Source organism: Oncorhynchus masou, chromosome 22 (assembly GCF_036934945.1).
Source record: "Oncorhynchus masou masou isolate Uvic2021 chromosome 22, UVic_Omas_1.1, whole genome shotgun sequence".
NCBI lineage: Eukaryota > Metazoa > Chordata > Actinopteri > Salmoniformes > Salmonidae > Oncorhynchus > Oncorhynchus masou.
In genome coordinates, this window is record NC_088233.1 from 57,781,689 (window position 1) to 57,908,327 (window position 126,639).

General features: G+C 41.4%; 1 protein-coding gene across 1 annotated transcript; it reads left to right on the plus strand.

Annotated features, from left to right (window-relative positions):
- Positions 1–941: 941 nt before the first annotated feature.
- Positions 942–109,111, plus strand: si:dkeyp-19e1.3 (uncharacterized). Its single transcript, XM_064930632.1, is given in 16 exon segments — positions 942–1,104; positions 5,864–5,980; positions 39,420–39,493; positions 62,415–62,500; positions 62,724–62,763; positions 64,590–64,670; positions 65,060–65,167; positions 65,721–65,830; positions 81,043–81,091; positions 99,579–99,699; positions 99,860–99,954; positions 100,108–100,173; positions 100,316–100,415; positions 103,380–103,532; positions 104,169–105,335; positions 105,338–109,111. Coding segments are annotated over 14 exon segments (2,694 nt in total). The 5' UTR covers positions 942–1,104; positions 5,864–5,980; positions 39,420–39,427; the 3' UTR covers positions 105,790–109,111.
- The last annotated feature ends 17,528 nt before the right edge of the window (positions 109,112–126,639 follow it).

Consider the following 126,639-nt stretch of genomic DNA (forward strand, 5'->3'; position numbering starts at 1 on the left):
CAAGTTAATTTGGCTGACAATGCAAGATGCGACACGTTGCTATAATAACATATAACAGTTTATATCTAGTCTCTATCTAGTCTCAACCATAACTAGAAATTGATGTATTTTATACACACTGATTCTCACTTTCACTTGTATTACTAGCCCAGAAATAAAGCTGAATGATTTTAGGTCCTCTGAGAAAACAGTAGAATGTCCTAGACAGGTCACATGGTCGGGAGTAACGGTTCCTGTCTGGGGGACAAAGGGTTACCTTCATCACCATCAGTTACAGAGAAGACTCTGGTTGTATCTGCTACTTGGGTTAATTTAGTATGATTATTTGGTAGGGTAATATTTTTCCCAGCTGTGTGTGTCAAAGCGCTTGTATTGTAAAGTAGTAGCCTCTTTCTCTTTCGTTTGTACAAGGTTGGGCTTGTCACTCATCTTCCTCTAGTGGTGGATGCAGGTCTTGACAAAATATTAGAGGTTTTAATGTTTTAGAAGTGACCATGCACCCAATCGCCCGGTAGAGGACGTAACAATACCAGAAATTGTTGCACAAGCTTTTCAGACCTATTCAGATTTCAAAGATTGTGATTATAGGCTATATGGATACACATGTCTTACCTTCGCTTTCTACGGATTTAAGGACGTTCTCATTTGAATTTAATTAAGACATATTGGAATTCATATTTTGGAGCTATACCACCCCGCGCTCGTCACATGTATCATTGCTCTATCGTGCGCATTTTGTGAATACCATTAACCATGTACTATTTTATCCACCTCAGTAATTATGATACCGTTGGAAGTAACCTGGATGACAACACATTTCACTTATTTTATCTTTCCTAAAACACCTTGTCGTGTGCGCGCCTCCTGCCGCTGCTGCGCGTGCTCCATTCTGTCACTGCTGGCACCCAGACAGCTGCAAGCTCGTGGCAATGCATCTTTCGAACGAGAGGGAGGGAGAACAGCAGCAGTCGTCTGGGCACTCAGCAAACTATCGCAGTTGTCTGGGTGACAGCTACCTCGGCTCGACAGTTTATGAGCGAGTAAAGAATGAGAAGAGAGGATTCTCTTACCGACTGGACAGCGCAGGAGACTCACCCTAAAAAAGTACGGTATTTGTGTTTAATCGAGTTTGTTAGCTAGCTAACGTTAGCTCGCTGCCGTGTAGCGCGAGCGACCGCCAGTCGGGAGGCTTTGTGTCCTGCCTTTGTGACAATGATGCTATGAGTGTTCGCATTGTGGATAGTAAAATGACATAGCTAATGTACTGAGGCTAGCTAACAATCTAATTTATGTCGCGCTAGAGTTGATATGTAAAGAACAAACGCGTTGTTTGTCACTGAGGAAGTGTTTTCTTTTTGGAGCAGAACATGCTAGTTGTGGTTTCTCCTCCATCTAAGCTCTCTTGATTGTCATGTCTTGATGACACAACACGTTGCTAGTTGTCGGACTGGATGGAGTGAAGGAAGTTTCTAATGAACTTTACCAACTACGTGGAGCCGATAACGTTACCAGGCTTTGTGGAATCTAGCTCCGACTAGGATAAACTCCGTCAAGGACAACACTTAAAATATTTAAATTATGAAACGCCCACCTTGTACCTATGTTTGTCCTCTGTATTTGAGAACCTTTTTTTGTTTGCTGAAAATCAGAATTTTTCAATAAACGTTAATTAAGTACTACCACCTCCTGTTTCCTTTTTGAGATTACATTGCCACATGCGTATTTGCGCTGAGTTGCCATTTTAGTGCTACAGCAATGCGCATGCAGTCGTGGTTGTATTTGATTAACGTTTTTTGAAAAAGTACGGATTTGAGCAATCAGAAGGCATGCAACTACAAAGGACAAACATAGGTACACCGTGGGCGTTAAGTAATCCTTTTTTTAGTCTTGACCTTGGGCGAACCAATGTAGCTAGATTCCGCAATGCCCGTTCTCGGCTCCACGAAGTTGGTTTAATGTAGTTACTTTTCCTTGGGTCCACATAGTACAAATACTGTACATGATAAAGTACAGAACAGTTATAGACAAGGACATCACCAAAATTAACATCTTAGAAAATGCATAATTTTAAATTGCCAATAAGTTTTTGGAAAGACACCAAGAGACAACATACTATTTACACTTAATATGAACAGATTCCTATACAGTAACATTTTAACTTTAGAAAGAGGAGGCGCTTGTGATACTATATGTTTTATAAAGCTATACTTGCTTTTTACCTGAGTAACATCATGATGACATGGCTCTATATGTAACTGAGCAACGCATGAAATCAGTTTTTTGGTTTGGGTACAGTGAAGAAACCCATCTTGGGGTATATACAGTTGAAGTCGGATGTTTACATACACCATAGCCAAATACATTTAAACTCAGTTTATTTGTAGTTTTTTTTTTTACAATTCCTGGCATTTAATCCGAATAAAAATCCCCTGTTTTAGGTCAGTTAGGATCACCACTCTATTTTAAGAATGTGAAATGTCAGAATAATAATAGAGCAAGTGATTTATATCATCTTTTATTTCTTTAAGCACATTCCCAGTGGGTCAGAAGTTTACATACACTCAATTAGTATTTGGTAGCATTGCCTTTAAATTGCTTAATGTTTCGGGCAGCCTTCCACAAGCTTCCCACAATAAGTTGGGTGAATTTTGGCCCATTCCTCCTGACAAAGCTGATGTAACTGAGACTGGTTTGTAGGCCTCCTTGCTCGCACACACTTTTTCAGTTCTGCCCGCACATTTTCTATAGGATTGAGGTGAGGGCTTCGTGATGGCCACTCCAATACCTGGACTTTGTTGTCCTTCAGCCATTTTGCCACAACTTTGGAAGTGTGTTTAGGGTCATTGTCCATTTGGAAGACCCATTTGCGACCAAGTTTTAACTTCTTGACTGATGTCTTGATGTTGCTTCTGTAACCGATATGAAATGGCTAGCTAGTTAGCTGTGGTGCACGCTAATAGCGTTTCAATCGGTGACGTCACTCGCTTTGAGACCTTGAAGTAGTGGTTCCCCTTGCTCTGCAAGGGCCGTGGCTTTTGTGGAGCGATGGGTAACGATGCTTCGTGGGTGTCAGTTGTTGATGTGTGCAGAGGGTCCCTGGTTTGAGCCCGGGTAGGTGCGAGGGGACGGACTAAAGTTAAACTGTTACACTTCGATATATCCACATAATTTTCTTTCCTTATGATGCCATATATTTTCTGAAATGCACCAGTCCCTCCTGCAGCAAAGCACCCCCACAACATGATGAAGCCACCCCCGTGCTTCACAGTTGGGATGGTGTTCTTCGGCTTGCAAACTTCCCCCTTTTTCCTCCAAATTTAACGATGGTTCTTATGGCCAAACAGTACTATTTTTGTTTCGTCAGATCAGAGGACATTTCTCCAAAAAGTACGGTCTTTGTCCCCATGTGCAGTCGTCTGACTTTTTTATGGCGGTTTTGGAGCAGTGGCTTTTTCCCTGCTGAGCAGCCTTTCAGATTATGTTGATATAGGACTCGTTTTACTGGATATAGATACGTTTGTACCTGTATCCTCCAGCATCTTCACAAGGTCCTTTGCTGTTGTTCTGGGATTGATTTTCACTTTTTGCACCAAAGTACATTCATCTCTAGGAGACAGAATGCGTCTCCTTCCTGAGCGGTATGTTGGCTGCGTGGTCCCATGGTGTTTATACTTGCGTACTATTTGCACAGATGAACGTGGTACCTTCAGGCATTTGGAAATTGCTCCCAAGGATGAACCAGACTTGTGGAGGTCTACAATTGTTTTTCTGAGGACTTGGCTGATTTCTTTTGATTTTCCAATGATGTCAAGCAAAGAGGCACTTTGAAAGTAGGCCTTGAAATACATCCACAGGTACACCCCCAATTGACTCAAATTATGTTAATTAGCGTATCAGAAGCTTCTAAAGCCATGACATTTTCTGGAATTTTCCAAGCTGTTTAAAGGCACAGTCAACTTAGTGTTTGTACACTTCTGACCCACTGGAATTGTGATACAGTGAATTATAAGTGACATAATCTGTCTGTAAACAATTGTTGGAAAAATTGCTTGTCACGCAAAAAATAATGTCTTAACCGACGTGCCAAAACTAGTTTGTTAACAAGAAATTTGTGGAGTGGTAGAAAAACGAGTTTGAATTAATGACTCCAACCTAAGTGTATCTAAACTTTCAACTTCACTCCTAGGAGGTCAACTTGTTGAGGTTTAGGTCAAAGAATGCTTTGAACCAATTACAGGGCTTTTGGTTTTAGATATATTTATTGTTATTTACCCATTTGGACACGGACTAATTCCATTCCATGAGTCTCAGTGAGCTCATTGGCTAGATGCTAGTGTGTAGTGTGCAGTCATCAGCATGCTTGGGCTGACCCCAGTTAGACGACTGATCGATTGTTTGGTCGTTGGACTGTTGGTCGACCGAGATCGTTTTATTCGAGCAGTAGCATATATATTTGCGCCCATCTCAGTGAACTAATCCATTGCGGAGGCCTAGACTAAAAGCCAATTTATGCTTAATCAGAAAATGTGGTCGAAGGCGCCATATGGAGATGTGGCGCCTCTAGAGGCATGCAGAAATTAAATCGAGCTCCATACCGTATCTCTCTCTCCAGAATGCGCTCTCTCACGCCAATTGGTGCACATTCATTGTTTCGTGACTTCTTTGAGTGAATATTTTGTTTGATTGTTAGTGTTCAGTGTCTCCGGGAAAGTATTCAGACCCCTTGCCTTTTCCCACATTTTGTTACGTTACAGCCTTATTCTAAAATTGATTAGATTTGTTTTTCCCCTCATCAATCGACACTCACTACCCCAGAATGGCATAGCAAAAACAGGGTAACAAAATAATAATTGAAATATCACATTTACATAAGTATTCAGACCCTTTACTCAGTACTTGGTTGAAGCACCTTTGGCAGTGATTACTGCATCAATTATTTTTGGGTATGATGCTACAAGCTTGGCAAGCTTCTCCCATTCTTCTCTGCAGATCCTCTCAAGCTCTGTCAGGTTGGATGGGTAGTGTTTATTGCACAGCTATTTTCAGGTCTCTCCAGAGATGTTCGATCGGGTTCAAGTCCGGGCTTTGGCTGGGAAACTCGAGAACAATTAGAGACTTGTCCCGAAGCCTCTCCTGCATTTTCTTGGCTGTGCTTAGGGTCGTTGTCCTGTTGGAAGGTGAACCTTCACCCCAGTCTGAGGTTCTGAGCGCTCTGGAGCAGGTTTTCATCAAGGCTCTTTGCTCTGTTCATCCTCCCCTTGATCATGACAAATCTCCCAGTCCCTGCTGATGCTGCCACCACCATGCTTCACTGTAGGGATGGTGCCAGGTTTCCTCCAAACATGACACTTGGCATTCTGGCCAAAGAGTTCAATCTTGGTTTCATCAGATCAGAGTTTGTTTCTCATGGTCTGAGTCTTTAGGTGCCTTTTGGCAAACTCCAAGCAGGCTTTTTCCGTCTGGTCACGCTAGAATAAATGCCCGATTGATGGAGTGCTGCAGAAGATGAGTGTCCTTCTGGAATGTTCTCCCATCTCCACAGAGGAACTCTAGAGCTCTGTCAGAATGACCATCGGGTTCTTGGTCACCTCCCTGACCAAGGCCCTTCTCCCCCGATTGCTCAGTTTGGCCGGGCGGCCAGCTCAAGGAATAGTCTTGGTGGTTCCAAACTTCCATCTATTTAAGAATGATGGAGGCCACTGTATTGTTGGGGATCTTTAATGCTGTCTCGGAGCACTACGGACAATTCCTTCGACCTCATGGTTTGGTTTTTGCTCCGACCTGCTCTGTCAATTGTGACCTTTTATATAGACAAGTGTGTGTACCTTTCCAAATCATGTCCAATCAATTGAATTTACCACAGGTGGACTCCAATCAAGTTGCAGAAACGTCTCGAGCATGGAAACAGGATGCACCTGAGCTCAATTTCGAGTCTCATACCAAAGGTTCTGAATACTGAATACAAAAGTTCTGAATTAAGGTATTTCTTTGTTTTTAATATATTTGCAAAAAAAATGGTAACCTGTTTTTTCACTTTGTCATTATTGGGTATTGTGTGTACATTGATCAAGTGGAAACGTCATAAAATAGGCCTAACTGATTTACTATTTTATCATTTTGGGTGCTGGTACTGTTTTATATTTAGGTGCAGGAGTTCCACAATACTTTTGAGCTAATATTCTAGAAGCAGAACAGGAGCTCAAGCAGTAGAACATTTGAGGTGCTGAGCTCTTGCCCAAGTCCAAAACTGCTTCTTATCCCTTACTCATATAGCCTACAGCAGTGTCTGTCCTGAGCTCACTGCCACGGGAAACTGAGGACCCTTAATATTTTATACAATGTTGCAAGTTTGCTAACACACACTTCAGGCTAAACCCAAGTTAATAGTTGATACAATGTTTCAAGTTTGTTGCAGACAGGCCATGTGTAGCCAATGTGATTCATATGATATATATATATATATCATATAATTTAAAAACATTTTTTATGCAGGATATTCTGTATCTGCTGGCTGCAGTGTTTTTATTTGTTGGCTTTTTGGGCTATTTTTACATAGTTGGCAATGGCAATATAATACTTAGTTGGTGATAGACATTCTAAATGAATTTGCTTATGAAAACCATAACTGGCACGCAGATCGGTAGAAATTAAGATAAATTGGCATTCCACATTAGAAAGGATGCTGACTCCTCGTGTAGCCAACTTCAGGAGAGTAAAGGCAGAAGCTGCAGAAGCCAGCAGGAGAATAGATGCATCCGGTTATGTTGTTTTCCCTTCTGGTTATCTAGATCTCTTGCTCTCTTTTGAGACGTCTTATTTTATTAAACCGTAAGCTTAAAGCATCAGCTCAATGCATATAGTTTATTTTATTGAAACATGGTGTGTGTCTATATATGAGAAAGAATTGAGAAGAACAGACTTTCGGTCGACCAAGAGATTTTTTTGTAGTGGACAGACCTACAGCATATGTAGGCATGAACTTTTTGTAAGACTTGGCAAATCACTTGTAAAAATAGAGAAGAGTAACGACCCAAGGCAACTGCCCTGATTGGTACCGCATTGTACATACTGTGGCGGTTTCGGCGCCAATAACTTTAAGGCAGGCTTTACACATAGAAACACACACCACCAGTCCAAGTGAAGGTAATACACCGGTTTAACCCACCAGGCTTAGGCAGTGTTTCTGCAATAAGAGCTAAGACTCTAATATATTAAACTCTACATAGTTGTGTTTGGTGGATGTCACTGAGTAGGCTGATAGCCCGTTTCATGGGTGCACAATCCATAGAGTAGCCTATGCCCCCAATGCAAATCTGATTTCAAAATATTTTTTGGTTGAGGTCAAATTTTTGTTGAAATTATATAACATTTCAACTTTGTTTATCATTATCTGGTCCAATTGTTGCATGATTCCACTATTTTTATCCGTTCATCAGTTCAATGAGTGACTTTTATTTTGAAGGCAAACAGCCTGAGCAACAATAGTGGAATCGGCAAACGTTGTTTACACACTGGTTTGAAATGAGCTCTTTACCCTACCAACGTCAACGATTCCAATCCATCAATGGACTGTACTGTAGGCTACAGCTAGCAAGACTAGTGCTCATAACAAAGATATTGGTAAAAATAAACTGAATGACAAACTTTGTGAGTGATCTTCGGTTGTCTATAAATGGCCTTGGTTCTTGTCATTGTGTGTGACTGTGAGTCAAGAGTATCTCTGCTATTATTAGCCATACTCTGCTTGTTTTCATTCTGTTGAACCTGAGCTGAAGACCAGCACAGGAAACGGATGTGTTTTTTTTGAGTGGTTGGTGAATGGGCTTACTTCCTTTAGCATTTGACAAAGGTGGTGGGGAGGGCTGAATCAAGTGGAATAGCAGCCCTAGACGTACCAAAAAATTAACCATTTTGTCATCCTACATTCTATCATAAACTTAAAATTGTTGGGTTACTTGCATTTCTTTTTTATATATACATTTGTTTTGTTGTGATGGGTGTAATTGAGCAAGTGCATCTGCCTTGTTAATTAAATAAGTGGGATTGTACGGGTGTAAGCCAGCATCCTGCTCATACCAGCCTCCTCTTAACACATGTACACACATCACACACTCACCGTAGATGCTTACGTCTCGAGAAGTAGGCCACTAACCGGCCTGTATGTCATGTCTTGCCTCTGGCGCTTCTACTACACTAGAGGCATCTCACTGGAGTACCCTTATTCATATTTATGGAATAGGGAGGGCCTTCAGACTGGGCTAATATGAGCGGTCTCCTGTCTGGGGCAGTTGTGTGTGTGTGTGTGAGAGAGAGAGAGAGAAAATAAATAAATAAATAAATAAATAATGGACACCAGTCAGAGGATCTCTGTTTGTCAATTACTACCACAGTGTTATTATTCACCACAGATGTGAGCAGGGCCTAAAATTAACACCTGCCAAAAGCGGGTAGATTTTGGCATTGGGTAAGTGACATGGTAAGATGTTTGTTTCACTAGCCACGTTGGTGGATGGTCAGGGCTCCACAGTGCGAGCATTTCACTCGCATTTGTGAATTAATATTGAGTATGAACACATTTATAGTAAAATAAATGCTGCAGTAGCTATTTTCAAAAGCATTTCTGCCGTTTGTTTCATAGCTAGTAAATTCAGTCTAAACTACGAATCCAATATAGCCTATCCCACCTCGCGCTGCAACATGACAAGGCATCAGCTACTCTTCCTGGGTTCCATCAAAATTAAGGCAGTTATACCATTTAAAAATAAAAATAAACATTACAATCACAACAGATTTCACAACACTTCCACATATCTACTACACAACATCCATGTGTGTGTATGCATGTCTGTGCCTTTGTTTGTTGCTTCACAGACCCCACTGTTCCATAAGGTGTATTTTTATCCTTAAAAAAATGTTATCTAATTTTACTGCTTGCTTGAGTTACTTGATGTGGAGTAGAGTTCCATGTAGTCATGGCTCTGTAGTACTGTGCACCTCCCATAGTCTGTTCTGGACTGTGAAGAGGCCTCTGGTGGCATGTCTTGTGGTGTATGCATGGGTGTCCAATAGAGGTCGACCGATTAATCGGAATGGCAGATTAATTAGGGCCGACTTCAAGTTTTCATAACAATCGATAATCAGCATTTTTGGACACTGATTGTGGCCGATTACATTGCACTCCAGGAGGAGCCTGCATGGCAGGCTGACTACCTGTTACACGAGTGCAGCAAAAAGCCAAGGTAAGTTGCGAGCTAGCTAGCTAGCTAGCATTAAACTTATCTTGTAAAAAAACAATCTTAACATAATCACTAGTTAACTACACATGGTTGATTATATTACTAGTTTATCTAGCTTGTCCTGCTTGCATATAATCGATGCGGTGCCTGTTAATTTCTCATCGAATCACAGCCTACTTCGCCAAACGGGTGATGAAAAAAGCACCGTCGTTGCACCAATGTGTACCTAACCATAAACATCACTGCCTTTCTTTAAAATCAATACACAAGTATATATTTTTAAACCTGCATGTTTAGTTAATACTGCCTGCTAACATAAATTTCTTTTAACTAGGGAAATTGTCAATTTATTCCTAACAAAGTCTAATTATTTTGCCAGAATTGTACATAATTATGACATAACTTTGAAGGTTGTGCAATGTAACAACTATTTAGACTTAGGGATGCCACCCGTTAGATAAAATACAGAACGGTTTCGTATTTCACTGAAAGAATAAACGTTTTGTTTCTGAAATTCCGGATTTGACCGTATTAATGACCGAAGGATTGTATTTCTGTGTGTTATTATGATACAATTAGTCTATGATTTGATATTTGATAGAGCAGTCTGACTGAGCGGTGGTAGGCAGCAGCATGCTCGTAAGCATTCATTCAAACAGCACTTTTGTGCGTTTGCCAGTAACTCCTTACCTGGGAATATTGAACACTCATGTTAAAAGGAACCACAAGCTTTCATATGTTCTCATGTTCTGAGCAAGGAAATTAAACGTTAGCTTTTTACAAGGCACATATTTACATGTCCGTTTACTTTCTTCTCCAACACTTTTTATTTTTGCATTATTTAAACCAAATTGAACATGTTTCATTTTTTTATTTGAGGCTAAATTGATTTTATTGATGTATTATATTACGTTAAAATAAGTGTTCATTCAGTATTGTTGAAATTGTCATTATTACCAATAAATACATTTTAAAAATCGTCCGACTAATTGGTATCAGCTTTTTTTTTTTGACCTCCAATTATCAGTATCGGCGTTGAAAAATCATAATCGGTCGTCCTCTAGTGTCCAAGCTGTGCCAGTTGTTCAGATAGCTCAGTGCATTCAACATGTAAATACCTCTCACAAATACAAGTGTGATGAAGTTAATCTTTCCTCCACTTTGACACAGGAGAGATTGACATGCCTATTATTAGGGTCAATAACGTAAACTCAGTGTAACGCTCATTCCTTCGACGATAAACGCGAATCTGACCATCACCCCTAGTGAGACAAAACCGCAACTTGTTAGTGAAGAGCTCTTTTTTTCCCAGTCCTGACTGTTCCAGTGTCTGTGGGCAGTTGTTGTTGCCATCCTGTACCTGTCACGCAGGTGTGATGGTCGGATGTACCGATCCTGTGCAGGTGTTGTTACACGTGGTCTGCCACTGCGAGGACGATTACTTGTCTGTCCTGTCTCCCTGTAGCGCTGCCGTAGGCATCTCACAGTACAGACATAGCAATTTATTGCCCTGGCCACATCTGCAGTCCTCATACCTCCTTGCAGCATGCCTAAGGCACGTTCACACAGATGAGCAGGGACCCTGGGCAGCTTTCTTTTGGTGTTTTTCAGAGTCAGTAGAAAGAGCTTTAGTGTCCTGAGTTTTCATAACTCTGACCTTCATTGCCTACCGTCTGTAAGCTGTTAGTGTCATAACGACCGTTCCACAAGTAATTGTTCATTAATATGCTATGATTCATTGAACAAGCATGGGAACAGTGTTCAAACCCTTTACAATGAATATCTGTGAAGTTATTTGGATTTTTACGAATTATCTTTGAAAGTCGGTACTGAAAAAGGGACGTTTTTTTTTTTTTTGCTGTGTTTATGATTTCAAAAGTGAAAGAAATTAGAAAAGGGAAAACAAATTAACTTAATACGTTTTATGTTCCATTGAATGTTACCAATGCACTTTCAGGGTGTCACAAAAAAAATCATTATTTTAATTCACATATAATTCACTGTATTACAATTCTAGTGGGTCAGAAGTTTACATACAGTAAGTTGACTGTGCCTTTAAACAGCTTGGAAAATTCCAGAAAATTATGTCATGGCTTTACAAGCTTCTGATAGGCTAATTTATTTAATTTGAGTCAATTGGAGGTGTACCAGTGGATGTATTTCAAGGCCTACCTTCAAACTCAGTGCCTCTTTGTTTGACATCATGGAAAAATCAAAAGAAATCAGCCAATACCTCAGAAAAACAATTGTAGACCTGCACAAGTCTGGTTCATCCTTGGGAGCAATTTCCAAATGCCTGAAGGTGGTACCACGTTCATCTGTACAAACAATAGTATGCAAGTATAAACACCATGGGACCACACAGCCGTCATACTGCTCAGGAAGGAGACGTGTTCTGTCTCCTAGAGATGAACGTACTTTGCGAGAAGTGCAAATCAATCCCAGAACAACAGCAAACGACCTTGTGAAGATACTGGAGGAAACCGGTACAAATGTATCTATATCCACAGTAAAACGAGTCCTATATCGACATAACCTGAAAGGCCGCTCAGCAAGGAAGAAGCCACTGCTCCAAAACCACCACAAAAAAGCCAGACTACGGTTTGCAACTGCACATGGGGACAAAGATCGTACTTTTTGGAAAAATGTCCTCTGGTCTGATGAAACAAAAATAGAACTGTTTGGCCATAATGACCATCATTATGTTTTGAGTAAGAAGGGACGTTTGCAAGCCAAAGAACAACATCTCAACCGTGAAGTATGGGGGTGGCAGCATCATGTTGTGAGGGTGCTTTGCTGCAGGACGGACTGGTGCACATCACAAAATAGATGGCATCATGAGGACGGAAAATTACTTGGATATGTTGAAGCAACATCTCAAGACATCAGTCGGGAAGGTAAAGCTTGGTCGCAAATGGACAATGACCCCAAGCATACTTCCAAAGTTGTGGCAAAATGGCTGACCTTTATGGCTGACCTCAATCCTATAGAAAATTTGTGGGCAGAACTGAAAAAGCATGTGCGAGCAAGGAGGCCTACACACCTGACTCAGTTACACCAGCTCTGTCAGGATTAATGGGCCAAAATTCACCCAACTTATTGTGGGAAGCTTGTGGAAGGCTACCCAAAACGTTTACCCAAGTTAAACAATTTAAATGCAATGCTACAATACTAATTGAGCGTTTGTAAACTTCTGACCCACTGGGAATGTGATGAAAGAAATAAAAGCTGAAATTAATCACTCTACTATTATTCTGACATTTCACATTCTCAAAAAAAAGTGGTTATCCTAACTGACCGAAGACAGGAAATTTTTACTAGGATTAAATGTCAGGAATTGTGAAAAAATGAGTACATTTATTTGGCTAAGTATGTAAACTTCTGACTGTAGCTGAGCAGCAGCATAATTTTTTTTTTCAAATAGAAATGTAGGAGAAGGTCATTTGAATAGAGGCACTACAGATAGTGCTGATGACTGGTCTGTCCGAACCACACATGAACAAGGGAATCTATTTTCGGAGAGCCTGCTTCTGTCCTGCCCTTCACATGCCCTGCACCAAAGTCATGTCCATAGCCTCTGTCGCAAAACTCCTGGATCTTCTCAAAAACATAAATTTGCCTAGCTGTGTCCTGTCAATGTGGTGCTTGTATAGGCAGACAGTCTGTGGCAGGAAGGATGTCAGCGTTGTGCAGCAACTGAATCCTGATCCCGACAGTCTGAATGCTCCTTGGTGACAACACCAGGCTCCAGAGCATCAACGCTGTAAAACAGGAAATAACAAAACAATTAAGACATTACAACCTTGATCAACATCAATTCACCTCCCAAGTTTAGATAAGAAGAATAACCTCATGCAATGAAAATGATATTCGCCTGACGTGCTGGTACTGCGGCAGCGGCCTGAAGTATGGAGTCAGGTGTTACCGCCAGCCATGGCTTTCCACCAGCACTGTACCATCCTCCAGTCCAACCAGCTGTGGGATGTTGACCCCTGTCACAGTGCTGTCCTTCACAACACCAGCAATCTCAGTGTTCACTCTGGTCTTTTTGAAGCGCTGCTTGATGAAGCTGAAGCACCAGTCGGGAGCAAACTCTGTGTGGCCTTTAATTAGGAAATGAAGGTCCAGACTGTGGCAATTCAGTTCCACACTTGATTCCCAAACTCTGTAGATGTTTAAGAAATGTTGCATGTAGTTGACGACTGTGGCACTGCCTTTGCTGGAAGACATACTTTCATCAGTCAAGTAGTTGACTTGTTGTGGTATTCCATCACAGCTGACACTAAACAAGCTACACTTGCGATGAGTTAAAAAGTAGATGGGTCCTGGCTGCATAGGGTCAGAAGGATAGTGCACCTGCAAACATCAAAATAACATTAAGTTCATGAAAATGTAATGTAAAAGTTTTTTTTAAATGCAACATCAGGTAAGTTTCACGGACCTACAAATGTGCAGAGCTGGAACAGCTCAACTACGTGTACCTCTGGAAAATACAGAAGTAAGGGTGAGATCAATAAAAGTAGTGCCAATCATGGAGGTCCCATTTAAATAATTATCCTGGTAATAATATTGCATTATCTTCTGCGTAGTTGTTGAAGTTCACCACTCGCTGCAAGTCTTCATGCTTCAGGTATAACCTTTGTTTGCTTGGGCCATCTCTCTTTTTGATGGGAGGCATTAGACCATTCACCTTGTATGACTGGTGGAGGAGAGTCAGGCGTGTTCTACTGATGCTGAAAGACAAATTGCATATGTTTCGGCATTATTATACAATAGATCACCGTCAAACACACCTGGCTAACTTGATGGGTCATGTAATCATCTGACGAAAGTGGAGTCTTTTTTTTCTTCGACATGCTAACTAAACAATGAACCATAATCCAAATCCATAGAGTACTAGCAATAAAAAACGATTGTCATAGCTAGCTAAAGTTAGCTAACTAACATTCAATGTTAGTTAGCTAACATTAGGCGTTAACTAGTAATGCGAAATTGCATTCTGAGAACATTACTACACACAGATAGCAGCTAGCTAGAAAGGCAGGGCAGATGGATGTAGGTCTATAACAGTTTGAGTCTAGTGTCTCCCCCTTTGAAGAGGGGGTTGACCGCGGTAGCTTTCCATTCTTTGGGGATCTCAGACTATACGAAAGAGAGGCTGAATAGGCAAGTAATAGGGGTTGCAACAATTTTGGGGGATCATTTTTGAAAGAGGTTCCAGATTGTCTAGCCCAGCTGATTTTGTAGGGATCCAGATTTTTACAGCTCAGAACATCAGCTATTTGGGTGAAGGAGAATCCGGGGGGTGGAGGCTTAGGCAACATGTTGCAGGGGTTGCTGAGATGTTGGCTGGGGTAGGGTTAGCCAGGTGGAAAGCATGGCCAGCTGTAGAAAAATGCTTATTGAAATGATCGATTATTGCAGATTTATTGGTGTGACAATGTTTCCTATCATCAGTGCAGTGAGCAGCTGGCAGGAGGTGCTCTTATTCTCCATGGACTTTAGTGTCCCAAAACTTTTTGGAATTAGTGCTACAGGATGCAAATTTCTGTTTGAAGAAGCTAGCCGTAGCTTTCCTAACTGACAGTATTCTGGTTCCAGTTTTCCCTGAAAAGTTGCGTATCGCGGGGGCAATTCGATGCTAATGCAGGACACCACAGGATGTTTTTGTGCTGGTCAAGGGCGGTCAGGTCTGGGGTGAACCAATGGCTATATCTGCTCTTAGTTCTACACTTTTTGAATAGGGAATGCTTTTATAAGATGGTGAGGAAAGCACTTTTAAAGAGCATCCAGGAATCCTCTACTGATGGCAATATCCTTCCAGGATACCCGGGCCAGGTCGATTTAGAAAGGCCTGCTCGCTGAAGTGTTTTAGGGAGCGTTTGACAGTGATGAGGGGTGGTTTGACTGCTGACCCATCACGCACGCAGGCATTGAGGCAGTGTTCGCTGAGATCCTGGTTGAAGACAGCAGAGGTGTATTTAGAGGGCAAGTTGGTCAGGATGATATCTAAGGGGTTGCCAATGGTTACGGATTTAGGGTTGTACCTGGTGGGTTCCTTGATAATTTGGCATCTAGCTTAGATTGTAGGACGGCCAGAGTGTTAAGCATGTCCCAGTTTAGATCACCTAACAGTACGAACTCTGAAGATAGATGGGGGTTCAATCAGTTCATATATGGTGTCCAGGGCACAGCTGGGGGCTGAAGGGGGTCTATAACAAGCGGCAACAGTGAGAGACTTGTTTCTGGAAAGGTGGATTCTTAAAAGTAGAAGCTTGAATTGTTTGAGCACAGACCTGGATAGTATCTTCAGGCTATCTCTGCAGTAGTTTGTGACTCTGCCCCCTTTGGCAGTTCTATCTTGTCGGAAAATGTTATTGTTAGGGATGGAAATTTCAGGATTTTTGGTGACCTACCTAAGCCAGGATTGTGCTAAAGCAGTGAATAAAAAAACTTACAGAGGAAACCTCTACATCACCAGAGGAGGAGGATGATAAGGGTACGGCTAAAGCCTATAAGAACTCGTCGTCTAGTGCTTCGGAACAGAGAGTGAAAGGAGCAGATTTCTGGTCATGGAAGAATAGATTCAAGGCATAATGTACAGACAAGGGTATGGTAGGATTTGAATGCAGTGGAGGTTTTGTCTCTCGAGGCACCATTTAAGCCAGGTGAGGTCACCGCATGTGTGGGGGGTGGAACAAAGGAGCTAGCTAAGTCATATTGAGCAGGGCTGGAGACTCAACAGTGCGAGCAAGGGGGCCTACAAATTGTTGGAAGAAGTACTTGTCATGCACACAGTAGATGTCCTAACCGACTTGCCAAAACTATAGTTTTTTAACAATACATTTGTGCAGTGTTTGAAAAATGTTTTAATGACCCCAACCTAAGTGTATGTAAACTTCCGACTTCAACTGTATGTTGCAGTGTTTTTTTTTTTTTTGCGATATTGCTTTTGTTGAATAAACCTTGGTCAATGGAAACCTGCCTACTGGCTGTTTAGATGAGTCCTTAGGGACAGAGGGTCTATTCTGGGGGCCTCTGCTGTGATCTGGAAAGCACGAGTGAATGAGGGGAGAGAAAGGGGGAGGAACAGATTATAGGAGTGAGCTGGAAAGGGAGAGAGGGGGAAAAAAGAGACCTTGAAGGAGACAGCGACAGGGACTGACGACAGAAAGTGACAGAATGCGCAAGTCCCCTGTAGTAACTCAGTACTTACAGTGACATATCTACTTGATCTGAACCCAGAGAAATAGAAAAGCCCTAACGATCCAAATGAACCCAGTCAGTGTTGTACGGGGTGAGCAGCATACACAAGGAAAACAGTTCACAGAGGGGGCTGTGAGACATGCCGGTAGTCCCTAATGGTCTTTTGCTGTCAAAGGGAATGTGTTCTTCTCAGTCAAGTTCCATGTTAAATCTCACTGAGACTTTGTCTTGACAAGGCACTGGAAACAAGGATGTAGGCCAAGTACTAGTACAGTAATAGCAAGTAATCATGCTCAGCTTTAGTACTTCAGCATTAGCCCCTTGTACTTTAGATAATATCAGTCCTCAATAGGTCTCACTGGGCGCACATATATCTATCTCACACACACACACCCCCCTAGCTAGTGCAGTTCCATTGAACAGTGACTCTTGAGAGGAAGCAACATGGTCAAGCATAAACAATTGACTATTGTCCACACACCTGCAGAATCAATGCGTATCTGGTAGACTAGTCATGTCTTTCGCATTTGAATGTCATTGTATTTCACTATTTTCAAAGGGCAGCCAGGGACTATTCACTTACATTTTATTGTTAGGCCTAATTTGAATTCTGTGGTTTTCTTATGTTTGATAGCCAGTATTCACTGCTATATTAACAATATATCAACCTTCTTTGTGGCTTGACCCATTGTCCTGGCTAGGGCTGGGAATTGCCAGGGACCTCGCGATACGATATTATCACGATACTTAAGTGCCGATACGATATGATTATTGTCATGTAAAGAGGCAACTAATAACATTGGATTGCTTTATTTAGGTTCACATTAACCAATTTTTACTTTACACACAGAGACTGATCATGTAGATCATATTATTTGTTGTTTAATTAGTTAACATGCATTTCCCCCGAGCAGGGATTTGTTTTGTATGTTTCAGTGCAAAAGCAAAGTGTCAACTTTTTTTGCCCTCACCAGTTTGCATTCCTGATTGAGAAAGGCTTGCCTGTCTGCCTGCACAGTGGTGTTCACATACAGAGTGGCTTAGAAATCCCTGCTGTATTTTCACATATACTTAATGTTTCAAACTGCCCCTACAGTGAACCTAACAGCATCCACGGATATAGCCTATTTTGTAGCAAATTAGATAAGCAGGTCTGTTTTGCTGCTTGGAGTGTAATTGTTTGATTGCTGCAAACTGAATGTTTAGAAAATATTAGTCTACTAGGACTACTTTGGATGTGCTCTCTCACTTGACCTCCCTAATAGGTACCCGTAGGTACCTATTTCTCTGATGCTGTTCATAATTGCTATTTTCTATGCGAGTGACTTGATTGTAGAGCTCAGCTCTGTAGGGCTGTGACGGTCATGGAATTTCAGGTATAGGTGATTGGTGTGTCATATGTACGTGGACATCGACATAGCCGACAGGGAAACATTAGCTCATATAGGCCTAACTGTCTTGCTCATATGTGACTGGTGAGTTTCAAGTTTGGGGAAGCTAGTCAAATTTTCATCATGAAAATGCATATATAATATAATGACGTCCATGCATAATCGCATTTGCACTTGTAAGATCGCCTACTATTTTTAATGTGTTGAGTAAGTGGAGCCCTAGCCTAGGCTGTATCAGATGTTTCTTTTTCTTTCTTTGCATTTGAAAAATGTATTTTTTTTATAAACACATTTCATGCTATTCTACTAAACTATGACTGTAGACACTAGCAGAATCTTTAATACGTAAAAATACTCTACACTGACAGTTGCAGACAGTTTTTATTGCTCTAAGTTATCTAATAGGCCTACGAAAATGGGAGAAAACAATATAATGTCCATCGAACCTGGAGGAGGAAATTATTGTCCAAAGACAAACTGTCAAGTGGCATTGACCAAATGAGACAGTGAATAGGGGAACTCACCAGGGATAATGCTGATGCTCCGCTGGTGCCAGTAAGATAGGCTATGTTCGCTCAATTAAGTTGATAATTTTGTTAACTAAAAGACAGATTGGTCTTTTTCTTCTCTTTAGCAATAGCCATTTGCTTTCTAAACTGTTTCCCTGTGATTGTATTTAGAAATATTGCGATGTGCCGTATTTGCCGCATGCGCTGACCAAATTGTGGGCCCATCCAACCGACAATTAGACAATCCACAGCTTTTTTTTTTAAGAAGCTCATGAGTCTCTGATCCTTCAAATCATGCTTTAATTCAATTTACTTATGGATGTGCCGCATATGGGACTCTTGCTGTTGAGTAATAAATTGTCAGACACACACACAAACTTTTTATAGAAAAGCCATTTATTTATTTAACATAAAGCAATCAAAACATACCTTGTTCTTACTGTATGATGTCAGGCTACTAAAGTGCCATAGGCTAGAGCTTCTACAATACATTACCACTAATGGCAGCAACATAAATAGGTAAGAACAAATATTAACTATAGCTCTATGGACCCAATATATATATATTGAATAAAATCACAGCTGTGAGAGGATTGGATTTTTGAAAGAAATAGTGTTGGAATATATATATATATATTTTTTTGTGCTATTTTATAGCAAACTGCAACGACTGGTAATATGCAAACTACGCAACGTCTTCTACCTCCCAGCTTCCGTGGCAGGAACAAGAGCATATTAACTTTGTCTGGCTTGAGGCACGAGCGGACATGGGTAATAATGTTTCCTGCAGTGCTGAACATTCGCTCTGAAGCGGTGCTCGTGGCTCAAATAGACATGCATCTGCATGCCAGCTTTGACATTAATGGATAGCGAGTCTGGTTGTCTCGCCGCCAGGTCGGATGATTATCCGTTGGATCAGGCTGTTCCTGCAGGTAGCGAGTCCCTTCGGAGTCTGCGCGAACTCTGAGGGGTTACAGGGGCAGTGGTTTGGGCCCTACGCTTCTGGAGGAGAGCCCCTAAATTCCTTTCCTTGGCAGGCAGTGGTAGGATTGTGGGGGTCATGAAATTTTGTCAGCCGGTGATTATCAAGGAAGTAACTGACAGTGTCACGGTAATTGACCGTTAATTAACATGAACACATTTGGCATCTTCAGACTTCCATTGCATAGCCTACAAGCCACTGATGCAGACTTTGGGAACATCTACATTTTAAAAAGTCTAATAAATCCATGTAACAGCCTACACCATCACAATAAATCCATTATTGTAATGGCCATTCTAAATCCCCCCCCCCCCCAAAATTCACACACATTATTTAGTAAATGTAAACTTTTCGCTACATCCGCAATAACATCGGCTAAACGTGTATGTGACAAATAAAATGTTATTTGATTATTTATTTTAGACTGGTCTAAATAAACATGACATGAACAGAATAGCATCCTCTTATGTTAGGCCCTGATCTGGCTATGCCAGATTGCTGTGGGCTACAGTAGTTCATGTAGCAGACACGATTTGCTTAGAATTCCGTGGCAATATTTTATAGTATGAAGAATACAGCTGAATAAAATACAAAAGTATATTTTCTCCAAGATTTATGGGAGTGCGCACATGTGGCTATTCTGTGTTAAGCTGTTAACAAAGAAACAGGTCTTCCTATATGCTTACTTTAGTAATACAAAGGTAATGTGGTTTGGTAAGAAGAATGCATCTCTCCCCACCTGAGTCAGGATTTGAGTCCATGCTAGGCCCGGGCCTAGTTCATGTTGTTTGGCAGTGTCTGTGATGTTTAATCACGTACTAACCAGCATGATACTGGTGGCGTTAACTACAAGCTACTCAAAATGCTAAAACCTTCTTTAGAAGATGTAACTTAGCCCAGGCTACAGTTTGTAGGTTGTTCTCTACACAAGTAACTGTGGAATGTAGCCTTGCAATAACAAACCTGCTGCAGCACTGCCGATGATCAGGCCATATGTAGAACATCCCTGTAAGCTCCTCTCTTCTGACACACCAAAGCACAGCTCTTAGCTATAGCAATGTCTTAAAGGGATAGTCCAGCCAAATTACATATTGGTTTCCTTAGTGTAACAAGGTGAGACAGCAGGGTAAGTAAACTAGTAGATCTGTAATTTTGTAATTTAGGTAAACTATCACTTTAAGGTGATGTAGCCTACTTTTGTGTTCTTAGTTTAAAGCTGTGAGACGGAATAGGGCTGAAATTCACTGTGCTAGTTTGGTCTGGGACTTGTACTGGACTTTGCCAGATTGATTAGGTTGGGCAAGTTGTTGGCCAATGCCAGTGAGGTATTAACTCATCATTCAGCACCAAGAGAGATGGAAGTAGAGAGTCTGTCCTCTCACCCCTCATCACTCCATTAGCAATATGAGCGACTGAGTCGGGTATGTGTGATTTTTACTTTACCTTCTATAACTATATTTTAATGTTTGATTTGCTACTTTATAATTATGTAAATATTCTGAAAAAATCATGGCAATCATACATTTTTATCACCAGTATAAAACTGCTAACAGCTGGAGAACTGCTAGTTAACTTGCAAGCACAACAAGTCTTTGAAAACAACTTTGGGAGTACAGACCCCCAGAAGTCGCTCAGTTTTGATCCATTCTTTTTGATGAAACTTTGGCTGAATGGTTTAAAAGTCGGAATGGAGAAAGCCCATGAAAACTAGAGGTCGGCATGGTTGATTTAATTAGGGCCGATTTCAAGTTTTCATAACAATCGGTAATCAGCATTTTTGGATGCCGATTTACATTGCATTCCATGAGGAAACTGCATGGCAGGCTGACCACCTGTTACGTGAGTCCAGCAAGGAGCCACGGTAAGTTGCTAGCTAGCATTAAACTTATCTAATAAAATAAATCTGTCTTCACATACTCAGGGTATATGCAACAGTTTGGGCCGCCTGGCTCGTTGCAAACTAATTTGCCAGAATTTTACATAATTATGAAATAACATTGAAGGTTGTGCAATGTAAACAGCAATATTTAGACTTACGGTTGCCACCCGTTCAATACGCAACGGCTCTGTATTACACTGAAAGAATCAACATTTTGTTTTCGAAATGATAGTTTCCGGATTTGACCATATTAATGATCTAAGGCTCGTATTTCTCTGTTCATTATATTATAAACAAGTCTATGATTTGATATTTGATTGAGCTGTCTGACTGAGCGGAGGTAGGCAGCAGCAGTCTCGTAAGCATTCATTCAAACTTTACTGCCTTTGCCAACAGCTCTTAGCAATTCTAGAAGCACAGCGCTGACTTCAAGCCTATCAACTCCTGAGATTAGGCTGGCAAAACTAGTGCCTATAAGAACATCCAATAGTTAAAGGTATATGAAATACAAATTTTATAGAGAGAAATAGTCGACGCGTCATAATTCCTATAATAGCTACAATCTAAAACTTCTTAACTGGGAATATTGAAGAACTGGGAATTTTGAACCACCAGCTTTCATATGTTCTGAGCAAGGAACTTAAATGTAAGCTTTTTTTACATGCCACATATTGCACTTTTACTTTCTTCTCCTTCACTGTATTTTTGCGTTATTGAAACCAAATTGAACATGATAAATTATTTATTTGAGACTAAATAGATTTTATTTGTTTTATATTAAGTTAAAATAAGTGTTCATTCAGTATTGTTGTAATTGTCATATATATATATATATATATATATATACATACATACATACATACATACATGTATATATTATACACACACACATACATACACACATACACACGTAGACATATACAGTTGAAGTCGGAAGTTTACATACACCTAAGCCAAATACATTTAAACTCAGTTTTTCACAATTCCTGACATTTTATCCTAGTAAATCTTAGGTAAGTTAGGATCACTACTTTATTTTAAGAATGTTAAATGTCAGAAAAATACTCAAATGATTTTATTTCAGCTTTCCACAGAAGTTTACATACACTCAATTAGTATTTGGTAGCATTGCCTTTTAAATTGCTTAACTTGGGTCAAACATTTCAGGTAGCCTTCCACAAGCTTCCCACAATAAGTTGGGTGAATTTTGGCCCATTCCTCCTGACAGAGCTGGTGTAACTGAGTCAGGTTTGTAGGCCTCCTTGCTCACATACGCTTTTTCAGTTCTGCCCACAAATGTTCTATTGGATTGAAGTCAGGGTGTTGTGATGGCCACTCCAATACCTTGACTTTGTTGTTCTTAAGCCATTTTTCCCCAACTTTGGAAGTATGCTTGGGGTCATTGTCCACTTGGAAGACCCATTTGCGACCAAGCTTTAACTTCCTGACTGATGTCTTGAGATGTTGCTTCAATATATCCACATAGTTTTCCTGTGTCGTGATGCCATCTATTTTGTGAAATGGCACCAGTCCCTCCTGCAGCAAAGAACCCCCACAACATGATGCTGCCACCCCTGTGCTTCACAATTGGGATAGTGTTCTTTGGCTTGTAATCCTCCCCCTTTTTCCTCCAAACATAACGATAGTTGTTATGGCCAAACAGTTCTTTTTTTGTACGATTTTGTATGAAAAGTACGATCTTTGTCCCCATGTGCAGTTGCAAACCGTAGTCTGGCTTTTTTATGGCAGTTTTGGAGCCCTGGCTTCTTCCTTGCTGAGCGGCCTTTCAGGTTATGTCGATTTAGGACTTTTGTACCTGTTTCCTCCAGCATCTTCACAAGGTCCTTTGCTGTTATTCTGGGACTGATTTGCACTTTTCGCACCACAGTACATTCATTTCTAGGAGGCAGAACACATCTCCTTCCTGAGCGGTATGATGGCTGCGTGGTCCCATGGTGTTTATACTTGTGTGCTATTGTTTGTACAGATGAACGTGGTACCTTCAGGCGTTTGGAAATTGCTCCCAATGATGAACCAGAAGTCCAGAAAGTTACATTACAGTTCGTAGATTCTATACATCATTTGACATGTTTCTATCTTTAGGATGTTTTTATCATAAATCTTCAATAATATTCCAACCGGACAATTCCTTTGTCTTTAGAAATGAAAGGGAATGCAGCTCGCTCTCACGGCCACGAGCGTGATTTAGCTCATGGCATTCTGCCAGACACCTTGTTCAAACAGCTCTTATTCGCTCCCCTTTCATAGTGAAGCCTGAAACAAGGTTCTAAAGACTGTTGACATCTAGTGGAAGCCTTAGGAAGTGCAATCTGACCCCATTTACACTGTATATTGGATAGGTAAAGACTTGAAAACCTACAAACCTCAGATTTCCCACTTCCGTGTTGGATTTTTTTCTCGGGTTTTTGTCTGCCATATGAGTTCTGTTATACTCACAGACATCATTCAAACAGTCAGTGTTTTCTATCCAAATCTACTAATTATATGCATATTCTAACTTCTGGGCCTGAGTAGCAGTTATTTTACTCTGGGCACCTTATTCATCCAAGCTACTCAATACTGCCCCCCCAGTCCCAAAGAAGTTAATGCAGGTGAAAGGAGTTAGATGCATAGGAAGTGTAGTTTACATTTTTTTTCCTATATATATGAAATACAAATCAGCCTTTACTTAAATCATGTTTCTAGTCTATTGCATAGTTACAATGTGTAATGATTTGATGTCCCAGGAGGAGGAGTGGTGTAAAAACTGAAGTGTATAATTATAATGCATACATGCAGACAAGGCATCATTCAAAGAATGGAGTTTGATACACCTGGTATTCCATATGACTGAAAAAAATCTTGCTCAAAAGATATTTTCGTAAATTAAGTTTATGACAAAAAAATATGCACAATCGTTTGTCTCTACATTAACTAACATATTTCTCTCAATTGTGCATTTTCTGCTTGACTCGTTATGACGTTATAATTACTTACATTTGCTGAAAAAAGACACAAGCGACAGGTGGCATAATGTCAAATTTGTATTTGGAACCACTCGCTATGATTGATTGGTCATATAAATACCTTGGGACCCAAATGCATAATGAGTGCTCTAACTCCCCCTGCCGTGGTCTGGAGCAATGAAGCCGTGACGCTGGGTACCTCTAAGTTCCGCGACGTAAGCTCACAACTTTTAAAGGAGGAACCACTGTCGGTCTTCTGAGATCTCTTTTGTTCAATGCTCACATCCAGGCAATGCTTCTTGTGAATAGCAAACTCACATGTAAGGTTTTATAGAGCAGGGTAGCTCTAACCAGCATTTCTAATCTCGTCTCATTGATTGGGCTCCATGTTGGCGCACTCCAATAAGCACACTGTGTTTGTCTATTGTTGTGACTTAAACGGAGATCCTATCAAATGTTATAATCAATTTATCGAGAAATTTAGGTAATTCCAAAAGGTTGACACATTGTTTCTTGCCACTGTATATTGTTTTATGGCACACGAGACGGTCTTATTTGCACCAATCTCAGTCAACTAATCCATTGCAGGGGCTAATCCATTGCGAAGGACGCGGGGATGACACATTCCAAGAAGAAGTGTGGCATACTCTTCCGCCAGTTTGTACACATACAGTACTAGTCAAAAGATTGGACACACCTACTCATTCAAGGGGTTTTCTTTATTTTAACTATTTGCTAAATTGTAGAATAATAGTGAAGACATCAAATCTATGAAATAGCACATGGAATCATGTAGAAACCAAAAAAGTGTTAAACAAATCACAATATATTTGAGATTCTTCAAAGTAGCCACCTTTTGCCTTGATGACAGCTTTGCACACTCTTGGCATTCTCTCAACCAGCTTAACCTGGAATGCTTTTCCAACAATTTAAGTTCTGGAAGGAGTTCCCACATATGCTGAACACTTGTTGGCTGCTTTTCCTTCACTCTGTGGTCCAACTCATCCCAAATCATCTCATTTGGGTTGAGGTCGGGTGATTGTGGCCAGGTCTTCTGATGCAGAACTCCATCACTCTCCTTCTTGTTCAAATAGCCCTTACACAGCCTGGAGGTGTGTTGGGTCATTGTCCTGTTGAAAAACAAATTATTGTCCCACTAAGCGCAAATCAGATGGGATGGCATATCGCTGCAGAATGCTGTGGTAGCCATGCTAGTTAACCTCTCTGGCCCACCCGACACGCTAGCGTCCCACCTTGCCAACAATAAATGAAAATGCGCTACGCCAAATGCTAATAGCACTCGTTAAAACTCAAACGTTCATTAAAACTCACATGCAGGGTACTCAATTCAAGCTACACTCGTTGTGAATCTAGCCAATGAGTCAGATTTGTAAAATGCTTTTCGGCGAAAGCATGAGAAGCTATTATCTGATAGCATGCAACACCCCGAAATACCAGAAGGGGATGTAAACAAAAGAATTAGCGTAGCCGGCGCTACACAAAACGCAGAAATAAAATATAAAACATTCATTACCTTTGACGAGCTTCTTTGTTGGCACTCAATTGGGTCTTTTTTTTTCTCGATTAAATCGGTCCTTGTATACCCAAAATGTCCATTTATGAAGACCGTCAGATCCAGGAAAAACACAGTTTTGAAACGCAACGTTATTTTTTAAAATTAAAAAAGTTACCTATAAACTTTGACAAAACACTTCAAACTACTTCTGTAATCTAACTTTAGGTATTAGTAAACGTTAATAAACGATCAAATTGATCACGGAGCGATCTGTATTCAATAGGCACAAGTTTGGAAAACGTAGCCCACTATTCCGAATCCATTTTTCACAGCTGTGGACCTGAAAACCGGATGTGGCTATTACTCAGATGACCAAGGATTTAGTTGAATCTAAATCACAACACTGGCGACATCGTATGGAAGCTGTAGGAACTGTAATCCCATCCTTAAGTATTTTTTACTTCCAATAGACAATACATAGACTGGCGGATAGATTTTTTCTCCATCGATTTTGTGATCAGGTTTCCTTGCGATTTTGACCACGGAACTCGTTCTGTTATAGTCACAGACATCATTTAACCAGTTTTAGAGACTTCAGAGTTTTCTATGCACACATACTAATCATATGCATATACTATATTCCTGGCATGAATAGCAGGACGTTGAAATGTTGCACAATTTATAACAGAATGTTAAAAGGTTAAGTCTACCTGCATTAAAGTCCCCAGCCACTAGGAGCACCACCTCTGGATGAGTGTTTTGCTGTTAACCTCTTGAACCTCTGGGGGCAGTATTTCATTTTTGGATGAAAAACGTTCCCGTTTTAAACAAGATATTTTGTCACGAAAAGATGCTCGACTATGCATATAATTGACAGAAAACACTGACGTTTCCAAAACTGCAAAGATATTATCTGTGAGTGCCACAGTACTGATGCTACAGGCAAAACCAAGATGACATTTCAAACAGGAAATGCCCCAGATTTTGAATGCGCTGTGTTCCAATGTCTCCTTATATGGCTGTGAATGCGCAAGGAATGAGCCTACACTTTCTGTCGTTTCCCCAAGGTGTCTGCAGCATTGTGACGTATTTGTAGGCATATCAATGGAAGATTGACCATAAGAGACTACATTTACCAGGTGTCTGCCTGGTGTCCTCTGTCGAAATTATTGCGTGAACTCCAGCTGCATGCACGTTTCCATTTGGTTCAGAGGAGAAAGGCAACTGCCAAGAATGATTTATCATCGAATAGATATGTGAAAAACACCTTGAGGATTGATTCTAAACAACGTTTGCCATGTTTCTGTCGATATTATGGAGTTGATTTGGAAAAAAGTTTGGCGTTGTAATGACTGAATTTTCAGGTTTTTTTCTTAGCCAAACGTGATGAAGAAAACTGAGCGATTTCTCCTACACAAATAATCTTTTTGGAAAAACTGAACATTTGCTATCTGAGTCTCCTCATTGAAAACATCAAGTTCTTCAAAGGTAAATTATTTTATTTGAATGCTTTTCTTGTTTTTGTGAAAATGTTGCCTGCTGAATGCTAGGCTTAATGCTATGCTAGCTATCAATACTCTTACACAAATGCTTGTGGAGCTATGGTTGAAAAGCATATTTTGAAAATCTGAGATGACAGTGTTGTTAACAAAAGGCTAAGCATGTGAGCCAATATATTTATTTAATTTGCTATTTTCAAAAATAGTTAACGTTGCGTCATGGTAATGAGCTTGATGCTATAATTACGCTCCCGGATACGGGATTGCTCGTCGCAAGAGGTTATTAAATCAGTTTTACCTAATTTCTATCAGCATGTTTTAAATGTGCAACCAGATGGGAAAAAATTCTAGACCACTTTTACTCCACACACGCATTCAAAGCTCTCCCTTGCCCTCCATTTGGCAAATCTGACCATTACTCTATCCTCTTGATTCCTGCTTACAAGCAAAAATTAAAGCAGGAATCACCAGTGACTCGGCCTATAAAAATAAAATAAAAAAGTGGTCAGATGAAGCAGATGCTAAACTACAGGACTGTTTTGCTAGTACAGACCGGAATATGTTCCGAGATTCTTCCGATGGCGTTGAGTACACCACATCAGTCAATGGCTTTATCAATATGTAAAACGAGGACGTCGTCCCCACAGTGACTGTATGTACATACCCCAACCAGAAGCCATGGAGTATAGACAACATTCGCACTGAGCTGAAAGCTAGAGCTGCCGTTTTCAAGGAACGTGACTCTAACCCGGAAGCTTATAAGAAATCCTGCTATGCCCTCCGACGAACCATCAAACAGGATAAGCATCAATACAGGACTAAGATCGAATCGTACTACGCCGGCTCCGACGCTTGCAAACTATTACAGACCCTGCCACATACTTCTCGTGTCTGAGCCATTGAATTGCGACTCCTTTGTCCCTATACCGACATTTGGTATGTTTGATTGCCTTTTCTTTCAGTTTTGTGCGAATTGCCGCTATCTATCCACGGCTTCTGGTTAGAGCAGGTTTTAATAGTCACAGTGGGTACAACATCCCCAATACACTTCCTTATAAACTCACTCGCCGACCCAGCGAATGAATCAATATTCTTCTGAGGCTCACAGTGAGGTGAGTTTTAAAAGCACAGTACTTTGTTGATAAGTGTTTGATGTGATTTTCGATTTCATTTGCATTGATGTCAGTTGTTAGAAGGACAATAGAGTTCTGAGTACCAGAGTTGGGTACTACCAATGCATGTCCAGAGTGCATAAAGGGAGATGACCGTGACTCACCGATCAAGTGGAATTTTACTGCGGTCATGACTCATGGCTGCCAGTGTTGTATTAATACGGTCACCGCAACAGCCCACTCCCCCCAAGGGCTACTGTATACACATTATACACAAAAGTATAATTTGTGTTTTGTTTCTTCATTCTGAGACATTTAATTTTGTGTGCAAATGTCATTTCCGTAATCAAGGAATTGCCCCTAAAACACGCCTTTGAATGTCTGGCTGCTTGGCTGTTTTTGTCTCCGCACTTGGTCTGCTGAAATGTTTACTTCCTGTAAGGCCTTGTCCAGGGGAACATGAAATTCTGGGTAGCCTTGCAGAAGAGAGAAACTTCCTTCCCCACTTGTCACACATATCCAGTAGACTGTAATGATATACCAACAGAAGGTTTTGGCCCCCATGATTCAATTGTAGTGGATAGGAGGTAGGGCTGTAACAGTCATGGAATTTTGGATGACCGTAATTGACAGCCAAATGATCGGTCACTGCACTTTTTCTCCTCTGCTCTCCTCTGCTCCCGACTTCATCTGCTGCAATTGAAGGGCGTCCCTATTCAAGTAAATTATGGCGTAATGGGTGGACTGGTGGCCGGAAGTAAGCGTACCCATCAATATTTCTTGATTCAACTGACATTACAAAAAATACATTCCATTTCATGAACCACATCGGTTAACATTTGAATAATCATTCTACATTACTATGGAATAGATTGCATCACAATACCAGGCAGCCATTGAGAGTGTACACGAGTTACCCAGTCAAATACCCAGGGTTAGAGGTTCTAAGCCCCTTCTATTCATTCTATTTATAGGTGTGTTGCTGCTGCAGGGAGGGGGTGTTGCCTAGACAACCAAAGACTTGTTTGCGACAAAACCTTGCTTGTTTCAGCAAAGAGCAACAAAGTTTTATCACGCTAAGAGCCCATGGTTTTTTGCGGTTATGACGGTTATTTTATTTTCATGGCTGTCTTTGTCCATAACCGTTGGTGAGTAGGCCAAAAGCATGGAAGCAGTCTGAACAGTCTGATTAAAGATTTGATCAATTTACTTTAAAGATGTAATGCTAGGGGCATTAATCATAGTTTCAAACCATTGCATCTTGGTATAGGCCTAGACTGGTTTTATTTACACATACAAATACATATGATGAGAAACATGTGCATGAGTTTGATGAGCTGCTCAACAAATGTCATATTGGCTAACATTCCGTCACAGGACATTTGTATTCCAGAGTTAGAGCCTGCGGTCACCAACAGGATATTATGTAATTCGGGCCCCTGCCCTGCAGAAAGACGAGCTTCCTTAATGTCATCATTGTTTTGGCCGCAGTTCAGAATATCACTCCACCTCTCTCTCTCTTACCCATGTCTTTCACTCTTACTCTGCACTGGGCAATTCCAGCATTATGGACATGGCATTTGCACACAAAATCACAACTTTCATGACAAACAAAATATGAAATAAACTTTTGAAGTGTCTATAGTACACCTTGGAGGAGGTGTATATCCCCAAAAAGTAGACTTGTAAATAATGACATGTTGGAGAAATAAAGCAAATCAAACCTCTTGAGCTGACAGGTGTTTTAAACTGTTTTGTAAGAAGGCAATATTTTGAATAATGTTTTGTTCGCTTCCACCTGGAATTGTTTGTCTGAGAAAAAAACAATAATTTTCAACCCATATGATCTATTAAATAAATAAAGGTATAATTACCCTAATACAAATATCATGATATCATAGCCTTTTCATACTTTGTTTTTACATACACTACCAGTCAAAAGTTTTAGAACACCTACTCATTCAAGGGTTTTTCTTTATTTGTTTTACTATTTTCTACGTTGTAGAATAAAGACAAACTGAAATAACAAATATGGAATCAAGTAGTTACCAAAAAAGTGTTTAAAAAATCTAAATATATTTGAGATTTTTGGTTCGAACCGCCTTCTCTTTGTGAGATGTGGTGTGGGTGAACGGATGATCTCTGCATGTGTATTTCCCACCGTAAAGCATAGAGGAGGAGGTGTTATGATGTGGGGGTGCTTTGCTGGCAGCACTGTCTGTGATTTATTTAGATTTCAAGGTACACTTAACCAGCATGGCAACCACAGCATTCTGCAGCAATACACCATCCCATCTGGTTTGGGCTTAGTCCCACGATCATTTGTTTTTCAACAGGACCATGACCAACACACACCTTGCAGGCTGTGTAAGGGCTATTTGACCAAGAAGGAGATTGATGGAGTGCTGACCTGGCCTCCACAATCACCCGAACTCAACCCAATTGAGATGGTTTGGGATGAGTCGGACCACAGAGTGAAAGAAAAGCAGCCAACAAGTGCTCAGCATATCTGGGAACTCCTTCAAGACTGTTGGAAAAGCATTCCAGGAGAAGCTGGTTGAGAGAATGCCAAGAGTGTGCAAAGCTGTCATCAAGGCAAAGGGTGGGCATTTGAAGATTCTCAAATTTAACATATATTTTGAGTTGTTTAACACTTTTTATGGTTACAACATGATTCAATGTGTGTTCATAGTTTTGATGTCTTCACTATAAGTCTGCAATGTAGAAAATAGTTTAAAAAAATAAAGAAACCCTTGAATGAGTAGGTGTTCTAAAACTTCTGACCGGTAATGTATAGTTAGAATCAATTTTAGGATGATCTACCTAAAATGTTCCACCTGTCATGACATAGTGAAGTCAAAATGTGACAAAATTGTGAATGTCGAAATCAACTTTTTGGGGGAATTAAAACGGCGTGTGTAGGTTGCAAATTTCATCATACTGCTGTGATAAATGTGACTCCCCAGTGGCACAAGGCAATGCATCTCAGTGTTAGAGGCGTCACTACAGACCCTGGTTTGATTCCAGGCTGTATCATAACCGGCCGTGATTGGGAGTCCCATAGGGCAGCGCACATTTGGCCCAGCGTCCGTCCGGGTTAGGGGTTGGCCGGGGTAGGCCGTCATTGTAAATAAGAATTTGTTCTTAACGGGCTTGCCTAGTTAAATAAAAAAAGATATACAGTTGAAGTCGTAAGTTTTTACATACACCTTAGCCAAATACATTTAAACTCAGTTTTTCACAATTCTTGACATTTAATCAGAGTAAAAATTCCCTGTCTTAGGTCAGTTAGGATCACCACTTTATTTTAACAATGTGAAAAGTCAGAATAATAGTAGTGATTTATTTCAGCTTTAATTTCTTTCATCACATTCCCAGTGGGTCAGACGTAGCATTGCCTTTAAATTGTTTAACTTGGGTTAAATGTTTCGGGTAGCCATCCACAAGCTTCCCACTTGAGTTAATTTTGTCCCATTCCTCCTGACAGAGCTGGTGTATTTGAGTCAGGTTTGTTGGCCTCCTTGCTCTCGCACACCTTTTCAGTTCTGCCCCAAAATGTTCTATAGGATTGAGGTCAGTGTGTTGTGATGGCCACTCCAATTCCTTAACTTTGTTGTCCTATAGCCATTTTCCCACAACTTTGGAAGTATGCTTGGGGGCATTGACCATTTGGAAGACCCATTTGCGACCAGGCTATAACTTCCTGACTGATGTATTGAGATGTTGCTTCAATATATCCACATAATTTTCCGTTCTCATGATGCCATCTATTTTGTGAAGTACACAAGTCCCTCCTGCAGCAAAGCACCCCCCACAACATGATGCTGCCACCCCCGTGCTTCACGGTTGTGATGGTGTGCTTCGGATTGCAAGCCTCCCTCCAAACATAACGATGGTAATTATGCCCAAACAGTTCTATTTTTGTTTCGTCAGACCAGAGGTAATTTTTCCAAGAATACCATCTTTGTCTCCATGTGCAGTTGCAACCCGTAGTCTGGCTTTTTTATGGCGGTTTTGGAGCAGTGGCTTCCTTGCTGAGCGGCCTTTCAGGTTATGTTGATATCGTTTTACTGTGGATATAGATACTTTTGTACCTGTTTCCTCCAGCATCTTCACAAGGTCCTTTGCTGTTCTGGGATGGATTTGCACTTCTCGCAAAGTACGTTCATCTCTAGGAGACAGAACGCATCTCCTTCCTGAGTGGTATGACGGCTGTGTGGTCCCATGGTGTTTATACTTGCGTACTATTGTTTGTCAGATGAACGTGATATCTTCAGGCGTTTGGAAATTGCTCCCAAGGATGAGCCAGACTTGTGGAGATCTACAATTTTTTGAGGTCTTTGCTGATTTCTTTTGATTTTCCCATGATGTCAAGTAAAGAGGCACTGAGTTTGAAGGTAGGCCTTGAAATACAGGTACATCCAATTGACTCAAATGATGTTAATTAGCCTATCAGAAGCTTCTACAGCCATGTCAACTTTGTGTATGCAAACTTCTGACCCACTGGAATTGTGATACAGTGAAATAATCTGTCTCTAAACAGTTGTTGGAAAAATTACTTGTCATGCACAAAGTTGATGTCCTAACCAACTTGCAAAAACTATAGTTTGTTAACAAGACATTTGTGGAGTGGTTGAAAAACAAGTTTTAATGACTCCAACGTAAGTGTATGTAAACTTCCAAATTCAACTGTATATATATTAAAAAACTCCTGCTTGATAGGAATCCAGTGAAGTCTGTGTCATGAGCAAGTTGAACAAGAGAGCAGCTTTGCTAAGGACTCCCCTTGACTTGGCAACCTGCTGATGAAATAGATTGTGACAACCCAGCTGACCACTGGATGGAGACAGATTCACGGTTATTCGACAGAAGCCTGAGGTTTTTTTATTTTTTATATGCTGACATAACATGTTGGAAAATGAATAAGGCATATAAAACAGAAGTAATTACCAGTAAATCTAGTGCCCGAATGTTGGCACTGTAATCTTAAGTGGTTTTTAAGAATCATTGTGGATGTCACATGAAATGGACAAGCTTTTTGGGGAGACTGAACATGTTTGCAAAAGTTTAGGTCAAAACATGATTGACATTTCGAAGGAATGGTTTGGCTGAACACATTGCAATTTTTATTTTCTATTGCTTTAGAGAGGAAAAACAACAGTTATGGATGTTAGTCTGAAATAGAAATTTAAATCTTAAAGGTTTCTTGATCAATATATATAACACATTTGTTGTCATTTGGAATGTTTTTAAAACGTCAGCAGATGGCGTAGTACCACAGGCTTGCATAATTGCAGGTAGCCTCTGCATTTCAGAAGAATAAGAAATCACAGAACAAGCACACAATGTATTGAATGCACAATATATAATACCTCAATATCCATCACATCCACAACCGTATTGGTATAATAATGCTGAAAAAGTATACTGACGAAGAGAGAAACATTTCTAGACCATATAAAACCTTTACAGTTACAGAAATGTCAACAAAAACAACATTATGGATGTTACATTGCCTGTCCTAACCATGTAACCCCCCCACATCTTTAAAAGACTGTAGAACACGCAAAAAAAACTCAAGACACTTCAATTTGGTCTGTATTTGTCCATTAATTAACATCTCATCTTCATAAATAATACTGGGGGTAGAAATAACACATGGAATCATGTAGTAACCAAAAAAGTGTTAAACAAATAAAAATATATTTGAGATTCTTCAAAGCAGTCACCCTTTGCCTTGATGACAGCTTTGCACACTCTTGGCATTCTCTCAACCAGTTTCACCTGGAATGCCAATCCAACCGTTTTGAAGGAGTTCCAACATATGCTGAGCACTTGTTGGTTGCTTTTCCTTCACTCTCCGGTCCAACTCACCCCAAACCCGCTCAATTGGGTTGAGGTTGGTTGATTGTGGAGGCCAGGTCCTCTGATGCAGCACTCCATCACTCTCCTTCTTGGTCAAATAACCCTTACACAACCTGGAGGTGTGTGTTGGTCATTGTTCTGTTGAAAAATAAATGATTGTCCCACTAAGCGCAAACCAGATGGGATGGCGTACCCATGCTGTGGTAGTCAAACGCATTAAGAAGGAAAGAAATTCCATAAATTAACTTTTAACAAGGCACACCTGTTAATTGAAATGCATTCCAGGTGACTACCTCCTGAAGCTGGTTGAGAGAATTCCAATAGTGTGCAAAGCTGTCAAGGCAAAGGGTGGCTACTTTGAAGAATCTGAAATATAAATATTTTAAGTTTAACACTTTTTTGGTTACTACAAGATTCCATATGTATTATTTCATAGTTTTGATGTCTTTATTATTCTACAATATAGAAAAATAAATAAACTCTTTAATGAATAGGTGTCCAAACTGTTGACTGGTACTGTAGATCTTAAGGATACTTTGGAACATGCTTTAATTTTAAAATTACTAACTTTATTTGTGCATCGTCAGGTTGACTTTTACACAATCACCTATATACTAAGGCTACTATAAATGTTTACTGTCTCCCTACCTATTTTGTGTAATGTGACTACACATGCCACTGATTTGAATAGGCCTTTTGCTCGCACTCTACATCAAAATATCTCCTCCTTTTCACTTTCCCATTCACCCTTTCTTTTTCTCACCTCTCTCGCCCTCGCAATCTTTCAAATGTTCTGTTTTATTTGTGCTTGATTTGCATGTAGTACAGTCTGCAAATATTGCCAAAGAATTTAAAAACATTATTTCACACACTCCCTCCCTCTAACAGTTTTCCAAGTGCATGGATGGGGTACAGTAGTTAAGTAGTGTCATCTCGCTCACTCATCTCTACCTCCGCTTCTGCTTATTCACTTGTTCTTCCCGGTTAGTCTGTCTTCTGTTTCATACTCTGCTGATCATGGCTAGTCACCACTTGAAAAGAAACTCCTAATAAAGCAAGGCGCTTTGAATTGATCATAAGCCATCATGCTTTGACTCAACCGACAAAGAGGGTGGAACTTAGCTGTTGCGTGTGATTCACAGACAAAATAAGGACAGTTGGACTTCATTTGACCTGGCTGCCCAGTGGCCGTGCTGACGACAAGAACGAGCCCACAGAGCAGTGCACTTTGTGACATGAGATCCTGTTCAGTAGGGGACACTCACTTCATTTTTTTCTCCCCACTAGCCTCACGTAAATACTAGTCCAAGTCACCAACAACACCATCATCCCTTGTATTGAAGGAGTGGTGGCGGTATTTCCTTCTCTTCCTGACCAAACACAATATTATCAGCAGTCTGAGGGTCATAACACAGGAAACCGACTGGAAACCTTAAGAGCAGCCTTTTAAAGGCCCAGTGCAGTCAAAAACCTGATTTACCTGTGTTTTAATGTATATACTGAACAAAAATCAAAACGCAACATCCAACAATTTCAACGATTTGGCGTAGTTACTTCATTTAAGAAATGTGTCAATTGAAATGAATTCATTAGGCCCTAATCTATGGATATCACATAATTGGGCAAGGCCACCCACTGGGGAGCAGTCAACCTAGCCAATCAGAATATTTTTTCCCCCACAAAAGGGCTTTATTACAGACCGAAATACTCCTCAGTTTCATCAGCTGTCCGTGGCTGGTCTGACGATCCCGAAGGTGAGGAAGCCGGATGTGGAGGTCCTGTGGTTACACATGGTCTGCGGTGTTGAGGCCAGTTGGAGATACTACCTAATTCTCTAAAATGACATTGAAGGTGGCTTATGGTAGATAATTTAACGTTCAATTCTCTGGCAACAGCGCTGTCGGATATTCCTGCAGTCAGCATGCCAATTGAACGCTCCCTCAAAACTTGAGACATCTGTGGCATGGTGTTGTGACACTACTGCAGATTTGAGTGGCCTTTTATTGTCCCCAGTACAAGGTGCACCTGTGTAATAGGCATACTGTTTAGTCAGCTTCTGTCAGGTGCATGGATTTTCTTGGCAAAGGAGACATGCTCAATAATAGGGATGTAAACAAATTTGAGAAGTTTTTTGTGCATATGGAAAATTTCTTATTCTTTATTTCAGCTTATGAAACATGGGACCAACACTACATGTTGTGTTCATATTTCTGTTCAGTATATATTTCCAAACTGAGGTTGCAATGATACTGTGAAAATGATGATAATGCCGTTTTAGTGTAAGCTGTTTGAAAAGACTGCCTGAAATTTCAGCCTATTTTGGTGGGATGGAGTTTTGGCCTCCCTGGTGACATTACCAGGCGATATAAGTTAATAAATGAATAACAAATAGAGTTTCAAATCTTTCTGCCAATAACAGCTAGTTTTAAGGTTACATATCCCTCCCATTAGGCTCGTCTAATTAGACACTCAGACCACTCCCAGGCAGTCCTAGCGAACATCTTGCTTGTGAAATTGCTCCCTGCTAAGAAGCTCTTTTTTTGTTTCTTTTTGACCATTTTAATAATAAAACAATTGTCACCCTGAAATGTTTTGATATTGAGATAATGGCTGCATTGAGCCTTTACAACCTAGCCACCTCAAGATGATAAAAACAGCTCAGACCGAGAAAGGTTCTGGAGCTTAGATAAGAATATGGCTGGGTCGTGATCATTAGACACCAAACAGAAGAAAACAGACCATAATAGTTTGGGACCTACCTCGACTTGTCCAATAAGAAATGCTCATTTTGGCTTTCTGTTGCAAAACATTTTTAAAAGTTTTCAGTTGTTTTGTCCTAATGAACACGAGCTTAGATAAGAAATTGGCTGTGTCACTTTATGTGCTTTGGGACTGGTTATTCACTTGTCTTCATGATTTTCAGCCTAACTCTCGTCATTGCTTAGGCAAACTGTTGTATAAACAAAGTTGAGATTGATGGCCAGGGGCTGTATGTAAGCAAACAAGCGTGTCAGATTTTAGAACCAGTTTTGCCTTTTAGATTACAATGAACAAGATTACATTGACAGCCAGGTCCTGATCCTAAATCAACACTCCTACTCTGACACTTGATATTGCTCCAGATAAGGAGAAGAGACTTCACTATTATCAACAGTTTTTGTGTAGGCTAATCATAGCCTAGGCTGTCGGAGCCTAGCTCATTTGTTAGAGCTGTGATTGTCATGTCATTTTAGATGATGGTTATTGGTGAGCCAAATGACTGCGGTCACCATTATAGCAAAATATATACAAATGTTTTAAAGACAGTTTCTCCTCTCCTGATTTCTTGCTGCCATAGAAAGAGTATTCATTCTAGTTCTACGTGCTGCTGCAGGGAAGGGGAGCATTGCCTGTAGGCATAGAGACTCGTTTGCTACAACACCTTGCTTGTTTTTGCAAGAGGCAACAGTTTCATCACGTTAAGAGTCCATGTTACCACAGAAATGGACTAAACTACATGAATACCTGACCGTCCAGTCTTCAGTCAGCTTTTCATTCCTAACAGAAAAATCATCACAACTTGAAAATGTGGTGTTCTTGCTAGCTGTTAACGTATTTATGGTTGTGATATAGTAGTGGGATTGACTGGTTATAGTTTGAAAAAGTAGATTGATTGGATAAGCCTGAACATGAGAAAGTTGGTTCGGTGTCTCTTGCTTGAACGGTTCAAGAGTTACTGTTGGAGGGTTATTTTATGCATATGTCTATAGTTAATAGTTCGATTTTAAATAATTTGACGTTAGAATAGCCTGAATATTTTAAAGTTGGTCTTGAAAGCAGGACCATTCACAAAAGCTACCTCTGTATTCCTATGGTCCTCATTTAACCCATGTTAATTTATGCAAATGGTTACTGCTAGCTAGCATGAGGACGAAAGTAGCAGATTTCCAGGAAAACGAGCAGTATTTCAATCTTCTCAATGGAGCAGTGTGTATTACGGTCAAATTTGAAGTGCAGTGGCATATACCATCCCTGTATTACGTTTTCCGACCCATATCTCTCGCCGGCTCAACGGTGTGGAACCAAAGAGACTTTGATAAGGGCTTCACATAATGTGCTATTCTATTGTCACTAACAACACGTTGTGGGAAACATCTTTCCCTAAACAGGCCAAAGTTATTTTGACCACTGTCTGCTCTCACTGTGCTATACAGTCCTTGTACCTAATCAGATCAGGTGAAGACTGGAGATAATGTAGACCGACTATTGTTTCTTTCACCATCCTTGTGTCTTTGTGGCACGAAGCAAGGCTCGTAGTAAAAGTTATTGATATTGCTAACTGTTGTGCATAGGAATGTTGCCTACAGTTTGGGGTTTGTCCTGTCATCACATGCAACTGCTAGCCAGTATACTAAATGCCTGCTCCAGATCACTTCTCCAGACCTAGCCTAGTTGATGTGTGAACTTAAGCTATGAGTACTGGATTTGCATGTGGTGGACCATCTATTTGCTGGTACTAATTTTAAACTGAACATCGTAGGATAGTAGGCAGTGAGAAATACCAAAAATAACAGGTGGTCTTGTTAGTACATATTTGTGAACTAGGCCCTATATGGATTGTTAGTTTGCTTGCTCATAGGATGTGCCACATGCCGCTATCTTGTACTTTCTTTTGGCAATTAGGTGTCTACGAGTATTTAGGATAGTGACTGATGATTATAATATAGCCTGTAGACGACCTTGATCAAGCAGTTGATTGATTGGTTGATCTGATCCATGACCTTTGAACCTCTTACTCTGCTATTGTTTGGTAGGGTAGTGACAATACCAGTATTGCGATACTTGTTAGTATCGTGGCAAGGAAACAAAACATGAAATGGATTTAACTTCTTTAGGAAAACAGCCCTAATGTTGTCAACAAACATCGTTGTCATCCTGTCCCATGTGTTTATTTTCCAAGCTATAGCACACAATATTTTACATACAACATGTTTTTATAGGACCGAAGAGTTTGGTCTGCTTCGTGTTTCATGTTTACCGTGGAAAAAAATATTGGCTCAGTTTGGCTTTGTGCTAGTGATTAGGATGAGTGGCTCAGAGAACCACTTTAGATGTCTTATTAGGCTGATGGAAACTAAGAATAGAATTGACTACGGTACTAGACTCTCTTTGTGTTTCGGGTGTTTTTGTATTGCATTACGTTGTTATGTTATATCATGCCTATTATGGATGATCAATGTTGACTTGTGTTAACTCATCTCTTCCCCCTCTCCCTTCAGACTTTGACATGAAGAAGGATATTGAGACGCTGATAGCAGAGGAACGGGCGGACATCATCTCCAAGTATGACAAGGTGAGTTTGTGTGTGTGACATCATCGGTTCTGTAAGTCGCTTAAAACGAGGGCTTTGTCCAAAATAGGGCTGAGTTTAAAATCATATGGTGCCATTTCAGATTTTCCCAAGGTGAGTGTGACAACTGTGTGTGTGTGCGCGTGCGCGCCATCAAGTATGACACGGGCTGTTTGCCCCATTTTATATTTGGATTGTTGTTCAGATGATTTGTAGCCTAGATGCCGAGACTGTCAACTAACTCAAATTGATTTACACAAAACGAAACGAGCAATCTGGGATTGGTACATCCATTTTTTAAACTTTTGAATTAATGATATATAGGCCATTTGGTCTTAAAGAATATAACTTACGATTGCATGTACTCGATCAGAACCCAAAATATTATTTGTTTTACTCCATTGTCTGTAAACAATGTAATCGTAAACAAACACTGTATACCTTCCAAACATTTTGATCTCATAGATGGTCTATGAATTTGAGTGTGATTACATTTCTCCAACCCCATCCTTCAGCTGTTTACCTAAACAAGTGGAGCGCTTTGTTGTTTTCGAATCCCAGACTGTCCCTTTATTAGAAATGTCTTCAGCCACCCTTGCTGTGCACTTGTGGAAGATTAGTTGAAGGGACTGCTCAAATGAAGGACCACAGACAGATAGCTGTGCCCAGTACTGACGGCTGACTGTAGGGACAGATTGTGCCGTCCCTGTCCCCTGCCTAGCCTCCATGCAACTGATGACATTAGACCGGCAGACACTCAGAACAGCCTAGCTGAAACCTTTGATAAACAGTCTAGTAAATGTAAAACTCTAATGAAGGGTAGGGGAAGCTTCTTCTTTTATTCCAGTCTACTTTTGGCAAAGTTTGTGTGATTTTGCAACCCAAAATAAGGGTAAATAGAGCAGCTTTATGGCCCCAGAGTAGATGTCTTCACGAATCCACCTGTACCTGGATTCACAATTCTAAATATTGTCACTGGTTTGGGTCGGATCTGACACGATTGTCACAGGTATTGGGTATGTGTAATTTTAACTGATTTGTCCGGAAGGACCCATACAGATCCGAGATCTTTTCACGAGAGTGGCTTGTGTAGCTTGTTGTCCAATCATAAGTCATCAAAGTTGTAATAGGCTATAGTGATAGAGCCTCTGTGTGTGGCAAAAGTTAGGAGATACTAATCAAGATACTAATCAATGGGGTGGCAGGGTAGCCTAGTGGTTAGAGCGTTGGACTAGTAATGGGAAGGTTGCAAGTTCAAACCCCCGAGCTGACAAGGTACAAATCTGTCGTTCTGCCCCTGCAGTTAACCCACTGTTCCTAGGCCGTCATTGTTAAAGGCAAAGGATATGCTACAACAGCCAACATATTCGGAATGTTTGTAACTGTGTAGAATAAGAACGCATGCCGCCTCAATTAGCCAAGCTAGCTAGCTTAACTAGCTTCTTCCGGTTTGATGCAGTCAAGACAGACAGTACATAATCATATTGGATAACCTAACGTTAGCTATGGCAGCTAGTAGTCTATTATAGCATGAGTAGGCTTGGTTGGTTGCTGTCTCGTCTCTCCCTCCCTCACTTGGTCACACTCACAGTAGCCAACACGCACAGAACGGCCCCTGCTAGAGCGTCACCTCTCTCTACCTCGTCTCCCTCACTCCCAGCTTTGGGCCCAGTTTCCCAAAAGCATCTTAAGGCAAAGTTCATCGTGAGAACCTTCGTAAGAGCATTTTAAAATGTCCAAGCTGTGACCCAAAACCGTCTTTATTAACGCTGCACTTGAAATCACTGTATCAGCGCACTCATACAACAGCTAAGGGAATTGGTAGATCCCTGTCTGCCCTCCCGTGTCACTTTACACACAGAAAATCTCAGCTAAACATGGACCGAAGATGTTTATCTGTCTCGCTGTGACCCCCGAAAACTTTATAGTTGAATATAAGTATCCTAAAACGTCTGACTGCTCTCGACCAGCAAAAAACATGTGGCGGACTGCAATAGCATCGAATATTCCCCGCGATATGCAACTGTTCAGGGAAGTCAGGAACCAATACACAGTCAGTCAGGAAAGCTAAGGCCAGCTTCTTCAGGCAGAAATTTGCATCCTGTAGCTCCAACTCCAAAAAGTTCTGGGACACTGTGAAGTCCATGGAGAACAAGAGCACCTCCTCCCAGCTGCCCACTGCACTGAGGCTAGGTAACACGGTCACCACCGATAAATCCATGATTATCGAAAACTTCAACAAGCATTTCTCAATGGCTGGCCATGCCTTCCGCCTGGCTACTCCAACCTCGGCCAACAGCCCCCCCCCCCCCCCCGCAGATACTCGCCCAAGCCTTTCCAGGTTCTCCTTTACCCAAATCAAGATAGCAGATGTTCTGAAAGAGCTGCAAAACCTGGACCCGTACAAATCAGCTGGGCCTGACAATCTGAAACAATCCGCCGCCATTGTCGCAACCCCTATTACCAGCCTGTTCAACCTCTCTTTCATATCGTCTGAGATCCCCAAGGATTGGAAAGCTGCCGCAGTCATCCCCCTCTTCAAAGGGGGAGACACCATGGACCCAAACTGCTACAGACCTATATCCATCCTGCCCTGCCTATCTAAGGTCTTCGAAAGCCAAGTCAACAAACAGGTCACTGACCATCTCGAATCCCACCGTACCTTCTCCGCTGTGCAATCTGGTTTCCGAGCCGGTCACGGGTGCACCTCAGCTACGCTCAAAGCACCAAACGATATCATAACCGCCATCGATAAAAGACAGTACTGTGCAGCCGTCTTCATCGACCTTGCCAAGGCTTTCGACTCTGTCAATCACCATATTCTTATCGGCAGACTCAGTAGCCTCGGTTTTTCTGATGACTACCTTGCCTGGTTCACCAACTACTTTGCAGACAGAGTTCAGTGTGTCAAATCGGAGGGCATGCTGTCCGGTCCTCTGGCAGTCTCTATGGGGGTGCCACAGGGTTCAATTGTCAGGCCGACTCTTTTCTCTGTCTATATCAATGATGTTGCTCTTTCTGCGGGCGATTCCCTGATCCACCTCTACGCAGACGACACCATTCTATATACTTCCGGCCCGTCCTTGAACACTGCTATCTAACCTCCAAACGAGCTTCAATGCCATACAACACTCCTTCCGTGGCCTCCAACTGCTCTTAAACGCTAGTAAAACCAAATGCATGCTTTTCAACCGTTCGCTTCCTGCACCCGCACGCCTGACTAGCATCACCACCCTGGATGGTTCCGACCTTGAATATGTGGACATCTATAAATACCTAGGTGTCTGGCTAGACTGTAAACTCTCCTTCCAGACTCCTATCAAACATCTCAAATCGAAAATCAAATCTCGAGTAGGCTTTCTATTCCGCAACAAGGCCTCCTTCACTCACGCCGCCAAACTTACCCTAGTAAAACGGACTATTCTACCGATCTTCGGCGATGTCATCTACAAAATTGCTTCCAACACTTTACTCACCAAACTGGATGCAGTTTATCACAGTGCCATCTGTTTTGTCACTAAAGCACCTTATACCACCCACCACTGCGACCTGTATGCTCTAGTCGGCTGGCCCTCGCTACATATTCGTCGCCAGACCCACTGGCTCCAGGTCATCTACAAGTCCATGCTAGGTAAAGCTCCGCCTTATCTCAGTTCACTGGTCACGATGGCAACACCCACCCGTAGCACGCGCTCCAGCAGGTGTATCTCACTGATCATCTCTAAAGCCAACACCTCATTTGGCCGCCTTTCGTTCCAGTTCTCTGCTGCCTGTGACTGGAACGAATTGCAAAAATCGCTGAAGTTGGAGACTTTTATCTCCCTCACCAACTTCAAACATCTGCTATCTGAGCAGCTAACCGATCGCTGCAGCTGTACATATTCTATCGGTAAATTGCCCACCCATTTTTACTTACCTCATCCCCATACTGTTTTTATTTATTTACTTTTCTGCTCTTTTGCACACCAATATCTCTACCTGTACATGACCATCTGATCATTTATCACTCCAGTGTTAATCTGCAAAACTGTAATTATTCGCCTACCTCCTCATGCCTTTTGCACACAATGTATATTGACTCCCTTTTTTTCCTACTGTGTTATTGACTTAATTGTTTACTCCATGTGTAACTCTGTGTTGTCTGTTTACACTGCTATGCTTTTATCTTGGCCAGGTCGCAGTTGCAAATGAGAACTTGTTCTCAACTAGCCTACCTGGTTAAATAGAGGTTAAATAAAAAATAAATTAAAAATGGTGGCACAAAACTTGAAACACAAAGCATTACAAATATTAATATCCATAATAATATATGCAAACAAAAACCAAAGTTTGATTACATGATGATTCCCACTCTCTTCTCATGACTATGCCTTCAGGATACTTTACATTAGCACTGTATATCCGTTTCAACATCAATGCCCTCAGAAGATGATATCCCAACAATGCTTCCAAGGTAACTCGTGCTACTACTAACACTGCCCATGACGCATACTTCACAATACCCCTCATTTGCACCGTAGTCCGGTTTCATGTTGTTACTATAGCATCCTTCAATTAATGTCCCTACATTGACTGCCATGAGAATAGCTACTGCATGGAATCTGTCCCCTGCTCTCCTATTGTTTTCGTGGTTCACTGATAGGTCTAGGACTGAACCTTTTAATATATTCCCTACCGGACTTCCAATTCATAGCCGGTTCCCAAGCCACCACCATCTCCAATGACCTCCTGTGCTCTGCTACAGTCGGTACCTGTGGATAATACTTTCCTTTGCTCAGGTTAGGTACACATCGTTCATCCCAAGGCCGATCTACACCCCACCCCTTTGTGAACACCCTCGTTATAGTGTAAACTTTGGGTCCTAATGGTTGATAAGCAGCCACCTGATACTTTTCATTTACCGTCACTCGGTCCCAATCTTCTGGGAGATATGTCAAGTGTTTGCTGGCTGTTAGAAATGGAGGAGAGATTAGTGGTGTTGGAAGAGTATCCAACTTAAAAGTCCGAGTCACATGTTTACATTTACATTTAAGTCATTTGGCAGACGCTCTTATCCAGAGCGACTTACAAATTGGTGAATTCACCTTATGACATCCAGTGGAACAGCCACTTTACAATAGTGCATCTAAATCATTTAAGGGGGAGGGGGGTGAGAAGGATTACTTTAGAAGGATTACTTTAAGGTGGTGATTGACTCCGCTGTCCTGGCGTCGTGAGGGAGTTTGTTCCACCATTGGGGGGCCAGAGCAGCGAACAGTTTTGACTGGGCTGAGCGGGAACTGTACTTCCTCAGTGGTAGGGAGGCGAGCAGGCCAGAGGTGGATGAACGCAGTGCCCTTGTTTGGGTGTAGGGCCTGATCAGAGCCTGGAGGTACTGCGGTGCCGTTCCCCTCACAGCTCCGTAGGCAAGCACCATGGTCTTGTAGCGGATGCGAGCTTCAACTGGAAGCCAGTGGAGAGAGCGGAGGAGCGGGGTGACGTGAGAGAACTTGGGAAGGTTGAACACCAGACGGGCTGCGGAGTTCTGGATGAGTTGTAGGGGTTTAATGGCACAGGCAGGGAGCCCAGCCAACAGCGAGTTGCAGTAATCCAGACGGGAGATGACAAGTGCCTGGATTAGGACCTGCGCCGCTTCCTGTGTGAGACAGGGTCGTACTCTGCGGATGTTGTAGAGCATGAACCTACAGGAACGGGCCACCGCCTTGATGTTAGTTGAGAACGACAGGGTGTTGTCCAGGATCACGCCAAGGTTCTTAGCGCTCTGGGAGGAGGACACAATGGAGTTGTCAACCGTGATGGCGAGATCATGGAACGGGCAGTCCTTCCCCGGGAGGAAGAGCAGCTCCGTCTTGCCGAGGTTCAGCTTGAGGTGGTGATCCGTCATCCACACTGATATGTCTGCCAGACATGCAGAGATGCGATTCGCCACCTGGTCATCAGAAGGGGGAAAGGAGAAGATTAATTGTGTGTCGTCTGCATAGCAATGATAGGAGAGACCATGTGAGGTTATGACAGAGCCAAGTGACTTGGTGTTTCTTAATCACACTGCAGGAGATGTGATGCTATTACAGCTAACTCCACTTTCGGTGATGTGTCCTCCTGTATACAGGGATCTGGAACTTTGACAAACCCATCACTAAAAGTTAACAATAGTGTCTGAAATGACCACTATATATGCTACTCTCACCGTGATCTGGATATGTGTAACGTTCAATATAACTTCATAGGGGTCTCTATATTGTACAGTTAGCTGTACTCCCTCTCCTACGAGCAATCCCCTGTAACAATATACATAGAGGAGTGGTATCATTCCCCAGAGACTCTATTACCCACTTCCTTAATTTATGAGCCCCACGATCTCCGCCCCAGTCACATTCCGCTCTCCCAATTCTCTATAACGTTAATGCATTGGTTTTTGGGACTCCACAGAATACACTGATGTCGGTCCTGCCAGTCTCTGCAATTAACAGCTTTATGAAAAACATTCTGTCTCAAACACAGGCCACGTACGTACCTCGTCTCCTGCTACAAATACATTTGCACATAAATCATTCCATCAAAACCATAACACAATCACTACTAATCCGCTTCTATTGTTATCTACATACTAAAACATTCTCAAGTCAATTAGTCAATTTCCAACAATCCCCCCTCTTGAACAATGATCACTCTTATGTTCCATCACACCTAAAAACATATTGACTGAAAAGGGAAAAGACAAAATACACTACCGGTCAAAAGTTTTAGAACACCTACTCATTCAAGGGATTTTCTTTATTTTTACTATTTTCCACATTGTAGAATAATAGTGAAGACATCAGAACTATGAAATAATATAGGAAATAGGGAAAATAGAGAAAAACCCTTGAATGAGTTGTTCTAAAACTTTTGACCCATAATGTACATGTTTAATGATTTCACAACACACTTGATGCGACTTAGACTGGGGAAAGAACTGTCCATCTGTTCTGTTTTATGCCCATGGGATGCTAGTCGTCTTCATCCTCGGGTGTCAAGGCAAGACAGACTATGAGCCTTGTACGTAATTACTTGTACTGTATCATCCAGCAAGCCATATGTATTGATGTGCTTTAACATTAGGATTATGATGACATGGTAAAACAAAACCCCTTCATGGTTGACCCAAGCTATCATCTAGTGGGTTCACTAATTTTCTCAGAGGTCATTAAAAGATAATGTTTCTAGGGAGAAAAACCCTCTAGACCCAATAAAATCGAGCAGCTCACCCTCTCCTCTCCTCACAGCTTAGGAGCAGCACTCTGTCTCTCTTTCTCTCCTTTCCTAATCATAATTAAAACATTTGATAAATTATCCAACCCAAATTTAGAATGACAGTCCTCAGCGATTTACGTTGAGTCTATCACTCGAATTCATGCCCCTCAACCTAGCACACATCATCACGGTTAGAATGTACATTTATAAACGGGACCATATATAACCGGTATAAACTTTTCTCATTACAACCCCCGTTTGTCCTTGTTTTACTGTCGCAAGTGGCATGTTAATGACAGATTGGTATTGCGATGCATTCTTAATATAAATTTCTATACATTTTGCAGTGTGCAGACCTACACAGTCAACCTGATACCCCAAATAAACAATTATGGGCACGGTTGACCCCTCCCCCCCGATTTCAATATCTGAGGAAATAAATTAGTTTTTCCCAAGCACATGAGTCTCTCACCTGAGCTGCCACCACCATTATGTGTACCGTTCATTCTGTCTGGTCCATTTTCCCACCAGTACCCCCGTAGAATGAGAGAAGATTGGGCGTGATATCTCGCCATGTTCACTCCACATGCACACTCTCAGGCCTCATGCCACACTCCTGCCGCTCGTACACAAGTTGATGGCTCGGACTCAGATCACAGGTAGGAATGGTGGAAGACAAGGTCGTAGTGAACGCCTTTGTCGCTATTTTTTCAGCTGTTTAGGGGTGGGTTGAAGTTCACACTTCTTGGTCAAAGTATCTCTCCATGCATTAAGTAACCATCCGTGTTCACCTTCACCATAACTTGATAGAGGACAGAGCAGAACAAAAATTTAAGACATTTCTGATTCTGGAAATCCAGACCACCTATTCACAAGTTATTACATTCCCAATTTTCTTAATACCAAAATATCTCAGACAAATGTCAGCGCATTATAACACACTGTTGAAACCATTTTCCAAATTCGCTCATACTCCCTTATCATATTGGCAACCTCACCGCAGAGTTACTGGGTCAGGGAGTTAGAGCACGAACCCTTAGGGAGAAATCCTGATAATGCAGCAGACCCAATCTGGTATCGAAACAAAGTCATAAACAAGAGCGAAAACAACAGCAATTTACATATCACAATCTATTTAGAGTCACTATGAACATATATTTTCCTTTTTAAATGCAGACTTAACATAACATTTGCATATTTACCAAAGGGCCAGGGTCCCAGGGAACTGGTACTTTCCCCTTTGAACACGACTCACATCGTGATTCAAAAACAAACAACACTTCCTGTTAAATCAAAAATAAACAAATTAGAAGAACAAATCATATTAGAATTGCAACTCTTGATAACTCCGTAAGCAAATAATTGTATCCCATAAGGTGATGGTAAAATAGACTAGAGACAGGTGTCCCTCATTTATACACTGCTCAAAAAAATAAAGGGAACACTTAAACAACACAATGTAACTCCAAGTCAATCACACTTCTGTGAAATCAAACTGTCCACTTAGGAAGCAACACTGATTGACAATAAATTTCACATGCTGTTTTGCAAATGGAATAGACAACAGGTGGAAATTATAGGCAATTAGCAATAAACTCCCAATAAAGGAGTGGTTCTGCAGGTGGTGACCACAGACCACTTCTCAGTTCCTATGCTTCCTGGCTGATGTTTTGATCACTTTTGAATGCTGGTGGTGCTTTCACTCTAGTGGTAGCATGAGATGGGGTCTACAACCCACACAAGTGGCTCGGGTAGTGCAGCTCATCCAGGATGGCACATCAATGCGAGCTGTGGCAAGAAGGTTTGCTGTGTCTGTCAGCGTAGTGTCCAGAGCATGGAGGCGCTACCAGGAGACAGGCCAGTACATCAGGAGGCCGTAGGAGGGCAACAACCCAGCAGCAGGACCGCTACCTCTGCCTTTGTGTAAGGAGGAGCAGGAGAACCACTGCCAGAGCCCTGCAAAATGACCTCCGGCAGGCCACAAATGTGCATGTGTCTGCTCAAACGGTCAGAAACAGACTCCATGAGGGTGATATGAGGGCCCGACGTCCACAGGTGGGGGTTGAGCTTACAGCCCAACACCGTGCAGGACTTTTGGCATTTGCCAGAGAACACCAAGTTTGGCAAATTTGCCACTGGCGCCCTGTGCTCTTCACAGATGAAAGCAGGTTCACACTGAGCACATGTGACAGACGTGACAGAGTCTGGAGACGCTGTGGAGAACGTTCTGCTGCCTGCAACATCCTTCAGCATGACCGGTTTGGCGGTGGGTCAGTCATGGTGTGGGGTGGCATTCCTCCATGTGCTCGCCAGACGTAGCCTGACTGCCATTAGGTACCGAGATGAGATCCTCACCCCCTGTGAGACCATATGCTGGTGCGGTTGGCCCTGGGTTCCTCCTAATGCAAGACAATGCTAGACCTCATGTGGCTGGAGTGTGTCAGCAGTTCTTGCAAGAGGAAGGCATTGATGCTATGGACTGGCAGGCCCGTTCCCCAGACCGGAATCCAATTGAGCACATCTGGGACATCATGTCTCGCTCCATCCACCAACGCCACGTTGCACCACACTGTCCAGGAGTTGCCGGATGCTTTAGTCCAAGTCTGGGAGGAGATCCCTCAGGAGACCATCCGCCACCTCATCAGGAGCATGCCAAGGTGTTGTAGCGAGGTCATACAGGCACGTGGAGGCCACACACACTACTGAACCTCATTTTGACTTGTTTTAAGGACATTACATCAAAGTTGGATCAGCCTGTAGTGTGGCTTTCCACTTTAATGTTGAGTGTGACTCCAAATCCAGACCTCCATGGGTTGATAAATTTGATTTCCATTGATAATTTTTTTGTGATTTTGTTGTCAGCACATTCAACTATTTAAAGGAAAAAGTATTTAATAAGAATATTTCATTCATTCAGGTCTAGGATGTGTTATTTTAGAATCTCACCTAAATCTCACCTAATGTCTCAGATCAATTCTAGTGAAGTTGATAAGGCCTCACCAGAAAGTCAAGACACAGGTCATTCAACACCCATTAAATATTTTCTTTCCCTTTTCTTTCCCTGTACTTCAGAAACCATTTAACAACAATTCAAACATTTACATCATTCTGTGTACCCAGGTTAAAACCAAATTAAGAAGACCTCACACAATAAATCAAACACGGTATTAACACTTCTAACCCATATTCATAACCGTTGAGTTGTGTGTGTGCATGCTGGTGTGTGTGTGGTAAACCCTAGGGCAAAAACACACAAATGGCCAGGCCATATTTATCTGTGAGCTAACTTTACGGCTGAATCCGGATACCTTTATACTTAGAAAACGGAAAAATTTCAATAACTGCTCTCCCAAGACAACAGTCTCGGAAAACATTTATAGAGAGATGACACCCCATCTTCTCCTGGAAGAGAAAGTGTACATTTCGTTAGCATTCACTATGCTACATCTTAATCAGCAACCCAAAATGTTGAATTTTAAACAAAACTGTCCTCCATCCAATTGTTAATTGTTTGTTTTAATCCACCCCAAAATGTGTACTCTTAGTTCGCATGTACGACCCTTAGACACGGCAACATTTATCTCACCACCAAGTGGTTTACTCCCGTTTCTCTTTTCCCCATGATTTTCCGTATCCACCGCACCACAATTTCTTGTGACCCCTCCTCCCTCTCGTCAATTCTATAAGTCTATTTAATTTCAGACTAAATAAAATGTCTCACGAGATTAAAACCTCCCCCCAAGGTTTTCAGAGTTTGCAAAATACTGTTTGGCCTGGTCATTTTCATTTGTTACCTTTTTAGAATCCCTTTCCCTGTCATTTCACAGATTCTCCAACCCCAAAATTGATTCCTCCACCTCCCATGTAAAATTACCCGGTATTGTTACTGGTCCTATGTTTTAAAGATGGGTAGTAATCATATCACTTTCGATGCTGCCCCTGTTACCTTTCTGAATATAACACTTTACCCTTTTGTTAATTTTGCATATTTCTCATCGTAAGGAATCAGCGATATTTGATTCCAGGCATCTTTTAAAAAGTTGTGAGACGTGGCCTCCTACGTCTCCCTTCACATAGAAACTGTCTTCACTATTGATCAAAACCAAGGCCATACACCACTATTTGAACATTTCCTGCCCCGCTGCCTACAAGAGGGTTTGCTGCTTTAACTTTTTCTTACCTTGGCCATTGAAACCACTCGTACAACTGCGAAGTGAGCGGCGTTAGATTCCACTCTGAAAGCACCCTGCTCTATTTCATCCATATTCGAGATAGCTTTATTAAACTTTTCTTTGAAAGTTGATAAACCTGGCAACTCACTTTTGAGAAAATCTCCTTTGAATGCTTTGGTACTACTATACCCATTCAGCATCATTCAAACCCTCTTAAGCTTTAGCCCCACCCATCTCATTTCAGGCTTGATACGAATGTACTAACAGCAGGCAAGCACCCAAAGGAACTTGGTAGATACTAAGTGAGAGAGAACAGCTGATCATTACTCGCCCTAGCAGAGCTGGTTAGGCTGTTATGTTATCCAGAGCATTGGTGGTTGCAACTGTGCTGTCAGATTGTCCGTTCCTAAATTCAGAGCGTTTCGCGTTCAGAGCGCACACTCGTCGATGAATAGGGTTGAACCGAACCTTCTGACCTCACATCGGCAATCAAGCACCCAAGCGAACTGGCTAACATTGGCTAGCTTGCTAGCTACTTCCAGACACAGAATGAGAGAACATCCCACTCTGACCATTTTTACGCATGCTGAGTGTTGGTGACTAACTGTGCTGCTGGCAACAAGTTAATTCCGCTTTTTTGCTGATGTTTACGGACACCGGCCATATTCAACGGGTGTCGAGTGTTTGTAAATTCATCAGTTTTGCTGCCCTATGGCACACTCAGACAAAAGTGCTCTGAAATCGGATTAAATGGCCAGACTGAATTTAACCTCTTGAAACTCTAGGGGCGCTATATCATTTTTGGATAAAAAGACGTTCCCGTTTTAAGCGCAATATTTTGTCACAAAAAGATGCTCGACTATGCATATAATTGGTAGCTTTGGAAAGAAAACACTCTGACGTTTCCAGAACTGCAAAGATATTTTCTGTGCGTGCCCTAGAACGTGAGCTACAGGCAAAACCAAGATGAAACGGCATCCAGGAAATGAGCAGGATTTTTGAGGCTCCGTTTTCCATTGTCTCCTTATATGGCTGTGAATGTGAGAGGAATGAGTCTGCCCTTTCTGTCGTTTCCCCAAGGTGTCTGCAGCATTGTGACGTATTTGTAGGCATATCATTGGAAGATTGACCATAAGAGACCACATTTACCAGGTGTCCGCCCGGTGTCCTGCGCCGAAATTGGTGCGCAAACCTCAGCTGCAAGTATTTTTCCATGGAATTCAGAGAAGAAAGCAGGCTTCCACGAACGATATATCAATGAAGAGATATGTGAAAAAACACCTTGAGGATTGATTCCAAACAACGTTTGCCATGTTTCGGTCGATATTATGGAGTTAATTCGGAAAAAGTTTGACGTTGTTGGTGACTGAATTTTCGGTTCGTTTCGGTAGCCAAATGTGATGTACAAAACGGAGCGATTTCTCCTACACAAAGATGCTTTCAGGAAAAACTGAACATTTGCTATGTAACTGAGTCTCCTCATTGAAAACATCCAAAGCTCTTCAAAGGTAAATTATTTTATTTATTTGGTTATCTGGTTTTTGTGAAAATGTTGCGTGCTAAATGCTACTCAAAATGCTAAGCTAGCTTAGCATACTCTTACACAAATTAATGAATAGCGATGGTTCAAAAGCATATTTTGAAAATCTGAGATGACAGTGTTGTTAAGAAAAGGCTAAGCTTTAGAGCAGATGCATTATTTTCATTTTATTTGCGATTTTCAGAAATCGTTAACGTTACATTATGCTAATGAGCTTGAGGCTATAACTATACAGGTTTTTTTCATAGCCAAACGTGAACAAAACGGAGCGATTTGTCCTACACAAATAATATTTTTTTGAAAAACTGAACATTTGCTATCTAACTGAGAGTCTCCTCATTGAAAACATCTGAAGTTCTTCAAAGGTAAATGATTTTATTTGAATTATTTTCTTGTTTTTGTGAAAATGTTGCTGGCTGAATTCTAGGCTTATAGCTATGTTAGCAATCAATACTCTTACACAAATGCTTGTTTAGCTATGATTGAAAAGCATATTTTGAAAATCTGAGATGACAGTGTTGTTAACAAAAGTCTAAGCTTGAGAGCAAATATATTTATTTCATTTCATTTGCGATTTTCATGAATAGTTAACGTTGCGTTATGCTAATGAGCTTGAGGCTATAAATAGAATCCCGAATCCGGGATTGCGCGACGCAACAGGTTAAGAACGCACCCGAAAAGTTTACTTGCATAGTAGAGTCTTTTGTTAAGACATGTAGCTAGCTAGGTAGGCAATTAACCATAATCACAACTCATGACGTTTACTACCGTAGCTAACCAACCAGGTTCAATGTTAGCTAGCTTACATTAGGCTATAGCTAGCTAAGAAAATGGCTCTGAGATACGAATGTCATACATGTAACATTAGCTAGCTAGGTAAACATTGAACCATAATCACAACTCATGACGTTACTACCCTGCATGAATCTGCAGATAGCTAACCTACCAGGTTCAATGTTAGCAAACTAACATTAGGCTATAGCTAGCTAAGCAAATGGCTCTGAGATGCAAACGTTACGTGTATAACATTCGTGAGCCAGCCAGCTAATGTTAGCTAGCTAGCTAGGTAAACAATGAACCATAATCACAACACATGATGTTACTACCCTGCATGAATCTGTAGGTAGCTAACCAACATTAGGCTGTAGCTAGCCAAGCAAATGGCTCTTTCTGACAAAATAGCTAGACTAAAATAGCTAGACTATCTTACCCTTATGCATTATTCATGGTTAGACGCATCTCCTGTCAGATGCCATGGATGCCCTTAGTTATGGAGAAAACACCTGTCTCCATATTACATCTCCTTAGCTATCATACTCAAATTCCAGTGTTTTTCATGAACCTCTCTGAGCAACCCGACGCGCTAGCGTCCCACCTTGCCAACAATAAATGTAAATGCGCTACACCAAATGCTAATAGCACTCGTTAAAACTCAAACGTTCATTAAAACTCACATGCAGGGTACTCAATTCAAGCTACACTCGTTGTGAATCTAGCCAACAAGTCAGATTTGTAAAATGCTACACAAAACGCAGAAATAAAATATAAAACATTCATTACCTTTGACAAGCTTCTTTGTTGGCACTCCTATATGTCCCATAAACATCACAATTGGGTCTTTTTTTCGATTAAATCGGTCCTTGTATACCCAAAATGTCCATTTATGAAGACCGTCAGATCCAGGAAAAACACTGTTTTTAAACGCAACGTTATTTTTTTTAAATTAAAAAAGTTGCCTATAAACTTTGACAAAACACTTCAAACTACTTCTGTAATCCAACTTTAGGTATTATAAACGATCAAATTGATCACGGAGTGATCTGTATTCAATAGCAACAAGTTTGGAAAACGTAGTCCACTTTCCCCCTTCCATTTCTTCCTGCTGTGTACCCGACGAAAGGCTGTGCCTATTACTCATATGACCAAGGATTTAGCTGCATAAAATTTACAGCACTGGCGACATCGTGTGGAAGCTGTAGGAACTGTAAGCCCATCGTTATCTATTATACCTTGCAATAGACAATAGAGACTGGCGGATTGATTTTTTCTTCATCGATTTTGTGATCAGGTTTCCTTGCGATTTTTGACCACAACACGTTCTGTTATAGTCACAGACATCACTTAACCAGTTTTAGAAACTTCAGAATGTTTTCTATGCACACATACTAATCATATGCATATACTACATTCCTGGCATGAGTAGCAGGACGTTGAAATGTTGCGCGATTTTTAACAGAATGATGAAAAAAGTAGCCCGATCTCTAACAGGTTTTAAATGGAAGTAGTTTATAACCATGAAGACTATCCCTAGAGCTGGTCGCCCGGCCAAACTGAGCAATCTGGGGAGAAGGGCCTTGGTCAGGGAGGTGACAGAGCTATAGAGTTCCTCTGTAGAGATGGGTGAAACATCCAGATGGACAACCATCTCTACAGCACTCCACCAATCAGGCCTTTATGGTAGAGTGGCCAGACGGAAGCCACTCCTCAGTAAAAGGCACATAACAACCCACTTGGAGTTTGCCAAAAGGCGCCTAAAGGACTCGCAGACCATGAGAAACAAGATTCTATGCTCTGATGAAACGAAGATTGGACTCTTTGGCCTGAATGCCAAGTGTCACGTCTGGAGGAAACCTGCCACCATCCCGAGTGGCGCAGTCTAAGGCACTGAATCTGTACTACAGGCGTCACTACAGACACCCTGGTTCGAATCCAGGCTGTATCACAACCTGCCGTCTTTGGGAGTCCCATAGGGCGGCGCACAGTTGGCCCAGCCTCGTGCAGGTTTGGCCGGTGTAGGCGGTCATTGTAAATAAGATTTGGTTCTGACCTGCTCCAGAGCGCTCAGGACCTCAGACTGGGGCGAAGGTTCACCTTCCAACAGGACAACAGCCAATACAACGCATGGGTGGCTTCGGTGCAAGTTTCTGAATGTCCTTGAGTGGCCCAGCCAGAGCCCGGACTTGAACCAGATTGAACCTCTGGAGAACATCTCTGGAGAGACCTGCAAATAGCTGTGCAGCTACTCTCTCGATCCAACCTGACAGAGCTTCAGAGGATCTGCAGAGAAGAATGGGAGAAACGCTCCAAATGCAGTGTGCCAAGCTTGTAGCGTCATACTCAATAAGACTCAAGGCTGCAATCGCTGCCAAAGGTGCTTTAACAAAGTACTCAGTAAATGATCTGAATACTTATGTAAATGTGATTTTTCTATTAGTTTTGCAAATGTATTTAAAAAAGGATCTAAAGACGTGTTTGTTTCGTCATTATGGGTAATGTGTAGATTGAGGAGTAAACTATTTAATCAATTTTAGAATAAGGCTGTAACAAAATGTGAAAAAAGTCAAGCGGTCTGAATACTTTCCCGAAGGAACTGTATGTAAAAACCAGATTTATCAAGAATAGTCTGATGGGTGACGATATTAGTCTGTCACTTGAGTTATATATTATCAGTTGTGAATGATGCCCAGCGTCAGGCAAGAAACAATGCCTTTTTTGGGGGGGACTTTTTCGAAACCATTTCGCACACCTCATGTAGTCTAGCCCACAGGCCTATGTGTTTTGATGTTTGTATCACAACTAAGGTGGCCAAATAACTTCTTTAAAATGAAGCACATTAATCCGCTATACAAGGGGTTTGGAGCCTAACTGGCATACATAAGCAGTGAGTGAGTTTCAAGTTTGGGGAAGATACTTTTCACCATAAAATGTACTTTTATAATGAAAGTGTTGCATGGATAATCACATTTGCTTTCACTTTTTATAATGGGGTTTTCCTGCTAATGGAACATTTGCGCTTATAGCCTACTGCCATGTGCGCATTGCTGCGCTTGTAATATGAAGACATAGCCTAATAGTTGATAAACATTTTAAGCTAAACGTTGTGATCTGTTGTCAGTCACAATGCGCATTTTTTAAATTGTTTTGCTAGTGGTTTTATTAATTTGGGATCTATCACATCCCACAACTGTCCCAGACTATGTTTGGAATATTTATTTCTCGCAAAAAAATAGGTCAACTTTCGTACTATGGGGGACAGTCGATTTACATAGGCTCTAATGCTCTTGCTGTTTGTTAGGACACTGTCCGCACAAGGCATGATTTATTTTTAGGGTGCATTATACGGCCACACAAAGGGGAGGCCGCCGGAAATTTCGAGACATTAGTAAATGTTTCTCAAATTGTGAATGAGAGACTGATGAAGTCTGTACAGCTTTTTAAAATTTGATTTATTTCACCTTTATTTAACCAGGTGGGCTATTTGAGAACAAGTTCTCATTTACAACTGCGACCTGGCCAAGATAACGCAAAGCAGTGTGACACAAACAACACAACAACACATGGAGTAAACAAATATACAGTAAATAATACAATAGAGAAAGTCTATATACAGTGTATGCAAATAAGGTAGGATAAGGGGTGAGGCAATAAATAGGCATAGTGGCAAAATTCTTACAGTATGGCAAATTAAACACTGGAGTGATAGATGTGCAGAAGATGTGTGCAAGTAGCGGTGCTGGGGTGCAAAGGAGCAAAATAAATAACAGTATGGTGATGAGGTAGTTGGATGGGCTATTTACAGATTGGCTATGTACTGGTGCAGTGATCTGTGAGCTGCTCTGACGGCTGGTGCTTAAAGCTAGTGAGGGAGATATGAGTCTCCAGCTTCAGTGATTTTTGCAGTTTTTGCTTGCGCAACAAACAAAGCAGAACTCATGCCTTTCAAGACACTTTTTTAAAATCATCATGCAGCCTTGCAATTATTACAAATCAAAACATATAGCCCAATGTTTGTAGAATTACATTTATATTAATAACTAAATTAAGCATATTTGAGTACCTATTTCTTTGTTAACCGCTCAACGCTGAATAGCCAAATGTGCACACAATATTCTTTCTATTTTATTCCGCTTGGTTCAATTGTATTCTTCATACTATAAAATAATGCCATGGAATTGTAAGCACATCTTGTCTGCAAAATGAACTAGTGTAGCCCACAGCCATTTAGCAAAGCCAGATCAGGACCTAACATAAGGACAACTCAGAGTATGCTATTCTGTTCATATCATGTTTCTTTAGACCTGTCGAAAGTAAATAATGGATTTATTGTGAAGGTGTAGGCTGTATTACATGGATTTATTAGACTTTTTAAAGAAATCTTGCTTAATTTGATATTATGGTGTTTCTATTCCACGAAACCTCTCTGGGTTTCCGTTAGAATGGAACTTCAATATACTCTTTAAATAAGTCAGATCTACACCACTTTTAACAGCACATTACTCAACACTAGTGAGACTCATATCGCCTACGGTAGGCATTACAGTATATCGAAAAATATGACATGACTCTCCGCCAATAATTACATATAGAGGATTGGAGGATATTTCTGTAATTCAGTGATATTCATTCCCATAGTAATTCGTTATGGATCTATAATTAAATAAACATCGGCATTTGGAAAAGTGTATTTTTATCGTTATTTTATTAATGAAAGGATAACATTACTAGTTACATAGTTTTCGTTTGACCGTGCAGACTGGCACGAAGAACAGTGGGAAGGGTTCCCTTGTCAGCGCCATTATTAGTGCAATGCCTTTTAAAGTCCACCCCCGACCCACTTCGCGTCCTCCCTTCCCCATGGTCTAGGCCATTCTTGTGTGCATGGCTCTGCGGCCCATCTCGTTCCCTCTGCTCTCGTGCCTTGAACCTCGCACGCTTTCAGTGGATACAGCTGGAGAGCTACAAGGCAATACCATTGTGAGCCACTCGGGAGCCATGACCAATATGCCGTCCTGCTAATAACAGGGTTAATAATATACAGTGGGGCAAAAAAGTATTTAGTCAGCCACCAATTGTGAAAGTATTCCGACTTAAAAAGATGAGAGGCTCTCACAGACCTGTAACTTCTTCTTTAAGAGGCTCCTCTGTCCTCCACTCGTTATCTGTATTAATGGCACCTGTTTGAACTTGTTATCAGTATAAAAGACACCTGTCCACAACCTCAGTCACACTCCAAACTCCACTATGGCCAAGACCGAAGAGCTGTCAAAGGACACCAGAAACAAAATTGTAGACCTGCACCAGGCTGGGAAGACTGAATCTGCAATGGGTAAGCAGCTTGGTTTGAAGAAATCAACTGTGGGAGCAATTATTAGGAAATGGAAGACATACAAGACCACTGATAATCTCCCTCGATCTGGGGCTCCACACAAGATCTCGCCCCGTGGGGTCAAAATGATCACAAGAACGGTGAGCAAAAATCCCAGAACCACAAGGGGGACCTAGTGAATGACCTGCAGAGAGCTGGGACCAAAGTAACAAAGCCTACCATCAGTAACACACTACGTCGCCAGGGACTCAAATCCTGCAGTGCCAGACGTGTCCCCCTGCGTAAGCCTATACATGTCCAGGCCCGTCTGAAGTTTGCTAGAGAGCATTTGGATGATCCAGAAGAAGATTGGGAGAATGTCATATGGTCAGATGAAACCAAAATATAACTTTTTGGTAAAAACTCAACTCGCTGTGTTTGGAGGACAAAGAATGCGGAGTTGCATCCAAAGAACACCATACCTACTGTGAAGCATGGGGGTGGAAACATTATGCTTTGGGGCTGTTTTTCTGCAAAGGGACCAGGACAACTGATCCGTGTAAAGGAAAGAATGAATGGGGCCATGTATTGGGAGATTTTGAGTGAAAACCTCCTTCCATCAGCAATGGCATTGAAGGTGAAACGTGGCTGGGTCTTTCAGCATGACAATGATCCCAAACACACCGCCCGGGCAACGGAGGAGTGGCTTCGTAAGAAGCATTTCAAGGTCCTGGAGGGGACTAGCCAGTCTCCAGATCTCAACCCCATATAAAATCTTTGGAGGGAGTTGAAAGTCTGTGTTGCCCAGCAACAGCCCCAAAACATCACTGCTCTAGAGGAGATCTGCATGGAGGAATGTGCCAAAATACCAGCAACAGTGTGTGAAAACCTTGTGAAGACTTTCAGAAAACGTTTGACCTCTGTCATTGCCAACAAAGGGTATATAACAAAGTATTGAGAAACTTTTGTTATTGACCAAGTAATTATTTTCCACCATAATTTGCAAATAAATTCATAAAGAATCCTACAATGTGATTTTCTGGGTTTTTTTTCTTCTCATTTTGTCTGTCACAGTTGAAGTGTACCTATGATGAAAATTACAGGCCTCTCTCATCGTTTTATGTTCTTGAACATGGGGTGAGACATTGTTACTAATTTGTAAATAAAGCCAGTTTGTTATTTAGTATAATTTATTTCTGTTTTTAGAGGGAGAGAAACCAAAAAACCTACAATCATCTCATGGGTATTGAACCAGCATCTGAAGCAACACAGCTTGCACTGCTATGCAGTGTCTTAAACCGGCGCGCCACTCAGGCGCTGTACAACGTGATCGGTCAGGAGTGGGCTACAATACTACAGTAAGAGCAAAATAGTCCTAACAAGATAAAAGAATAAAAAACTTATTGTAACAGTTTTAGTAAGTCATGCACAATTATCAGTTTCTATTTAGGTATATGTCGCCCATTCATTGGCAGTTAGACACAGTAAGACCCAAAGGCAAAATCAGTGCTCCAACTCCCCATGGTCTGGAACAATGAAGTGGTGATGCAAGGTACTGTACTAAACCACAAATTACCTCTAAATCCTGCAGCAACCACTGTAAGCCTACACTGCCTGCAATGTTTTTGACCAGCTAACTTAGCTAGTGTCATAGCCTCTCTCTCTCTCTGCTAGCTAGCAAGTTTATCCAGTTTGTCAACTTGTGACTCTGTTCCAAAAACATGTCAACACATTGCTGAGATTGAGAAATGGGAGCCAGTCAGCCAGCCACCTCTCCTACTTGGATAGCTAGCTAACGTCAGCTAAAGTTATTTTTGCCGATGGTCCTGTTTGTCGTTGTATACCATAAGTTATCTGCCAAAAATTGTCTGCCAAATTTGGTACATTTCATTGATTGCATACCAAGTTGTCTGCCTAAAATGTTGTGCCTAAAATTGTCTGCCAAAAGTTTTCTGTCTAGCTAGCTAAGTCAATTGACAGCCTAGCTTGCTAATTCAGTTTTCGCTCTATTATATAATATTGCTTGCATGATGTGATAAATGATAGCTTTATAAATACATTGCACTGATATATTAGTCTGAGATAAGATATACAGTTGAAGTCGGAAGATTACATACACCTTAGCCAAATGCATTTAAACTCAGTTTTTCACAATTCCTGACATTTAATCCTAGTAACAATAACCTGTTTTAGGTCCGTCAGGATCGCGACTTTATTTTAGGAATGTGAAATGTCAGAATAATAGTAGAGAATTATTTCAGCTTTTAATTCTTTCATCACATTCCCAGTGGGTCAGAAGTTTACATGCACTCAATTAGTATTTGGTAGCATTGCCTTTTAAATTGTTTACCTTGGGTCAAATGTTTCGGGTAGCCTTCCACAAGCTTCCCACAATAAGTTGGCTGAATTTTGGCCCATTCCTCCTGACAGAGCTGGTGTAACTGAATCAGGTTTGTAGGCCCCCTTGCTCGCACACACTTTTTCAGTGTTGCCCACAAATTTTCTATAGGATTGAGGTCAGGGCTTTGTGATGGCCACTCCAATACCTTGACTTTGTTGTCCTTAAGCCATTTTGCCACAACATTAGAAGTATGCTTGGGGTCATTGTCCATTTGAAAGACCCATTTGCGACCAAGCATTAAGTTCCTGACTGATGTCTTGAGATATCTACATAATTTTTCCTCATGATGCCATCTATTTTGTGAAGTGCACCAGTCCCTCCTGCAGCAAAGTACCCCCACAACATGATGCTGCCACCCCCGGGCTTCACGGTTGGGATGATGTTCTTCGGCTTGCAAGCCTCCCCCTTTTTCCTCCAAACATAAGGATGGTCATTATGGCCAAACAGTTCTATTTTTGTTTCATCAGACCAAAAAGTACGATCTTTGTCCCCATGTGCAGTTGCAAACCGTAGTCTGGCTTTTTTATGGTGATTTTGGAACCGTGGATTCTTCCTTGCTGAGCAGCCTTTCAGGTTATGTCAATATAGGACTCGTTTTACTGTGGATATAGATACTTTTGTACCTGTTTGCTCCAGCATCTTCACAAGGTCCTTTGCTGTTGTTCTGGGATTGATTTGCACTTTTCGCACAAGTACGTTCATCTCTAGGAGACCGTTGTATGACGGCTGCGTGGTCCTATGGTGTTTATACTTGCGTACTATTGTTTGTACAGATGAACGTTTTACCTTCAGGCGTTTGGAAATTGCTCCCAAGGATGAATCAGACTTGTGGAGGTCTACAATTTTAGGTAGGCCTTGAAATACATAAACAGGTACACCTCCAATTGCCTCAAATGATGTCAATTAGCCTATCAAGCTTCTACAGCCATGACATCATTTTCTGGAATTTTTCAAGCTGTTTACAGGCACAGTCAACTTACTGTATGTAAACTTCTGACCCAGTGGAATTGGGATACAGTGAAATAATCGGTCTGTAAATCATTTTAGGAAAATTTACTAGATGTTCTAACCGACTTTCCAAATCTATAGTTTGTTAACAAGAAGTTTGTGGAGTGATTGAAAAACAAGTTTTAATGACTCCAACCTAAGTGTATGTACATTTCAGACTTCAACTGTATATTTAATGGAAAAGAGATGTATGTTTCTGAACAATGCAATATGAATGAGCGGTGCAGATTGAGATTCGATTTGAGCAGGGCACGCCTCCCCAACTATTTTGTCACACTTTTACAGTGTTAGTTTAATCAGCAGTTGTGCAATATGATACAAAAATCCAAAATTGGAATGTATGCGTGCATGCGTTTGTACTGCTGTATGGGTACTATAATTAAATACACGTTGAATCTAACTGATCCTGCTGTATTGTCCTTTTAGTCTGTGTGATTTGAGGCTTAAAAACAACAACAAAAAAAAACATTTTTGTGTGTTTTCAGGGCAGGCAGGAGGGTGTCCACATCGACCCCTGGGAGGATACTGACTACAGCATCTATAAGGTCACAGACCGCCACGGCTTCCTGCAGTAAGTTGACAGCTCCATGACAGCTCCGACTGTGTTCACCTCTCTTCTGGAGCCAGGGGTTCACCCCAACCATGTGCCTAGGTTTAGGGCTTCAACCTTAGCAGAGTACTGGGTTTAGAGTACACACACACAACATGGGAGGAGAAGAGAAGGGAAGCCTTAAACTGCTGTAATGAACGAACCATTATCCACTGACTCACCTTTTGTTTGTCTTTCTCCTCAGCGAAGAGGAGCTGCCCACTCCGAGTGCAATTGAAGAGAAGGTATGTACTGCTGATCACCTTTGGGTTGATTGATTTGTCGCGATACGAAACCTTCAGCCCCGCCCCTTGGCCGGCAGCGGAGTGCTAGAGGTGGTTAGCGTCCCGTTCCCTGGATTGGACAGGGCACTATAGATACTTCAGTTTATCTCGGTATAACCAGGACCGCTCGCGTAGCCCTGCCTCTTTCTATATCGATACGTTGTCCGCGTAGGGAGGTCTTTTGCCTTGTCACTCTCAATCGTCTAGCTCTAGCTGGGATGTGTGAACCCCACGTTTATCCTCTAGACTCTTTGTTTCACCACTAATTGATCCTTGAGTTGTTATTAAGCACTAGTCCTACCAGTCTCTATATGATTTCCCTCAGGTTGAGTATTTCCCTTCTGTGATGTATCTAGTTTAAAGTGTGAAGACATTTAGTCAACTTAGTCTCACTACTCTGCCCGTCGGCTATGTATCGCTTGGAAAATAAAACTTAGATCGATAAGACAATTAATGAATCACTACCGGACACACCTTCCTCTGTCTTTTAATGGTAACTCACTTTGTCATAGAGTCTTGGTCTCCGTTTCCAGTGTCCCGGTAGAGGGGAGTGTCAGAGTTATCTCCCGTGCCGTTAACTGTCTTGGGAGGGCGTTTTACTCGAGACAAAATAAGGCTACCGTTTATTTTTGGAAACACTGTTTTTTGTCTTTTACAATCAAACACATTTTAAAATACACAATTTGTTACTTGGTCACACACAGCGTTAATCAAAAACATGCAAATGCTCTAAATGCCTGATACAATGATAACACTTATCTCTAATAAAATATAATACTTAAACTTAATTACCTTTAAAAGATGACAGGGAGACCCACGAGATCAGGAGCGGTGTTTCAATCGATCAGAATTTGAGAAATATAGTTTAGTTTAGCGACTCCCCTCTAACTGCCGAGAGGTTGAATTGGAGTCGTTGTTTTAACTAAATTGGATTCAAGTTAAATTGAATGAGGAAACTAGAGTCGTTCTTGGTCAACTGATCGTCTACTGATGTTTCACTATCCTCCAACGAAAACCCCCTGGGTTCAGTGTTTCAGTCCTGTCTCGGGATGCCAAACTATTTCCAGTAATGCCGGTGATTAGACCTTGGTCAGGCGATCACAAAGCAGGGACTGTCATATAGTGGACAAAGCCTCAAGAACCACACACTGCCAGTGGTAATGGTTAGGAACCGATACGAACACGAGGAGTCTCAGCACAAGAGTCTAGTCCAAATTCAATAGAGTTAGAATCTAGAGTTGAGCCAGGCACCAATGCCTGGTTCAAATGGTTGTCTCTATGAATTCAGAATTCAAGAAGTCAGCACCGAAGTATCGGCTGGTTCCTTATTTATACCTTTTGTTCACCGTCCATCTCCAGGGTGCCCTCCACAGAATTATTCATCCTGTCATTACCTACTACTTCCTCCTAATATTGTTTCCTGTGTGATTGGCTAGTACCTATATCTGTTCATACCCATATAAGGATGTACTTCCTACATAGCTTAAAGCGCTACCTTCCTCTTATAGAGTCCAGCCTATTCAAGCAATAATGATTCTAATATGTTTTCCCAGTCAGCAGATTCTTCTTCTACTGTGGGCAGAGCCAGTTGATACCAGTCAGGTTCTGCTGTTTGGAAGCTTGGTTCTTCAGGGGTAGACATAGTCCAGGCGGGTAGTTCATCCGGTACTGTCTGTTCTTTCATGGGTATTTGTTGAGTCAGGATGAAAGGCGGGTCAGAGGGGAGATCCTTTTTGTGTTCCACTACAGATTGATTGATTTGTTTATTTCTTCTGTCTTACCTTCAGCAAAAGCATCACGAGATAGAGCGGGTGGAGAAATGGCTGAAGATGGTCAAGAAGTGGGACAAGTACAGGAACAGCGACAAGGTGACCGACCCAGTGCTGAGTGACTATAGGCACCACAAACAACACCTCAGCCCTCTCACCTCTCTCTCATTTGTTCATTGCTTCCCTTTTTCAATCTCCAGTCTTATCATTTTTGGGATGGAGGGGGAATCATTAATTGTAGTTTTCCTTTTTCCTCTTTTAGCACTTGCGTCTTTCTTTAGATGGTAAAGATAGTGTACTAGGGGAACCACCTCTTTAATGATCACCCCATCTCTACTGATATCTACTCTCTCTGGTCTTTCTCTTTCTAGTGTTTCAGTCTGGTCTCTTTTAGAAGGTGAAGCGTGTTTAAGGCAGTCTTAATATAGCTCTTCCTCTCTCTTTCTCTGGTCTCTCTGTTTCTTTGGTCTCTCTCTCCCCATCTCTAGATGGTGAAGCGTGTGTACAAGGGAATCCCCCTCCAGTTGAGAGGCCAGGCCTGGGCTCTGCTACTGGATATAGAGAAGGTGAAGCAGGAGAACTCTGGAAAGTATGAGGTAAGCACACTATAGAATTAAACCCTTTCTCCCTCCATTTCCCATCTTATAAGCTTGGTGGAATGTTTTTTATATTGCTATATTGCACACCTATCCACATGCTTTCAGATCTACAGAATAGCCTAGGGGTAGGGGCTAGGGGTTGATTTTGGGATTATGCAGAAGGGTATCTCCCTGGAGGAGAGTTGGCTACCCCCTGTATACAGCAGACCTGAGTTTAAATAATAATAGGGTATTTCAATTACTTTGAAAGACATTTGGAAGTAAGTTATTTGAAAAGAGAAGTAATTGGATTTTGGAATGTATTTGGAAATACACTTAAAGTATAAATTGACTCAAGTACACTCCCTTGCTTTTAACCCAGGTCAGTTTGGTATTGGTTTAGTATTTGAAATAATGTATTTGAAAATAATTTCAAATAGTAGGGTATTTTTAGGAAAGTTCCAATAGGAGTAGTTGATTTGGGCCACATTATTTGTAAATACTCATGTATTTGAACCCAGGTCTGATATACAGTAACTGATGCTATTCTGCTTGGTTCCTTTATGGCCAGACTATGAAGGAGCAGGCCAGGAGTTTCTCTACAGAGATCAAACAGATTGATCTGGATGTCAACAGAACCTTCCGGAACAACATCATGTTCATGGAACGCTTTGGAGTCAAGTACGTCATACTCATAGTTATCACCCTAAAGCCACTAACCCGGGCTGTAACAAAGCATGCTATTGGTATATTTTTTTATAACAGCGTTGTACAATTCCGGAAACTTTCTCAGGAAGTTTCCAGGTTTTTCAGAAATTCTGCTTGGAGGATTACCTGAACCAGGAGGGAATAAGCAGAGAAAACCCTTCAACCAGAATTTTGGGAAACACCTGGGAAATTCCTTGGAATTTTGCACTCCTTATTATGCACATCATGTTCATGGACTGCTTCGGAGTCAAGTGAGACACCTGCTACTGCTACACCATCAGGCACATCAGGCCTGGGCAATTGCTTTCCATGACGGGCCACATAAGAATATAATTGTGCCATTGCGGGCCAGAATCATATCAAATTTGATTTGTCACAAACACATGGTTAGCAGATGTTAATGTGAGTGTAGCGGAATGCTTGTGCTTCTAGTTCGGACCATGCAGTAGTATCTAACAAGTAAGAACAATTTCACAACAACTACCTTATACACACAAGTGTAAAGGAATTAATAAGAATATGTACATAAAAATATATGGATGAGCGATGGCCGAACGGCATAGGCAAGATGCAGTAGATGGTATAGAGTACAGTATATACATATGAGTAATGTAGGGTATGTAAACATTATTTAAAGTGGCTAGTGATACATTTATTCCATCCAATTTTTTATTATTAAAGTGGCGAGAGATGAGTCGGTATGTTGGCAGCAGCCACTCAATGTTAGTGGTGGCTGTTTAACAGTCTGATGGCCTTGAGATAGAAGCTGATTTTCAGTCTCTCGGTCCCTGCTTTGATGCACCTGTACTGACCTCGCCTTCTGGATGATAGCGGGGTGAACAGGCGTGGCTCTGGTGGTTGTTGTCCTTGATGATCTTTATGGCCTTCCTGTGACATCGGGTGGTGTAGGTGTCCTGGAGGGCAGGTAGTTTGCCCCCGGTAATGCCTTGTGCAGACCTCACTACCCTCTGGAGAGCCTTATGGTTATGGGCGGAGCAGTTGCCGTACCAGGCGGTGATATAGCCCGACAGGATGCTCTCGATTGTGCATCTAAAAGATTGGGTGTTTTTGGTGACACGCCAAATTTCTTCATCCTCCTAAGGTTGAAGAGGCGCTGCTGCGTCTTCTTCACCAAGCTGTCTGTGTGGTTGGACCATTTCTGTTTGTCCGTGATGTGTACGCCAAGGAACTTAACTTTCCACCTTCTCCACTACTGTCCCGTCGATGTGGATAGGGGGCTGCTCCCTCTGCTGTTTCCTGAAGTCCGTTGATCATCTCCTTTGTTTTGTTGACATTGAGTGTGAGGTTATTTTCCTGACACCACACTTCGAGGGCCCTCACCTCCTCCCCGTAGGCCGCCTCGTCGTTGTTGGTAATCAAGCCTACCACTGTAGTGTTGTTTGCAAACTTGATGATTGAGTTGAAGGCGTGCGTGGCCACACAGTCATGAGTGAACAGGGAGTACAGGAGAGGGCTGAGAACGCACCCTTGTGGGACCCCAGTGTTGAGGATCAGCGGGGTGGAGATGTTATTTCCTACCCTCATCACCTGGGGTGGCCCGTCAGGAAGTCCAGGACCCAGTTGCACAGGGCGGGGTCTGGACCCAGGGTCTCGAGAGCTTAATGACGAGTTTGGAGTGTACTATGGTGTTAAATGCTGAGTTGTAGTCGATGAACAGCATTCTTACATAGGTATTCCTATTGTCCAGATTGGTTAGAGCAGTGTGATTGCAATTGCAGGATTATACATAATATATATGACTGTGTTGACAGATACATCTACTGTAAATCACGCCCAGGTATTCTACTTATTTTACTTTTTTAACATGTACAGAAATAATCCACATCCATGTTCTCCTTTTGGTAGGTATTTTCATTATTAAACATGCAATGAACTACATGGAGGGAAAAGTACACTGTGCATTCAGCACCACGGACAGAACTCGGGTATGCACAAAAACACAAGAAAGAGAGAAAGCTCAACATTACGTTTAAAATACTCAATCAGTGTGAGAAGTGAAGTCTCTGATGGGCATTGACTAGAGCAGTGAAGTCAGGTATAGTTTCTGATGTCGCTATGCCCAGTGGGACGTTATCCACATTGATAGTGAAAGGAGAGGAAAGAAACCAACAGCATTTCATTTTCCAACACTTTGAAATCCTCAAAACGATGAGAAAACGCACCGTTCAAAGCCCGCGGCAGCAATGTATAATCCCACTGGCCATCTGATAGGGAACAGACTAGTAGTGTCGGAAGGTGGGTGAGATGGTTGGCTTCCACTTGTCGGGTCAGGAGCAGTAATTGAAGGCTGTACATCAATGCTGTACATCTGATGTTCCCTTGTAGTTTGGAATGTATTCCTGTGGGCCATGATGTCCACAGGGAAGGCAAAATCAGCCAACCATTCTTTATGTTGCAGTTGAGGGAAATCCACATATTTTCCTTTCATTTGCAAAAACTCAGCAATCTCCGACTTCAGGTCCTACACCCTTTTAAGCACCTTCCCCAAACTCAGCCATCTCACGTTTGTGTGGTAGGGGAGATCTGCATGACTCGACTCTGTCTTTTCCAACTGTGAGACATTTTGCTCTTATGAAGTTTACTACTTTAGTGACTGTATCCACAACATGGCTCATTTTCAGAACACATTGACAGAGCACCTCCTGGTGAATAATGCAATGCAGGAAAATACTTTTCTGATCTGGGTTCAGCTCAGCTACTTGATCTTGTGTCCTTTTCAAAACGCCAATGTTTTTTCTGTCAAGTTTGTGCACACATTAGTGGTCACACTGGATAACTTTTCAAAACTCAGTCCCAGCTTATTAACCTCCAATAAATCTTTCCCTGTGGTTGTGCTCTTCATTGACTGCACTAAAGCAAGCTCCTCACGTGCATCACTGCTCTCATCCAGGGCCAAGGAGAAATGGGTGAAATCATTTACCTTGTCTTTCAACTGTTGTTCCATATTCTCTGAGATGTCCTCAACACGGCGTGTCACTGTTCGTCTTGACAAGGAAACATTTTCAAACGGCTCTTTCTTGTCGGGGCAAAGTATTGCTGCAGAGTCAATTAAACATTCTTTAATGAATCTCTGAGATTCAGTTCAATCGCAATAACATCCCTAGCCAGTGATCCATCCCTAGAGCCTTGTTGCATAACTTTTCCCCCAACCTTTGACACCATTATGTACGTGATCAAGGTTTGCTTAGCTTTCATATTTTGTCTCACTGGCTCTGGCCTGTGTTTTGGTTCTAAAACCCCAACTGTTTTGGTTCCCCTGCCTCTCGTGTCCATGTCTGACTTCGCTAAGTCTCCGACAGGCCTGAACTCAGACACCTAACCTTGACACACACACGCGCATACTCATACGCACTCACATGTTTGTTTTACTATCCTTGTTGGGAATCAATTGTTTGGTCCCCATCAAAATCCTATTTTCCCTAAACCATAACCTTAAGCCCCTAATTGTAACCCTAAACCCAATCCCGATTGCCTCGATCACACCGATGGCGTCATTGCACAAATTTGTACGTAGAATCTGGATATGTGTGCAACAAGTTCAACATTTACCTTCTGCTACCATTTGTGTTAATCCGTCTGCCCATTCAGTTTGACGCATACGTTCGATAAATCCAACGTGTGCACCACACAGGACACACTGCAACTGCCTCTGCAATGCAATGCTGCAAGGCAAACACAGCGTTCCATGGAAATGAATGTATTTCGGTCTACCAAAATGCCATGACGCTGTCGGTGTGATCGACTAAAATAGCCTTTTTCCTTGTGGAGACTGGCAGAAATTCCCCCTTGTTTCACTATCCTTGTGAGGACTTGAGTATGTGAGTGGTCTGCTAAGAAATCCACAGAAAAATACAAATGTGACTCCAAATTTGCTCCATTCATTAAAACCACCATTTAATCAACTCATCTATTTGTGTGACTACCTGGACCTGTCATTTGGTTGTGAAGTATTGAAACCAAACCATATTATTTGAATGAAAAGTATTTTAATAAATAACATGAAAAGGTGACTGTAAGAAGCACTCACCATTTCAAATAGGCTATAGGTCAATTTAAACAGCATATGAACGTTAAATAGGTCAGGAGCCAGACAGGTTGCCTAAGAAGGAACGAAAATGTATTATTTAGGCTATATTATTTGCATATTATTTCAATTACTTTAAGGCTATATATAGCCTACAAAGAAAATAATTGTGAGCCATTTGCGTGTGCGACACTAAGCTGGCATAAATATTAAGCACTTAGCCTTTAAACAACGTATCGTTGTATTAAATCATTATAGTCTAAATTGCGCATATAGGCTGTGACTTCAATCAAAATGAAACAAAAATTGTCTTGTTAGGCTCAGTGCCTTTTTGAATTCACTTTTGGAAACACGAGTTTGGCCAGTCTATGGCTTCAGACTCATGTGGTGGTGCCTGGAGAGCAGGCCAGCAGCAGAGAACACCCTCTCCTCGCCTGCAGAGCCACTGGGGATGCTAAACACTCTTCGGATCACTCTTGTCAGTCTGGGCAGGGATGCTGAGTTTTTTTTACTATAGGTAGGCCTAAAGGATTTTAGGCAAAATAACCCTTTGAAAACAGAAAGCTCCTTGAAAGCGGTAATATGTCAGGCCTATTGGGCCAAAATCAATGATAGCCTATTGTATAGATAAGAGAAACAAAACGAACTAAACTTTAAGAGAGCAGATTTTTGGTTTATAAATACTTTGCTACAATGACACACTTAGCTATCTTTATGAAAATATTGCATGAACCTCCATGACAGTAGCTAATGCAAGGGGCTATAGCAGCACACAACTAGCCTATAAATACATGCTGGTCCGGATATGCCCTGAGCTTGTGAAGTGAGCGGTACTGGGGCAAAATTGGAGCGTGCAAGAAGGCCAGACCAGCCTTTGGGAAACTCGCTCCTCACTCCAGTCAAATTGAGCATGCTCACACCCTGGTCCCCACAAGGATAGTAAAACGAAAAACACAGGCACATACACGTGCTAAAACACACACAAATACACCACACAAACACAAGCATAGGCACACAAGCACAAAAACGTGCTAACACACAGACACACACAGGCATAAAATATATGCCTGCACACATACACAGATTAAACCTTACACTAATACACCCACGCGGGCACACACACACACAGGCTACCACGGGGTGGCAGGGTAGCCTAGTGGTTCGAGCGCTGGACTAGTAACCGGAAGGTTGCAAGTTCAAACCCCCGAGCTGACAACAAGGTACAAATCTGTCGTTCTGCCCCTGAACAGGCAGTTAACCCACTGTTCCTAGGCCGTCATTGAAAACAAGAATTTGTTCTTAACTGACTTGCCTAGTTAAATAAAGGTAAAATAAAAAATAAACACACACACAGGCTTGCATTCATACCAGGCACGTACACATTCTGCCATCCCCACTTATACACATAGAAGGGGTTTTCTTTATTAAAAAAATTACAAATAAATCCACAGTTTTGGATAATTAAGACATTCAAAACTATGAAATAACACATATGGAATCATGTTGTTTTAAAGTGTTAACTTCATGCGACGAGCAATCCCGTATCCGGGATCCTATTTATAGCCTCAAGCTCATTAGCATAACGCAATGTTAACTATTCATGAAAATCGCAAATTAAATGAAATAAATATATTTGCTCTCAAGCTTAGACTTTTGTTAACACTGTCATCTCAGATTTTCAAAATATGCTATTGAACTATAGCTAAACAAGCATTTGTGTAAGAGTATTGATAGCTAGCATAGCTATAAGCCTAGAATTCAGCCAGCAACATTTTCACAAAAACAAGAAAATCATTCAAATAAAATCATTTACCTTTGAAGAACTTCAGATGTTTTCAATGAGGAGACTCCCAGTTAGATAGCAAATGCTCAGTTTTTCAAAAAATATTATTTGTGTAGGACAAATCGCTCTGTTTTTTTCACGTTTGGCAGTTATAGCCTCAAGCTCATTAGCATAACGTAACGTTGACTATTCATAAAAATCGCAAATTAAATGAAATAAATATGCTAGCTCTCAAGCTTAGCCTTTTCTTAACAACACTGTCATCTCAGATTTTCAAAATATGCTTTTCAACCATAGCAATACAAGCATTTGTGTAAGAGTATTGATAGCTAGCGTAGCATTTAGCGGGCAACATTTTCACAAAAACCAGAAAAGCATTCAAATAAAATCATTTACCTTTGAAGAACTTCGGATGTTTTCAATGAGGAGACTCTCAGTTAGATAGCAAATGTTCAGTTCTTCCTGAAAGATTCTTTGTGTAGGAGAAATCGCTCCGTTTTGTACATCACGTTTGGCTACCAAAAAAAAACGAAAATTCAGTCACCAAAAGGCCAAACTTTTTTCCAAATTAACTCCATAATATCGACTGAAACATGGCAAACGTTTAGAATCAATCCTCTAGGTGTTTTTCACATATCTCTTCATTGATATATAGTTCGTGGAAGTCTGCTTTTCCTCTCAATCACATGGAAAAATACTATAGTTTACGCACCAATTTCGACGCAGGACACCGGGCGGACACCTGGTAAATGTGGTCTCTTATGGTCAATCTTTCTATGATATGCCTACAAATACGTCACAATGCTGCAGACACCTTGGGGAAACGGCAGAAATTGTAGGCTTGTTCAGGGCGCATTCACAGCCATATAAGGAGACATTGGAAAACAGCGCTTCAAAAACTTTGCTCATTTCCTGTTTGAAGTTTCATCTTGGTTTCGCCTGTAGCATCAGTTCTGTGGCACTCACAGATAATATCTTTGCAGTTTTGGAAACGTCAGTGTTTTCTTTTCAAAGCTGTCAATTATATGCATAGTCGAGCACCTTTCGTGACAAAATATCTTGTTTAAAACGGGAACGTTTTTTTTATCCAAAAATGAAATACTGCCCCTAGAGTTCCAAGAGGTTAAACAAATAAAAATATATTTTAGTTTCTTCAAAGTAGCCTCCCTTTGCCCTGATGACAGCTTTGCACACTATTGGCATTCCCTCAACCAGCTTCGCCTGGAAGGCTTTTCCAACAATCTTGAAGGAGTTCCCACATATGCTGACCACTTGTTGGCTGCTTTTCCTTCACTCTGCGGTCCAACTCATCCAAAAACATTTAAATTGGGTTGAGGTTGGGGGATTGTGAAGGCCAGGTCATCTGATTCAGCACTCTATCAATCTCCTTCTTGGTCAAATAGTCCTTACACATCCTGGAAGTGCTGGGTCATTGTCCAATTGAAAACAATTGAAAGTCCCACTCAGTGCAAACCAGGTGGAATGGCATATCGCTGCAGAATGCTGTGGTAGCCATGCTGGTTAAGTGTACCTTGTTCTAAATAAATCGGACAGTGTTACCAGCAAGCACCATCACACCACCACCTCTGTGCTTCACGGTGGAACTACACATGTGGAGATCATCCGTTCATCTCCTCTGCTTCTCACAAAGACACGCCGGTTGGAACGACACATCTCAAATTTGGACTCATCAGACCAAAGGACAGATTTTCACTGGTATGATGTCCATTGCTTGTGTGTTTCTTGGCCCAGGCTCTTCTTATTATTGGTGTCCTATAGCAGTCTTTTCTTTTCAGCAATTTGACCTTGAAGGCCTGATTCACACAGTCTCCTCTGAATAGTTGATGTTGATGTGTCTGTTACTTGAACTCTGAAGCATTTATTTGGGCTGCAATTTTTGAGGCTGGTAACTAATGAACTTATCCTCTGTAGCAGAGGTACCTCTGGGTATTTCCTGTGGTAGTCATCATGAGAGCCAGTTTCGTCATAGCGTCACAGTGGGGCAAAAAAAGTATTTAGTCAGCCACAAATTGTGCAAGTTTTCCCACTTAAAAAGATAAGACCTGTCATTTTCATCATAGGTACACTTCAACTATGACAGACAAAATAAGAAAAAAAAATCCAGAAAAGCACTTCCTTACAACACACAAGACACTCATATATACACAGCACTGATTTACATTATAAATGGTTGTTCAATGAATTCCAGGACACATAATATTTTGCTAATTGACCAGACCAGGTCAAATGTGACAACTATCAAGTGCTTTCCATTATTCTGAAGCAGGAATGGCTTCTGGCCACTGCCTCAGCCTTCTTTAACAGCTCCCCATATGGTAGTGGGGTTCCCACAACGCTGCTGGCAGTCGCCATACCCTAGCTCAAGACCAGAAATGTAAAAGTAGGCTACAAAAAGTAGACAAATCATTCCAATCCCAATTCAAATGTAACGGCTGTTTAATGAATTGGTTGGCTGGATTTAGGACCATGCAGAATATCGCTCGGAGAGAAGCTGCCAGGCTGCACACCTTTCTCTCTGCATAGAGCAGAGACAGTGCCGGATAGTTTAGGCAGTGCACTGATGCTTTGAATTTGAAGTTGGCATTTGAACTCGGCCTTGTGAGCCTCGCGGCCAGCAGTTTTTTTGCACCGATTATTTTCAGATTTATGTCGGCATAGGCGGCGTCTCCAATAAGCTAAGTGAATTGAATTAAATGTGCTAAAATTACCTATATACAGTTGAAGTCGGAAGTTTACGTACACGTTAGACAAATACATTTAAACTCCGCTTTTCACAATTCCTGACATTTAATCCTAGTAAAAATTCCCTGTCTTAGGTCATTTATAATCACCACTTTATTTTAAGAATGTGAAATGTCAGAATTATAGTAGAGTGATTTATTTCAATTTTGTTTTCTTTCATCACATTCCCAGTGGGTCAGAAGTTTGCATACACTCAATTAGTATTTGGTAGCATTGCCTTTAAATTGTTTAACTTGGGTCAAACGTTTCGGGTAGCCTTCCACAAGCTTCCCACAGTAAGTTGACTGAATTTTCGACTATTTCTTCTGACAGAGCTGGTGTTACCGAGTCAGGTGTGTAGGCCTCCTTGCTCGCACACACTTTTTCAATTTTGCCCACAGATTTTCTATGGAATTGAGGGCTTTGTGATGGCTTTTTGAGGACTTTGTTGTCCTTAAGCTATTTTGCCACAACTTTGGAAGTATGCTTGGGGTCATTGTCCATTTGGAAGACCCATTTGCGACCAAGCCTTACCTTCCTGACTGATGTCTTGAGATGTTGCTTCAATATATCCACATAATTTACCTCCCTCATGAAGCCATCTATTTTGTGAAGTGCACCAGTCCCTCCTGCAGCAAATCACCTCCACAACATGATGCCGCCACCCCCGTGTTTCATGGTTGGGGTGGTGTTCTTCGGCTTGCAAGCCTCCCCTTTTTCCTCCATTATCTTTGTTCCCATGTACAGTTGCAAATCATAGTCTGGCTTTTTTTATGGTGGTTTTGGACCAGTGGCTTCTTCCTTGCTGAGCTGCCTTTCAGGTTACGTCAATATAGGACTCGTTTTACTGTGGATATAGATACATTTGTACCGGTTTCCTCCAGCATCTTCACAAGATCCTTTGCTGTCGTTCATGGATTGAGTTGCACTTTTTACACCAAAGTACGTTCATCTCTAAGAGAGAATGCGTCTCCTTCTTGGGCGGTATGACGGCTGCATGGTCCCATGGTGTTTATACTTGCATTCAATTGTTTGTACAGATGAGTGTGTTACCTTCAGGCGTTTGGAAATTTCTCGTAAGGATGAACCAGACCTATGGAGGTCTACAATTTTTTTCTGAGGTTTTGGCTGATTTCTTTTGATTTTTCCATGATGTCAAGCAAAGAGGCACTGAGTTTGAAGATAGGCCTTAATACATCCACAGGTACACCTCCAATTGACTCAAATTATGTTAATTAGCCTATCAGAAGCTTCTAAAGCCATGACATCATTTTCAGGAATTTTCCAAGCTGTTTATAGGCACAGTCAACTTAGTTTATGTAAACTTCTGACCCACTGGAATTGTGATACAGTGAATTAATCTGTGTTAACAATTGTTGTAAAAATTGTGTCATGCACAAATTAGATGTCCTAACCGACTTGCCAAAACTATAGTTTGTTAACAAGAAATTTGTGGAGTGGTTAAAAACAATATTTATTTAATTTTTTATAATACATTTTACCCTCCTTTCGTGGTATCCAGTTGTTAGTAATTACTATGTTGTCTCATCGTTACATCTCCCGTATGGGCTTGGGAGAGATGAAGGTCGAAATCCACGCATTCTCCAAAATACAACCCAACCAAGACGCACTGCTTCTTAACACAGCGCGCCTCCAACCCGGAAGCCAGCCACACCAATGTGTCGGAGGAAACACTGTCCACCTGGCTACCTTGGTTAGTGCGCCCGGCCCGCCACAGGAGTCGCTGGTGCGCGATGAGACAAGGATATCCCTACCGGCCAAACCCTCCCTAACCCGGACGACGCTAGGCCAATTGTGCGTCGCCCCACGGACCTCCCGGTCGCGGCCGGCTGCGACAGAGCCTGGGCGCGAACCCAGAGTCTCTGGTGGCACAGCTAGCACTGCGATGCAGTGCCCTAGACCACTGCGCCACCCGGGAGGAGAAAAACAAGTTTTAATGACCCCAACCTTAGTGTATGTAAACTTCCGACTTCAACTGTAATTACTTGTGCCTATACAGAAATCAATAACATCTTTGAAAATATTACAACAGAGAGCATGATTTGGCCGCAGAGGCATCTTTTAAAAATGAGCTGTGGATTGTTTTAAGCACACAATTTGGGCAGCGTGTGTGGCAAATAGCCTACCAAATAGCTGACTGTTGAGTTGCAGCGCTCAGTGAAAAGCAGGTAAATAAGCCTCGGTCTATTGTAATTTTTCAAAATACAATCGTAGGAAAGCATAGTTTAGAAAGCAAATGGCTGTCGCTGAAAAGAGAAGACAAAGAAATGACTAATCTGTCTATAGTTATCAAAATTCTCTTCTACCAATTGAGTGAACAGTATCTAATTGGCACCAGCGGAGCGCATCGGCCATATCCCTTGTGAGTGTGTGGATATTCACTGTCTTTATCATTGGATCAGTACCACTGGAAAGTTTTTTGGCGGACAATAATTCCCTCCAGGCTTGTTGGTCGTCATATTGTACAATTTGTGTCTCCCCTTTTTGTAGGCCTAGATTAGATGGTTACAAGACAAGGTTGTTTTTACTGATTGCTTATGTCTCCAGTCATATAAAGTGTGGTAGAATTGCATGAAATGTGTTTATAAAAAGCCACATTTTTCCTGTGCAAAGAATGGAGATGAAACGTCTCTGATTAGACCTACTCATTACGTGCTCAGACATGCGTTGTTCAGAACTGTGTTTCTCTTGCAGTGATTGAGTAATATTATTAGCCTACTCATCATATTAGGCATAGTATCCTATATTACATTAGTCTACAAATGCGATGATAGATTCATGCAATCCTTTATAAAGGTGCAATTTTATTTTGAAAAAGAAATGCTTTCCCAAACATGAAACTCACGCACTGCGTATGGATGTTGGCATTTGAAGTCGGCCTTGTGACTTGATATCGTGTGTTATGCATCTGTATGCGCCATTCCACAAGTAAATTAGTCAATTTATGATGTGGTTGAGTAATGGTTGACATTGTACACGTCGTTTCGCAGACCTTTTAACCTAATATTGCGATGATAATTAATGTCTATGGCCTCCTACAGAAAATGACAAAAGGACACATTAACAGACAAAACCTACCAGATGTCACATCCAATGATATGGACACTGAAACTGACCCGAAATAGAGCAGAATTAGGGTTCTGCTTGAACACTAGTTGGTATGGGCTGTAGCCATGTACATTGTGCATTGAATTTTTTGCCATCAAAGCCAATCTAGGTCTGTTGAATTTCTCAGCCATTTCTCTTATTTCATTATTATAGAATTTTCCTCTGTTAGGTTCTTAATTAACCTAGTAAACCGGACGATTAGTAAAGCTTAAACTAAGTTTATTCTCCCATTGGGTCAATACAGCTGCATAAGACAAAAGACATATTCACACAAGCACTGATATTTAACATTTTCTCTTACACGTCTGAACAGCCAGTGCATTTTTGTTGCTAGACAGAACCTTAGTATTACCTGTTCTTCCTCACTTCATCTGACCTGACCTCTGCCCCAAAGTGCTCACTCCTCCACAACTCACAGCTGTCATGTTGACTCGTACGAGACGGTGTATTTCCTCCTCCCATTGGATCCCTGATAGCTAACAGTAACGTCTCCTGACATAATGCAAACGTTATTATATACCCTCTCTCCATAAGTGAAAGGAATAAGTATAAGTCAAGAAATCAGAACCCATCAACTCCATTGTCACTACAATTTCTGGGGCGGGCCATGCACACTTATCCAGGAAAGAATGAAGTGCTTGACGATTTCACTGGGTTTCTTTGTATTCACAATGCTTCCAGCGCTGAAGCGTGTGAAGTGGTCGATTATGTGAAGGTACCACACACTTTGACACACTTTGTCTCAACTCATGTAGCTCTACAGCCCTGTTTCATTGTACTTGGACGCCAGTGGCAAACCAACAGCTGGTCTGGGCTTAGGTTTGCTGTATTTCTGGCATGTCTCAACGGTTAACTATCTGCCGTAGAATGGAAAAACTCATTATTTCCAGAACTGCTGAGTAATTTCTGACGTCTGTCAACTGTAGAATGTCCAAACTGTTAACAATAAATAAATAAAAATTCTCTGTGGTCATGTTCTCTTCGACTGTCAGAATCTCCATGTGCTCTGTGTCCAGCAGAATCTCATTTTTACATGGGCCCTGTGTAATGTCTTTGTCTAAAATGTTTACACAATAGTGGCCTGAGGTATTAAGTTCAAGGGTAAATGGTTGTTTAAACATCACTGCCTTGCCATTTTTTATGTCTAGTACAGCCCCTGCTTCTTGAGGAAAGCTTTGCTTAATAGTAAGGGGATATCTACAGGGACCACCTCTGTTTCAATGTGACACTTGGTTTTTTTTTACCTTTATTTTACTAGGCAAGTCAGTTAACAAATTCTTATTTTCAATGACGGCCTAGGAACAGTGGGTTAACTGCCTGTTCAGGGGCAGAACGACAGATTTTGTACCTTGTCAGCTCGGGGACTTGAACTTGCAACCTTTCGGTTACTAGTCCAATGCTCTAACCACTAGGCTACACTGCCGCCCCACTTAGTCTGACAAATCTTTTCTGGTATCTTGACTCTCTTGGTAGAATTGACGACTGTTGATTGGTATGTCAATCATATTTTGTACTTTCATATTTAGTTCATATATAATACGCATGTACATGCAGTATCAATCACAGCCGATCATAAGGCTTCAGTATCAGATGCAGATTTGTTTGAAAACAGTGTAATGTTACGCTGCTCCATGTCTGTGTTTACATTTTCCTCTGTTAGTTTAACTTGTTAATTTTTATGAGGACAGTCTTTAACACAATGGTAAGTGCTTTGACACTTTTTGATATCCTTCCATACCTGTCCAGTGGATTTGTGCAGGGCAATGCCGCCCTCATCTGGTTGTCTTGAGAACGTGACTTGTTGGCGCCTTTTCTCTGCTGCTCATTGTAATATGCCGCGTCACTCACTTGCATTCCATTTGTTATGGGTGCGACAGGTGTATTTTCACCAAAAATACTTTTTTGTGCCGACTTCCATTGACGCAAAAAGTCAGCACAGTACAAGCAGTCAAAGCCGACTGTTTCTCCCTACCATCCAGACAGGCAGTATCTAGCAACGTGAGAACCATGTCGTACTTGCGCATCCTATTGTACCTCATTTTGAAATCAATTATGTAGTCCGTCATTGCAATCAAAATGTCTCTAGCAACACTGTCAAAGTTTGAATATGCCTCGTAGGCATGGTCTTTCTCTTCTTTATGAAACGCAGAATCCAGTGCTCTGATAAGCTCCCATACTGTCATCCTTCAAATCCTCCAGGGATATTTCTAGTGCTGTCTCTCTCACTCTTCCTTGCAGCAATAATACCACTAGCTTTTTCTCGTCCAGATAAGTAACCCAGCCCAGATTACATGACCTCTTCATTGTAGATTTTAGCCATCCTCTGCTACCAATGATACCTCAAAATGACACATCGACTAGGTTCCAGTTTAACATAGTTTACTTCACCGTATTTCCACAGTACATAGTTGACATCACACTCAGGCCTGGTCCATCTCCATGGAGACTACCGCGTAGGTGTACTAATAACAGACTGATAGCACCATAATAACAGAAATATAGGGATACTTAAAACATGAATTTAACATGCGTTGCTCCCCTATACAGACTTGACGACACATATCCACATAGCAGCTGGGGGCGGATCACAATGGTTTTTGTCTCTGAGCAATTGGGTATCATTGGCAAAGGTGGGCATGTAAGTAAGCCATAACCAAACCAAACTTCCCTTAAGTCATGACGAACTAACTTACAAAACTGTGTTTTGGATGAGACGGAATTAATGAGCAAAATTATCCTAGTTACCCAATTTTGACACGAGAATAAATGTTTCTGACTCATATCAATGCCACATGGGCTGTTTTCAAGGGCAGTTGACCTTTTAACACTTTATCATTGATTTGATGCATAGGGTCAGGGCAGTAGTAGATACCAGCAGGAGTTTAGTACTTAGAGGAAAAGAGAGGAATGTCCTTGACATCCACATGGATACAAAGTACAGTGCACAGTTCGACTACATCCCTGTGTTTCAGAAACTGGCGGTCGCTGCCAAAGTCTTTTCAGTCTAGTTTAGTTCATGGATGTTTTCATTATAAATCTGCCTGTGAGGGGCTAAAGCTTATTCCCAAATGGCACCCTCTTCCCTATGTAGTGTACTATAAATGGGGAATAGGGTGCCATTTGGGATGCATCCTCATTAATGGAGATCATGTAGGGGCAGGGTGGGGGAAGAGGATGTGGGTGTGAGGGGTAGATGGTTTATGCATGAGTAATCGTTCCTGGTGTGGTTGGTCTTGAGAGAATGCACGTTTTGAATAAGAGACACCATCTCTCCACTTCAGTTGCTTTGGTTATGATTTCTATTATAGTTAAAGACAAGCTTAGTTCCAAAGAACGTCATATTTCACACACAGTACAATTGCCATTGTACTTGAGCCTTTATTCATCCTTTTTTGAGTGTTATGGTACCATTCTGACAACTGGCAACGATACTGTGTGTGAAAGGTGTCATTGAGCTGGTTGTAAGTGTTCTTTCTCTCTTCACAGGCAGCAGGCCCTGTTCCACGTGCTAGCGGCCTACTCCGTATACAATACGGTGAGTGTGTGTGGTACCTATGTCATGTCTGCGTGTACTCATACAGTGACAAAGGAAAATATTCAAACCCCTTGACTTTTTCCACATTTTGTTATGTTGCAGCCTTATTCTAAAATTTATTAAATTGAATTTTCCCTCATCAATCTACACACAATACACCATAATGACAAAGCTAAAACAGGTTTTTAGAAATGTTTGAAAAGTAATAAAAAATAAATAAATAAACATCACATGTACATAAGTATTCAGACCCTTTACTCCATTTGTTGCAGCACATTTGGCAGCGATTACAGTCTCGAGTCTTCTTGGGTAGGACGCTACAACCTTGGCACACCTGTTTCTCCCATTCTCTGCAGATCCTCTCAAGCTCTGTCAGGTTGGATGGGGAGCATTGCTGCACAGCTATTTTCAGGTCTTTCCAGAGATGTTTGATCAGGTTTAAGTCTTCTGCTTGAGCCACTCTAGGACATACAGAGACTTGTTGGGAAGCCACTAGTACGTTGTCTTTGCTGTGTGCTTAGGGTTGTTGTTCCTGTTGGAAGGTGAACGTTCCCCCCAGTCTGAGGAGCAGGATTTTGTCAAGGATCTTTCTGTATTTTGCTCTGTTAATATTTGCCTCGATCCTGACTAGTCTCCCAGTCGCTGCCGCTGAAAAACATCTGCACAACATGATGTTGCAACCACCATGCTTCACCGTAGGGATGGTAGCAGGTTTCGTCCAGACATGATGCTTTGCATTCAGGCCAAAGAGTTCAATCTTGGTTTGGTCAGACCAGAGAATCTTGTTTATCATGGTCTGAGAGGGTTTTAGATGCGCTTTGGAAAACAACAAGCGGGCTATCGTGCCTTTTACTGAGGAGTGGCTTCTGTCTAACCATAAAGGCCTGATTGGTGGAGTGCTGCAGAGATGGTTGTCCTTCTGGAAGGTTCTCCCATCTCCACAGAGGAACTCTGGAGCTCTGTCAGAGTGAACATCAGGTTCTTGGTCACCTCCCTTACCTAGGTCACCTCCCTTACCTCCCTTCTAGGAAGGGTCTTGGTGATACCAAACTTCTTCCTTTTAAGAATGATGGTGGAGGTCAGTGTTTTCTTAAGAGACCTTCAATGTTGCAGAAATGTTTTGGTACCTTCCCTAAATCTGTGCCTCGACACAATCCTGTCTCTGAGCTCTATGGACAATTCATTTGACCTCATGTCTTGGTTTTTGCTCTGACATGCACTGTCAACTGTGGGATCTTATATAGCCTGGTGTATGCCTTTACAAATTATTTCCAATCAATTGAATTTACCACAAGTGGACTCCAATCAAGTTGTAGAAACATTTGTGGTAGCACCCCACAATTTCGTCTCTCATAGCAAAGGGTCTGAATACTTACGTAGATAAGGTGTTTGTGTGTTTTTATATTTAATGCGTTTGTAAAATAATAAAAACCTGTGTTCGCTTTATCATTATGGGGTATTGTGTGTCGATTGGCCAATCAATTTTAGAATAATGCTGTAACTTAACAAAATGTGGACAAAGTCAAGGTGTCTGAATACTTCCGAAGGCACTGTATAGTGAGGTCCAAAAGTATTTGGACAGTGACCCATGTTTTGTTGTTGTAGCTCTGTTCTTCAGCGCTTTGGATTAAAGTGCAGACTGTCAGCTTTCATTTTGTGGTAATTCAATCCATATTGGGTAACCAATGAGTGAGGAAGTTAGGCACAAAGATCATACCCCCAAGCAATGGTCCCTCTAAGTTTTTTCGGAACAAAACAAACTTCAGGCCGGCTGAGCGCAAACTTGTATGTTGTGAAAATTCTGTACAATTTCCAGCACACGTTTACTGTGAACACTGAGGCTGTACCCACTGAGGCTATTTGATCATAATATACACTACCGGTCAAAAGTTTTAGAACACCAACTCATTCAAGGGTTTTTCTTTATTTTTACTGTTTTCTACATTGTAGAATAATAGTGAAGACATAAACTACGAAATAACACATGGAATCATGTAGTTACCAAAAAAGTGTTAAACAAATAAAAAATATATTTCATATTTGAGATTCTTCAAATATCCACTCTTTGCCTTGACTGCTTTGCACAATCTTGGCATTCTCTCAACCAGCTTCACCTGGAATGCTTTTCCAACAGTTTTGAAGGAGTTTCCGCATATGCTGAGCATTTGTTGGCTGCTTTTCCTTCACTCTGCGGTCTGACTCATCCCCAACCATCTCAATTTGGTTGGGATACTCCATCACTCTCCTTATTGGTAAAATAGCCCTTACACAGCCTAGAGGTGTGTTGGGTCATTGTCCTGTTGAAAAACAAATGATAGTCCCACTAAGCCCAAACCAAATGGGATGGTGTATCGCGGCAGAATGCTGTGGTAGCCATGCTGGTTAAGTGTGCCTTGAATTATAAATGCATCACAGCCAGTGTCACCAGCAAAGCACCCCCACACCATAACACCTCCTCCTCTATGCTTTGCGGTGGGAAATACACATCCGGAGATCATCCGTTCACTCACACCGCATCTCATAAAGACACGGCGGTTGGAACAAAAAATCTAATTTGGACTCGGACCAATTTCCTCCGGTCTAATGTCCATTGCTCATGGTTCTTGGCCCAAGTCTCTTTTTCTTATTGGTGTCCTTTAGTAGTGGTTTCTTTGCAACAATTCAACCATGACGGTCTGATTCACACAGTCTCCACAGAACAGTTGATGTGTCTGTTACTTGAACTCTGAAGCATTTATTTGGGCTGCCATTTCTGAGGCTGGTATCAGCAGAGGTAACTCTGGGTCTTCCATTCCTGTGGCAGTCCTCATGAGAGCCAGTTTCATCTTCGCATTTGGTTTTTACGACTGCACTTGAAGAAACTTCAAAAGTTCTTAAAATGTTTCGTGCTAACTGACCTGCTTTTTTAAAAACAATGATGGAATGTCTGCTTATTTGAGATGTTCTTGCCGTAATATGGACTTGGTCTTTTACTATCTTCTGTATACCACCCCTACCTTGTCACAACACAACTGAATAGCTCAAACGCATTAAGTAGGAAAGAAATTCCACAAATACGTTTTTAACAAGGCACACCTGTTAATTGAAATGCATTCCAGGTGACTACCTCATGCACTTAACAAGTTTGTAGAATCACAAGCTTGATGTAGTCATTGTGTGCTAGAAATATGGAACCACATACTGAACTTTTGACTACTTTTGACTACAAGTGAATTTGTCCAAATACTTTTGGTTTCCTAAAATGGGGGGACTATGTGCACAGTAATTGTATAATTTGAATTCCAAAGTGCTGGATGGGGTAAAGAGCCAAAACAGCAAAATTGTCCTCACTGTCTTATGGCTTGGGGGTAGAAGCTGTTTAGAAGCCTCTTGGACCTAGACTTGGCGGTCCGGGACCGCTTGCTGGGTGGTAGCAGAGAGAACAGTGTGACTAGGGTGGCTAGAGTCTTTGACAACTTTTAGGGCCTTCTGACACCGCCTGGTATAGAGGTCCTGGATGGCAGAAAGCTTGGCCCCAGTGATGTACTGGGCCGTACACACTACCTCTGTAGTGCCTTGCGGTCGGGGGCTGAGCAGTTGCCATACCAGGCAGTGATGCAACCCGTCAGGATGCTCTCGGTGGTGCAGCTGTAGAACCTTTTGAGGATCTGAGGACCCATGCCAAATCTTTTCAGTCCCCTTAGGAAAAATAGGTTTTGTCGTGCCCTCTTCACAACTGTCTTGGTGTGCTTGAACCATGTTAGTTTGTTGGTGATGTGGACGACAAGGAACTTGAAGCTCTCAACCTGCTCCAATACAGCCCCGTCTATGAGAATGGGTACGCTCTCGGTCCTCCTTTTCAAGGGAGTCCACAATCATCTCCTTTGTCTTGATCACGTTGAGGGAGAGGTTGTTATCCTTGCACCACACGGTCAGGTCTCTGACCTCCCTATAGGCTGTCTCGTTGTTGGAGTCATCGGCAAATTTAAAGGTCTTACTCACATCTGCTGCGGAGAGCGTGATCACACAGTCGTCCGGGAACAGCTGATGCTCTCATGCATGTTTCAGTATTACTTACATCGAAGTGAGCATAGAAGTTATGTAGCTCGTTTGGTAGGTTCGTGTCACTGGGCAGCTCTCGGGTGTGCTTCCCTCTGTAATAGTTTGCAAGCCCTGCCACATCTGATGAGCGTCGAAACCGGTGTAGAATGATTCTATCTTAGTATTCGACCGTGAAATTATCATGGTTAGAATGTACACTTACAAATGGAAACTTTTTTATTGCTGGTAATAACTCTGCTCATTTCAACCCGCATTTGTCCCATGCATTCTTAGTCAGAATTGCAATACATTTCGCGGTGTGTAGACCTTCCTCAATAAACCTGTCACCCCAAACAGTTACGGGCACAGTTGACCACCCCTCCTCCTCCTGGCACCTATCCTTCTAGCGTGTCTTCATTGGTTCTTCAGATAGCGGCAAATATGTAACTCTTGCCTGTCACATTTAATGTTACTCACACCCTATTTCAATATCCAAATAAATTAATACATTTTTCAATTTAAGTCTCTCACCTGTGGCACCACCAGCAGTCTGTTTGGTCAATTTTTCCCACCATTTTACTGGCGACCTCCCCGAAGAGTTACCAGATCAGGGAGTTAGAACTCTAAGGGTTATCTTCCGGCGCCGACAGAGATGGCCGCCTTGCTTCGCGTTCCTAGGAAACTATGCAGTTTTTTGTTTTTTTACGTGTTATTTCTTACATTAGTACCCCAGGTCATCTTAGGTTTCATTACATACAGTCGAGAAGAACTACTGTATATAAGATCAGCGTCAACTCACCATCAGTACGACCAAAAATATGTTTTTCGCGACGCGGATCCTGTGTTCTGCCTTACAAACAGGACAACGGAATGGATCGCATGCAGCGACCCAAAAAAACGACTCCGAAAAAGAGGGAAACGAGGCGGTCTTCTGGTCAGACTACGGAGACGGGCACATCGTGCCCCACTTCCTAGCATTCTTCTTGCCAATGTCCAGTCTCTTGACAACAAGGTTGATGAAATCCGAGCAAGGGTAGCATTCCAGAGGGACATCAGAGACTGTAACGTTCTGTGCTTCACGGAAACATGGCTCACTGGAGAGACGCTATCCGAAGCGGTGCAGCCAACGGGTTTCTCCACGCATCGCACCGACAGAAACAAACACCTTTCTGGTAAGAAGAGGGGTGGGGGTGTATGCCTTATGGCTAACGAGGCATGGTGCGATGAAAGAAACATACAGGAACTCAAATCCTTCTGTTCACCTGATTTAGAATTCCTCACAATCAAATGTAGACCGCATTATCTACCAAGAGAATTCTCTTCGATTATAATCACAGCCGTATATATCCCCCCCAAGCAGACACATCGATGGCTCTGAACTAACTTTATTTAACTCTTTGCAAACTGGAAACCATTTATCCGGAGGCTGCATTCATTGTTGCTGGGGATTTTAACAAGGCTAATCTGAAAACAAGACTCCCTAAATTTTATCAGCATATCGATTGCGCAACCAGGGGTGGAAGAACCTTGGATCATTGTTACTCTAACTTCCGCGACGCATATAAGGCCCTGCTCCGCCCCCCCCTTTCGGAAAAGCTGACCACGACTCCATTTTGCTGATACCTGCCTACAGACAAAAGTTTAAAAAAGAAGCTCCCACGCTGAGGTCTGTCCAACGCTGGTCCGACCAAGCTGACTCCACACTCCAAGACTGCTTCCATCACGTGGACTGGGACATGTTTCGTATTGCGTCAGATAACAACATTGACGAATACGCTGATTCGGTGTGCGAGTTCATTAGAATGTGCGTTGAAGATGTCGTTCCCATAGCAACGATTAAAACATTCCCTAACCAGAAACCGTGGATTGATGGCAGCATTCGCGTGAAACTGAAAGCGCAAACCACTGCTTTCAATCAGGGCAAGGTGTCTGGTAACATGACTGAATACAAACAGTGCAGCTATTCCCTCCGTAAGGCTATCAAACAAGCTAAGCGTCAGTACAGAGACAAAGTTGAATCTCAATTCAACGGCTCAGACACAAGAGGCATGTGGCAGGGTCTACAGTCAATCACGGACTACAGGAAGGAATCCAGCCCAGTCACGGACCAGGATGTCTTGCTCCCAGGCAGACTAAATAACTTTTTTGCCCGCTTTGAGGACAATACAGTGCCACTGACACGGCCTGCAACGGAAACATGCGGTCTCTTCTTCACTGCAGCCGAGGTGAGTAAAACATTTAAACGTGTTAACCCTCGCAAGGCTGCAGGCCCAGACGGCATCCCCAGCCGCGCCCTCAGAGCATGCGCAGACCAGCTGGCTGGTGTGTTTACGGACATATTCAATCAATCCCTATACCAGTCTGCTGTTCCCACATGCTTCAAGAGGGCCACCATTGTTCCTGTTCCCAAGAAAGCTAAGGTAACTGAGCTAAAGGACTACCGCCCCGTAGCACTCACTTCCGTCATCATGAAGTGCTTTGAGAGACTAGTCAAGGACCATATCACCTCCACCCTACCTGACACCCTAGACCCACTCCAATTTGCTTACCGCCCAAATAGGTCCACAGACGATGCAATCTCAACCACACTGCACACTGCCCTAACCCATCTGGACAAGAGGAATACCTATGTGAGAATGCTGTTCATCGACTACAGCTCGGCATTCAACACCATAGTACCCTCCAAGCTCGTCATCAAGCTCGAGACCCTGGGTCTCGACCCCGCCCTGTGCAACTAGGTACTGGACTTCCTGACGGGCCGCCCCCAGGTGGTGAGGGTAGGTAACAACATCTCCTCCCCGCTGATCCTCAACACTGGGGCCCAACAAGGGTGCGTTCTGAGCCATCTCCTGTACTCCTTGTTCACCCACGACTGCGTGGCCACGCACGCCTCCAACTCAAACATCAAGTTTGCGGACGACACAACAGTGGTAGGCTTGATTACCAACAACGACGAGACGGCCTACAGGGAGAAGGTGAGGGCCCTCTGAGTGTGGTGTCAGGAAAATAACCTCACACTCAACGTCAACAAAACTAAGGAGATGATTGTGGACTTCAGGAAACAGCAGAGGGAACACCCCCCTATCCACATCGATGGAGCAGTAGTGGAGAGAGTAGCAAGTTTTAAGTTCCTCGGCATACACATCACAGACAAACTGAATTGGTCCACTCACACAGACAGCATCGTGAAGAAGGCGCAGCGGCACCTCTTCAACCTCAGGAGGCTGAAGAAATTCGGCTTGTCACCAAAAGCACTCACAAACTTCTACAGATGCACAATCGAGAGCATCCTGGCGGGCTGTATCACCGCCTGGTACGGCAACTGCTCCGCCCTCAACCGTAAGGCTCTCCAGAGGGTAGTGAGGTCTGCACAACGCATCACCGGGGGCAAACTACCTGCCCTCCAGGACACCTACACCACCCGATGTTACAGGAAGGCCATAAAGATCATCAAGGACATCAACCACCCGAGCCACTGCCTGTTCACCCCACTATCATCCAGAAGGCGAGGTCAGTACAGGTGCATCAAAGCTGGGACCGAGAGACTGAAAAACAGCTTCTATCTCAAGGCCATCAGACTGTTAAACAGCCACCACTAACATTGAGTGGCTGCTGCCAACACACTGACACTGACTCAACTCCAGCCACTTTAATAATGGGAATTGATGGGAAATGATGTAAATATATCACTAGCCACTTTAAACAATGCTACCTTATATAATGTTACTTACCCTACATTATTCTTCTCATATGCATATGTATATACTGTACTCTATATCATCGACTGCATCCTTATGTAATACATGTATCACTAGCCACTTTAACTATGCCACTTTGTTTACATACTCATCTCATATGTATATACTGTACTCGATACCATCTACTGTATCTTGCCTATGCTGCTCTGTACCATCACTCATTCATATATCCTTATGTACATATTCTTTATTCCCTTGCACTGTGTATAAGACAGTAGTTTAGGAATTGTTAGTTAGATTACTTGTTGGTTATTACTGCATTGTCGGAACTAGAAGCACAAGCATTTCGCTACACTTGCATTAACATCTGCTAACCATGTGTATGTGACAAATAAAATTTGATTTGATATTTAACCCATCGAGGAAAAACCCAACAATCCAGCAGATCCCAATCTGGTGAAATTTTTATCGAAACAAAAATTACACATATCACAATCCATTTCTAGTAACTCATCCCTTATTAACATATATTTCCCTTCTATATGCAGACTGAACAAAATACATTTGTGTATATGCGCCAGGGCCCCAGGGAACTGGTAATTTACCCTTCGAACACATGATTCACATTGTGATTAACACTGCATGTTAACTAAAAAATATACACATTTGATTTCACTAACTTAGAATTACAACTCTTGATAACTACTAGAGTAGTTAATGGTATTGCATAAGGTAATGGTAAAATAGACTAGAGATTGATGTCTCTCATTCATATTATAATTAAATCCTGTCTCAATAATTTCTAATGAGATTGATCAGGCCTCACCAGAAAGTATCCTATAATTGGTTCAGTCTATGACTCTCATCTCCCCAAGATGTCCAACATCACTACTCTGGACGGCTCTGACTTAGAATACATGGACAACTACAAATACCTAGGTGTCTGGTTAGACTGTAAACTCTCCTTATCCACATCAAACATCTCCAATCCAAAGCTAAATCTAGAATTGGCTTCCTATTTCGCAACAAAGCATCCTTCACTCATGCTGCCAAACATACCCTTGTAAAACTGACCATCCTACCAATCCTCGACTTCGGCGATGTCATTTACTAAATAGCCTCCAATACCCTACTCAACAAATTGGATGCATTCTATCACAGTGCCATCCGTTTTGTCACCAAAGCCCCATATACTACCCACCATTGCGACCTGTACGCTCTCGTTGGCTGGCCCTCGCTTCATACTCGTCGCCAAACCCACTGGCTCCATGTCATCTACAAGACCCTACTAGGTAAAGTCCCCCCTTATCTCAGCTCGCTGGTCACCATAGCATCACCCACCTGTAGCACGTGCTCCAGCAGGTATATCTCTCTGGTCACGCCCAAAACCAATTCTTTCTTTGGCCGCCTCTCCTTCCAGTTCTCTGCTGCCATTGACTGGAACGAACTACAAAAATCTCTGAAACTGGAAACACTTATCTCCCTCACTAGCTTTAATCACCAGCTGTCAGAGCAGCTCACAGATTACTGCACCTGTACATATCCCACCTATAATTTAGCCCAAACAACTACCTCTTTCCCTACTGTATTTATTTATTTTATTTATTTATTTTGCTCCTTTGCACCCCATTATTTTTATTTCTACTTTGCACATTCTTCCACTGCAAATCTCGCATTCCAGTGTTTTACTTGCTATATTGTATTTACTTTGCCACCATGGCCTTTTTCTTTGCCATTACCTCCCTTATCTCACCTAATTTGCTCATATCATATATAAACTTGTTTCTACTGTATTATTGACTGTGTGTTTGTTTTACTCCATGTGTAACTCTGTGTCGTTGTATGTGTCGAACTGCTTTGCTTTATCTTGGCCAGGTCGCAATTGTAAATGAGAACTTGTCTCAACTTGCCTACCTGGTTAAATAAAGGTGAAATAAATAAATAAATAAAAATGTCAGAATTAGTGATAACAGGTGTAGAAACTGTGCCTACCTTGTTTCTGGTCCCGGCTCCTGTTTCACTGATTCAGAATCCCTAGTTCGACTGCAAATCGTGGTGAACCATGCTCGCAGCACCAACTGTTAGGTTCTAAGTGAACCTATTAAAACTCAAGGAAGCTTAATAAAGCTCAAACCAAGTGTTTTCACACTTTGGATCGATAAAGCTGCATAAGACAAAAGACATTCACAGTAGTGGTAGTATATATACCCCAATTTGGGTGGAGTCTCCTCCTCTCTAAACATATTACTATGCAGGAAGTTAATAGATATGGGCCACAAACGGTTGCTTCTCCCTTAAGGTGATCTGACCTGACCTCAACCCCCTTCCTCACTAATCCACAGCTCTTCACCCTTATCAGTGCCTGCCAACATGTGATTTATCTTTCCTTCACTCAGTACATTCCAATGTTAATTGCTTCCACCATATACATTCATCGTAAAGATAACCATTAACTTTCTGGAGTAGACCATCTAGACCAGTGGTTCCCAAACTTGTTATAGTCCCGTACCCCTTGCAATGTTCAACCTCTAGCTGCGTACCCCCTCTAGCACTAGGGTCAGTGCGCTCTCAAATGTTGTTTTTTGCCATCATTGTAAGCCTGCCACGCACACACTATACAATATATTTTTATTAAACATAAGAATGAGTGTGAGTTTTGTCACAACCCAGCTCATGGGAAGCTGAGCTCTGCAATGTTGGGTTGAATTGGAAAGTCTGTCTTAAATCATTTTCCACACACAGTCTGTGACTGTATTTATTTAGTTTTCATGCTAGTGAGGGCTGAGAATCCACTCACATAAATATGTGGTTGCAAAGGGCATCAGCATATTAACAGAGTGATTTGCCAAGGCAGGATACTCTGAGTGCAGACCAATCCAGAAATCTGGCAGTGGCTTCTGATTAAATTCAATTTTCACAGAGCCGCTTGTTGAAATTTCTATGAGGCTCTCATGTTCAGATATCGTTAAGTGGACTGGAGGCAGGGCGTGAAAGGAATAATGAATACAGTTGTTTGTGTCATCCTTTTCGGGAAAGTAACTGCGTAATTGTGCACCCAACTCACTCAGGTGCTTTACTATGTCACATTTGACATTGTCCGTAAGCTTGAGTTCATTTGCACAAACAAAAATCATACACTGACAGAAAGACCTGTGTGTTGTCCTTGTTAATGCAGACAGAGAAGAGTTCCAACTTTTTAGTCATAACCTCAATGTAATCCCTGTAATCCTAGATTCAGATCATTCAGGTGAGAAGAAATATCACCCAGACAGGCCAGTCGTGTGAGAAACTCGCCATCATACAAGCGGTCAGAAAAGTGAAAATTATGGTCAGTAAAGAAAACTTTAAGCTCGTCTCTCAATAAAATAAAAAAAAACGTGTCAATATTTGGATGTTCATTATTTGACTAGGCTACCTGTATTAGACATTGTTATTTTGCTGAACACTAGATGGTTTAATTACATTTTGGGCAGTGAAATGAGGCTGGAGGTGAGAGAAAAAACTCACCCAAGTGTATAGCCCCGTTGGAAAATATAAATGGACTGTTTGAAAATGTGAAGGGGGGGGGGGGTGTAAAAAATATATTATTCTATTTTTAAAAGTGAATCACATTTTTATTTGGCGTACCCTCGACGGCATTGCACGTACCCCTGTTTGCGAATATCTGCTGTAGAGCATATCAATACATTTTTCAATACAATACCTGATAATTAACACTAATCCAAGTTTAGGCGTCAGAACCCAGAATCCATCACATCCAAGCTCAACAGATGCCTGGATAGGGAATGCAGTACAAAGTCAATGTGAGAGTATTATCCCTAGTCCAAAACAACGCACAACCCAATAGCCAAGCCACTTGGCTACCTTGCAATTGAGGTCTGAGTGATTTAGCAACTAGCGGCGATGCTACATATCTTGTAATAATGTTTCTCTCTCTCTCTGTAATCTTGGTTTTATGTGAATGTGAATTGCATCTTAGCATTTAGTACTTGTACTGTATTTCCTATTAGAATGCTCTATTGATCGCCGTAGTTTTAACTTTAGGTGACTATCTTAGAAGGCTTTATCAGGGAGTGTTCACTTCTTTACAACCATATTTACAAGAGCAGAATGGTGCTAGCCATGCTTCTGCCAAATCATATGTCCCTGGGATGGAGACAGGCAGTGGTCCACACGGATAGAGAACTGAATGGAGAGGATCGAAGTATTATGGTTACTTGGTTATTTTCTGAATCGTACAGACATCGGGGATGCAAACTAGTCACCTTTCAGCAAAATTCACCGTTTTGAATCCAGAGTTTGGGGGGGGCTTGGGATCACAGTGGTTGTAAGCGTACGAGTGATGCGCGTTTGGAGCAATACTGGCTGTATCCAACGCTCAACAAATCGTTCACATAACAGCAGAAAGCAGCACACGGCTGAAGAGAGAAGAGACAACCAATTTGCTGGTTACAGCATCAGTGCATGCTCTGGAAAGACTGCAGAGAGTAGGAAGGCAGTTTGCTATTTACAGCAGCGCGTCCCTTGAAAGATAACGAAGAGGTACTGTAGGTGAGAAGCCTATTGGAGAAAAGTTGAAAAAACTGACCCCTCCGACGCTGTACGTTACATCGTGACATGTCATGGCGTAACATACAGCTCGCATAAAGCAACTAATTCTGTCTTACAGCCTCTCTCCACCAGGTGTAGCACTTCTCTCACCATTTAAAAACAAGTAAGGGACAGGGTAAGGGGGTGATACCTAGTCATTTTTTGCGTAATCACTGCAAGCTATCATGACTCTAAAAAGCCGCTGTTTACTTCTGAAGAACACTTTAGCACTGCCTTAAAACCTGATTCAAAATCAACACAAACCTTCAAATAGGAATGTAATGACATTTTTTTTCTCATTTTGTCTGTCATAGTTGAAGTGTTCCTATGATGAAAATTACAGGCCTCATCTTTTTAAGTGGGAGAACTTGCACAATTGGTGGCTGACTAAATACTTTTTCCCCCCACTGTATATCTAAGGATAACTACACAAAATTAGGTGAATGCAGAAGCTTCTGAAGCTGAAGAAAATGTGTTGGCGTGTCAGAAGTGTCTGACTTTCTGGAAATGGCAGTTAAGGAAAACACTGAATGTGGACTATCAAATGCCTCTTTTAGATCCAATCACCATCTGTTACGGCTGCGGTACCTGTACAGGCATCAAAATCAGCAAAATTCCAGAGCGCCAACTAATATTACTCCATACAACTCAAACTTTCATTAAAACACACATGCTGGGTACTCAATTAAAGCTACACTCGTTGTGAATCTGGCCAACATGTCAGATTTGTAAAATGCTTTTCAGCGAAAGCATGAGAAGCTATTATCTGATAGCATGCAGCCCCCAAAAACACACGAAGGGGACGTAAACAAAAATATTATCGCAGCCGGCGCTTCACAAAACGCAGAAATAAAATATAAAACATTCATTACCTTTGACGAGCTTCTTTGTTGGCACTCCTATATGTCCCATAAACATCACAATTGGGTCTCTTTTTTTCGATTAAGTCGGTCCATGTATGCCCAAAATGTCCATTTATGAACACAGTCAAATCTAGGAAAAACTGTTTCAAAACGCAACGTCACTTTTTTTTAAATTACAAAAGTTGCCTATAAACTTTGACAAAACACTTCAAACTACTTTTGTAATCCAACTTTAGGTATTAGTAAACGTTAATAAACGATCAAATTGATCACGGGGCGATGTGTATTCAATAGCAGCAAGTTTGGAAATTGTCGTCCATTTTCCCCCTTCCATAACTTCCTGCTGTGTACTCGACGACAGGATGTGCCTATTACTCATCTGACCAAGGATTAACTACAATACAATTCACAACACTGGCGACATCGTGTGGAAGCTGTAGGAACTGTAAACCGGTCGCTATCTATTTTACCTTGTCATAGACAACACAGAGACTGGCGGATTGATATTTTTTTCTTCGGAAATGTGAACAGGTTTCCTTGGGATTTTGACTCCGAAACACATTCTGTTATAGTCACAGACATCATTTAACCAGTTTTAGAAACTTCTGAGTGTTTTCTATCCACGCATACTAATCATATGCATATACTATATTCCTGGCATGACTAGCAGGACGTTGAAATGTTGCGCGGTTTTGAACAAAAAGCTGCGAAAATTCGTAGCATCCTTAACAGGATTTATTAAGGAAAACACTAAATGTGGACTATCAAATGCCTCTTTTAGACCCAATCACCATCTTTGTACATTGAATGTACAAAATATTAGCAACACCTGCTCTTTCCATGACGTACTATATACTGACCAGGTGAAATCTATGATCCCTTATTGATGTATGTTAGCTACATGAAGCAAGAATGTTAGCTACATGAAGTAGCTAAGAGAAAACATTCAACATACTTATAGGGTCCCCTAGGAAACACTTATGAACACTTTAGTTCCTACCCTGTCACAATATTCCTCCCTGGCATTTTCATTTGTTGTCATGTCAAACAACACTGTATTCAAAGTGCCTACTATTATATTCTAACTATAGAATTAGAATAGACATTCTATCTGCTCTAATTCGCAAGTCAAATCGCAATTGCAACATTTGGTTAAAAATAAGTCCTAGATTATTTGCCCATATCGTGCAGTCCTACGTGGCAGTGTGGAAATTATCTCAATTGAGCAGTGGTGTAAAGTATATATTTTTTGGGCATCTGTGCTTTACTTTATTTTTATTTGACATCTTTTACTTCACTACATTCCTAAAGAAAATACTGTACTTTTTACTCCATACATTTTTCCCTGACACCTAAAAGTACTCGTTACATTTTGAATGTTTAGCAGGACAAGAAAATAGTCCAATTCCCGCACTTGTCAAGAGAACATCCCTGGTCGTCTACTGCCTCTGATCTGGAGGACTCACTAAACACATGTGCTTTGTTTGTAAATTATGTCTGAGTGTTGGAGTGTGCCCCTGGCTATCCGTTAAAAAAGAAATGGTGCCATCTGGTTTGCTTAATATAAGGAATATTAAATGATTTATACTTTTGATGCTGAAGTACATTTTATCAATTACATTTACCTTTTGATACTTAAGCATATTTAAAACCAAATAGTAGTATTTTACTGGATGACTTTTACTTGAATAATTGGCAATTGTGTACTTTTTCCATCACTGCATTTGAGTGCAGGAAATTATGAAATGTGTATGGTTGAAGTTTAATTGAACAGTATTAAACAATCAGAATGGAGAAAGACTCATTGAAATCACTTAGAATGTGTGTGTTGCCACCCTAGGATCACTCACTACTCATAAAGGAAATGTTGTTCCAAACTGGCAGATAAATTATATTGTAATCTAACAGCACCTGTTGTCATGCAAACAGTATCTCTTGAGCTTTTGACTGATTTACATGAGGCCTAATTCACATGTGCCTAAAATACTGACATCCAATAGGCTAATAAATAATCACATTTTTATTTTGACGATTTTCTTAACCAACTGTATATCATGTTATTTCAAGTTATCCCTTTGGAGCACATGCAAAACTGGGACAAAATGTATTACAATTGAATTTGAATTAACTGAATGATGAGGATGAAGAAGAGGAGTGATTGAATTTAGAACAATAGTGTAAGAATTGCTCTTCCTACACCCACAAAAAAAAGTAGTTGTAACTGGACTGTAGCTTACTTACTAAAACTGTTTCTCTTATGAAAAACTTAGTGTAACAAAAATGTGAATCGTTTCAGGAAACTATGTGTATGTCGCGCGTCTCTACTTCACAGGAGCGCCATTTGAACGTAAACCTTTATTTTATCATGTTTGGCAGAAATGCCTTCTGGAATATGTGAACTTTCATGTTCCTTAATAACAAACATGTATGCCATCTGTAAATATGAATAAAGTTGTTAAATTATGAGCCTAGTTGGTTTAGCCATGGAAAAAGTCAGCAACCTTCCTGCTAGCCCTGATTGGCTGAGATAATGAGTGGACATGACATGCTGAGAGATGAGTTCGGATTGGTCTGCCATGTAGCACGCTTCTGTCTATAATATGAACTGGTCAGTATGTGTAGGTAACGCAGCTCTTTTGAGAGATATTATGTCGTAGAACTGCGTAAGTGTTGCTCTCCGCTTTCTGGAGGACCGAGGTTTGAAATCTGTGGAATTATACTATGATAGCTAAGAAGATGGAGTACATTTCGGCATTTGATTGCAAATATGAAAACACACAGAAGGTTGTTGTATAAAACACTTGTCTCCGGATTACATCTTCAAACTAAGGGCAACTGTGGCATCCGTGACAGAGAGGGAGAAGCTAGCTAGCTACATTTTTAGATATTACACGTTTCTAATTTTGTCAAAGTCGTTTTCATTTCAAGCTAAAGTGTACTGTTAGCTAGCTAGCTAGCGTTACATGTATGATCTGTGTAGTAATATTATTTGTATCTCAGAGCCATTTGCATTACTAGTTATAGCCTAATGTTAGCTAGCTAACGTTGAAGCTGGTTAGTTAGCTACCTGTATATTCATGCAGGGTAGTAATAATGAGTTGGGATTCATTGTTTAGCTAGCTAGCTACATGTCTAAACAAAAGACTCCTATGCAAGTAACTATTTCTAAATAATGTTTGATGTCACTGCGACAACTGTCAATAGACGTAGCTGGTATATTTGCTCTGGCTGTCTACTCTGATTTTAGAGCACTCTGGTCTGTGTGCCAGTGCGCAGATTCACTGACAAATTTACAAACTCTAACACCCGTTGAATATGTCGTGTCAGTAAACGTTGGCAAAAAATCAGAATAAAATGTTTGCCAGAAGCACAGTTGCAGTCACCAACTAACTTAAAAACAGCCTAACCAGCTATGGCGAGTAAATTGGTCAAAGTAAGCGGTTCTCTCATTTGTTTCTGGAAGTAGCTAGCCAACGTTAGCCAGTTAGTTTGGGTGCTTGACCACCGCTCGGATCAACCCTACTGCTCGACCGAGTTTAGGGACTTTAAATGTATTAATGTGTGTTTGCAGGGCATGTCACTTCACCAATCTCTTTGCATAGCCCACCACATGCGCTGTTTTCTAACCACATCTGGATGGATCCATAAAGAATTACTATGGGAATAAATGTCACTGAATGACAGATATATTGGAATAGGCTAATACAATTGCAAAATATAAAAGTAGGCTAATACAATTGTAGGCTATTGTGTGTAGATGAGGGGAAAACATACATTTTAAAAAGTCTGTAACGTAACAAAATGTGGGAAAAATCAAGGGTGTTTTTTTTATGCAAAAATGTGACTCAACACCTGGATTTGGTCTTCGGTAGCAAAATTTGAAATGGTGTTTTTTTACATTTAAAAGTAGAGGCTCAAAGCTACAAAATTGTATATCATACACTGCATTTGAGGAACAATGGGAAAGTAATTCTGCTTTGAAAGTTGATCAACTTGTAAACTCACTTTTGAGAAAATCGCCTGTGATTGTTTTGCTATCTAGTGAAGAGCTCTTCTTTGTCTACAACCATTCAGCATTGTTCACACTAAGCTAAGCTTTAGCCCCACCATCTCGTTTTGCTATCGAAGCACACACTTTCCGCTCTGGCCGATGATTTGTTTACCTCTGGATAACATGAAAACAGCCTAACCAGCTCTGCAGGCAACAATTTCATTACGCTTTTTTGCAGACGTTTACTGACACCAGCCATATTCAACGGGTGTTGTACACACGTCACGTAATGTTATCTAACAAGTCAGCCAGCCAACATTAGCTAGTTAAACCACAATGAACAGTGCCAAAAATGCCACAGTGTTGGGAGCTAACCACCGATGTTCAATGTTAGCTAGCTAACATTAGGCTCTAACTAGAACAGCAAACGGCTCTGGGAAACTAATAATAACATCAGCTAGGGAGGCAGCCAGCTAACGTTAGCTAGCTAGCTAACTGTACACTTTAGCTCGAAATGAAACCACTTTCTGTCAAAATTTGAAAAAGTGTAATATCTGGAAATGTAGCAAGCTATCTTACCTATATACATCATTGTGCATGGACGCGTCTCGTAGTCGGGAATGCTATGCCACGGTTTCCCTTAGTTTGAAGATGTAATCCAGAGACAGGGGTTTTCTCCATCTCTTTCGCTATCATACTCTAGTTCCACTGATTTCATAACTTGATCCTCCAGAAAGTGGAGAGCCACACTTATGCAACCTCCACGACACAATAGATTTTTTTTAAAGCCATGTTCGACAGGATTACCAACACAGACTGATGAACTTCTATAGCCGACCAATCCAAACTCCTCTCTCGGCATGTCCAGCCCACTCATCTCAGCCAATCATGGCTAGTGGGAAGGTTGCTAACTTTTTCTGTGGCTTAACCAACACGACTCGTAATTTAACCATTTTATTCATATTTACAGGTGGCATACAAGTTTGTTATTAAGGCACATGGAATGTCCAAGAAGGCATTTCTGCCAAAATATGCATTTTGATTTAAAAAATGTAAGAAATAAAAATTCCATTCAAGCGGCTCGCCTGTGAAGTCGTGACTTGCGACATGCGCCTAGTTTACTAAATCGAGTCACAAATGTCTTTACTGCCTGTGGTGCCGGCCTTAATTAACCAAATCTCTTTGTTAGCAAATACAACGCTGTCTCAAAAACAGCAAGGTGTCTATAGCAATTTAACTTTTTGACGTTCTATGACGCCTCCACTTTCCAAGATCTATCCACTTTCCAAAATCTATTTTTTAAAGATCTATTGTCCTGTCCCCAGGAGGTGAGCTACTGCCAGGGGATGAGTCAGATCGCCGCCATCCTGCTCATGTACCTGAACGAGGAGGACGCCTTCTGGGCCTTGTCCCAGCTCCTCACAAACAACAACCACACCATGCATGGTGAGCAGGGGAGGAGAGCTAGAGCGAGGGATGTAGGAGGAGTTAGTTAGGTTGCTACTTAACTACTGTCATAGACCTTGTTTACATTTTTGTTTTACATTCTTGACATGGTTCCTAACTATGCATCCTCTCTCTTTTTGTCCCTATATGTGTGTGGTAGGATTCTTCATCCCTGGGTTCCCCAAGCTGCAGCGCTACCAGGCCCACCACGAGCAGATCCTGTCCAAGCTCCTCCCCAAGCTAAAGAAACACCTGGTGAGAAACGCATTTCCCTAGCGTTTGTCACTAAATTCAACTCTTTTCAGAAAGGCAGTACTTAATCTGTGTTAGATATCCTTTTTCTCTGGAAAGCCAGGGCTGTAAGTATACTAAAATAATGACTCTGTTTCACTCTTCTATTGCCTGTAGGACAGAGAGCAGATGTCCAACGGAATATACACCACTAAATGGTTCCTGCAGTGCTTCATAGATAGGGTGAGAGTCATACATTTGAACCCCCCCATTGTAAATTTAGCCACCTGATGTCCAATGACCCAAAATACTATAACCAAACATATTTTAATGTTTATTTACAAGAGTTTCAAAATGTCTCCTCTGGTGTGTGTCTCTGCGACAGACCCCGTTCACCCTGACCCTGCGCTTGTGGGACATCTACATCCTAGAGGGAGAGAGGATACTCACAGCCATGGCCTACACCACCCTCAAAATACACAAGAGTGAGTATGACATCATCAGAGAAGGATAGAATCGACACACTGGAGGTCATATTAAATTTTGTCATGTGTTGAGGTGTTCATACTACAGTGCCTTCAGAAAGTTTTCATACCCCTTGACTTACAGTGCATTCAAAGTTTTCAGACCCCTTCACTTTTTCCACATTTTGTTACGTACAGCCTTTTTCTGAAATTGATTAAATTGTTTTTTCCCCTCATCAATCGACGCACAATACCCCATAATGACAAAGCAAAAACAGGTTTTTAGAAATGTTTGCAGGAATATCACATTAACATAAGTATTCAGGCCCTTAACTCAGTACTTTGTTGAAGCACTTTTCGCAGCGATTACAGCCTGAAGTCTTGAGTATGACGCTACAAGCTTGGCACATCTGTATTTGGGGAGTTTCAAGAATGCTGACTTGCATCCAAAGAACATCATACCTACTGTGAAGCATGGGGGTGGAAACATCATGCTTTGGGGCTGTTTGTCTGCAAAGGGACCAGGACGATTGATCCGTGTAAAGGAAAGAATGAATGTGGCCATGTATCGTGAGATTTTGAGTGAAAACCTCCTTCCATCAGCAAGGGCATTGAAGATGAAACATGGCTGGGTTTTTCAGCATGACAATGATCCAAACACACCGCCCGGGCAACGGAGTGGCTTTGTAAGAAGCATTTCAAGGTCCTGGAGTGGCCTAGCCAGTCTCCAGATCTCAACCCCATAGAAAATCTTTGGAGGGATTTGAGTTGAAAGTCTGTGTTGCCCAGCAACAGCCCCAAAACATCACTGCTCTAGAGGAGATCTGCATGGAGGAATGGGCCAAAATACCAGCAACAGTGTGTGAAAACCTTGTGAAGACTTACAGAAAACTTTTGACCTCTGTCATTGTCAACACAGGGTATATAACAAAGTATTGATAAACTTTTGTTGTTGACCAAATACTTCTTTTCCACCATAATTTGCAAATAAATTCATTAAAAATCCTACAATGTGATTTTCTGGATTTGTTTTCTAATTTTGTCTGTCATAGTTGAAGTGTACCTATGATGAAAATTGCAGGCCTCTCATCTTTGTAAGTGGGAGAACTTGCACAATTGGTGGCTGACTAAATACTTTTTTGCCCCACTGTATGTCTCGTGTCTGAGCCGTTGAATTGCGACTTCATTTGATGTCTGTACTCACGTTTTGCCTGTTTGATTACCTTAGAGGGAATAACTACACAGTTTTATATTCAACCATATTCCCAGTCACCTTGCCATGGTTAAATGCGGTGGTTCACATTTTCAGTTTTGCGCGGAAGCTGCCATCTGTCCACGGTTTGGGTAGGTTTTAATAGTCAGTGGGAACAACATTCGCTATACACTTCCTGATGAACTCAGTCACCGTGTCAGTGTATACATCAATTCTGAGGCTACCCAGGAATTTATCCCAGTCCATGTGATCAAAACAATCTTGAAGCATGGTTTCGTTTGTTCAGACCAGCGTTGAATAAACCTTCGCACAGATACTTCCTGTTTTAGTTTCTGCCTATATATGAGCAAAATGGAGTCATGATCTGATTTGCCGACGGGAGGGCGGGGTAAGGCCTTGTAGGCATCCCGGAAGTTGGAGTAGCAGTGGTCGAGTGATTTAGCAGTGTGAGTACTACAGTCAATGTGTTGTTAGAGCTTCGGTAGCGTTTTTCTCAAATTTCCTTTGTTAAAATCCCCAGCTACAATAAATGCTGCCTCAGAATATGTGGTTTCCAGTTTGCACAAAGTCCAGTGTAGTTCCTTGAGGGCCGTTGTGGTATTGGCTGGAGGGGGAATATGCACGGCTGTGACTATAACCGAAGATAATTCTCTTGGGAGGTAATTTACATTTAAGTCATTTAGCAGACGCTCTTTTCCAGAGCGACTTACAAATTGGTGAATTCACCTTCTGACATCCAGTGGAACAGCCACTTTACAATAGTGCGTCTAAATCATTTAAGGGGGGGGGGTGAGAAGGATTACTTATCCTATCCTAGGTAATATGGTCGGCATTTGAGGTATTCTAGGTCAGGTGAACAAAAGGACTTGCGTTTCTGTATGTTGTTACAATCACACGATGAGAAGATAATCATGAAGCATACACCCCCACCTTCTTCCCCGGAGAGTTCTAATATACTCTGAAGCGGTGGATGGTGTGCACGCCTCCTGAGTCGGACTAGAAGTCCACTCCAAATACCTCTTCTTCGCCGGCGGTGTCTTGGAGCAGCCTCTGGGATAAGTTCAGTTGCCCTGGGGGGTACGAACAAAGGATCCAATTTGGGAATGTTGTATTCCTGGTGAGTTGCCGCTGCTCTGATATCCAAAAGTTATTTTGGGCTGTATGTAATAACACAAACTTTCTGGGCTAATGTAAGAAATAACACACAACTAGAACCAGGAACAAGAACCAGAGCTGCCATGTCTGTCGGCGCCATATATAGGGTATTTCCACGTGAATGACATCGGTACACATGTTGCCTCACAGTTGGTTGGCTGCTTCGCTTACATAATGCAAGATGGTCACTGGTTACTGTGGAGAAGAGAGGAATGCCGTCTTTTTATTGGATGTAGTGTGATTGTTGAGTAATTCAGCTGATTGGCGGATTGGTTTCATCACACGTCACTTGATGTTTGCTGTTGTTTGATTATTTATGATTGGCTACTATTTTATTATTTAACCTGTAAGGGGATTGATTAGCTAGTTGAATGTTTCAGATCAAATACTGAAAGACTTCCTGGCAAGTAGAAGAGGTGTATCAGTGACAACAAAGTTGTACTCTTTTAGTGGTTTTCTATCAGAAAAGATCATATCAATGTGGCAGTGTCACACTGTCAACGTAGCTGCCATTGTTATCTGAGTCAGAATGTCGATTGATTTGGTTTGCATATTAATTAGTAAAAAACAATCCTAATTTGCGCTCTCCTGTGTCCATCCTGTGTCTGTTTAATCAGAGCGCTTGCTGAAGCTTCCTCTGGAGGACCTAAGGGAGTTCCTCCAGGAGCACCTGTCCAGCTCATTCTTCCTACCCGACGACGTGGTGGTGGAGCAGCTGCAGACGTCCATGGCCGAGCTCCGTAAGATGAAGCTGGACCTCCCACCATCAGGTGGGGCTTTCTGCCTAGTCTATCAGTCCCCAGGCAGACAGGCGGTCAGTTGGTCAAACAGTTAGTTAATCTGTCAGTCAGTCAATTGCCTAAAGCTAACTTTCACACTGGGATAGTGGCCCTTTTCAATTACTTCAGAAATGCATCCCCGCTTTGTCATTTCCTTGGGATAAGCACAGATCTATAAGTGATTGGATAGATGAGAACAAGGTTACCACCCTTTATACTTTCACCAATCCAACATATTCAAAGATGCATTTCTTAGTTGCACTATGCAGAAATCGCTCCGCCATTTCCTGGTTGCTATCAGTTTTATAAAATAAGCCAGTATAGTGTGTAGAGTCATAGTACCATCAAAACCACTGTGAAATACATTTTCCATATCCAAAAATATTGTTGTTTCTGCTGTTTTGAAGCTGGTGTACAGAACCGAAAGTAAAGAACAAAAGCTAAGAATGGGTTACCTTGAAATAGCGCACACAGAACAGATCAGGTCACCCAAAAAGTTACGTATTGCCACTAAGTATTTGAACATGGTCAGTGTTTAAAACATAAAAAGCCAAGCGAACTACAACCATGTTAATATTATAATAGTTATTCTGTTTTTAATTGCTATGTTATCTTCCCCTACTGTAGCCAAGTCAGAGGAGCTGCCTAAGAAGCCCCTCGGTGAGGAGCGGCCTGTTCTCCTGATGCCCTTCCAGCGTGATCTAGCCCTCCCTCTGGACCAGCCCAAGACCAGTCTCCAGCCCCCGCTCCAGCCCCACATAGAGGCCCACAGGCCGGACACCATCACCCTTGACCGCTCCTTCTGTCCCGGGGACACCCAGGACACCAGCATCATCCCAGGGGCCCACGACCCCCTGCGCCCCATGCCCTCTCAGGAACCTGTGGTAGTCCACAATCAGGCTCTGATGCCAGAAGGGCCTAAAATGTGTCCAGTCACCCCACCCAAGCCTCCGCCAAAGCCACATAAGGTTGGTTCCACTCCAGGGGTGCGGGGTGTCAGGGATAGGGTGGAGGAGTGTCCGAGTGACCATGTCTCAGAGGTGGAGAAAGGAGGAGAAAGGAGTCTGTCTGAGGGTAGGGGTGGTCGAGTGGGGATGGTGGCCCGATCTGCAGGTCCAGAGACCCAGGAAGAGCCCGGTTACTGGCCTCTGCCCTACGAGCCCCCTGTTGGGGATGTTTCCATCACTCAGTCTGGATCAGGGTCCAAGACACTGGAGTTCCCGGATCTACCCCCTCCACCCTTTTACTCTATGGAAGAGAGTGCCCACACACCCCTGGGCCCCGAACCTCTATGCTTGCGAGACGGGACCAAGGTAGGGCTGAAGTCGGACTCTGTGCCCCCCTGCTCGGCTCTTTCACTAGGGGTAGAACCCCTACCGAAGCCTAAGAGTCCGCGTCCACCTCCACCCACGTCCCTGGACCTCATCCTGGAGGAATCCCCGTCCTCGCGGCCCTCTTTTTCCCTCGCCTTTGCCAAGCCACCCCCTCGAATCACCTTCAAGCCCACTATGTTCCCCGTGTCACTCTGCGTGCCCCAGACGACAGGGGACCGCCGGCCCTCAAACACCTCCCAGTACGACAACCTCTCGGAGGCTGACGGCGAGGACTGCTTCATGGACCGGCTGCTGGAGGTGGCCACTGCCCTGCCGCAGAGCCCCTTGCCAGGCACCAGCCCTCAGGAAACACTGGGGATGTTCGGCCTACCACCACCGCCGCGCATACCTGAGCTAGATGATGACCCCTCATCCTCCTCTCTTTTCCATCCCCTACCGCCGCCTCCTCCGGTGTTCCTCCTTTCCCTGCCCTCCCCTCTCCTCTTCCTACCACCTTCTCAGCCCTTCCCTCTCTTCCACAGGAGCCGGACTATGAAGGACAGGAGGAGAGCTGGGTGGTAGACTCCATCGTCATCCCTCCGCCGCCGCCCTGCTTCGCCGATAGACTGGCTCCTTTCCAGTGTAGCCCTCCTCCTAACCACCACACTGGGCTCCACAGCCTAATGGACACACACAGAGCCACCACTGCCAACCAGAGCCAAAGCTCAAACCAGAACCAGATCTCCTCCCAGTTACAAAAACTGCCCACGGCCCACAGGCCCCTCCCTGCCCTGCCTGCCTTCACGGCCCAGATGCTGCTTCCGGGGCCCTCATCTGGACAGTCGGCAGGAGAGGTCACCTCAGTGCGATCCAACCCAGACTTTTATAGAATACATGCTGGAAGCCACCAGCTGCCCAAATCGGTCACCTTTTAGGGTTTCTATAGTTTGAAAGAGTTTGAAAGGTAAAGAATTTGAGACATGTGGCTGTGTGGGAACGAGACAATGGACTGAAGAGACTGCTGCAATTACCTACTGTGCTCATCTAACATACAAAGCCATTTTGTAGGAGGGAGAGGGAAAAGCCCTTAGTGTGGTCAGTTGCTGTTTTTGGAGAGAGCAAATCACTTTTTTCATAGTTATGTATAGATATTTTGTGGTGTTTGCACCTTTTTATTAAGGGCAACAAGTAGTTTTCTAAATGTTCACCTAAATTTGAAACCGTAGTCTTGCCTCACATTTTGGAGGTAGTTTTAAGGTGTGTGTGCATGTGTCTGGCAATATGACCAGTTGGTCTTTTCATCATGTAGGAATCTGTTTCTTTCGGTTCCTTTTTCCTTTAACAGCAGTGTCTTAAGCATTGAGCAGTTTAACATTCAATGAAAACAGGAATTTCTGTTCAAGAACTTAACTCAAAGGGCTTTCCAAGTTGGCATACAGTCATTGTGAAGCACCAAAGGCCTATATCCCATACCAGTAATTAATTTATTTGAGCAGGCTCACAGAACTCAATAAAATATAGTTAGACCATATGGTTATTGAACTTATTTGAATTTGCTTTTACACTGCATAAAAACATTATTTGTAAACTATTTAAATAACATTTATACAGCCTGTTATTCATGATTTTGTAATGATGAATAGTTGGCAGTTTATACTTAAATGTATGTTACATACTGAACGTGGGGAAATTACATATGATGATTTACACGCCATTTGTTCATGGTTACCAAACTATTTAAAGATTTTGTATAAGCAAAATGTTTAAGCAGACCTTCAAATTAGGTGCTCTCACTATTTAACTCTCTCGTTGATAGAGCCATGGTGCAATAGTCACTACTGTATATACTGACGCATGTTTCATTGAGCATCAAGGACTTATAGTCGAGTCCTTTTTCTTTTATGTTAGAAGCAGTACTGTGTTGGTTTGGATTTTGCTGGTTTTCTTTGTTTCATCTTGTGGATATCGTTTGCATTTTCGAAGGCATTTTATTGTGTTACTATTATTCCAGTTTGTTTTGATACCTTTCTGTGACATCACAGCAATAACGTACTGTACATATTTTATGGAGAAGGGTTATGCACAGTACCAGTCAAAAGTTAGGACGCACCTACTCATTCAAGGGTTTTTCTTTATTTTTACTATTTTCTACATTGTAGAATAATAGTGAAGACATCAAATCTATGAAATAACACACGGTATCATTTAGTAACCAAAAAAAAGTGTTAAACAAATCATTTAGATTCTTAAGAGTAGCCACCCTTTGCCTTGATGACAGCTTTGCATACTCTTTGCATATTTCCCACTTTCATGGGAAATGCTTTTCCAACAGTCTTGAAGGATTTCCCACATATGCTTAGCACTAGTTGGCTGCTTTTCTTTCACTCTGCGGTCCAACTCATCCCAACCCACCTCAATTGGGTTGAGGTCGGGTGATTGTGGAGGCCAGGTCATCTGATGCAGCACTCCATCACTCTCCTTCTTGGTCAAATAGCCCTTAGATGTAGGTGTGTTTTGTAGGTGTGTTTTGGGTCATTGTCCTGTTGAAAATTAAATGATAGTCCCACTAAGCGCAAACCATATGGGATGGCGTATCGCTGCAGAATGCTGTGGTAGCCATGCTGGTTAAGAGTGCCTTGAATTCTAAATAAATCAGTGTCACCATGACACCACCTCCTTCATGCTTCAAGATGGGAACCACACATGCAGTCCAAAAATCTCAAATTTGGACTCATCAGACCAAAGGACAGATTTCCACCGGTCTAATGTCCATTGCTCGTGTTTCTTGGCCCAAGCAAGTCTCTTCTTCTTATTGGTGTCCTTTTAGTAGTGTTTCCTGTGCAGCAATTCAACCATGAAGCCCTGATTCACACAGTCTCCAAGAAACAGACACATCTCAACATAAACTGTTCAGAGAATGCTGAAGCATTTATTTGGGCTGCAATTTCTGAGGCTGGTAACTCTAATGAACGCATCCTCTGCAGCAGCGGTAACTCTGGGTCTTCCTTTCCTGTGGCAGAAAGGAAGACCCATAGTTACCAAAAACCCAGAGCCCCAAAACCCTTGAATGAGTAGGTGTGTCCAAACTTTTGACTGGTACTATATTTACAAAGAAGACCAGAAGTGTTATGGGTGAAGCAGAGCCATGTTCAGTAGGCAAACGGTTCAGAAAGTTGCAGATAGGAATGTCTTGAATACAGCTGACGTGATTAGCTATTCTACATGACAGAGGCATATTTGCTCTACATAACATATTGCTACCTGAACATTGTGTGATGTTGTATCCTGCTGAATGTGCAACATGTTTACTTCATAAACAAACCATTTAACACAAAAACAAATGGGAACACAAGATGGTGTTATTAGGGAATCCAATAATTCTTTAGCCTACCCAATACCATTTATGAAAGACTGGTTTCACCTATTGGAGAAATAGAAACCTTAAAGGCCCAGAGCAGTCAACTTGATTGACCTGTGTTCCTTATATACATTTCCACACTATGAGGTTGGAATAATACTGTGAAATTGTGAAAATTAAATTTAAAAAATGCCCTTTTAGTATATGTGCTGTTTGAAAAGGCCACCTGAAATTTCAGCCTGTTTTTGGTGGAATGGAGTTTTAGCCAAACCTTTCTGCCAAAAACAGTTTTCAGTTTTCCCCTCCCTAAATCAGATCACTCCCACACAGTCCTAACAAAATTGCACTTTGCTAAGAAGCTATTTTTGTTTCTTTTATACCATTTTAAATTTTTAAAAACTATCTCAGTAAGTTACTTAATTGTTACCCAGAAATATGATATTGAGATTTAAAGAATCCCTATATTGGACCTTTAACAGTGTTAACATGCATTTGTTGTGGGACCCTATCAACAATGGAACAAAAATATTGGCTGGAGGGTGTTTCGACAATTTTTAAACCCAAGAGAAAAAGGGTGCAAGTGCGTGCTTCAGGAGAAGTGTTGAGAATCAGGACACAACCGTAGTTGAAGAGCCACAGCCTGTCTAGAAGTGAGGTCAGTGTTGATTGGTTGACAAAAGAAACCAGCGTTCAGAAGAGAGGTATTCTTGGAGGAATGGAAGTTTGAGCCATAACATAACAAGGAAATATGGGATCCGTCCCAAATGGCACCCTATTCTTTGTATAGTTTACTACTTTTGACAAAATTATGTAGGGAATTAGGATGCCATGTGGGACGCAGTCCTAGTCTACCTTTTATCTGTTGTTTACTGATTTTATTAAATTATGTGTGTTATGGACATCTGTTTGAAGTTTTTGTGCTCGCACTTATACTTTTATTTTCTCTCGTCTGTTTGGAGTGTGTTTTGTCCTTGGTTACTGTGCATTCTTTTGAAAGGCTCCGGCCTGTACAATGTTCTGAAAAGAGCTACGTCATTCGGCTTGTTCACAGGGATTTGTTTGAACTAACACAGATCTTTTTCATCATAAGGATCTGTTGGTGTCCAGTTTCGAAGTACAGCTTATCAATATCTTAATCTGGGCAGTGCCTTGAGCTCAGACCAACCTCGTGAACAAGAACGTACTTTGACAAATGTTGTATAAAAAAAGAAAAATGTTTGCGTTTTCTTTCTTTCCTCCCACAGAACAGACCAGTTAGAGTAAAATCGGAGTATGGTATATTTTATCCACAATTAACCCTTTAAACCTATTCTCAACAGGCTGGTAGAGGATATTTTGACAGTGAATGTAGAACTGGGTATGGAAAAAAATCTCAACTTGGAACTTGATCAATTTGTATCCTTTTGAGTTCTTGCATTTCAGTGTTTGCCACTGAGGGCTGTAAAAAAAAAAAAATGCATGATCTAGTACCAAAGATATTGGATAAAGACAGGAATTTGGTGAGGGATGAATATTGCACCATTTTTGTTAGAGACCTTGAAGAATAGAAATATGTAGATAAATTGTATTTTTTTTTTTAAATGTAAGAATGCACTCAGCCAGGCAGTTGATACAGTGCATTCGGAAAGTTTTCAGACCCCTTGACTTTTTCCACTTTTTGTTATGTTACGGCCTTATTCTAAAATTGATTAAATTGTTTTTTTCCCCTCATCAATCTACACACAATGCCCCATAATGACAAAGCAAAAACAAGTTTTACATTTTTGCAAATGTTTTAAAAAATAAAACGCATTTACAAAAGTGTTCAGACCTCTGGTTAGCAATTACTGCTCAATTCTTCTTTGGTATGACGCTACAAGCTAGTCAAACCTGTATTTGGGGAGTTTCTCCCATTCTTCTTTGCAGATCCTCTCAAGGTCTGTCAGGTTGGATGGAGAGTATCACTGCACAGCTATTTTCAGGTCTCTCCAGAGATGTTCGAGCAGGTTCAAGTCCTCTAGCTGGGCCACTCAAGGACATTCAGAGACTTGTTCCGAAGCCACCCCTGCATTGTCTTGGCTGTGTGCTTAGGGTCGTTGTCCTGTTGGATGGTGAACCTTCGCCCCAGGCTGAGGTCCTGAGCGCTCTGGAGCAAGTTTTCATCAAAGATCTCTCTGTACTTTGCTCCGTTCATCTTTCCCTTGATCCTGACTGGTCTCCCAGTCCCTGCCGCTGAAAAACATCCCCCCACTGCATGATGTTGCTACCACCATGCTTCACTGTGGGGATAGTGCCAGGTTTCCTCCAAATGTGACACTTGGCATTCAGGCCAAAGAGTTCAATCTTGGTTTCATCAGACCAGAGAATCTTGTTTCTCATGGTCTGAGAGTCTTCAGGTGCCTTTTGGCAAACTCCAAGCGGGCTTTCATGTGCCTTTTACTGAGGAGTGGCTTCCATCTGGCCACTCTACCATAAAGGCCTGATCAGTGGAGTGCTGCAGGAATGGTTTTCCCATTTCCACAGAGGAACTGGAGTTCTGTCAGAGTGACCATCGGGTTGTCAGTGACTACCGAGGCCCTTCTCCCCCGATGCTCAGACTCTAGGGAGAGTCTTGGTGGTTCCAAACTTCTTCCATTTAAGAATGATGGAGGTATGGTAGAAAAATGACAAGATTGTTGTAATACTGTTTATGCATCGAATAGCTTTGATGAGTACTCTCATCTGTGTCTGTGGGACTGAGTTGGGCCTCTGAGGCTTGGCGCTGGTAATTGATTTATGATGGCTTGGTGATAGAACCTAAAGCCTGCATTCTGTTGAATGACTAGTATCTGTGTGTTAAGGGGTGCGAAACTGACAAGATAACCCTTTAAAACAAGCAGTAAATGACCTAGAGACCGAAACCTGGCGCAATGTAAATCTTGCTGTATGTTGCTTGATAGCGCAATGTACCTTTGTATAATTCTATTCATCTGTTTGTCATGAACATTCAAGAGGATGTACTTTGTTGTAAAATGCTGTGGTTCAAATCTGCTCGTTGAGCTCTCGGCATCATACTTTAGAGTGTGGGATCGACCAGCTTCACTATTGCAATAATTAATCGATATTAAAGAATGATTGTTTGAAGAAATAAGTCTCACTTAGTTATAATTTCCACCACAATACTTGGTGACGAGGAGGGAATAATAATCTTAATTTTGCTGATTGTTCCCGGGGAAATCCAGGTTAACCGTGCACAGGAGTTGCATTTGATGCAGCTGGGATAGCCATACTCCACTAGACGGACCAGTGTGGTTTAGAGACCTGTGTGGACTCAAAAGCGCTATAGACATATTAGAGAATGCATTACAATGATATGGTATAAGATAGTAAGGTGTACCTGTAATTGTTTTAAACCAAATCCCATTTTAGAGATAGAGTCCTGAAGGTACTGCCGTTTTTAAGGTTATGAGATCCTGATGGTATTGTCATAATAAATAGGAATTTGTGATTGTGTAGTCCTAAAGTAAGAAATTATTCGGAGTCCTAAATGGTATTGCGGTGATACATTGCAATATCATGGGTTAGTACTGTTAGATGGAAATGTATGAGTTGCGTTATCCTAGGAACTAACCCTGAGAAAGAAATAAAAAGATATTCCTGCAAGTTATTAAAAAAAATATTGTAAAATAACAACTAATTGATATAAGTGTGTTTTGGGAACTGTGTGAATTGTGATATGAGTGGAACTGTTAATCTGAGGCTTGGAAAATAAGATATAGAAATGTGTATAATAAGCTGATTTTAAATATGGATAATGCATTTCGATATATATCTTGGGGTTCTGTCCATCACTGCCTATCATAGAATATCACGGTGTTATTGTGCGCGGGATGCTATTTTAGAAGGTAGTGGGATTTCTATAGGTTTTTCTGGGAGGCTAGAGAGTCCCTGAAGACCAGCCGGATTTTGGGTTCCGCTGCGAGTATGGCGATGGAGAGTCGTTGGAAACGCACATGGAGTGGTTGATGTACCTAAGATTTCGAACGGAAAAAAGGAGAAATTGTATGTGTGTATAATTGATTACTGGAGATTTGATGAAATAATAATATACAAACTTGCACACCCACACGTAGATGTACGTAAGGGGAGACATTTTTGTTCTGAGTTGGTCCCTTTATGGATCATTTAGATTTTCTCCATCCAGGTAAAACATAAAAAAAGAGGAATTGCTATATTTATCGAATAAAACATTTTTCCATAAAGTTAGGGACAATTAACACGGAATGTAGGCTTAACCTGTAACAACGTTAAAAAAATTTAAAAATATGAATTATGTCACACAAGAAAAGGTCATCTGCGCTTTAACTAAATCCGCCAGATCAGTTTCCAAAACAATGAATGTTGACTCAACTTGTTGACTGCTAAATCCCCTTTGCGCATGTGAAATCTTTGCAAAGAAGCACTTGGCTGAACTTTAGAGCTATTTTCTGGTAATTGTGTTGTTATTATGTGCCAAATGTTAAGAATACAAACCATTATAATTGGGTTGGCGTGTCTTGACTATCATTAATGTGTTTGACTGTTATTTTATAAAATAATCGCATACCACGTTTAATTATGCGATTGGAATTAATCATATAACAATTAAGTAGTAACCTGGGGCACCACGGGAAAAGTTATTTTACGAGTTACTATCTCCCAACTAAACTCTAAAGATATTTATATCTCGTACATCAGTCACAGTGAATTCATTAATTCTTATTTACCTTGTCTCATTCTGATTGTCGCAAAACTCTTGGGTATCTGCACGAACCCTATCATAACTGATGAATCGGTGATATACAAATTGGCTTAATTATTTATTTACTAACGAACTAAATAAGCACACACAATTACAGAAACACACAATCAGGATAGCTTACACATTGATTACTACACAATGCAATGAAAAGTCCCGAGTGGACTAACCCAATATGATGACTTGGTAGACAATGGAAAGGGGTGGGGACAGATAAAGACCATGAAAGACAGAGTGGGAAAGACAGAGTGGGCTTATTGTACATTAATGTGGAAAATATGCATATTGTAAAGATGGATTTTTAGCACCCTAACAACCTCTCTTTCGGATTTAGAAATGCAACACATATTCACGCTTGTATGGCTCTGTGGAAAACGCTGGTCAGTCTGGGGAGAAATTCGACAGAAGTCTCTGGTTTGACCACCAGAAATCAGTCTTTCGTAGTTGTAGCTTGTTCAACGGGCTCTGTTTGTTAGAATAGAGTGGTGCGGAGGAGGTCAGAGAACTGGCAGTGGTGCCAGGACAACAACCTCTCCCTCAATGTGTGTAAGACAAAGCGGGCTACAGGAAAAGGCGGACGGAACAGGCCCCCATTATCATCAACGAGGCTGTAATGGAGCGGGTCGAGAGTTTCAAGTTCCTTGGTGTTTACGTCACCAACGATCTGTCATGGTCCAAACGCATCAAGACAGTCGTGAAGAGGGCACGACAAAACCTTTTACCCCTCAGGAGACTGAAAAGATTTGGCATGGGTCCCCAGATCCTCAAAGTTATACAGCTGCATCATCGAGAGCACCTGACCGGTTGGGTCACCGCCTGGTGTGGCAACTGCTCGGCATCTGACCGTAAGGCACTACAGAGGGTAGTGCGTACGGCCCAGTACATCACTGGGGCTAAGCTTCCTGCAATCCAGGATCTATATAATAGGTTGTGTCAGAGGAAAGCCCATAAAATTGTCAGAGACTCCAGTCACCCGTCATAGACTGTTCTCTCTGCTACTGCACGGCAAGCAGTACTGGAGCGCCAAGTCTAGGACCAAAAGACTCCTTAACCGCTTCTACCCCCCCAAGCTATAAGAGTGCTGAACAATTAATCAAATGGCCACTGAACTATTACATTGACACCCCCTCTCCTCCATTTGTTTTGTACACTGCCGCTACTCACCGTTTATTATCTATGCATAGTCACTTCACCCCTACCTACTATACATATACAAATTACCGCTAACCTGTACCCCCGCACACTGACTCGGTACCGATACCCCCTGTATATAGCCTCGTTATTTTGTGTTACTTTTTAGTATTTTTTACTTTAGTTTGTTTGGTAAATATTTTCTTGAATCTCCTTGAACTGCACAGTTAAGGGCTTGTAAGTAAGCATTTCACGGTAAGGTCTACATTTGTTTTCGGTTTTGAGACTTACCACCTGGATTCAGTCTTATGTTGCAAAATTTGAATTTCTGTTTTTTACATTATATAAAAGTAGAGACTCATTGCTACAAAATGGTATATCATACACTACAGTTGAGGAACAATGAGAAAGTAACTCTGCTTTGAAAGTTGATAAACTTGTAACCTTACTTTTGAGAATATTTTAGTGTTTCGGTGCGAGCATTATGTCTACACCCATTCAGCATCCTTCACACCCTCTTAAATTTTATCCCCACCTATCTCCTTGGCTTCAGAGCGCACTGGCCGATGATTTGTTTACCTCTGGATAACATGAAAACAGCCTAACCAAGTTGGCTGAAATTTTTTAACAATGTTTACTGACACCGGCCATATTGTTGGATCCTGTGTTTTACATTATAGCTATTACCATATATATGATTTAATATTATCTGCTGTTGGCTTGTGTGGATGTATGTATGTGTTATGCGACATAGCTGACTTGAAACATTGTTAAAAGCTTCAGGGCCATGGGCCTTTCTCATGATGGAAAAATACAGAGTAGCATGGGGTGTTGCAGAACAAGCGGTCTTTTGTTAGTTAACAGGAGCCAGGTGCGAGATAACGGTATGGAGCATGAGCGCATGGATGTTCTTCACAGCAACAGTTACATCTATCAACAGAAGCGCCAAGAGGCGGGGACCTGCTTGAGCGCCTGCAATAGGCTGAGCAAGTTTAAACCACGCCCAGTCTCTACTCTGACAGGCCGGCTCGGAAGCCAGAACTACTACTGTCATCAGGGTATATTATAATATCTTTGTCAGGAACAAGTCAGTTCTCTGTTCTGCCCTGCGTGGTATTACAGTGAGCCCGTATATACGGAAGTTGCATTTGCCATTTATTACTTAGCTAATAAAAAATGCATCGTATAAAATCGGTGAATCATTGTTATATTTATCCTGATACCAGATTCGAATTTACGCAACCATAACAATATTCAACAGGTGTTGTACACTTTACCCTAAGACATGTCGCTAGCTACCTAGGTAAACAATTAACCTAGCTGGGTAAACAACATGGAAGATCACACATCTTAACGTTAGCTAGGGGGCCAGTCAACTATTGCTAGCTAACAGTACAATTTAGCTTGAAATGTAACCACTTTCTGTCAAAATTAGAAACGTGAAATATCTGAAAATGTAGCTACCAAGACTATCTTACCCGTATACGCTACCAGTCAAAAGTTTTAGAACACCAACTAATACAAGGGTTTTTCTTTATTTTGACTATTTTCTACATTGTAGAAAGTAGTGAAGACATCAAAACTATGAAATAACACATATGGAATCATGTAGTAACCAAAAAAGTGTTAAACTAATCTAAATATAATTTATATTTGAGATTCTTCAAAGTAGCCAACCTTTGCCTTGATGACAGCTTTGCACACTCTTGGTATTATCTCAACCAGCTTCATGAGGTAGTCACCTGGAATGCATTTCAATTAACAGGTGTGCCTTCTTAAAAATTAATTTGTGGAATTTCTTTCCTTTTCTTATGTGTTTGAGCCCACCAGTTGTGTTGTGACAAGGAAGGGGTGGTATACAGAAGATAGCCCTATTTGGTAAAATACCATATTATGGCAAGAACAGCTCAAATAAGCAAAGAGAAACAACAGTCCATCATTGCTGACATGAAGGTCAGTCAATACGGAACATTTCAAGAACTTTTAAAGTTTCTTCAAGTGCAGTCACAAAAACCAAGCGCTGTGATGAAACTGGCTCTCATGAGGACCGCCACGGGATTGGAAGACCCAGAGTTACCTCTGCTCTAGAGGATTAAGCTCATTAGTATTATCAGCCTCAGAAATTGCAGCCCAAATAAACGCTTCACAGAGTTCAAGTAACAGACACATCCCAACATCAACTGTTTAGAGAAGACTGTGTGAATCAGGCCTTCATGGTTGAATTGCTGCAAAGAAACCACTACTAAAGGACACCAATGAGAAGAAGAGACTTGCTTGTGCCAAAAAACACGAGCAATGGACATTAGATCGTTGGAGATTTTTGGTTCCAACCGCCATGTTTTTGTGAGACACGGTGTGGGTGAACTGATGATCTCTGCATTTTTCACCGTAAAGCATGGAGGAGGTGGTGTGATGGTGTGGGGGTGCTTTGCCCAGTGACACCGTCTAATTTATTTAGCATTCAAGGCACACTTAATCAGCATGGCTACCACAGCATCCTGCAGCGATACGCCATCCCATCTGGTTTGCGCTTAGTGGGGCTATCATTTGTTTTTCAACAGGACAATTACACCTCCAGGCTGTGTAAGGGATATTTTACCAAGAAGGAGAGTGATTGAGTGCTGCATCAGATGACCTGGCCTCCAAAATCGAACCCCCAACATATGACATTCTCCCAATCTTCTTCTGGATCATCCAAATGCTCTCAAGCAAACTTCAGACGGGCCTGGACATGTACTGGCTTAAGCAGGGGGACACGTCTGGCACTGCAGGATTTGAGTCCCTGGCGGCGTAGTGTTTTACTGATGGTAGGCTTTGTTACTTTGGTCCCAGCTCTCTGCAGGTCATTCACTAGGTCCCCCGTGTGGTTCTGGGATTTTTGCTCACCGTTCTTGTGATCATTTTGACCCCATGGGGTGAGATCTTGCATGGAGCCCCAGATCGAGGGAGATTATCAGTGGTCTTGTGTGTCTTCCATTTCCTAATAATTGCTCCCACAGTTGATTTCTTCAAACCAAGCTGCTTACCTATTGCAGATTGTCTTCCCAGACTGGTGCAGGTCTACAATTTTGTTTCTGGTGTCCTTTGACAGCTCTTTGGTCTTGGCCATAGTGGAGTTTGGAGTGTGACTGTTTGAGGTTGTGGACAGGTGTCTTTTATACTGATAACACGTTCAAACAGGTGCCATTAATACAGGTAACGAGTGGAGGACAGAGGAGCCTCTTAAAGAAGATATTACAGGTCTGTGAGAGCCAGAAATCTTGCTTGTTTGTAGGTGACCAAATACTTATTTTCCACCATAATTTGCAAATAAATTCATTAAAAATCCTACAATGTGATTTTCTGGATTTTTAAAAATTGTGTCTGTCATACGGTAAGTGTACCTATGATTAAAATTACAGGCCTCTCTTATCTTTTTAAGTGGGAGAACTTGCACAATTGGTGGCTGACTAAATACTTTTTTGCCCCACTGTATACAGCTGCAGACGTGTAGTAGTCTTTAGCTTCACTCGTCGAGAGTTCCTGACCATTTGTGACGTATTCAGCTCGCGCTGCATGTATAATGTTTGGGTTGAGTCTAACCATTCGTAATGTCCGGTTCAACACCATCCGCCTGCTTACTCTGAATGGTTGATTATAGAGGTCGACCGATTAATTAGGGCCAATTTCAAGTTTTCATAACAATCGGAAATTGTTATTTTTGGACACCGATTTGGCAGATTTTTTTTTTTATAGATTTTTTTTACACCTTTTATTTAACTAGGTAAGTGAGTAAAGAACACATTCCTATTTTCAATGAAGGCCTAGGAACGGTGGGTTTAACTGCCTTTGGGCAGAACAACCAATTTTTACCTTGTCAGCTCGAGGATTCAAACTTGCAAACTTACTGTCCAACACTAACCACCTGCTTTACATTGCACTCCACGAGGAGCCTGCCTGTTACGCGAATGCAGTTAGAAGCCATTGTAAGCTGCTAGCTAGCATTGAACTTATAAAAAACAATATATCATCATCACTAGTTAACTACGCATGGTTGATGATATTACTAGTTTATCTAGCGTGTCCTGCGTTGCATATAATCGATGCGGTGCGCATATGCGGAAAAGGACTGTCGTTGCTCCGTGTACCTAATCATAAAAATCTATGCCTTTCTTAAAACCAATACACAAGTATATATTTTTAAACCTGCTTATTTAGTTAATATTGCCTGCTAACATTAATTTATTTTAACTAGGAAAAATGTGTCACTTCTCTTGCAACAGAGTCAGGGTATATGCAGCAATTTGGAGCCGCCTGGCTCGTTGCGAACTGTGTGAAGACTATTTCAACCTAACAAAGACAGCCAACTTCTCCAAACGAGCGATGATTTAACAAAAGCGCATTTGCGAAAAAAGCACAATCGTTGCATGACTGACTGTACCTAACCATAAACAGCAATGCCTTTCTTAAAATTGATACCCGGAAGTATACATTTTTAAACCTGCATATTTAGCTAAAAGAAATCCAGGTTAGCAGGCAATATTAACCTGGTGAAATTTTGTCACTTCTCTTGCGTTCATTGCACGCAGAGTCAGGGTATATGCAACAGTTTGGGCCACCTGGCTCGTTGCGAACTAATTTGCCAGAATTGTACGTAATGGTGACATAACAGGAATATTTAGACTTACCCGTTAGATAAAATACGGAACAGTTCCGTATTTCACTGAAAGAATAAACGTTTTGTTTTCGAGATGATCATTTCCGGATTCGACCATATTAATGACCTAAGGCTCGCATTTCTGTGTGTTATTATGTTATGATTTGATAGAGCAGTCTGACTGAGCGATGGTAGGCACCAGCAGGCTTGTAAGCATTAATTCAAACAGCAATTTTGTGCGTTTTGCCAGCAGCTCTTCGCAATGCTTCAAGCATTGCTCTGTTTATGACTTAAGCCTATCAACTCCCGAGATTAGGCTGGTGTAACCGATGTGAAATGGCTAGCTGGTTAGTGGGGTGCGCGCTAATAGCGTTTCAAACATCACTCGCTCTGAGACTTGGAGTAGTTGTTCCCCTTGCTCTGCAAGGGCCGCGGCTTTTGTGGAGCGATGTGTAATGCTGCTTCGAGGGTGGCTGTTGTCGATGTGTTCCTGGTTCGAGCCCAGGTAGGAGCGAGGAGAGTGACGGAAGCTGTACTGTTACACTGGCAATACTGAAGTACCTATAAGAACATCCAATAGTCAAAGATATATGAAAAACAAATTGTATAGAGAGAAATAATCCTGTAATTCCAAAAATAACTACAACCTAAAACTTATTACCTGGGAATATTGAAGACTCATGTTAAAAGGAACCACCATCTTTCATATGTTCTGAGCAAGGAACTTTAGCTTTCTTACATGTCACATATTGCACTTTTACATTCTAATCCAAAACTTTGTTTTTGCATTATTTAAACCAAATTGAACATGTTTCATTATTTATTTGAGGCTAAATTAATTTTATTGATGTCTTATATCAAGTTAAAATAAGTGTTCATACAGTATTGTTGTAATTATCATTATTACAAATAAATTTAATAAATCGGCCAATTAATCAGTATCGGTTTTTTGGGGGGGTCCTGCAATAATCAGTCGACCTCTAGTTGATTATTCAGGGTACAGCTAGAACCACTCTACACGTCTCCATTTTAATGGCAACCATTTCAGTGTGTGGACTGCATCCTCACGCTCTCTGGGCTAATGTAAATTTTGTTAGCGAGTCCTTTTATAAACTCTGACAAAAGGGGCGTTCCATGACTCCGGCATAATATCTGTGCTCACGTGGGTGTGGTCACTGACTGGTTGAAACTTTTATATGAAAAACAAATTCGCATTTAGAAGGCTAACATCACATTTCATCTTCTCAAAAATAGTTTCATATTTAATCTTAAGTTCCACAACATTTAGATGTATATCTGGTAACTGGGAAATATACACATTCAGAGATAGTTATGTTATACCGTCCTTAATGATACCCCAAAATAACTGATCTGACATTCTTCTTTCAGTGCTTTTCAGTGGATTACAGAAATATTGTTTCATTATTCAACCTTTTGATGTTACCGTTTTGGTGGGAGGAATCTCCTTGTAACAAAAAGGGTTCTTTCCCCTCCACCCTGCAGAGCCCGAAGGCAGAGTTTCTACAAGGTATTTACGACGGTCATAAAACGACCAACTTCACCTCTCTGCGGTAGAGGGCATTGTAGAGCGGACCCACGCAACCCAATCCTTTGGATCCTCACAGGAGAGTCATGACAGCTTATTTCCTTGTTATTTCAATAGTATTGGGTCTATGTTACTGACTAAAATCTGGGTTTCTGATTGTATGGTTTGCATAACTAGATACAGCAGCCAGTGTTTGTTTTAAGATGTAAACTGAATGATTTAGCAGCTTGCTTAGTTCAAATTGAAAGGCTAATTTATTCAACGTGAATAGCAAGGCGGTTTCGAGGTAATACATTTTTGTGCTGCCCAATAGCCTGCTAGAATAGGCTACTGAGAATGGTGTCGTAATTTCAATCACTGAATTAAATATTAATAATATGAACTGAATATATGCTTGTCAACAATTGCAAGTGTTTGTTTTATGACCTGTAGCCTAATCTTACGGACTGTTACCTAAATCTAATGCATTCCTAATAACAGCTGATTGGCAATTGCGATAGATTAACATTACATGTTATTCTTAAAATAGACATTTAATAAGTGTGAAACAGAAAGTGAATATCCAACAGAGGTTGGTAAATATAATATAGAGTAACATTGTTAGGGTAGACTACAATGAAAACACTGCCTTCTAAATAAGGAAGGAATAATCATGTTTGTTTTTGTTTTCTAAAACTTATGATGGGTAACAGTGACGAAAACATTGATAAGGAGGGAAACGTAGTGGGAAAAAATATAAGCATAGGGCGATAGATCCCTGTTTTAGACGTGGGGCCGTTGGAAGAATGAGTGTAGAGTGGTAATGGAGCCTACTGCACCTGCTGCATTCAGAGGGAATGTTTAGCATTTTTTACAAACGAACCAGCAGGAAACTCTCACATAGCGGCGTATGGTCTTGGTTCGATTGATAGTGATTAACAGATATGACAGTTTCTATAGGACTTTTTAATTAGATGCCTGGGATCAAATATCGCTGATTCCTTACAATGAGAAATAGGTTAAATTTACGACAGGGAAAAGTGTTACATTCAGCAAGGTAACAGGGGCAGCATCGAAAGCGATACAATTACTACCAGTCTTTAAACATAGGATCAGTAACAATACCCGGATAATTTACATGGATGGAAGTGGAGATGATTTTGGGGTTGGATAATACTTGCGAGACAATGTAGTCTAAAAGGTAACAAGTTAGAATTGGAACGGCCAAATACTCTTTGCAAACTCAGAAAACCTTGGGGGGTAATCCCGTGAGAAATTGAAATTTGTCTCATTATGAAATTGGTTTACATTTTATGCTATCTTATTCTGAAATAGATTTCTAGAATGGAAAAAGGGAGGAGGATTCACGAGGAATTACAATGGCGTTAATATTGTGAGTAATTGTTAGTTTAAAGAAGCAATTGGGGTTACCAAACCTAAAATTACCTTTTTAAAATGTTGGGGTTACCAAACCTGAAATTACCTTTTTAAAATGTTGGGGTTACCAAACCTAAAATTACCTTTTTAAAAATGTTTGTTCATGACCATGAAGGGCATTGTCGTGAGGTGGATATGGAAAATCATGGGGAAAAGAGAGACCAGTCTTATACGGGAGAAAATCATTACTCAGTGGCGAGATAAATGTTGCTGTGTCTAAATAAGAGTACATAAACATTGGGGTGGATTAAAACAAACGATTAATGATTGGATGGAGGACAGTGAAATTATCATCATCATGTTTAGTTTGCTGATTTAAGATCTAGCATAGTGAACGCTAAAAAGAATGTACACGGTCTCATTATCTCTCTCTTTGGAATGTTCCCGAGACTGTGGTCTTGATAGAGCAGTTAGTGAAATTCTGCAGTTTTATAAGTATAAAGGTATCCGGATTCGGCCGTAAAGGGAGCTCCCAAATTAGATAAGACCAATTTTGTTTGTTTTTACCATACATTATGAATATTTGTTAGTAGCGTTATTACTGTATTTGATATATTGTGTGGGGTGTCTTATTTGGTTTTAGTGGATTTTTCACGGGTTGCTCCTTAAAGGGCACACAAATGAATTTTTCTGAAGTTTCTATTGTCAGAGTTTTGGTTGAACACATGTAAATTATTTTGATAAGGAATGTACTGACAAAACCCAATGTAAACCTGGTACACAACGTATGAAATGTTTAACATGTTTTGAAATAATTAGTCTGAGGTACAGGGAAAGGACAAGGAGAGAAACACTCACTTGAAGGGCTTGAATGACCTCTGACCTCTGTTCTGACTTTCTGGTGAGGCCTGATCACCTTCACTAGAGAGCCCAGAAACATTTGGGTAAGATTTATATGTGATATGTGTAAACTCATAATTACGGAGAAGTTTATAATTAATAGTTCTATGTGTGATATCGGACCACAAGAAGGACATACCTGTCTCTAGTCTATTTTACTATGACCTATATATTTTGTGATACAATTATTTCCTTATGTAGTTATTAAGGGACATTTTATTTTTATTTAACCAGCAGTGTTGTTTTTTTAAACATTAATCACATTGTGTCGTGTCAAGGTTTTTGGATATAATAGTGATATGTGATATGAAGGAGTGTATTGTTGTGGTGTTTGTTCTGTTTCCGTTTTGTTTTGATACAAATCTCACCAGATTGGGTTTTCTGGATTATCTGGATTTCTCCCTATGGATTAGCCCTCTAACTCCCTGACCCTGTGACTCTGCGATGAGGTCGACAGTGTGATAAGGGAGTGTAAGCCAATTTGGTATCTGTCTTAGAACTTTATATTAAAAATAATGGTAAATTAATAATTTGTCTTAAAGTGAATAGTTTGTCTGGATTTCCTGAATCAGGAATGCTCTTAACTAAACTGTTCTGATCTGTTCTTTTTTGAGATTATGGCAAAGGTGAACACAGATGGTATCTAGATGCATGAGAGAGGGACAATTTGACCAAGGAATGGTGTGGACCTCAAACCCCCTCTTACCGACTGTAATGGTGAAAATGGTGTTTCATTATGGTCCTTCACCACTTCTACCTGAGTCCGAGCCAGCAACCTGTACACAGTATCCAGTCGAAGCTATCAACTGTCTTTTCTGTCATGCCTTTACACTCAGGAGTGCTACATGAGTCCACGTGGAGGGAGCATGGAGAGAGATCCGTTCCAAACTTCTCTCATGTTGCTGGTATACTGGTTGGCAAATGGACAAGACATAATGGGTGGTAAAGGTGGTGGGGGCCCAGGTGAGACATTGAAATCTGGACATTATCATGGGCCATCCACTTTGAACTGTGAAGATTTCTGAAGAAGACAGTGAGTGTCGTGAAGGAGAGGGGGTTGGTCAACGGGACCCTAATTGATTTAGACTTGTCCAAAATTGTTTATTTGGGTTATCAGGTTGATTGTGGAGGTCTACACACTGCAAAATGTATAGTAATTTTGACTAAGAATGCATTGTGATACTGATCTGTAATTATAACCCTGATGAGAAAAGTTGATACTAGAATTAAGGTTAATATACTTTATATTAATATAAATGTACATTCTGCCAGGGTCGACGTGTGCCAAGTTGAGTTTTTTGGGGGGAGTAATAGAACTAACGTGAATCACTAAGCATTGTAATTCTAAATTTGGGTTGTTTAATTAATTGGGTTTTAATTAAAATTTGGAAACAAAAATTTTTGTAAACTGACTGATTTGAGGAAGTTTGTAGTATGTTAATAACTATATGAGTGAAGCAATTAATGTATTATGAATTGATTGTTATGCTGATTATGACATGTGTAAAGAAGTTGTGTACTAAAGATGTTGACACTATTCTCACCGTGCCCCGGCTGAACGGAGAGGGGAGAACCCTTTGATCCTGACAGTGAATCTGATCCTAATCTGTTTGACCTATATCCATTACCAATTTACATTTTGATAATGATAATACTCAGGAATTATAGCAGGTTTGTGCTAATGGCAAATGGAGTCCATAGGGCGATGCCCTTATAAATAATGGGATTGTGATGCTTGTCCTGGGTCATGTTCATTAGGCACCAAACTGAATACATTTTAGTTAAACCGGGAGTCACTACCTGGGTTTGTCCAATAAGATATTCTAAGATATTCTTCTACAGATGGTGACCAATGGGAGTATGCACAGTGTCAACATGATTGTGTTTCATACTGATGAAAAATGTACCGATAATTTATGTTAAGGTTGAAAACTCAATGAACCAACGTGTGGTCATTTGCGATGGTAATATACTAGTACAAGGAAGTTTGTTTATGCTTAAGTTAGAAATTGATCCTCGTGTTTTTCTACATTTGTATTAATGTATTTAAAAAATAAATATTTGCTTTGAAGTTGAGACAAGTCTCAAAATGGGAGATAATGGTAGAAAAATTACAAGATGATGTTATAATACTGTTTATGCATCGGCTAGCTTTGATGAGTACTCTCTCATCTGTGCCTGTGGGACTGAGTTGGGGATATGGGGCTTGGCGCTGGCAATTGATTTATGGTGGCTTGGTGATAGATCCTACAGCCTGCACTGTATGTCAGTACAAATTATGGTGGACTAAGAATAGGGTATATACATTTCTTTTGTAAAATACTTATTTTGAGGAAAAATATTATTTGAAATGTTGAGAGACTATTATGCAACATAAATGGGTTAAACCACATTTCATTCCCATTCTGTCTAAAAGTCACATCAAATAATGGCTATAATAGTAATAAAAACTGCACTTTGTAATTTCTCATGTATAAAATGTGTGGTTCGATCCCAGAATGCTGATTGGGTATGAACAAATATTTATTTTTACTCTTCTAACGTTGATAAGTATAGAATGGCAATAAGGCACCTCGGAGGGGTTGTGGTATATACCATGGCTACAGTGACGGTCAGTGCCATCCATGATGAGGGAGGACACTTTTTTTTCATGAGCATGTCCTTTTCTATTACAGCATGTTGGATGACTGTCATTCATATTCCATTCACCCAGTTCAATGTAACATCGATAGATTTCGACTACTACATGATACTCACATTTTCCATATACCCATCATGAGGTTGCTATGAATGGAAGTTTACAACCTAGGCGCACACAGGTCAAGAGAAACATTTGAGATAAGACAGTGACACATTCTATACCGCTTTGCACACTCTTGCCTGCATCTAGCTTATCTTGGGTGTAATCATTAGTCCAACAGTTGAAAACGAGAGTTTCAATTGGACAATTTCAAGTATTTTTATCCTTATTTCGTTTGCTTTCGTTTTAAGAAATGTTTTTCAACAGAATCAGCAGAATGAATACACCCCTGAACACGCATAAACACAGTTCACTTTCATAGCAGCCACATTATATTCCTTCTCGCCTCTTTTGCACTCTCCTCTCACCTTTTCCCTCCGTTTGTGGACTTCAATGAACAACACATCAGCTATGTGACCAGGCGAGAAAATCTTTCCATGCCAAACCATATAACTGCTACACAGCCTACATCGTTGTCCCCATATTAAAAGTAACGTCCTAGTCAACATAGCTAATAGAATTAATGTGTTGGTAAACCCGCTACAATCATGCAGTAACGTTCCAGTGTACAGTCAGTAAGCAGCTCTGGTGTACATTCCTGCAGACAGAATGCCAATTGCACGCTCCCTCAAAACGTCAGACATCTGTGGCATTTTGTTGTGACAAAACTGCACATTTTAGTAGCCTTCTGTCTACAGCACAAGGTGCACCTGTGTAATGATCATGCCGTTTAATCAGCTTCTTTATATGCCACACCTGTCAGGTATATGAATTATCTTGGCAAAGGAGAAATGCTCCTTTGCATTATATATTATATAAACAAATTTGTGCACAGATTTTAAGAGAAATAATATTTTTGTGCATGTGGAACGTTTCTGGGATCTTATTTCATCTCATGAAACAAGGGAACACTTTACATGTTGCATTTAGATTTCTGTTCATTATATGTATGTATGCAGTGGATGTTCAACATTTCTAGAGGTAAATGTGTTAAGTTATAGCCATGGTATAAAAGGGATAATCATCTCCGGGCTTTATGCGTTCTATGGAAAATAATGTAATTCCTTCCACGTATTTCATTATTTTCCAGAGAACTCATAGCTCCTCGTTGATTATCCCTTAAATGTAGTCTGAATGTGAGAAACATTATGTAAGAACCTAAAATATTTGAAATTGAAGAAGAAGATTGCACTATACACCACCTGAAAACACATTAATGTTGATACAATTACCATAATTAGCTGAAATTCGACATCAGTCCTCATTTAACAATGCTTACCTACCTATGAAAGCCATTTGAAGTAGACCTAAAGTAATTTGTAGTATGTTTTAGATTACTAAAATGCTATGCAAATTCTCATT